The sequence below is a fragment of the Rhineura floridana genome, chromosome 7 (genome assembly GCF_030035675.1).
Source record: "Rhineura floridana isolate rRhiFlo1 chromosome 7, rRhiFlo1.hap2, whole genome shotgun sequence".
Taxonomy (NCBI): domain Eukaryota; kingdom Metazoa; phylum Chordata; class Lepidosauria; order Squamata; family Rhineuridae; genus Rhineura; species Rhineura floridana.
This window is the reverse complement of record NC_084486.1, coordinates 109,986,261-110,130,439: the sequence shown is the minus strand read 5'-3', so window position 1 is coordinate 110,130,439 and position 144,179 is coordinate 109,986,261. Positions and strand designations below refer to the sequence as shown.

The 144,179-nt window shown below is 42.2% G+C and overlaps 1 protein-coding gene and 1 pseudogene across 2 annotated transcripts; both read left to right on the top strand.

The window, feature by feature from the left end:
- Nucleotides 1-25,497: 25,497 nt before the first annotated feature.
- Nucleotides 25,498-104,446, top strand: IRS1 (insulin receptor substrate 1). 2 transcript variants are annotated; one of them, XR_009764071.1, is made up of 3 exons: nucleotides 25,498-30,650; nucleotides 53,639-53,806; nucleotides 103,373-104,446. XR_009764071.1 is itself a non-coding variant. In XM_061636820.1 (2 exons), the coding sequence occupies exon 1, from the start codon at nucleotides 27,041-27,043 to the stop codon at nucleotides 30,626-30,628; it is 3,588 nt and encodes a 1,195-aa protein (XP_061492804.1). In that variant the 5' UTR covers nucleotides 25,499-27,040; the 3' UTR covers nucleotides 30,629-30,650; nucleotides 103,373-104,446. The 2 variants fall into 2 exon arrangements, 1 of the variants encoding a protein (XP_061492804.1); XM_061636820.1 differs by lacking the exon at nucleotides 53,639-53,806 and having other exon boundaries at nucleotides 25,499-30,650.
- Nucleotides 47,215-47,333, top strand: LOC133389745 (5S ribosomal RNA; annotated as a pseudogene).
- Nucleotides 104,447-144,179: the final 39,733 nt, after the last annotated feature.

Here is a 144,179-nt window from a genome sequence, read left to right as displayed (position 1 = left end):
TTCAAGGCTTGCCTTAATCACTGCATGACTCTTCTCACCGTTTAATTTTGAAATGGCTCCCCCTTAATGTTTACTAGTGTAATAGTGAAGTGCTGCGGGCCACAGTAATAGTACTGTAACAATAAGTGCACCTGCTTGGCACTGTAGTGTTTGGAAAAGCTCCTAGCCTGCTCCCACTTGTATATTCACAATCTTTAAAATGTTGCAGTCGATATTGGTTTAACTGTGGAAACCTCTTGGTTTCTTCTGATTTCTTTGTAAAGCAATTTATTAAATCCAATCCAAACAATTACTTCATGGTGTATTTATCACTGGGATTCCTTGGCAATGAAGGGTGGGATATAACTTTTATAAATATTATGGGATATAGCCAAAGTAGTTCTAAGGAAATTGTTCCCTCAGCACAAGGATTTCTGCTTGTGCAATGGGAACTTTTTCTCCCCTTTTCTCCCTACATCCCCCCGAAATATGTTCTAGGGTTTCCGCCAACCCTCCAGAGCAAATTTGGGGAGGTCATGGGGCATACATGTGGGAGAAGTGGAGGAAGTCCCTTTGTGCAAGCAGAAATCCTTGCCCTGACAAGGCACATTAGTTAGCTACTGCCCTATGTATTTAGTTAATCAATATGCTAGTTCTCAACATAGGACAATCTCTAGGTGACTTACACTCAAGTTTAAAAACGTTTAAAATTCCATCAAATGCCTGGAAGAAGAGGAAAGGCTTAACCTGGCACGGAAAAGATGTCAGTGACGGTGTGGGGCTGGCCTCACTTGGGAGAGTATTCTTCTCCCTTGTTGCCATCCTCTAAGCTTCTCTTGGAGAGGCCATATGAAGAAGGGCTTCAGATACTATTTGCAAGGTTCAGATATAGTCTTGACAGGAAAGGCAGTCAGTCAGGTATTGGGATCCCCAGCCATATAAGGCTTGATAGATTAAACCCAGCACCTTGAATTGGGCCCAGAAACATATGGGCAGCCAGTGCAGCTGCACGGGAAAAAAATAAAATGAGTATCAGAAAAAATAAGCCAGGTATTCTTATTAAATTACCCTTTTTAATTGTATTTTTTGCTTCTAGCTATAACTCCTTAAACAATCCTAGAGTTCTCTCCCCTACACCCCTTTTTCCAAGTGTTCAGAATACTGCAGAGGCCTGGTGTATCTTCCCATCATGACTTGGCCCTTGGGCCAGGCCTCTCCTCTGCTTTCATTTTCATCTATTTTGGGACATTATACTTTTATTAAGAAAACACCAAGCGTGTCTGCTCTCTTGTCCTTTTGCAAGAATAGCTGGTAAATTGTCAGTGTTTACAGCCCAATTTTTATACTGCTTAATATGTCAGATCAATGATTCCTCAATGCATGTGGCTTGGCATTCTAGCTACACAGGCTATTACCTGTATCAGCAAGAATAACAGAAGAGGAAGTGTTTATTTTTCATGAAGTGGCTATGCGAGGAAACGATAAAGATAATTGCTACAGGACTTCAGGGATCACCAGCTTGGTTGTTATCCAACAACAATTTGTAGTGTGCTGTTGGATTAACAGTACACTAACAGGAATTCTAGATTTGTCAATGGGAATTATTTAAAGTATTTTTACTCAGAACTTCAATTGAACAATACTTCAAGAATGACTTACAATAATCCCGTTCCGTGCCCGGGACTTACCGGGCACAGGGGCGAGCTTGCGGCCGCTGCCGATGTCCGGGCCGCCATCTTGGGGGATGCGCATGCACACGGCACGCTGGCGCGCCGTCGTGTGACGCGGCAGGGAGGCGGGGCAGCTGAAGGCTATTTAAGGCCGCCCCGCCTGCTTCCCGCCATCCAGTTTGAATTTCGGCAGCAGCAATCGACAATCTCGGCAATCTTGGCAGCAGCAGCAGCAGCTTCGGCGCAGCGCAGCTCCTTTGCTGGCGCACGTGGGCCTCCGGAGGCTTTCTGTGGCCAGGCCGGCTGTTCGGCAGTGAGCCCCCCCAGCCTCCGCGGGAGACAGGGAGGCAGCGGCGGCGAGGCTGTGCATAGCGAGGCTTGGTGGCTGGCACCAAGGCCTACGCGGTGAGGCTCCTGGCCTTGGGAGGCCCTGCGGCGGCAACGGCAGCGCAGACACTATGAGGCGGCAGCGCAGGACCGGATCCAGCAGCGGCGAGGACCACAGGCTAGGCGGCCTTTGGCCGGCATTTTAAATTTTAATTTTAATTTTAATTGACGGGGGGCGGGTGGTGCACGACCCCAACCATCAATCCTTGGCGCGTGCAGGGCAATTAGCCCCCCCCTGGATAATTGGGTGCCGGGAGGGTGTATAGAATAAGCAGGCCGGGCCCCTTCACGACGTTTTGAAAGCACGTCGTTTTGTAAGCGGGGCCCCTATCTCCCTCTCTAGACAGGGTTGGGCCAGGGATACCCAAATCAGCTAGATGCCACCCAAGAAAGGGCAAGGGGGGCCAAAAGGGAAAGGAAAGGCCCCCAAAGTGGGGGGGAGATGCCCACCCCCAGGGGCGGTGGGGGCAAGGAGTGGAGAGGGGCCACCATGGGCGGCCATATTAGCCAGGTTGGAGGCCCTAGAGCATGGCTCAGGCCATCCCAGTGCACCTCGGGACCAACCTGTGACAGGGAAGGCGAAGGACCCACCACCTAAACGTTATCGGGGGAAAATGCAGCGGCCGGTGAACAGGGCTGATGCAGGGGCTGTTGCTTCCATCTTAGCGCGACTGGATGTGCTGGAGGCCGGGCCCAGGGCTGAGGCGAGGACGCCCAGCATAGAGACGGGTGCAGCTCCCACCTTGCAAGCAGCCCCGACAATGCAGCCCACACAAGGACCTTCGACGGAAAGCACACAGGGTGAGTCCTCTATTGTGCCACACCAACAAGGGCAGCAGCAGTGGAGCTGGGCTCCCTTGGGGTACCCCTACTGGCCCTTTTCCCCACCAGCGGTAACCGAGGGAGGTGGGCAGGCAGGGACTCCCGCCGGCGGGTGGGAGGTTACGCCACAGCAGCAGCATCCCCTAAGGGAGGCCTGCCAGCAGGTCTGGCACCTCGCTGCTGGGACGGCGATGGAAGGAGGGAATCAGCCCGCCCTATCTGCCAACCCCCCTGCAGAGATATCCGACCCCCTGGGATCAGTCAGAGAGGGGGCCATACATTTTGGGGAGACGTCTGCCCCACTAGGTTTTCATCTGCTGCCTGCTACGAAGGACAGAATATGGAAGGGAGAGTACGTGGACCTATTCTCACTCCTGTACAGGGAGCCGGTTGGGAAGGATAAGGATAAAGGGGAACATGCAGAGCCCGATAGGCCCAAGCGGCAATGTGTAGAGCGCTCTTGGTCTAACTGGCTGCCTGCATTCCTTACGTACATGGGGGTGGTAATACAGAGGCAGCCTCATAGGGCCTCGGTACTGATCAAATACCTCGATATCATATATTGGGGCTACTCTGAGTTCCAGGGGACAGCATGGCTGGACTACGACCAGGCGTTCCGTATGAGGGCGGCTTTTGATACATCCCTCCCCTGGGACAAAAAGGAGGCTGACCTGTGGCTGCAATTTATGGCACATTCTAAGCCCATGGCAGGTGATAGGGCAGACAGTGGCCATCTCTTGGCGCGCCAGGCATCAGCAACTCCTTCCCGCGGGCCTGCAGGGCAGGGGGTTCAACCCCGCCTGCTTTGCTGGGAGTTCAGCTCGCGCGGCCTCTGCGGTTGGAGCCCGTGCAGGTTTAGACATGAATGTGCCATATGTGGGGGCCCCCACGCCTGCACTAGCTGCCCCAGAGGCCGCCCCTTCAGGGGTGGAAACAGGGATTCGGCTGGCGCAAGAAAGCCAGGAGCTGCAGGCGCAGCTCAGGGAAAGGGGCCCCAGCCCAATTAAAATCGCTGAGCTCCAACACTTACTCCACCTTTACCCCCTAGTCCAAGATGCCCAGTTTTTACTCGAAGGCTTCACAGTGGGTTTTCGGATCCCCTATTTGGGTCCCAGGCGACCTTTCATGTCCCGCAACCTTAAGTCAATAGAAGGCATGGAATCAGTTCTGAGAAAAAAAATTAGGAAGGAAGTAGTAGCCGGTCGGGTTTTGGGCCCCTTTGCGGCACCACTCATCCCCTCACTCAGAGTTTCCCCATTGGGCCTCGTCCCCAAGAGGGCACCAGGCGAATTTCGCCTGATACACCACCTGTCCTTTCCACAGGGTGAGTCAGTCAATGACTTCATCCCAGCGGAGCTGTGCTCAGTCTGCTACACATCATTCGACTGTGCTGTACGAATGGTCAGGGACTGCGGGGTCGGGGCCCTTATGGGAAAGTGTGACATCAAGTCTGCTTTCCGCCTCCTCCCGTTCCACCCACAGGTCTTCGAGCTGTTGGGCTTGGCTTTTGAGGGTGAATATTACGTGGACAGGGCATTGCCTATGGGCTGCTCTATATCATGCTCTGTTTTCGAGCGCTTCAGCTCCTTCTTGGAATGGGCGGTCAAGAGGCGCGCAGGCTTGCAATCAGTGGTACACTATTTGGATGACTACCTGTTTGCAGGCCCTGCGGACTCAGGCACCTGTAAGGCGTTTATGGCACATTTCGCGGGGCTGGCTGGGGAGCTGGGTGTCCCCCTCGCGGCCGAGAAAACTGAGGGCCCATCCACCGCTCTCACGTTTCTGGGCATCGAGATAGATACGGTGGCCCAATGCTGCAGGCTCCCTCATGACAAATTGGGGGCCCTCAGGGAGAAGATCTCAGAGGTGGTCAGTTCTAATAAGGTGACATTAGCCACGCTCCAACGGCTGGCAGGCCATCTGAACTTTGCCTGCAGGGTTGTAGCGCCCGGCCGTGCCTTCCTGCGGCGCGTATATGACGCCATGGCTGGCCTATCACGATCTTACCACCGGACACGGGTGACAGCCGCTCTTAGGGCTGACCTGACAGTGTGGTCCACCTTCTTGCGGGAATTTAATGGGGTCTCCCTATGGAGAAGGGATCGCCTGTTGGAGGCTGAGCTACAGGTGCACTCCGATGCCTCGGGTGCCTTCGGTTTTGGGGTCATTCTTCATGACTCATGGTGCCACGGCAGCTGGCCGCAGGGCTGGACACTGGCTGGCCTGACCAGGGACCTGATGTTCTTGGAGTTCTTCCCCATTGTCGTGGCCGTACACCTCTGGCCCGATAAGTTGGGTAATTCCTCAGTCCACTTTTGGTGCGACAACCTCCCCACAGTGCACGTTATTAACACCCTGTCCTCTAGAAACCCCAATGTTATGCGTCTGGTGCGAGCATTCATGCTCCAATGTCTTTGCTATAATATCCAGTTCCTGGCATGCCATGTTCCGGGTATTGACTATAGTATTGCTGATGCTCTATCACGGAACCAGATGGAGAGGTTTCGCCAGCTGGCACCGTGGGCAAGGGTTCTGCCGGAGGTGTTCCCCCCAGCCTTATGGGAGACTGGAGGATTGAATCAGAAAGGGCCATAAGCCTTTCTGTGGCGCCCAGCACTTTGGCCGGCTACCAGGGGGCAGGTAGGGATCTATCAAACTTCAGAGAGTCCAGGGGTTACGCCCAGGAGTGGTCCATCCCTGTCGAGCAGCTTATGGAGTTCTGCGTGGAGGGGAAACGGAGAGGCCTTTCAGTCAGGACCATCAAAGGTAAGCTCTCAGGCCTCGCTTTCCTAGCGAAGGCACGGGGCTTTCAGGACTACACGGGTGACTTTAGGGTGCGCTGGATGCTGGACGGTTGGTCCCGTGAGCGCCCTTGCCCCCCGGATGCCCGCCTCCCCTTTTCCCCGGAGCTATTGTTTGGCCTGCAGGGACAGTGGAAGCACTTGTGTTCTTCCCCTTTCGAGGCCATGCTATATCATGCTGCGGCCCTCACTCTGTTTTTCGGGGCCTTCCGAATTGGGGAGGTGGTGGCGGCTTCTAAGACGGATGAATCCCTCTGGGCGACTCAGGCGGTCCAAAACGGACCAGCATGGTAAGGGGCGCCTGGTGGTATTGGCCCCATGCCAGCAGCAAGAACTCTGCCCAGTAACAGCTCTGCGCGGTTTTGTGGCAGTGAGGGGGTCGCAGTCAGGATACTTATTCATACATAGGAACTCCCAGCCCCTTACCAGATACCAGTTTTGGTCCGTGGCGAAGGCCGCACTGGGGAATTTAGGCGTGGACGCCAGTAAGTTTGGGACACACTCCTTCCGGATAGGCGTGGCCTCCATGGCGGCCCTCTTGGGCTTCTCTAAAGACAGGCTTCAAGCTGTGGGCGGGTGGTCCTCGGACGCGTACAAGGCCTACGTTAGACCACTTGCTGACACACACGACGCCAGCGGCTAAATGTTGCCCCCCCCTTTTTTGTTACCCCAATGTCGTTGTTGTTTCAACAGATTGCTGGACAAGATCGGAGCAACTACGCATCCTCCTATGTGGCCACAGCATGATTTTCTGGGCGGGCCGCAGGGCGGCGAAGTCTCACTTTGGCACACAGCTGGGGCTCAGTCAATGGGCCGCAGTGCGGTGGCTGGGACGTCGGGGGATGCGTTGGGACGGGCTCCTGCCAGCCTTGTTTCAACCGGCTGTGGAACTGGCGGTGCCCCAGGTGCTGGTCATCCACCTCGGGGGCAACGACTTGGGTCTGTTAAAGGGCAAGGCCCTAATTGAACAGGCATGCGGTGACCTCCGGGCCATTGCACATCGCTGGCTGGGGGTGCACTTAGTGTGGTCAGACATCCTGCCGCGCAGGAGGTGGAACTGTGCCAGTGATCCACGTGGGATGGACAGGGCACGGAAAAAGGTGAACAGGCAAATTCAGAGGGCCCTTAGGGACTTGGGAGGTTCTGTCATCCACCACCCAGAGGTTGGCCACAACAAGCTGGAGCTGTTTCGGCCTGACGGCGTCCATTTGACTGACACGGGCAATGACATCTTTCTTGGGGACCTGCAGAAGGGTTTACACCAGATTCTTATCGGGTGTGGGGTAAAGGGGGACTAAGCAGAGGCTTGTCCCCCTTTTGTGGCAAAGAAGTGCGGGGAAAGGTTAAAGGGAAAGGGCAGCTAGGTGACACCTTTAGGCACCTTTGGGGGTGACAGGCGGTCTGGAGGCCTGCAGCTTAGGGCTACACGGCCCGGGGACAGGGTACGGGCCGCCTTTGGGGCCAACGTGCCTCATCCGCTCGGAGTTTCAGGGCTCCGAGGGGCGGTGATGCGGGTTGGACCCCCTACACATCTTCAAGGTGTGGGTGGAGCTGGGGCGCTGGCACAGGGCAGCCCCAGGCTCAGGCAGGGTATGGTCGCCCGATAGCTGCAAACAGGCTTTGCCTAGATCACCAGAATGCTCCCGCACTTAATCTCCCTTCTGCAGGTTCATTATTCAATTGATTCTGTTTAAATAAAGTGGCCCATTATTTAACCCAAGGAATGGTGTCCGTGTTTTATTTCAGCAATAGGCCGCAATCCTGTTCCGTGCCCGGGACTTACCGGGCAGAGGGGCGAGCTTGCGGTCGCTGCCGATGTCCGGGCCGCCATCTTGGGGGATGCGCGCGCACACGGCGCGCTGGCGCGCCGTCGTGTGACGCGGCAGGGAGGCGGGGCAGCTGAAGGCTATTTAAGGCCGCCCCGCCTGCTTCCCGCCATCCAGTTTGAATTTCGGCGGCACCTGCCCGACCCTCCCTCTGCTGCAGTGTGATCCATTTGGTCGCTACGGGGCCGACTAGGAATTTTTGGCCTGCCTGCCTCGCTTTGCTGGCAGGTTTCTTTTGCATACTCCACACTGTGGTTGGGGGGAGGGGTCAAGGGTTAGCACGGGTGCCGCTGGGGTCAATAGGCTGATTGGGCTGTTTAGTTTTAATTTGTCAACGGTCACTTTTGGAGTGCAGGCGAAGTGCGGGGAAAGGTTAAAGGGAAAGGGCAGCTAGGTGACACCTTTAGGCACCTTTGGGGGTGACAGGCGGTCCGGAGGCCTTCAGCTTAGGGCTACACGGCCCGGGGACAGCGTACGGGCCGCCTTTGGGGCCAACATGCCTCATCCGCTCGGAGTTTCAGGGCTCCGAGGGGCGGTGATGCGGGTTGGATCCCCTACACATCTTCAGGGTGTGGGTGGAGCTGGGGGGCTGGCATAGGGCAGCCCCAGGCTCAGGCAGGGTATGGTCGCCCGATAGCTGCAAACAGGCTTTGCCTAGATCACCAGAATGCTCCCGCACTTAATCTCCCTTCTGCAGGTTCATTAGTCAATTGATTCTGTTTAAATAAAGTGGCCCATTATTTAACCCAAGGAATGGTGTCTGTGTTTTATTTCGGCAATAGGCCGCAATCAATAACAAGACGGTGCCTGCTCTCAGGTTTATAATCCAAAAGAAAATGGGATTTGAAGAAGGTGGGGAAAGAGAGAAGCAAACTCCGGTAGTACTTTTTTATATACTTCTCAGTGCTTTTTCAAACAGGGAGGGGCAAAGCAAGCTCCCTGCAGCTGGTCTACCTCTTGCCATGATGTTCTTCTTGGGAACCAGTGGGAGAAGCCTCCCAGTGGGGACCCTTGGTCAAAGGCAGAGGCCAGAATGCCTGTGTAGTCCCAGGGTAGAAGGGAAAGTAATGCAACACGTGAAGAAATATGAAAGGCAGGGAAGAATAAATTGCCCATAAGTATGAATCATTATTCATCAGTAAGATTTTTCAAAGAAAGATATACTCTGTATATTATTGTGTTATTATTCTTGCAATACTGATTAAGTGGAATATAATTACCAATTTGACTTACGGAGGAAAACACAGAATTTGTAAGTGGTTAATCTTGGGCTTGAACGGTTCACTCATTTTACTTCTGCAAACCACATTCACAGATACCAAGTTTGGTCATATTGGTTCCCTATCTGTCCACAGAGATGACAAGGATGGTTGTGTCATGTGGTGTATACAGTAGCTATAATCAGAGAAAGAATTAAAAAAAACAAAAACAAATTTAGAACAGGAATCACCCTTCTTGACCTCATTAATTCATATTTCAGGAATCAGTGAATTAGTGTTTATCATACAGTGCCAAAAATAAGAATGGACATTATGAATATTATTTTGAATACTTATATCTTTGGACAAAACGTATTTTAAAAGGTTTTAAGAAATATGACTGGCCTACAGATGGCAGCATTGAGCAACATATTTTCCATTGGATTGTTGTCGGGATTCTCCTTTTTTAATATTGAGACTGAAATAAAAAGTTATGAATTCAATTAAGTTTGACACTGCAAAATGCTTAGTTTAATTTAGCATATAATGACTTTGAGATATATAGTTGACACCACATTAGGAACATAATTAAGCTAAATAGGACGGAATTTCACAAAAAATTGAAAAGATGTGGTTTTTCAAGGGTCACCGCAAGGGAGAGAAAAGATCTACAGAATGATCCCTTCTCCTCTCCGGTTAATGTGCAGGTACTTTGCCAGACAAAGAAAGCAACAAATCTGCAGAGTATTCCCTTTCCCTTTGTAGACATTTTGCAAGCTCATTGCCATAAGTGGGGGAGAACTGTCACTGTGGTTCTGCAGACTATTTCCTTTAAACTAGCAAAAGAAGTAATTCACAGTGTGAACATTTCTCTTTCTTGGCAAATTACTTTCAAATTGACAAAAGAGAGGAATAGATTATCCTATTGTACCTTGCTATTGCAGATCATTTTATTTTTATTTTCTATTTATTTATTACATTTAACATATAACACCTGTTCTGGCCCGTTTGCACTGGCTGCCTATATGTTTCCGGGCCAGATTCAAAGTGTTGGTTTTGACCTATAAAGCCTTACACAGCGCGGGTCCGCAATACCTGATGGAACGCCTCTCCTGATATGAATCTACCCGTACACTGCGTGCAACATCGAAGGCCCTCCTCCGGGTACCGACTCATAGAGAGGCTCGGAGGATGACGACAAGATCTAGGGCCTTCTCAGTGGTGGCCCCCGAACTATGGAATAGTCTCTCTGACGAGGTGCGCCTGGCGCCAACATTGCTTTCTTTTCGGCGCCAGGTTAAAACTTACCTCTTTTCCCAGGCATTTTAATACATTTTAATATATTTTAGTATATTTATAACACTCTGGTATACTAAATTAATTGTGTAATATGTTTTAGCTTTTGGGTATTTCTGTTATGTGTGCGGTAGTTATTATGTGATTTTATCATATTGTATTTTATATTCATGCTGTTCACCGCCCAGAGAGCCGTTGGCTGTGGGCGGTATAGAAACTGAATAAATAATAAATAATAATAATAATAATAATACATTTATATTCCACCTTTTCCCCAAAGAGCTCAAAGTGACATACATGGTTCTCCCCCTCTCTATTTTATTTTCACAACAACCCTGTGAGGTAGTTTAGGCTGAGAGCCTATGACTGGCCCAAGGTCATGCAGTGGGCTTCATGGCTGAGTGCAGATTTGAACCCCGGTCTCCCAGGTCATAGTCTGACAACACTCTAACTACTATTCTACACTGGCTCTCATTAAACTGTCCATTTGCAGATACCTGATCTATTCAGTCTACTTCCTCTTCCCACACACCTTCTTAAGAGAGAGACCAATGCAGACTTTGTGGCTTTACATATTTTGAGACACTTCGGTTGGCCTAATAGAGATATTACCCTACTAAGGATTTCTTTTCTTTTCTTATGAGCCAACATGACTACCTTTTTGCAAAGTGCTTTGCTCAATTATAGAGAGATTATGCTTTCCTGATTGGTTAGGGTCAGTCATGTGGTCAGTCAAGGAAGCATTACCCTCACAAAGTTACATTTGCCCGTGGGAATGTCATCATATTTATTACATAGTCTCTGACTGGCTGGGATTATTCTAGGAAGGATCTATGGGGGAGAAGGAATGGTGCTTGGAGACAATGGCTATGAACAATGTTGGAAAAGGTAAAATAAAGAGTTTTGAAGGGAACAATTACCCATCTCAAAATTAAAATGCTCATATTTGAAAATGTTCACAGGCAAACATTTAGCACATCCTTAGAAGTAACAAAGGGAAACCCATCATCAGCAGAAATGATGTCTCCACTCATCAGTAAAACTCTGAACTCAAACATTATCACGCTGACCAGAGAAGAGATAGACAATGGCTATTTCTAGTTCTCTGAAACAAATCAGAACCAAATTTGCAATACAAATATGTAGATCACAGAAATTCTCAAAGGACAATTCTCAGACTACTTGCACAAGTGAAGTCAATGAGCAGAGTAAGTGACTGGCAAGCTATCCACACAGAGTTCATGAGCCTTCTTCTGACAACAGTTGTGACTAAATCACATTGAAAGCAATAGAACAAATTAGTCATTGTTACCTTGAGGCCCACTATTTTCAATGGCTTGTGTGGGCAGTCCTGTGCATACTTACTCCCATTAAGCTACATGGGCCGTTAATAAGTATAGAACTGCATCTATAAGGTCACCACTTAGCGGTTGCAAAAGACACTTGAATTTTGGAACATGGAACTTACGGACATTGCTGGACAACGCAAATAGCGAATGTCCTGAACACAGGACTACCACCATTGCGAGGGAGTTGAGACGTTTTAATATCAACATAGCAGCACTCCAAGAAACTCGAAGAGCAGGAGAAGGACAACTGAAGGAAGAAAAAGGAGGTTATATCTTCTTCTGGAAAGGACTGCCTGCACAAGAACGATGAATACATGGAGTAGACTTTGCTATTAAAATAATCTTGTGAAGCTCTTGTCAGAAGTTCCTATTGGCATTAATGAACTCTCCAGTTAAAACTCACCAAAAACTAGCAGGCAACTATTATAAGTGCTTATGCGCCAACATTAGATGCTGATGAAGACATCAAGGAAATATTTTATACCCAGCTGGACACCATCTTATCAGAGATACCTAAGGAGGTTAAAATTATCCTCTTGGGCGATTTCAATGCAAGAGTTGGGTGTGATTTTGATTTATGGCCAGAAACCATTGGGAAAGAAGGAGTTGGCAACAGCAATCCTGAATGGAATTCTACTTCTGACTAAATGTGCAGAGCATAATCATGTTATTAGAAACATGCTATTTCACCAGAAAAATAAATTTAAAATATCATGGAAGCACCCTCAGTTGAAACACTGGCATCTCCTAGATTACGTAATTGTCCGTGCTAGAGATCGTTGTGATGTTCTCCTCGCTAGGGCCATGACGAGTGCTGATGACTGCTGGACAGATCACCGATTAAATTGATCCATGTGAGGCGTCCTTCCCTGGCTCTCCCTGTCAGGTTCCTACCTGCTCGTGGTTACTGCCTGTCTCTAGGCACCACCAGGGACTCCACCAGTCCAGACCGCTCTCTCTTATGATTTCTCTCCCCGCTCTAGCACAGATCTCAACAGATCCCCCTGCTAGGCAACCACCAGTAACGTCCCAATACTAGTATTCCCAGAGACTCTGAATACTGGTATTGTTATTCTCTTCACCGCTGCCACCATTTGTTACAGTTCCCCTTCAGCCTTGGTCATTACCTTACCCTCCCTTCTGGTCTGTGAAACCCCAGCCAAGGATCAGGCCTTTGGTAAACCAAATTAAGTATTTATTTCAGATAACAAAGCTAACAAGATTAACAAGATTTCTTCTTAAGGCACATAAGCATATGGTTTTACTCAATACTAATCCGAACTCCACCTGCCTCCTGGTAAACAACTCTCTAAACCCCACCAAGCAATCCACTCTTTCTCTTCTCCCCCCCTATTCCACTCTCACTCTTCCTTTTATACATTCAGCCATTTTAAACACTCAGCCAATCATCTCGCATTCTACGGCCCATTCACTCCCCCTCTTTCACTCCACTTACCATGTATCTTCTAAAACAACAACACTTACCATATATACATTAATATAGGAACATCACATTTCCCTCCCCTTAAACAACAGCAGAGTATTATTCCTGTTCCAGGATTTATACGTCGCGTTAACAAATAAAAGTCTCTATGGGGAAAATGTCTTTCTTTGTTCCTCTGTCTGGTCACGTCACTGCAGTCCCAGCCACTTGCCTGGAAAGTCCATCGGCCAGTACATTGTCCTTGCCTTTTATGAACTGGAAGTCCACTTGATAGTCCTGTAGGGCCCAGGACCACCTCTGCAGCATAGTGTTATGGTTTTTCATAGTCTGCAACCATAACAAGGCCCGATGATCCGTAGTCACTGTGAATCTTCGTCCCCACACATATGGGCGCAACTTGTTCAGTCCCCACACGACCGCTAGGCACTCCTTCTGGACCGATGAATAGTTTTTCTCCCTCGGCGTCAGCTTGCGACTCAGGTACGCCACTGGATGTCTGGTGCCTTCTCTCTCCTGCAGCAAGACGACTCCCAGCGCGAGGTCTGACGCATCTGTAGCCACGATGAATGGTTGCTCATAGTCTGGTGCTATTAATATGGGTCCTTGGCACAAGGCTTGCTTCAGCAGATCAAAAGCCTCCTGACATTCATCCGTCCATACCACACGCTCAGAACACTTCTTCTTGGTCAATTCATGCAAGGGGGTTGCTATTTCCCCAAAATTTCTCACAAACTTCCTATAAAATCCAGCCACACCCAGAAATGCCCTTACTTGTTTTTTGGTTAAGGGGATCGGCCACGCTTGTATTGCCTCCACCTTGCTCCATAAGGGGGTGATTTTCCCACTCCCCACCTTATGTCCTAAATAGATTACTTCCTTTAGTCCAAACTGGCATTTCTTAGCTTTTATTGTGAGGCCTGCTTTTCTTAAGGCCTCCAATACTGTTGTCAGGTGTTGGACATGCTCAGGCACCGACTTGCTAAAAATGGCCACGTCATCGATATAGGCCACTGCAAAATCTGACATGCCTCGCAACACAGTATTGATTAGCCTCTGAAATGAACTTGGCGAGTTCCTTAGTCCCATGGGTAAGGTCACAAACTCATATAACCCATCTGGTGTACTGAAGGCAGTTTTGGCTCTGGATTGCTCGTCTAGTTCCATTTGCCAAAATCCTTTACAGAGATCTAGTGTAGAGATAATGGTTGCTGCCCCCAATAACTCTAACATAGCATCTACCCTAGGCATAGGATACGCATCTGGGACAGTAATTTTATTGATTAGCCGATAATCAATGCAAAACCTTGTCGTTCCATCTTTTTTCGGAACCAAGACAATACTTGAGGCCCAGGGACTGATGGATTCCCTGATCACTCCTAATTCCAGCATATCTTCCACCTCCTTTTTGATCTCATTCAAAACTTTCCCATTCACACGGTACGGAACAGATCTGATTGGGGCATGATCTCCAGTATCAATGGAATGTATAACTATACTGGTTTGGCCAGGTTTGTTGCTAAAGAGATTCCTATAGGTTTTCAAAACTCTCAGAACCTCTTCTTTTACTTCCTCCTTCACCTCCTCTGACCATTCCACTTGATCTACCCCTCCTTTGTCTTTGCTTTCCTGTACCAAATCTGGAAGTTCAGGCCCACTTCCCTCAGGGAATAAGGTAACTTGCAACACCTTTGCATCCCTGGTATGGTAAGGCTTTAACATATTTACATGAACCACTTTGCTTTTGTTTAATTGGTCTGTGGTGATTACATATGTCACTGTGTCAAGCCTTTCTCTGATGGTATATGGTCCTTCCCAGTTAGCCTGTAATTTGTCATGTTTCCTGGGTATGAACGCCATAACCATATCTCCCACATCATACACACGTTCTCTGGCTGTTCTGTCATACCAGTAACTTTGCTTCTGCTGAGCTTGACTGAGATTCTCTTTCACCACTTCCATCATTTGTTTCACTGGTTCACATTCATCCTTTCTCTCAGCGGGCATCCACAGTCTATATAAAATCCCATTCTCACACACAACTTGATTCCTCAGTTTGTCAGTGAAAGGAATCTGTTGGGTCAGCGCTTGTTCCTTTATCTGCTTCAGACTTATATCTTTATGCAGCTCTTCCCTGAATTGATCTGCTTCTTCCCCAGAGACCACTTGATACAGTTTGTCTTCTTCAGCAGGCCTGCTAGTGGTTGCTATGGTGACCTGAGGCTGGTTAACAGATTCCACCCTGTTTGTTTCAGCCCCCCTTAATATGGCTTCTTTTTCTCTGCCAATTTGCTGTCTGGTCACTACATATATTTTCCCCTGTGCCCCCATAACATCTCTTCCCAGTATTACTGGTTCTTGTTGCTGGGCATTAATACCAACTTTATATTGGCCCTTTCGGCCTCTCCATTCCATTTTCACTAGGGCCACAGGCAAACTCTCTGGTTGACCCCTCACTCCTTGGATAGTCACTGTTTCCTGAGGTAATATTTCTTCAGATTTTATTAAATCTGGCCTCAGTAACGTCTGAGCGGCACCAGTGTCAAGCAATGCCCAATAAGTTGCCCCTTGTACACTCACTTCCTCTCTCAGACTTGAATCAAGGTCTGTTACTTCTGTCCAGTTTATCTGGCAAAACTGAACCTTTTTCGCTGCTTCTAAAGCCTTGGGCTCTGTTTTCACTGCCCTTGTCTGAGCAGGATTACTAATGGGGGTTGGCAACCTCACATTGAAAACATAGGTGCCCCGGTCTACCACATTTGTAGCATAATTTCTCCTCACTTTTAGGGTACACAGATCCACTCTGGGGTGTCCTGTGCCCTTCAGATTTTAATGGAGGACTCACTCACTGTGGTACCACATCCCTTCTGCCAGCACTATATGGTCTGGGTTTAAACTCTCTTGATGTTTTCCCCACCCAGCCAGTTCTATTGGAGGCGAAGTGATCCGCCATCTCTGCGGCCTCCTGCACCGATGTAGGGGAACGGTCTTTGACCAGGAGCCTTATTTCTGGTGGTAACTGATGGTATAATTGATCCAGTATCATGAGGCTTTTCACCTCTTCCACTGACTGAGCTTTGGCACTACTCATCCACTTTCCAAATATATCCATCAACTTTGCTCCCAGTTCCACAAAATACCTCCCTGTCTGTATCTGGCAGTTTCTGAAAAGCTTTCTAAAATGATCAGACCCCAGTCTGAATCTTTTAAACACTGCTTCTTTGAATTCAGCATAGGTGACAGGACTGTCTGAGGGGAAATATTGGTATACCTCAGCCAATTCCCCTTTAATCAGGTTTGATAAATACTGCATGTATTTATCTTCAGGTAGCCCCCACAACTGAGCTGCTTTTTCAAAGGTGCTGAGGTAAATTTGAGGATCTTGACCAGGCTCATAGACAGCGAAGTCCTTTGGAGTAATTTTTATTTTTGCTCCATCTCTCTCTTTCCTTGTCTCCTCAGAGTGAAATTTCTCTCTATCAAATTTTAACTTTTCTACTTGTAATTCAGCATCCAATGCTCGTTGCTTCTCCCTCTCCTCAAACCCCAATCTCATTCTCTCAATTTCCAACTCCCTCTGTTTTTCCTTCTCTGCACCTTCCATCCTCAATCTCTCAGCTTCCAACTCCCGCTGTTTATCTTTTTCCTCAGCCTCCATCCTCAATCTCTCAGCTTCCAACTCTCTCTGCTTGTCTTTTTCCTCAGCCTCCATCCTCAATCTCTCAGCTTCCAACTCTCTCTGTTTTTCCTTCTCTGCACCTTCCATCCTCAACTTCTCTCTCAAGTACTCTATATAAGCGGGATTGCTTAAATATCCTTCTGGGGTCTCTTCTCTGACAGGTTGTTTTTGCTGGGCAGTTGCAAATCCTATAAGTGCTACCCTCAATTCATCTACCCCTTTACCCTCATGAGGTAAATTGAATGTTATGCACTTCTCCACCAGCTCCTCTCTTTTCATTTTTATGTATTCAGCCATGGTGTTTGAGTTCACTCACTCTTTGCCACACACTCTTTGCCAGTCACTCTCACAAGAAATCTTGTTTTGTTATTTCTGTTTGCCACACAACTATTAGGGATTGTCTAGTATTCGTATCTCACTGCTACAGCCAACACCTGTGACGTAGTCTCCTTTGTCACCACGTGTCTTTGGGACTCTCTTTGGTTCGTATCTGGATTCTCTGTTGTTCGTATCCCACCGCTACTGACACCACATGTGAGGCGTCCTTCCCTGGCTCTCCCTGTCAGGTTCCTACCTGCTCGTGGTTACTGCCTGTCTCTAGGCACCACCAGGGACTCCACCAGTCCGGACCGCTCTCTCTTATGATTTCTCTCCCCGCTCTAGCACAGATCTCAACAGATCCCCCTGCTAGGCAACCACCAGTAACGTCCCAATACTAGTATTCCCAGAGACTCTGAATACTGGTATTGTTATTCTCTTCACCGCTGCCACCATTTGTTACAGTTCCCCTTCAGCCTTGGTCATTACCTTACCCTCCCTTCTGGTCTGTGAAACCCCAGCCAAGGATCAGGCCTTTGGTAAACCAAATTAAGTATTTATTTCAGATAACAAAGCTAACAAGATTAACAAGATTTCTTCTTAAGGCACATAAGCATATGGTTTTACTCAATACTAATCCGAACTCCACCTCCCTCCTGGTAAACAACTCTCTAAACCCCACCAAGCAATCCACTCTTTCTCTTCTCCCCCCCTATTCCACTCTCACTCTTCCTTTTATACATTCAGCCATTTTAAACACTCAGCCAATCATCTCGCATTCTACGGCCCATTCACTCCCCCTCTTTCACTCCACTTACCATGTATCTTCTAAAACAACAACACTTACCATATATACATTAATATAGGAACATCACAATCCACTATGGCCATTAATATTGTTCCTCAACGTAGGCTCCAAGGAAGAAAATCAAGGCGTAAAATGAACATCCATGCCCTTCAACATCCTATTAAGTAAGCTTGCTTTCAAACAACTCTCAAGAAACATCTACCTATGGGAATCCCTGAAAACATAGAGGAACACTGGATTAAACTGAAGACTTCCATTATCGCAGCATGTGAACAAACTATTGGATACCAAACTAAGAAACATCAGGACTGGTTTGATGAGAATGATACTGAGATTGAATGTATCATCAACAAGAAAAGGAAGGCCTTCCGGATATGGCAGAAAGACATTGACTGTACTGCTAAGAAAAAAATCTATGCCAGTGCAAAGGCTGAAGTCCAACAAAGAACTAGAGAACTTAAGAACACCTGGTGGACAAAGAAAGCTCAAGAAATCCAGCATTTTGCAGATTCCCATGATATACAGGGCTTTTTTAATGCCACAAAGGCCATCTATGGACCAACAAATCATGGTACGAATCCCTTAAGCTCAAAGGATGGTACTAAACCTCATAAGGATAAAGAGTCTATTGCACTGAGTTGGAAAGAGCATTACCACAACCTCCTTAATTGTAACTCTATTGTGGCTGGTGAGGTCCTCACAAATTCCTCAACAACAAACCAGAGATGAGCTTGCAGTATCCCCAAATCTGGGTGAAGTCAGTAAAGCCATCAAACAAATGAAGAATAACAAAGCAAGTGGACCTGATGGGATTCCTGCTGAAGTCTTTAGGTGGGCCTGAACTTACACAGCTTCATAAGATCATTGAAAAGATCTAGATGAGGGAGGAGATCCCAGAAGACTTTAGGTACGCCATAATTATCATTCTTTTAAAGAAGGGTGATAGAACAGATTATGGGAACTACCAAAGTATCTCTTTTCTTGCTACTGCAGGTAAAATCATTGCAAGGATCTTCGCAAATCACCTCCTACCTATCTCAGAAGACATCTTACCTGAATCCCAAAATGGTTTCTGCCCTTCCAGGGGTATAGTGGACATGATCTTCACTGCATGACAGCTTCAAAAAAAATGCCAGGAGCAAAACCGACCTCTATATATAGCGTTTATTGATCTGACTAAGGCCTTTGATACTGTAAACCAAACTGCTGTCTGGACCATCCTTCTGAAAATTGGATGCACTGATAAATTTGTGAATATTTTGTGACTCCTCCATGACAACATGATGGCGACAATTTTGGATAACAATGGCTCTCAAAGCGATCAATTCAGAGTAGGATCAGGCATAAAACAGGGATGCATCATTGTTCCAACCTTTCATTTTCATTGCCATGATTCTTCACCTTGTTGAGGGGAAACTTTCCACTGGTGTGGAAATCACACATTGAACAGATGGAAAGCTTTTTAATCTCAGTAGGCTGAAAGCAAAAAGTAAGGTAATTACAACCTCTGTTGTAGAACTTCAATATGCCAATGATAATGAGGTCTCCGCACATTCAGAGGAAAATCTTCAAACTATCCTAAATGTCTTTGCAGAAGCAGATGGAAAGTTTGGCCTCTCACTTAATATAAAAAAAACCAAAGTGCTTCATCAGCAGGTGTGAACTAGTCCCTCTGCAGCACCATCAATCCAGCTTAATGGTGTGACGCTGGAGAATGTTGAACACTTTTCTTATCTTGGCAGCCACTCTGTAAAAGCTGACATCGATGCTGAAATCCAACATTGTTTGAGCTCTGTGAGTGGTGCATTCTCCCAAATGAAGCATAGAGTGTTCGAGGATCGGGATATTCGCAGGGAGACCAAAATGCTTATTTACAAAGCAATTGTACTACCGACCTTACTGTACGCCTGTGAAACATGGACCACCTATAAACACCACTCCCAAATGCTTGAAAAATTCTACCAATGCTGCCTCTGGAAAATTCTGCAAATTACTTGGGAAGATAGGCGGACTAATGTTAGCGTATTGGAAAAAGCAAAGACTACCAGCGTTGAAACAATGATCCTCCAACATCAATTTTGCTGGACCGACTATGTTGTTCGAATGCCTGATCACCATCTTCCAAAGCAGCTACTTTACTCCCAACTTAAGCATGGAAAACAGAATATTGGTGGACAGCAAAAGAGGTTTAAAGATGTTCTTAAAAAAAACCTTAAAAAATGTAACATGAGCATCAAGAACTGGGAAGTCTTTGCCCATGAGCATCCCAAATGGAGGTTGGCTATTATCAAAGGTGCTATGGACTTTGAAGAAGCACGAATACAGAGTGAAAGGGACAAATGAGCCAAGTGGAAGGCACATCTAATCCTCATCGCAACCATCTTCCATCTGGAAACCTATGTCCTCACTGTGGGAGGCTGTGTGGATCTAGGATTGGCCTCCACAGTCGCTTACGGACCGCTGTTAACAACTTTATTTTGGAAGACAATCTTACTCAGTCACGAGTGATCGCCAATTATTGCCAATGAACAAGTAAGTATAGAATTGCAGAGAGGTGGTTAACAGAGGCTCTGCAGGATATCAGAGAAGAGTCTCTCCTAACCCTACTTGGAGATGGCAGGAATTAAACCTGGGACCTTCTGTCTACACAGCAGGTCCTTTATCTGTACTGAGCTACATACCTTCCCCAATTTACTTTCAAGTAAATATGCTTAAGATCAGATAACACACACACTTGTTTAAGATTGTAACATGCTTAGGATCAGATTGTAAAGTTTAAAGCTACAATGCAAAGCATCTCAGTAAATACACTGGATTCAGTGCATGACTAATATCACACAGTATGTTCAAGGCTTTGACTTTGCTTGTCTGAAAGATGGATTATTACATATTATTGCTTAAATTTTAAATTATATTCTAAATTCAGAATCAGATATCCCACAAGAATGGCTAACAAAACAACAGAATGCAGAAAAAAATACCTATATCCGTGTGTGTAGTTCTTAACAGGGAACTCCAGTTAACAATTAAAGTTATATTATATTTTACAATATGTATAAACTGCTTTTCAGCCTTGATATTCAAAGTGGCTCACAATAATAACATCAGTCCTATGACCTTTCCCTCTTCTTTAAGCTATCCTTCTTTAAAATATCAGGTGTTGTTGATGGTATAAAATGAACCCATGCTGATTATTATTATTAATTATTATTATTATATCCCATCTTTCCTCAAAGCACCTCAAGGTGGCATGCATGGTTCTCTCACTTTCCATTTACCTCTGCAACAACCCTGTAAGGTAGGTTAGGCTAAGAGACAGTGACTGGCCCAAGGCCACACAGTGAGCTTTATGGCTAAATGGGGATTTGAATCCCAGTCTCCCAGATTGTAGGCCAGCACTCTAACCACTAGACTATACAACACCATGGCTCTGCTCCCCTACGAGGAAGTGACAGCAAAGGGCTATTGCCATTATTGTGATAGGACAACAAAGTACAGGATACACATACCTTTATATATGTTTCCCTTCAACAAAATCATTTGTTTATGGAAACAATTTTCTATGTGTGCTTTCCTTTTGTTTGTTTGCTTTGACTGGGAGAAGATTTTATCATTGTTTGTTTAATCTGTATGCAGAACATATCATACAGAAAGCGGGATTGGACCAAGATGGAGGTGTGAAAATTGGAGGGAGTAATATCAATAATAAGATATGCCAATGATGCCATACTACTAGCAGAAACCAGTAATGATTTGAAACGAATGCTGATGAAACTTAAAGAGGAAAGCACAAAAGCAGGACTACAGCTGAACGTCAAAAAGACTAAAGTAATGACAACAGAAGATTTATGCAACTTTACAGTTGAAAATGAGGATATTGAACTTGTCAAGGATTATCAATATCTTGGCACAATCATTAACCAAAATTGAGACAATAGTCAAGAAATCAGAAGAAGGCTAGGACTGGGGAGGGCAGCTGTGAGAGAACTAGAAAAGGTCCACAAATATAAAGATGTATCACTGAACACTAAAGTCAGGATCATTCAGACCATGGTATTTCCGATCTCTATGTATGGATGTGAAAGTTGGACAGTGAAAAAAGCGGATAAGAGAAAAATCAACTTATTTGAAATGTGGTGTTGGAGAAGAGCTTTGCGGATACCATGGACGGCAAAAAAGACAAATAATTGGGTGTTAGAACAAATCAAACCAGAACTATCACTAGAAGCTAAAATGAAGAAACTGAGGTTATCATACTTTGGACACATAATGAGAAGACATGATTCATTAGAAAAGACAATAATGCTGGGAAAAACAGAAGGAAGTAGAAAAAGAGGAAGGCCAAACAAGAGATGGATTGATTCCATAAAGGAAGCCACAGACCTGACCTTACAAGATCTGAACAGGGTGGTTCATGATAGATGCTCTTGGAGGTCGCTGATTCATAGGGTCGCCATAAGTCGTAGTCGACTTGGAGGCACATAACAACAACAATCATTGAACACCAAAGACAGGATCATTCAGACCACGGTATTCCTGATCTCTATGTATGGATGTGAAAGTTGGACAGTGAAAAAAGCAGATAAGAGAAAAATCACCTCATTTGAAATGTGGTGCTGGAGGAGAGCTTTGCGTATACCATGGACTGCGAAAAAGACAAATAATTGGGTGTTAGAACAAATTAAACCAGAACTGTCACTAGAAGCTAAAATGATGAAACTGAGGTTATCATACTTTGGACACATAATGAGAAGACATGGTTCACTAGAAAAGACAATAATGCTGGGAAAAACAGAAGGGAGTAGAAAAAGAGGAAGGCCTAACAAGAGATGGATTGATTCCATAAAGGAAGCCACAGGCCTTACTTACAAGATCTGAACAGGGTAGTTCATGACAGATGCTCTTGGAGGTCACTGATTCAAAGGGTCGCCATAAGTTGTAATCGACTTGAAGGGACATAACAACAACAAAACTGGAATGACTACATTAATATGTGGGTAAGCTGCATATGTCATATGCAAATATAAAGTTAGCAGAACAGCAATAATTCCTTTTTAATTCTATGGTTTTCTAAGTCAGATTGGAGGAGTTAATTACAAAAAGTGTATATATTTGATTAGGGTATGACACCATTACCCCAATCACAAAAGTCATTTACCTGGAAACAAGTTGTATTAATTTTTTTAAATAAAACTATTACTAAGTATGTGTGCTTAGGAGGATAGCTTAAGATTTGCTATGTTTCTGTATTTTTTAATAGTGCAATCTGAGGCTCTGTATTAAATGGCTTCAGCACTGTACTCTTTCTTTGGTAATGTAGCTGTGGTTAAGAAATGTACAGGTATATACACTGTCTATCATTGTTAAAGCAATTCTAAGAAACAATTATCTATGACAGCAAGCTTTATTTGCAGTTTACTTGAAACATGCAATAAAATGCTGGGCTCAGACTACTGCATTCATCCATGTGACACATTGGTAATGATACCAGTATTATCACCAAAACCCTACTTTAATTGTAGGGTGCATGTGACTCAAGAGTATAGGAATATTAAAACCTTATAAGAGAAAAGGTGTTCATTGGTTTCATGTTCATCCTGTAATACTTGGAAGGCTTCATAAATCCTTAAACAATGACAACAGCAAGAACAAGGACTGGGCATCCTAAAAGCTTGCATATTCATATCCCTGCTCAGTCCTTTCAGTAATTTCCAGGTTAATAGAATTTGGAGGACTCTGTTAGAATTAGATGGTACTTCTTCACATACTCATCACAATCATATAACCCATAAGAACATAATAAGAAGCCTGCTTGATCAGATCAAAGGTCAGTATCTAGTTCAGCATCCTGTTTCCTACAGCAGTCAACCAGATACCTATGAGAAAACCAGAGGCAGGACATGAGCATCAGAGCGCTCTACTGCTGTTGTTGTGTAGCTTGCCTAATTCTGGAGGCAGTATACAGCCATCATGATTAGCAGGGTTTTTCAAACCGCATTCTCCATCAGAACTCCATACTAATAATAGTAATAAAAAAGCTCAACAAACACAAAGTGTGCTTTGCTCCTTGTATCAGTAGTGGTTTCTGCATAGGACCCAATAGTTCTTATCTACTCCGTAGCGGTGATTCATTTATGAATCTTACTTCAGTAACTAACACGCACACACAAAAAAGGAAGTACTTTAAGGGTATTTATAAGGATGTGACAAACCATTACCTGCCCAAAAATGAAGGCGAAGCAGAGAAGGTTCCAGCCCCAAAGTAGAAGGTATTTCAATACGGTTTGGACAGTTTGTTTTAAGAATGGAATATGAGCGCATTCTACCCTTGTATAACTTGTGTATACACTGTCCCTGACATTGCCTATCCTTTAAGTGCTTCATAAACACACACACTTAACATGTCTACTGCCCCCCATTTTTCTAACTGCACATTGACAGCTTTTCAATTACACAAACATGTTTCTAACTCCTCATTTTGTGTCCAACTGCACACTACAAAAAAACCCTTGATGACTAGTAGCCATTGATAATCTTATCCTCCATAAATTTGTCTAATCCCCTTGTAAATATGTCTGCATTGGTAGCCATTACCATTCTCCTGTTTTATTATATAATGTGTGAAGAAGTGCTTCCTTTTGTCTGTAATGAATTTCACACCACTGAGCTTTGTTGGATGACCCTGAGTTCTGGTATTGAGGAGAAAACTCATCCCTAGCCACTTTCCCTACACTATGTATAATTTTATACACGCCTATCACCTTTTTTCCCCAAACTAAAAAGACCCAAACACTGTGAGCTTTCCTCCTAAGGGAAAGGGTTTGTTTTTTTAAGCCCTTGATAATTTTGATTGCCCTTTCCTGCATCTCTTTCCAGCTCTACAACATCCCTTTTGAGATGTCGTGACCATATACTGTTTTTGCATTAAAAAGCAGTGCATACTGCCTTTGAACTTACTTACGGATAGACCTAGGTCCTCCATAGGTTTGTCCCATTCCCTTTTAGCTATTTAAAGGAATGGGCATCACCACCATTTTGTGGCAGAATGAGAATCATAGAATAATCATAGAATAGTAGAGTTGGAAGGGTCCTATAAGGCCATCAAGTCCAACCCCTGCTCAAATAAAAAAATGTGGCATGAATTTCTGTGTCACTTGTTGGGTTATTTTAGTTTTACTATGTGTGGCCCCAAAGGTAGGGCACTAATACTTCTTGCTTATTAATATTTTACCCAATCCCTTTGTTAAGCCCATATTTTCTAGCTGTTTTCTCCTCAGGAAAACCACTTGGGAGCTCCACCCTAAGCATCAAGGATAGGGAACCTGTGGCCCTTCCGACATTGCTGAATTACAGCTCCCATCAGCCCCTGCTAGCATGGGCAATGGTCAGGGATGATGGGAGTTATAGTCCACAACACCTAGAGGGCCACAGGTTCTCCATCCCTGATGTATTGTAAATTAAGTTATACTGAATTCAGTAGGACTTATTCCAGGTAAGATTTAAGCTTGTAACCTGCATAGTATGTTAAGAACAGGAAAGGGGAAGAAAAGAAGCAATAGATGATGACTAAAGAAATATTAAATATTTTGTACACCACTACATGGTGACTTTCTTTTTTAAAGACTACAAATTTTAAAAAGGATGAGGGCCAGAAAAAGAGGAACTGCACTCTAGCCGCCCCTGCTTAAATCACAGCGGCAGCATGGCAAAGCGAGATTTGCAACCCCCTTGTTCATAAATAACATGCCACTGCATGGCGTCTACTCATTCCCTCCCTCTGTCTTTTACACACACACACACACACACAAACACAAACCAAACTACTACGCCGTGTTTCTCAACCAAGCCTGGGTCCCTCCCCGTCTGGCTTTCCACAGACTTTAGATGGTTTGAAGGACAGGCAGGCGCTCCAATAGGATAGCGACCCCCCTGAGGCTCCGAACGGATCGGCGCCCAAAGGTAAGCGCGCTCTCTGCGTTGGTGAATGAAAGCCGCGGCATACCGGCAGGGAAAGGGCGGACTGGAATGTTGCGCCACCGAGTTAGAGTGCTGGAGTGTTTTTTCGCCTTCTCGCCGCCGTTGCTGCTGGGGCTGGAGATGGGGATGGTCCGCGCACTGGCGCCATCACGTGTTTTTCTCCTACGAGTGAGACGGAGCGGCGGCGGCTGGAGGGGGCTGGACTCATAAACAGAGACGCAGCCGCTTGTTTTGGTTTGGGGCTCTTCAGAAAAGTCTGCGGGGCTGCACCTACAGCAGCCGCCGCCAGCAGCCCAAGAAGAGAGACAGCGAGCGGCTGCGTGTTTTTCCCTCGCCTCCTTCGTTCTGGGGCGCGCGAGGAGGAAGAGGACGTAGCGGTGCAGGAAGAAAGGGTTCCTGCTGCTCCCTGCCGCCGTCGCCACCGTTGCTCCTGCGGCGAGCGCCCTCCGAGACTTTCCCGACTGGAATGAAGAAGAGGAGGAGGAGGTGGACGCAGTCGCCGCCGCGAGGATGTTCCTGCTCCTCCTCCTCCACTCGGGCAGCTTTCCCTCCTCGCGTTCTTCACCTCCTTCCCTACTCTCGCCCCTGCTGCAGCCGCTTCCTTACATTTTGTGTTGAAATGGCACTTTCTCTTCCTAACCAGATGGGACTGAATGGGGTCGCCAGCCTTCTCCTCCTGCTGCACAAGCTGAAGAAGCTGAAATCTCAGCGCTGATTTGGGGATATTTGTTTTGTTTGGATTCTTCCCGCGCCTCCCTCTTCCCCTCCCGCGAAGGATATTTTGACTGACTTTTTTTTTTTGGCGGGGAAGAATACATGGTGGCTTGTGTGGTGTTTTGACTGACTGGCTTGATTCTTAGGAATGATTATTTTTTGAAAAAGCGTTGCCTGTGTTCGACTGAGACTTTTTTTCTTACCCTTTTTTTTGCAACACAAATCTTCTCTTCCCCCCCTCACCCCCCCTGCGCCCTTCCCTCCCGAGAGGATATTTAATCGGCAACTGAAATTTGCTTCTTGCTGAGGGGTAACTTGAGAAGGGGAGGGGGCTGTTTGTTTGGGAGAGAAGCGACGGGGGAACCCCATCCAGCTCCCGTCGCTAGAGGGATTTCCACCCCGTACGGATGAAATTATGCACTTCTCCCCTTTCCCGGTGGCGGCTGGAGGAGGCTTTTCTACACTGGACTTTTGAAAGCCACGTTTCTCCTGCGAAGGGTGATTTGGGAATAAAAACAGCAACTCAATCTCGGCTTCTGGAGCTGGAAGAAAGCTCTGGTCACTGAACAGCTGTTGGTTGCCTGCTGCTGTCCTATCCCGTTTTTGGAAAAGGGGGGGGAGTGCTATTTTGCTGGGATTTTTGTTTTTGATTGCTGCTGCATGAATTGTACTTTGGGCTGCTGCGTTCATTCTTTTTTCTCCCTCGCCTCACTCTGCTGTTTTGGAAGCTGCCCCTTACAGTAGGAGCTGCTCTGCCACCTCTGTCCTTTCGGCATGGCGAGTCCCACAGATAATAATGAGGGCTTCTTCTCAGATGTCAGAAAGGTGGGTTACTTGCGCAAACCCAAGAGCATGCACAAGCGCTTCTTCGTGCTGAGGGCAGCCAGCGAGTCGGGACCCGCCCGGCTGGAGTACTATGAGAATGAAAAGAAATGGAGGCACAAGTCAGGGGCTCCAAAGCGCTCTATCCCACTAGAGAGCTGCTTCAACATCAACAAGAGGGCAGACTCCAAAAATAAGTATCTTGTGGCACTCTACACTAAGGATGAGCACTTTGCCATTGCTGCTGACAGTGAGCCTGAGCAAGAAAGCTGGTACCAGGCGCTGCTACAACTGCACAACCGGGCCAAGAGCCATCAGCAGCACCACCACCACCATCACCACCACCATGGGGATGTCACGATGGGTGGTGGGAGTGTTGGGATGGGAGAGGCAGGGGAAGATACCTATGGTGATATGGCTCCTGGCCCGGCTTTCAAAGAAGTTTGGCAAGTGATTTTGAAACCCAAGGGTCTGGGTCAGACTAAGAATCTGATTGGCATCTACCGCCTGTGCCTGACCAATAAGACCATCAGTTTTGTCAAGCTGAACTCTGATGCAGCAGCTGTGGTGTTGCAGCTGCTTAACATCCGGAGGTGTGGCCACTCAGAGAACTTTTTTTTTATCGAGGTGGGGCGTTCTGCTGTCACCGGACCAGGTGAGTTCTGGATGCAGGTAGATGACTCGGTAGTAGCGCAGAACATGCACGAGACCATCTTGGAGGCTATGCGGGCCATGAGTGAGGAATTTCGGCCCCGTAGCAAAAGCCAATCCTCTTCCAATTGCTCCAATCCCATATCTGTGCCTCTCCGCAGCAGGCATCACATAAACAACCCCCCTCCCAGCCAGGTGGGGCTCAGCCGTAGGTCCAGAACTGAAAGTGTGACAGCTACCTCTCCTGCTGGCAGTGGGGTGGGAGGTGGAGGAGGGACTGGGGGCAAGCCCAACTCTTTCCGTGTCAGAGCCTCCAGTGATGGAGAAGGCACTATGTCGAGGCCAGCTTCGGTGGATGGAAGTCCAGTTAGCCCAAGTGCCAATCGGACCCACTCACACAGGCACCGTGGCAGCTCTAGGCTTCACCCCCCTCTCAACCACAGCCGCTCCATCCCAATGCCTTCCTCACGCTGCTCCCCTTCTGCCACGAGCCCGGTCAGCTTGTCATCCAGCAGCACCAGTGGCCACGGCTCCACCTCAGACTGCCTCTTCCCGCGTCGGTCCAGTGCTTCGGTCTCTGGCTCCCCCAGTGATGGGGGCTTCATCTCGTCTGACGAGTATGGATCCAGCCCCTGTGACTTCTGCAGCTCCTTCCGCAGCGTTACCCCTGATTCCCTGGGACACACCCCGCCTGCCCGGGGAGATGAGGAGCTGAGCAACTACATATGCATGGGGGGAAAGGCTGCCTCATCTTGTTGCAGCATCACTGCTCCTAATGGCCATTTCAACCCCCGCACTTGCCATCCTCAGCAGCAAACACGCTGCCCTGGTGCCCCATGTTGCTCCCGTCTTGGTGGTGAGGATGTGGGTGAGCTGGAGAAAGGATTCAGGAAGCGGACTCATTCAGCTGGTACCTCCCCTACCATCTCCCACCAGAAGACTCCCTCGCAGTCCTCGGTAGCCTCCATTGAGGAATATACTGAGATGCTCCCCTCGTATTCCTGTGGCAACAGCAGGCTCTCCTCTTATCGACATTCTGCATTTGTACCAACCCATTCTTACCCCGAGGAGCATCTAGAGATGCATCAGGGGGAGGGCAACCACCACCGGACCAACTCTGCCCCACGCACTGATGATGGGTACATGCCAATGTTGCCAGGAGTGGCCCCTGTTCCCAATGGTGGTAATACCCCCAAAGGTGGTGATTATATGCCAATGAGTCCTAAGAGTGTGTCTGCCCCACAGCAGATAATCAACCCTGGGAGAGGAGGTCGTCATGTACAGGCCATGGTGGACTCCAATGGCTATATGATGATGTCCCCCAGTGGCAGTTGCTCTCCAGACAGTGGTTCTGCTGGCTACAGCAAGCTATGGATGAATGGGGCTAGCCACCACCCCAAGCTGTCAGTGGAGAGTAATGAAGGAAAGCTGCCAAGTGGTGGGAGCGATTACATCAACATGTCTCCAGCCAGTGGCTCTGCTACTAGCACCCCTCCAGATTGCTACTTCACCAGCTCAGGTCCTCCAGGTCCAGAAGAGCCATCCATGCAGGACCCCAACCAGTCCCATCACAAACCCATCTACTCCTACTTCTCTCTGCCACGTTCCTTCAAACATATGCCACGCAGGACAGGTGAAGAGGGAAATCCCCAGATGCGCATGTCCTTCAGCTCTGGTCACTTGCTTTATGCTGCTGCTGAGGACTCCTCCTCCTCCACGAGTAGTGATAGCCTTGGTGGCCCTGCGGGACAGGAGGGTGGGGGTTATTCTCTTCCCACTCAAACACAGCCATTGCAGCCTGCTCCTCCTTGTACTGTGGATATGGCTGCGCGGACCAAGAGCCGTCTGGCCAGACCTACCCGCCTGTCCTTGGATGGCCCAAAGGCCAGCACTTTGCCTCGCACTCGGGAACAGGTCCCAGAGCCCAAAAGCCCTGGTGAGTATGTGAACATTGAATTCAAGCAACCAGCCTTCCCATCACCTTTGCCCCATGGAGACACTGGCTCCAGTTTAGAGGAGTATATGAATATGGATTGGGGGGCTGCCTGCCCAGCCAGCTTGGCATCCATGCAACCACGCCAGGCTGGGGCAGGCCCCACTGGTGGCCGTGACTATATGAGCATGCAGCTGGACAATGGGGGGCAGTATGTAGGCTGTGCCCACACCCGCTCACCTTCCCCTCCAGCTCTTCTGCTCAGCTATGCCAACATGAGGATGGGCCATGGTAGGCCTGAGAAAAGCTTGCCATCTGTGGCGCTTCCTTCCCCACATCCCCAGACTCAGCCAGGTGAGCTGCCTGTGATCTTGCCCCACTCCTGTTCCTCGTCCATGATGGGGGCCCCAGGGATGAGCAGCGCCTTTACACACGTCAGCCCTAGCCGCAGCAGCCAGAGTGCCAAAGTGATCCGCGCTGACCCACAGGGAGGCCGTCGTCGTCACAGCTCTGAGACGTTTGCTTCCTCCACCACCCCTAGTGGTGGCCTCGGTGCCTCAGCACCACCCCATGGACCAGGAGGAGGTCCTGAGGATGCAAAGCGCCATAGCTCAGCCTCCTTTGAAAATGTCTGGCTCAAGCCTACGTCTGGGGAGCTGGGGACCTTCTCTGCCCTTGGCATGGCAATCAGGAGGGAGCAGGCTGCTGGTGGGACTGGGGGAGGTGTTGAGAATGGGCTCAATTACATCGACCTGGACTTGGTGAAGGATTTTAATCGCCACCAACATCACCACCCTCACCCTCAGGAGAGTACTTCTCTGCTAGGGGTCAAGCAGCCAACGCAGCAGCAGCAGCCACAGAAATCTCCTAATCAGCCTTGTGGGAGTAGCCACTTGAGTGATGAATTAAGTGCATATGCCAGCATCAGCTTCCACAAGCGGGAGGACATCCAGTAGCTGGGCGAGAGCCAGAGACAAGGTGAGCATGCTATAAGATACCAATTGCTTCATAGGATTGGGAGGGGATCAGATGGGGGGGGGTGACGTGTCGGGGAGGGGAAACTATTTTGGATCATTACAAAGGATGTCTTAAATTGATTCCTCTGTAAGCACTTAATGAACATGTTCTCAGTTTGAGTATGGGTAGGTCACATTTTGCTAGTTAGTTTGGACTGTTATAGGTCCGTCTGTTCTATTATTTACATGTATTCATGCATTGCATTTAGTCCTACTTCCCTCTTTCACCCCTGGTCACGTGTGTGTCTGGGGTAGATTCTCAGCTTATTGCTTAGTTACATCTAGAATAAATCTGTTATAGGGGCGGATCGTCAGGGTACACAAATCCCATTCTGGTAAAGGAGGGTTAGGTTTGTTGTAATAGCTGTTTACCAACGTAATATAAACGTAGTCCACGGAAACAAAGTCCTATGAAAAGATTGTTAATAGGAAAGGGGAAGTCACCATTACTACAGAACAAACATAAGATGAAATCTCAGGCTGTGGTTGTTTTGAAGCCTGGTAATTAGAGAGAAAATGTGTATAAATAAATAAATCTGTCTTGCTTCATGTTTTGCTATGTAATATCCCTTTTAGTAGCATTTGATCTGGAAATAGAGGAAGTCACACAAAGGGGGAAAATTACTGCAAAAACGTCCTGATAGTGGGACTTTAAATGGGTTTTGTTTGTTTTTGTAATTTAACTGTTCCTTTAGAAACGATATCACATATAATCCAGCACCCCAAAACATAATCTTTTAAGTGGGAGGCTGTAACTATTTTCTGGCTAAGCCTTTTTAATAATAATAATAATAATAATAATAATAATAATAATAATAATAATAATAATAAATACAATATTAGTTTTCTCTATGAAATCCCCTAATCTACTTTTGGCTGAGACTCAGACGTGTATTTGTGAATGCTCTGCTGTTCTACTTGTTTAACCTTGAGAAAAATAAAGAGTAAAATAAATGAAGTGTGTGTGTGTGCGTGCCTCCGCAAGCGTGTATGCTGTATATGAGAAAGAAGGTGTGGTCTTATACTTAGGACATGGAAATTGGAATTGAAAACCTCTGCAGTCTAATCCTGAATGAGCCAGTGACAAGTTTTGTGGCCCTGGGCAAATTTTCCTATGTATAAAATATGTGTAGTAAAACTTACCTCAGAAGGGTTGCTATAGAGATTAATTGGATGATGTTTGCAAAACATTGTGTACATGAAACAAAAGACAGACTAACTTAGTAGTATACATGTGAGTTTACTTGATGCCATTAACAAAGCTTTCCTGCTATTTAATTGCATGGAGCAAAAGTGGATGAATGAGCAGTTCTGAAATAGTAAAGTAGGCAGAATTTCCACAAACTTGCTGCATTAAGATTAAGGTGATAAGCGAAGTAATTTATGCTCCCATGGGTCCTCACAACAAAACATAATACAATAATGAGTTGCTTTCTCACCACTAGTTTTTCTGAAGCGTATGTACTACTGTTATGAATATGGTTGCCACTCTTACAAAGTGTTTCTTCCACCAGTTACTCTTGTTAAAATGTTGATGTTCTGCACAGTTATGACTCTGCTCTAAGCTTTGAATTATCACAGTCCTCCTGATCTGAGTTGACCTCTTCCCACTACTGCCTTATCCATGGTAATCTTTGGTGAGACATAGAAAATGTTTACACTGGCACAGATGGAGGCAAATTCAGCAGTATGCTTTTTGATCTTAAAATGTCATAACAAACACGTCTTCTGTTCTGTGTTGTGTTTTAATTACTTGTTTGCTGGGTGCAAGTACTGACAGTGCTGAGAGAGGGGAGTGATAAAGGCCCTTATAAAACTCGGAGGTGGCTTTCCTGTAGTTGAATATGTGAGAATTGAAAATGAAACCAGTGAATACCCTGAATAAACAAACATTCTTCACTATCAAAAACACACACAAAACAAAGCAAACCCCTTATTACTGCTTTCAACTATGTAGTTGAAAGTGGAATATTAAGTCCTGTTGCTTCTCCTTTGTGTACCAGTCCAGTTTTAAAATGGTTATTTTTATTTATTAATCTATCTGTTTATTTATTACATTTATATCCACCATTTCTACAAGGAGCTTGAGATGCTGTACATGTTCTACGCCCTATTTTATCTGCACAGTAACCCTGTGTGGTAGGTTAGGCTGAAAGACAGAGACTGGCCCAAGGTCACCAAGTGAGCTTCATGGCTGAGTGGGGATTTGAAACTTGGGTGTCCCATGTCCTGTTTCAACACTAACCACAACCTCATACTGGCCTTACATTTCAAGGAGAGAAGTACAAATAGTAGAGATTTGTGGATCCTCTTGCAAGAGCTTCTTATAATGAAAACAACATTTTTCATGGATACAGTCCTGATAGCCACATTAGTTGTAGTCACAATATGTCTGACATAACCATGAATTGTTACGGTAGGCTCATTCTTCTGCTATCCATTCAAAATATAGTCTAAACTCTAAATAATCTTCAAGACACCACTCTCTAGAGTGCAGTTTGTTTCTGTTCTTAATGATTTTCCCCAGATAATGTCCCCCGCCACTGCAGTACTGAGAGGTCATAGTGTTGTTGCTGCAGAATGTATATAAGCAATTAATTAATTTTTGCTTTACAATCCTTTTATTTCCTTTCGTCCATAATTGTTCCTTCATAGTGTCACCATCAGATCCTGAGAACAGTTACAAAGTAACACAATTGCTCATGCAAAACTAGATTGTGAGTGGCTTGCTTGGCTATTACCAGTATGGACATGTTCATGTTCTATTCCTTGATGGTCTAACTGAAACCATTGTTGTGTTGGACTAGTGCTTTTATTATTATTAAAAAAAAACCACAAATCAGTTGTGCTTTTCTAAGGTGCTATCTGTGAACTAGTGACTGTGGGTCTCTCACTGTTATAGAGATCATTGTAAGAAGATCAAGTAAAATACCAATAAAAGTATATAATGAAATGTAGATGTAATATTTCCTCCAAAGAGGGCATATGTGCTGCTTCAGCTAACTGAACCATCATTGAGGGGTGGGTGGGTTTGTTTTTACATTTTTTAGAGAAGAGGTGAGGAAATTAAATCTTGTAGAGCCCAATTCTTTCTCACATACGATTGCAGTTCTCCCTGGTCTTCTTGGCTAAACATAAACAATTCTTAAGATGTCTTAAAGTTGAGAGTAACTGTCTGTTAATGCTCTTCTGCTGCTTTATGAGTGGGGCTATTTTGCTGCCATTTTGTTTGTGTGCAATTTGAGAACCACTAAGATACTGGCAGTGAATATTATGCATGTTCTTGTTTGGGGCATATACCCATGTCAGTCTGCTGCAACCTGTAAAGTTTGCATCCTCCAGTTTTTTATATCTGGTAATTTTTAGTTTGGTTCATAGCTGAAGTCATTTATGTGTTCATATCTCATTCAGGCATAGGCAAAAAACAGCATTCAAACTGACAGTACTGTTTTGTTGGGAATGGAATTGTTATCAGTATAGTTTCATTGACCCAAGCAATAAAGGCTGTTATTGGTCTGTTTCAGATTATTGACTAGGGAGATGTTTTGGCCTCCATTACAACTTTATTTAGGTGGAATGGGGTACATGTCTGCTCTTAAGACTGTATTCAAAGATACACAAGCAGCATTAGGTAGCTCTGTAGGGGTTATTTGGGCAGTTGTGCTTTATTTGTTCAGTGTTCACACATGTTTTAACCACAGGAGCACATACCACTGTTCCCTGCACATACACACACACCGGAATATCTTGAATCACTGAAGTTGTGCGTGTGAATTTTATAGATTTCTTGGCTCTGCACTCTGCAGTGTATTCTCTGTCCAGGGGTGGGAACCCCCCCCCTTTTTTCTGTCAAGGGCCACATTCCCTTAACAGAAACTCTCTTAGGGCCACATCCCAGTGGTGGGCAGGGTCAGTGTAAACGGTCATAAGTCTCTGAGAGAAGGGAAGAAAACAATAACTGAGAGACGGAATGATTTCCACAGCCTGTAGCAATCCTGTTCCTGCTAAAAGTGAAACAAACCAACAAACTTGTTTGTGTTTTTTCAAGAGGGATCTGGATGCCCACTGAAGGCACTTGAAAAACTGACATGTGATTTAAATACTGACTACTGCTAAAACCCCAGGTGGGGCTGAGGAAAAAGATCCTCAAAATGGGCAAAAGTGGGGAGAGTGTGTTTGTATTTGTCATGTGCTCTAGCAGTGGTGTGCTTCTGCGGCAGAAATCCACCATCGCCCTTACCCTGCCAAGAGAGATGTGGGTGGAAGGGGATGAATAAAAGGGAATAACTCTCTTGCACATTCCTCCTTTTCTTATCTCTTGTTGGTGGAGAAGTTGTATGCTTGAGCATTCCGGGATAGGGCTGGCTGCCGGGTGTTGCATGTACACCTTGGAGGGGGAGGGGAACTCCTTCATGACATCCTTCTCCCCACAGACCCCATCCCAGAACGTGGGCAAGAAGCAGTAGCTGCTATGCAAGGTCCGCAGTGACACTGGGGAAGCCCTTTTCCTGCTTTATGTGAGGGAGGAACCCAAGAAGAGAGTGAAGGAAAGGAACAGAGACCTTCGTTCCGGTTTTGCATCCCAGTGGTATGGGTCACACCCACACATTCTCTCTCTCCCCACCCTCTCAAGCCATCCCTAATGGTATGTAGTTGCCACCACCACCACAAACCAGGATGTGAGGGAGGACAAACCTGTATAATTTCCAGAATTTTTTGATAATATAATCTTCAGGATTATGACATGGGTTGGGTTCAGATGTCAAATTCTTCGATCCTTCAAACTTTGTTTTGGAAGATTAGGAAGGAGCTGTGCATGCTCTTTTCCTTCTTCTTCATCTTGTGTACAGCTTTCCAATGAAACCCCAATTTACTCTGGTGCCCAAACCAGCAAATTGCAGTTGGAGTGATACCACCAAACCAGAATTGTAAACCCTGGTTTGATCTTGGTTTGCAATCCTAGTTTGCAGGAATCCTGGTGTGGAGGATTGAAGAACATGACATCCATGGTTTGCATGCCACACTAGGCTAAACCATGGGTTAGCATGAGTGCACAGGCTCCTGGAGAGGACACCCTGCCCATTTTACTTCTCTTTGGACATTCTGCTGTTGCGCTGCACTAAACCATGGTTTGACTTACAATGCCATTTGAACCTAGGTTTGGGTTTAGCTCTTCTCCAGAGTAACCATGAGCTGCAAGCCATAGGACAAATCTTGGTTATATCTCATAGTTAGTCCGGAGAGAGCTAAACCACAAGCCTGAGTTTGGACAGCATGCTATGCCAAATTATGGCTTAGCTCAGTGCACTGCAGCAGCAGAACAATCAGGGAGGAACAAAGTGGTTGCTCTCCTGAAGCCCACACATTCACACTAAGCCATGGTTTGGCTTACTCTGACGTGAACTAGGCTGTCATCTGATGTGGCTGCTGTCTTGTGCTATATAGGTACATTTCTGTGTGCATATAAAACCAAGGTTCTGGTACCACTTTTTAAGGTAAGGTAGTGATAATTTAATTGTTTTGTGATAACATGCTTTTTCACTTCCAGTGAAAAGTATTTTATGATAGTAGAAAAACAAATAAAATAAACCCCGTTCAAACTTTTGACTGACCTGCTAGTAAAAATTGTCTTTATTTAAGATCTGCCTGCTCATACAAAAACTGAACTAGAAATAACAGTGCCAACAACAGCTCCTGGGAGCCATGTGATTCATGACTGCATTGGTGAGAGTCCAACTCCCTTTTGAGAATTACTGTTGTAACTTGGCTGTTAGATTTGCTTAGTGACCATTAATTTATTTCTTGTAGTATTTGTGAGACGCATTTGCTTTATATCATTGGATACCCAAAATGATGTATCGTGTTAAAATTATACAGAGCTAATGTATTATTTTATATCTCTCGTACAGCTTGCCCTCTTTGTTTGTGCAAGGAGCGTTGTGATTGGGGGAGGGCATGCACTGAGGAGTTCACCCGCCAACCTATATCCCTGCCTGCAGTTTCCTATGACATCATTGAATCTGCATAGGCTGGGTCGGATGGTAGGTAGGGCTTTTTGACATGGAAACTCAGGGCAGAATAGGCAGCGCTTGCATCCCAAAGTGATCATGTGGGTTTTATGTAACTTTTAACACTTCCAACAGCAACTGTTGCTTACATTGCATGACATAGTTATTGTTAGGGTGTTTGCATGTATGAGTTAGCATGGTACAGACTGCTGGGGCGCTCCCTAGCTGCTCTGCTTTAGCGTGTGTATGTAGAGATGGTGTGTGTGAAGATGTGGACATAAGCTTTCTATATATGTTGACATGCAAACTTAGGGACTGTCCTGCCAGAGGTTTTCCTAGAATAGTGGAGTTGGAAGGGGCCTATAACGCCATCAAGTCCAACCCCCTGTAGGTTTTAAATGCCCTACTTGAAATATGGATTCAAAACTAAATCCAGGTTAATTAATTTCCTCTTTCCACAAGCCTTTTAGGTTGAGACCTATCCCAGTCTGCATCTGTATCAGAATTGTTTAATATGTTTTTTAATAATGTTTTTAACCCTTGTTTAAGGTTGTTTTTTTAAATGTTTTTAACGCTGTTTTGTTTTAATGTATTTTAAGACCTGCTTTTATGATGTTTTAAAGTGTTGTAGTGCTTTGTTTGCCACCCTGGGCTCCTGCTGGGAGGAAGGACGGGATACAAATTAAATAAATAAATAATTTCCAGTTAAAATCTTGTGTATTGTTAAGGTGGAGTATTTTTTAAAAAAATCTAATGCTCCTATCTGTAGATAATTTTTTTTTTAAAAAAACTGGATGTTTTGCCAAAGTCAAAACCTACAGAAGCTTTTGCGGCTGTGAATCACCAGTAAGTTGAAGATCCACAAGGTATGCAACTCATATATAATAGTCCAAGAAGTATGTTTACACCAATATGCACTTGATTTGTTTTTCCCCCTTAACTAATCCTTTGCCAGCCTTATCCTGCGAGTCTCATTCTTTTTTAAGTACTTGAAAATTTCTTACTACATTTATATTAGCATCTTATTCCATTATATACCATTTAAAATAGCACACAATTGTTAAGGATTTCTCCCATTGTTTACAAGTGTTCATAGGCTTTTACTTGTAGATATTTCCATAGTCCAGTTAAGGAAATCTTTGCATCTAAACAGCCATATATGTTGTGACTGTCAATATGATGCACGCTAGAATGCGCATCTGAGTGCAAAGGCCCATTGTGCTCCCTGAACTAGCTGTGGTGTACTCATGGAGTAGAATGAGCAAGGCTAGAACTTTTCTCCACGTTGTTATAGGTTTTTACTTGGAGTATTTTTTTAAAAAAGCTTGGAGTATTAAAGGATGTCATCCTTCCCATTCTGAAGTGACACAGTCCACTGTACCAGACAATTCTGTTAATGGAAAGGATCCCTCTGCCTTCCCTTCCTGTGCTGTATCGCTTCTGGCACTTGTTCTCCTTGTCTAGCTGACCTCTGGTACCTGAGTTAGGCTGGGAGAAAAATGCCTGGGGCAATGGACTACAAGGGGGTAAGGCAAGGAGGAAGTAACGTTCAGCTCCTCTCACCTGTGTGTCCTTTTTCAAATGAAAATAATGTTTTATTTTTAAATGAGTTATTGGACTTCCTTGCACAGTATATTGTACGGTGTGGAAGGAAATTTTTAAAACTTAAAAATTTAAAAAACATTTTTTAAGACAAACAGAGAACTATCTAGAGTGTAAGCCAAAGAAGTAGAGTACAAAATAATTTGTTTAAATGGAAGATTTTATAGAACAATTGCCAGTTTCAATTATTTTTGTACTGTATTTTACGGAATACATTGAAATATACTAGTTCACAAATATGGCTCTATTCCCAGTTTGCCAGAATGCTGAAATTGCACTCTTTCTCTCCTGACTTACATGTACCATGTCACATATACATCTTTGCTTAACTGAGTATGGTTTCAGTCATGCCAAAATAAAATATGCATTACAAACCCTTTTGCAAAATTCCACAGTGGCAAAGAGGACAATATGCAAGTTATGTTGGGAATACCTGAGTAAACATCATTAATGATTCATGTGTCAATGTGACAGATTTTCACCAACACAGACTGTAAATAGTTAAAACGGATTTAAATAAGTCTAGCACTTTAAAAAATCAACTAAAAGATGGCTTGAAGCATATCTCTGATCACACTTGACATATCTAGGCCATGTTTAACCGTCTATAATTGAAATGTTTGCTGATTTCTTCATAGAACTTCACAGCGCAATTGGAAGCTAGTGAGAAATGTGTTGAGTTTTATTTTGGGGGTTCTGTGACAAGTGTCTTATTATAGATCAGACTCTACTTAAACTCTTTCCTTTCATATTCAAATAGTAAGGTTAATTTTGAACTGTTTTTGCTGATACACCATAAGGCCTTAACTCCCCCCCCCCCCAATTCAGAATTTGCAAACAGAAAATATCTGCCAAGTGCTGTCAGACTGCTTGGCACTTAGCTGTAGATACTCAGCCTTATTTCAAGATGAGCTAAGGGTTCAGCAGGGCATAAAATACTGAAATGAAGCACTTTCAGGACTGGTGAAAATTGGATGCCTGTTACCTAAAATATTTAACAAATTACTGCAAGATATTTAGCAAATTATTTTATTCTGTGGCAAATTATCAGTACATTTGAATGATAAAATATAAAACTGATCACCATGAAAATCTTAGCGATAGTGAATTGCTGTTATAAAATGGTCACTCTTTTCTCCTTTGTTCTGCATTCCAGATTGGAATCCCTTTGAACCAAAGTAGGTGTGATGAGGGCAGCCACGTATGTTTCTTATTGTGTTTGCCCCATCACCAGTAAAGTAGGGTGAGTGGTCTTGCTTTGAACAGGCATGCATATGAGGAGAGATGACCCCATCTTTCCACCTTACTTTCCTGTGCTGTGTTGCTTCTTGGTTTTTTCCCTTAGTCCCACTTACTTCCGGTATCAGAGCTAGGCTGGAAGAAAAGTGCCTGGGCCAGTGAAGTGTAGGAAGGTTAGGTGGTAAGGTTTCAGTGCTTCTCACCTGCACACCCCTTTTCACACTAAGAAATAACAACCCACCGCTCCCGTTATATATGTGAAGAGGAACAACAAAAGTCGTCATCCTCATCGTTCTAGTTTGTGCATATGTTGCCAACACTTATTCTTATATTTTTGCAATATTCTGAGGGTTCCAAAAAGGATAATGGAATTACATGGGATAAACTAAATGGATATATGTCTTGCTTTTATGGATGTCAAGCATGCGAATTAATTTGTTCAGCTCTGGGGGAGGGGAATTTCCCATGGCCAGTTTAGCACACCTCTCAGTTCCTTTCTGTTATACCCAACAGAGACTTCCAGCCCTTATACCCTTCATGTCTCCTCACCCCAGAGTACTATTTTTTTTTAAATTGTTCCATGAGGTATAATTACTTTACCATTTCATTGGTAAGCAGCTGAGTCTTTTCTGAGTTGAAGAAAAGAAGGTAAATAATGCAGCAGCTTTGTTGAAGTAGGCCCAGGTCTGTTCAGTGTCTTGATGGGAACCTTACATACACCACCTTGAGTTCTATGGTGGAAGGATGGTGGAATATAAATTTAACTTAACAATAATAATTAGAGGCATGCCTACCTATCAGGTTCCTCTGTAGTTCCACATAGAGCATTGTAAATTCTGATGCTGTCCACTTTTTTCCTCCTGTAAGCAAGCGGCAACCCAAATGCAGTCCAATATGAGCTGCTTGATGCTGAGAGCCAAGTCATTTGTGACACCAGTAGTGGCTGGTGGGATGGGGCTGTGTTGCTGTCCTGGCTTCCCAAGATTATGGGTTGCTGCTGCTGACCAAGAGGGGGAGAGGCGGGGAACAAGGGTCAGCAGGAGCATCAGATTGGCTCTGCCTCACGGTGCACCACACTGAGTTCCCTGCACCTCGTACCACTCTCTCTAGGCCAGCTGCAGCGACCTGTGGTGTTGGGAAGCCAGGAGAGCAACACAGCCCTACACATGCCATCCCACCAGCTGCTGCTGTGTGACACTGTTCATGCAATTAGCCGGGGATGTGAAATACATCTACTGGAGCAATGTTGCCAGTCAGAGTAGACAATACTGGGCTAGACAAACAAATAATCTGACCTGGCATAAGTCTAATTTCTGTTTCCAGATGTGGCTCCACCAGAGATTTTTATATAATGGTATGTTATTTCCTTTATTTTTGGTGTTTCCTTTCAAGTTTTCTTTGTGGACTAATAGATGCGACTTCCCCTTCATATTCTTTAGAATAAGTTATAGGAAGTAGAAATCATCATTTTCTAAGAACGTCACAAGATACCAGTTTAGAACGTTCTGAATAATTTTTTTTAAAAAAATTCTCTGTATAGATTTCTGGGTCTGTGTATCAAGTGGAATCAAATAGCTTCTCGAATTTATAACACAAATAAACAAATTCCAGAAGAGGAAAGTAAATAAGATAATCTTCAACCAGGGTTATTTTGTTTAGTAGCAGACAGCTCCAAAATCAATCAATTAATCAATCTCTCTCTCTCTCTCTCTGGGGGGGAAGGGTTTGAGCAAGAAGCAAAGATGTTCAGCTCAGTCAAGGCTGCAATCACAGACTATTAAGAGCTTCACATCCACTTTATTGCAAGCAAAATTGTGTCCAATTTGCAATTGTTTGTTTACTTAGTTTTCTGTAGAATAGTCGTAAACACAAACAAATATAAAGCAACACAAGCTTTGAAATGAAACCTTTCAATGACATTAAACTTGATATTTTTGTTGAATGTACACTCCTGTGCCTACTTTGATCAACAGTTTTAAACTATTTTTTTGCAGAGTGGGTTGGTTTCGCATCCTCTGCACTTCTGACTTTATTGCTTTAACAAGTGTTGTTGAATGGCATTAATGTTTGGTTTCCCTACAGGAAAAGTTTATTTTGTAGCAGACTACCATTGATACCTTGTTTTTTAAGTATCCCAAATATGTTTAATTTAGCACCTGATGTATTCAATAATTGGATTTTTAATAATTGGAAGAACGAAGTGAGCAAGTTGACAAGAAAATATTTGTTGAAAATGTCTGGTAAGCAATGCATCTGTCAGTGGTAAGGAATAAAAAAGTAAAATATTGAATTCAAAGATCCTGTTGGACCATGGGTGTGTAGGCTGCTTTCTTTCCAAATCTAAAGAATCCGGTACACACCCTAAAACACAAACTCCAGGGTTCATGGGACCCTCCACAGCAACTTTCGTGTGTGTGTCTGGAGACGGAAAGTAATATTTGCAACACCCTTTTCCTGACACAAGTGGAAGTATGTATCACTCATGTAGCTGGATTTTTGGATTGAAGCCAGTATGTTTACAAGCGAGTTCCTTATCAATATATGCATTGCTAAGTGGTTAGAGCCTCATCAGGTTTGCATGAAATGAAAATTGAGGTGGATGAAAGGCACGTAGTTTGTGTTTGCTGTAGCAGTTGACCATGAACTACAGTTTGGACAGTGGCCCTTCCACATTAAGGTTCATCTATGTTAAAGGAGTATAAAAAGGACATAAAAAAACTGTAGGTTTCCCTTCCCTGGCAACATTTTTGGGTGGCTCTACTAAATTGTCAGTGCAGAGAATGATGAACAACAAAGAAGCTGTTTCAGTATTGCTCTACAATTTGGAAAAGAGAGATCCTGCTACTTGAAAATGTGGAAGTCTTGTTAATGTTTAACTTAAATCTACATTAAACACCCCCACCCACCCCATCTTCAACTGATAGGTAACTTACTGCTCCCTTTTCCTTTTGGCTGTTGTAAAACATGAAAAAAGCTGCTATTGTTTCCCTTCCCCCTTCAGATTTGCTACTTCTGCTATTCCTGATACTATTAATATTTATTTTATTAGTAGTTCTAATTTTGATAGACAAAACAAAAACTGACAAATTGCTGGGTCTGGATGGAATCCACCCGAGAGTTCTCAAAAAGCTCAAATGTGAAATTCCTGATCATCTAACAAAAATATATAACTTGTCCCTCAGATCCACCTACATACCTGAGGACTAGAAAGTGGCCAATGTAACACGAATCCTTAAAAAGGGATCCAGGGAGAATCCTGGAAATTACAGGCTGGTTAGTTTAACGGCTGCCCTAGGAAACCTGGTGGAAGGTATTAAAGATAAAATAACCAAGTATATAGAAGAAGCCTTGCTAACACAGAGCCAGCATGGCTTCTGCAAGGGTAAGTGCTGTTTTACTAATCTATTAGAGTTCTTTGAGAGTGTCAGCAAGTGCATAGATAGAAGTGATCCGGCTGACATATTGTACTTGGACTTTCAAAAAGCTTTCGACAAGGTGCCTTGCCAAAGACTCCAGTTGTGGAATAAGAGGAGAGGTCCTCCTGTAGATTAGGAACTGGTTAGGAAACAGGAAGCAAAGAGTAGGAAAAAATGGGAAGTTCTCCTACTGAAAGGCTGTAGAAAGTAGAGTCCCCAAATAAGCGATATTGGGACCTGTGCTTTTTAACTTGTTCATAAATGATTTAGAATTATGGGTGAGCAGTGAGGTGGCCAAGTTTGCTAATGATACTAAATTGTTCAGGGTTGTTAAAACAAAATTGGATTGCGAAGAGCTCCAACAGGACCTCCAATCTGAGTAAATGGGTGGTAAAATGGTAAATGCAATTTAATGTGAGCAAGTGTAAAGTCATGCAAGTTGGGGCCAAAAATCTTAATTCACATATGGTCATGGGGTCTGAATTGGCAGTGACTGGCCAGGGATGAAACCTTGGAGTTGGAGAGGGTAGCTCAATGAAAATGTTGACCCAGTGTGCGGCAGCTGTGAAAAAGGCAAATTCTGTGCTAGGATCATGAGAAAGGTATTGAAAATAAAATTGCTGATATCATAATACCATTATACAAATCTATGGTGTGGCCGCATTTGGAATACTATGTGCAGTTCTGGTCGCCTCACCTCAAAAAGGATATTGTCGAGTTGGAAACGGTTCAGAAAAGGACAACCAAAATGATGAAGAGAATGGAACAACTCTCGTATGAGGAAAGGTTGCAGGATTTGGGGATTTTTAGCTTAGAGAAAAGGCAAGTAAGTGTATAAAATTATGAATGGCATGGAGAAAGTGGATAGAGAAGAGTTTTTCTCCCTCATAATGCTTGAATTAGTGGACATCCAATGAAGCTGAATGTTGGAAGATTCAGGACAGACAGAAGAAAGTATTTCTTCACACAGCACACAGTTAAAACTATAGAATTTGCTCCCACAAGAGGTAGTGATGGACACCAATTTGGATGACTTTAAAAGAGGGTTAGACACATTTATGGAGTATAAGGCTATCGGTGGCTACTAGCCATTATGGTTATGCCCTTCCTCCATTGTTGGAGGCGGTATACTTCCAAATACCCGTTGCTGGAAACCACAGGAGGAGAGAGTGTTCTTGCACTCAAGTCCTGCTTCTGGGCTTCCCATGGGCATCTGGTTGGCCACTGTGAGAACAGAATGTTGGACTAGATGGGCCACTAGTAGTCCATGTTCTGGTAACTTCCAGGTTGGATTATTGCAATGTGCTCTATGTGGGGCTCAGAAACTTCAACTGGTGCAAAATGCATCAGCAAGATTACTGTCTGGGTTCCCTTTAGATCTCATATAACCTCAGTTTTAAAACAGCTATATTGGTTGCCAGTTCATTTCTGGGCCCAATTCAAGGAGCTCGTGTTACTGTTTAAAGCCCTAAACGATTTATGTCCCAAATATCGGAAAGACTGTCTCCTTCTCTGCAGATCCTCTTGGGTGTTAAGATCAGCAGAGGGAGTCCTTTTGGTAGTTCCACAACCCTTGGAAGCTCTGGGTGGTGGTGGCCCAGGAGAGGGCATTCTCTGTGGTGGCCACTTAAGTTGTGGAAGTCCATCGCCGCCAACGTGCCAACTTTGCTATATAGTTTTAGGCGAATGCTGAACGTCTTTACTATGCTTTGGACACCTGAGACATGTATTTTTAAGACCCCCCCTATTTTGGGATTTTAGGCTGTTTTTAAAGCCATATTTTAAAATGGCTATAATCTGCACTGGAACCTTTGGGTGAAGGGCGGATAATTGATGATGATAATAATAATAGTTTGGTAATAAATGTGTGCATACACTGTTCTGATGTTTGCAGATGCCATCTCGATCAAGCACCTAGAACTGCATGAGGAGAGCCGTTTAAAAAACAGGTCAAATCCCACCAATTAGCTGTGTCTATCAAACATCTGATCAGTGGGAATTCAGCTTTCTGAAGAGGATCCCCTGCATATGGTGTTGAACCAGAGCCAGAACAATTAAAAAAGTGATGCCGTTTCTTTAGACAAGGACACAGGTTTCAGCAGAACAGCGGCAAATCCTGCTGTTGTACAGTGCTAATGGGGACCATCTAAGGCTGTGAACACACTAGTTGCCAGAGCAAAGCATTTCCATTAGCCACATCTGAAGGGGGAATGGGTTGATCTGCTGATCAGTTGCAAAATTGAAGCTGTATTTTTTTTAAAAAAACCAAAAACACTCAATCTGCTCCCGCCAGGTTTTACAGTAAAAAAGGGCAAGGTTTGGCTAGTGTCGTGTGCCCCTGTTTTTAGAAGACAGAGGTGGAGACACACTGGAATGGCAGAACAGTGACTGGGTTTCTAGTGAGATAGGGCTAGGCCCTAATAGTGAAAAACCTACATTTTACATTACAACCCCCCCTCTTTTGGGAAACAGAATTAAAATGCCAGCATATCAAGGTAGTTGGAATAGCTGGCGTAGCTGCTGGGGTGGGTAATGGGATGGGTAAGAATGCAACTTAGCAAAACAGTTGCACCTGCAGGCACCACATTTTACAAAATATAAATTGTAAAGGTATGTACACCTCAGATATATACAACTGAAGCCCATTAGCATAATCCAGAGGTTTCAGTGTGCATGTACATAAACACTTCTTCATTCATTATGCTTTTTGGAAGAGCTTTGCATGTATGTTTTGCCTGCAGTAAACAGGGAAGGCTGAACTCCCCAGGAGCGCCATGTATACACTGGATCACCTGCAGAGCTTTGGCCTGGGATCATTCCATGCTATAATATGTTGTGGTTTTATAAATGCATGGAAGATGAAATGTTGTAGTCCTGTGAATTAAATTAGCATAGTTTATCTAAATCAAAAGTTCTGGCGGTAATTTTACCTAATTAACAATCTTTAAACACTCTAATATTTTCTTCAACTTCTTTGTCTTGCAAGTTTCTGCAGAGGGAAAGGTGTGTAGGCATGTAGCTGGGGTATGTGGTTTCTCAGGCCTTTGAACTAGATAAAGAATGTTTCTCAAGATGGATGAATGAATGGTTGGATGGTGCTTTTTGCCTCAGGGCTTGAAACTCACAAGAGGAATGTTACCATCTATTCAAAGCTTGTTTCATACATGTCTTTGTTGAACAAGATCTTGGATAGAGTCTTTGTTGTTATCAAGCACTCTGAAGCAATAGCAAAAAAGAGCTCCCTGAAGTGGCTTCATTGAATGGAGATATAGAAAAGAATGTGAAGGAAGTGCAAATTGTGATATGACATTGTAAACCAACTTTAGTCTGTCTTCTTAAAAAATATTTTATGGGGTTGGTAGGGGTAAGGGAGACATTTAGAACTAAGGCTACAGAATGAAGATCACACAAATCAGTTTCCTGCCAGTATCTTCAATGATGGCTACTGAGGGTGGTATATGACCATTGCTCCAATGCATTATTGCTGAACTGAGCTACTTTTCTGCCATTGGTAATTGCCCTGTTGAATTGCCCCATATTTTATTTATCCTATGCCAAGCCTGCTCCTCTGTTTTAACATCCAGTTTAATGCTAAGCAGAGAGAGGTAGTAGGAATGGCATACCATTTTGTTCAGAAACAAAGATAGTGCACTACCAAACTCGGAAGCATTGGTGTTCAGCTATAGGCCAAGATCCATTATGGGACTATGGCTTTGATCTAAGATGGGACGTAACAACAGCACTATCACTAGGGTAAAAAAACTAAGAGCCCCCTTCCCAGTGTTTCTGCTAAAGGTGAGTCTGGGTCTGACAAGGTTGAAGACAGCTGTTCTAATATATGAGAAGACTGAGCAATGCATGCGTAATCGGTGGAATATTCCAAACCCATGTTAGTGCTATCATTAAAATCTAGTAACATGTATGTAACAAAACAAGTGGGGAGTTGTGACTATTTGTGCTAAATGGAGTCGACTGGGCAGAAGTAGCAAGAAAACTGCCCACCACTTGGTTCTGCTATCAACCTGCCCATATGTTCTGACTCTGCTAGTTATCAGGTATTTGTATGGTATCTAGAACCACTTTATAATGCTGATGGAGTTGGGACCTTCGCTTAAACATGGTTTAAGCTGTGCCTTCATTTCTGCACATTGTAGCAAGTCTCAGGATGATTCCTGGTATCTGTTATCAAACTTGAAATTAATACTAAGCCGTGGTTAAATTTTAATTAGCCATATCAATAATATAATACTAATACTTAGTCGCCTACGGCCATACTACCCTGAACAAGCCTGATCTTGTCTGATCTCGGAACCTAAACAGGGTCAGGCCTGGTTAGTACTTGGATGAGAGACCGCCTGGGAATACCAGGTGCCATAGGCTTAGAGGAAGGCAATGGTAGACCACCTCTGAATACCTCTTACCATGAAAACGCTATGAATACATCCAGAGGATTCATAGGGTCGCCATAAGTCGTGGTCAACTTGAAGGCATATAACAAGAACAATACTTAGTCTGTGACCAAGTGTCTAATTATACTAATGCTGTTAGATGTTCATATGTTTTAAAAAATTATGCTCTTGAAGATTGACAGGGCCTCAGCTTGTTTTGATGTAGTAGTGTACTGTTTTATTTACGAAGGTAGCTCATCAAGTTTTATTCTTTTGAAGAGCTCTTGTGACGTTAATTGCTTCTCACTGATTCAGGTCACAGCAATTGCATTTATGTTTTAAGGACCAAAGTATGAATGTATTGGTGGCAGTGGTGTACATTTCATATAAGAATGGATCAAATACTAAATAGTTAGTTTCCTATTATAGAATTGGTATTTGCCCCCTACCTTGGACTTGCTTACGTATCTCCTAAAGTGGTTCTTTAGGATGTTTATTATCTTTGAAACTTTTAGAAGGGTTTTACAAGGCCAACAGCTGCACACCTCGGCTGCAATGAAGTCCAGTAGCTGGTGTGTGTGTGAATGTTTATTTATTATTACGTTTATAGCCCCCTTTTCCTCCAAGGATCTGAAGGTAGCATGTATGGCCCTTCCCTTCCCCATTTTATCCTCACAACAACCCTGTGAGATAGATTAGGCTAAGAGATGATGACTGGCCTAAGATCACCCACTGAAACCTTCCAGGATTCTAGGCTGTTGCTGTGGATTGATCCAGTGGTTCCCAAATGGTTCCCCCCCCCATGGACCTCCACCTGAAAGGTGCTGAAGGTCTTGGTGGACCACTTAATTATTTTTCTGCCTCTTGTAGCAATTGTTATGTGCTGTACTAGATGCTGTATGATTTTTATTTATAATTTTAATGCTTCTTTTGTTTCATATTTATTTATTATTAATTGAATTTCTATGCCACCCTTCCTCCCGAAGGAGCCCAGGGTGGCAAACACATCAACAAAACAAAAAGCATTCTAAAAACAGGTACAGTTAAAAACATTATTTCATACAGTGATCTCTGCATTGCTATGTTGTCACAAAGTCTGTCATGGGCACAGATCACCTTAAAAAGTGGTTCCCCTTCAAAGTGCGTTTTGGGACCACATTGCACAGTTGGGTTTATATGTACCTTGAGGCATATTTGCACAATCAAGATTCTGAGGCTGATATTCTGAAGTAGCATCTCCTTTCTCTGTGACAGGAATTCCATGGTGCTTCAGCCGTACCTATTACCCCCTTAGTGACTTTCTTTGGTTATTCACAGGTCACTGTGCTTCTTTTTGGGAATGCAAACTCCCTTGACTACAGGTTAAGAACAAGCAACATCTTGTTGCTGCTGCTGTTTGCATGACCCCTTATCTTAGGGTAGAAGTCCTCCTGCTGGGAGGAAGGGCGGGATATAAATAAAATAATAAATAATAAGTGAGGGGAGCGCTGCCGGATAAGGCTAAAGTCCCACCTAGTCCAGTCTCCTGTTCTCATGGTGGCCAACCAGATATCTTTAGGAAGCATTCTCCCTACTTGTGATTCTGAGCAACTGGTATTCAATGGTATACTGTCTCTGGTACAGGAGATAGAACATGGGCATCAAGACACAAGAGTTCCTGCTTGGGATTGTTGACTCTCATTTCATGTGAGCACATCTGAAATGGACTTCATAAGAAAAGGCTTTTCTGTTTGCCTGGGCTTTATTTTTATTTTTTAAAAAATCCTTTAAATGTTTTACAGTCTGTGCCTCTCAGTTTTAAATTGAGTTCTAATTGTGTTTTAGTTTTTTAATTAATTTGTTATAATTTATTATTTTGAAGTGTGTGTCTTTTTCCCCACTGCTTTACTTTGTGAGCTGCCCAGGGAACTCTTCTTATGGGTTGGCTATATAAATGCAGTAAATTAATGAATTAACCTAGGGCAATTGATTGTGTAAGTGTATCTTGTATAATATGCTAAGAGTGTAAAGTGAAATACAATACCTTCTAAACTAGAAAGCAAACCATTTATTTACAGCAGCCTGGCAAACAATTATTTGGGGATAGTGGCTTGGCCTCCCCTTGCTTTTAATCTCCCAAGTGCCGTTTGCTCCTTCTTTGGGTAGAACAGAGAGATGCACCTGCCATAACACTGCAGTAGGAGCAGAATGGCAGTGGATAGGCACTGGAGTGTTATTTGTCATTTCAAGAAGATTGGCACTTCCTGAGAATTGGATTCTAGTCATCAAATTACTTGTAAGCTTCAAATTACTTTATGCCATTCTTTAAATAAAACTATAGCAGAGTAAGTGTTTAGAGAATTGCAACAGTTATATTAGAGGTTATCATTGGAATCAGCTGGCAGAGTATGGCACCATTAATTTTAAGGGCATCAAAGTGGATCTCCAATTGCTGTAGAAAACCTGTTGCAAATGGGGCCCTACTAAGAACAGTGAAATAAAGATTAGAAATGGCAGACAGTCTTGTGACCATTTGTTTTGATTGTGAACACACACATAGATTTTGTTAATATTTTATATACTTTCTTTTTTAATGGGAGGAAACTAATTCAGTGGAGCAAATTTATCCAGGTTGAGCACTGGTTTTCTTCTACCTTATGTGACTCTGGCAGTGTCAAATATTTTGGCACTTTCTAATCTCTGTGTCACTCTATAACAGGATTCCCTTAAGTTCATTCTGCCTTAGCAAGTGAAGGTCACATAGCACACTCTTCCTTTCAATCGCCATCTGGTAGTTTATTATTAGCAGTACTGTGGAAAACAGAAATTAGAAACACAGGACCAAAACAGTCTTTGCATGTTCAGCCATTTTGCTCCACCAAATGGAGCCATTTCTCCTCAGGTGGCACGAGGATGCAGATTCCACATTTTAGTAGGTATAACAGGTGGTGTTACTGACAGACCTATATAACAACAAGAGTATATATGCTAAGCTTATCTTAGAATATTGAATGCCCCTTGTATTAATAGAACTACATTTCTTAAGCTTCTACAAATCTGCAGTATTTCATTATAAGTAAGACTAGATGGGACTCAATCCTTAAGATCAGTTTGTACCTTTATTTCTTTTATTCTTATGAGAACTTGCGAAAAGTGCTAATGCATATAGAATTACTGATTTATCTGACTAACAGTGCAATCCTAAACATGTCTATTTGGGAGCAAGTTTCATGGAGTTCAATGGGATGTACTTTCAGGCAAACGTGCATAAGATTGCAGCCTAAGTTCTATTGAATAATGAACCCATTGGGAATTGTTGATAGCATTTTGGGGGGTCAGTTTTTCAACAAAAATGCAGTGTTTAGAGAATATGCATGCCCAGAACTGTGAGAATCATAGGTTCCGATTTTTGCCAGGAGAAACTAAGAAATGTTATGTTGAGGACACAAGTTTTTTTTACAGCTGGAACAATTTTATTGTATACTAGTGTGATGCCCACTAAATGAAAGTGAATATATATAAAAACATAGCCATAAAGATGGGCTATAGGTGAGTGCCTGACCCATCTTCCCTTTCCTGGTCCCAGCAGCCTTTGGCTTACCTTTATTGTCTTTGTCCCCTGTTTACTGGCTCCTTTCCTAGGTTCTAAACCTGTTGTAGCCAAGATTCCCTTGGCACTTGCTTCCTCCATGCCTCATGCCTTAGATGCTCTGCTTTTCCATACCCCCTTCCTCCAGCTCCCTTAACTCTTCTTCTGACCCTTTATTTCAAGCCCCCAACTCACTTCCATTTTTCCCTTAGTCCTACTCTGTCACAGTCCATCCTGAAGTCTATGGGGAGCCCTGTTCTCCTTAATCTTGGAGCTTCAGAGGTGGGCAGAGATTGTTCTGGCAGTTTTGCAGTAATCTCTCCGGTTCAAAGGAAAGAAGCCTTTCTCCTTTCCTTCACCCTTTCTGCACTTTCTTCTCCTAGATAACATTGCACTATCTTGTTCCCTCAGGTCCTTAGCACCTGTCATAACTCACCCCCAGGCCTTTTCTGCCCTATAGTACTGTAGGATGGTGTGTGCAAATCGATGTGAGGAGAGGGATGACCTTGGCTGGTGATATCACAAAGGCACTGAAGGCTGCTTTCTGCCTTGGCTGTTTCTAAGGAGGAGGAACACATAAGAGGTTCACCTATAACCTTCCTCTCAGCATTCTGTTCTGTCTCTTGCTCACACCAGCAAAGCAGTTCAGAAGGAGAAAGTGGACAGCTAGACATAGATGTATGGGAATTCATTCTCTACAGTTGTGAGACACTCTGCCCAAGTTCTCAGTTTCTGTATGACACTCACTTTGTGTACTGAATGTTGGTCGTTTTAGCATCACAGATTCATTTTAACTGCAAAGGAAACTGTTGAAGAAAATGTTCTAATCCATATGGCTCCTATTAAACTAAACTGACATGTATGTATGCATGAGTGTGATTTGTAACTTATGAAGAGTCAGTCCTTTACAAAAAAAAGCATGTATAGAGCATCTCTTACACATTCAAAATCCAGTGTTTTGAATTCATTTCTGTTACTTGTGCTGTGAAGTGTAAATAAATAAACTACTTGTTCTGCTGAAGGTTATTGCTTGAGAAACTCAAGAAATTACATATTTAGAAGTGGGGAAATGTGGGAAGTAGGGAAAGAAATCATGGTTATTGTTGCAAGAGATGTCTTCTTCCAGCTTCAACCCCCTTTCTTTGTGGAAAAGGTGTATGATAGAGGGGCTGCCACCTAATTAGGAAAACAACATATGGATGTGTTTTTCCACTGTGCTTGCTTATATACTGTAACCACTTAATTGCTGTAGTTTTTTTGGTATATTTATAGGAAAAGGTGATATTCCAGGAGACAGAATCATCAGAAGGTACTTAGCTATCAAAGTAAAGAATTCACAGTTTATGTTCTCTTGCTCATTTTCATTCCTTACTTATTTGAATTTCTCACAAGAAGTAGGAGTCAAATCCAAAACCATTGTAACAATTTCCAGAATGTGCAATGCTGAGGCTCAGATGACTGCAATTGCACCCTCTGCTTGAAAGACAGTCCATACTAATGCCAGATGTGTGGGCTAGGTATAGTTGATCTGTGGTGAAAAATGCACTTTGCATACCCTCAGAGGTGCTCTTCTTTAATAGTATTTCGCTCTGGTAATAAAAAACAATCCCTGGTTTTATCCTTGGGAACATTCCCATATTGTAAACTGGAGCTGACCCAGGGAAGGGAAAATATGCACAAGTGGCAAAAGTATAATTGCTTCAACCATGCAGTCCAAAAAGAAAGTCCATACTCTGCAGTCGTTTCCATTCCTATTGCTCTCTGAACTCATTCTGGACTGCTTGATCCTGACTCCCATAGGCAGAAATCTATGGGGAAGGATTGTAGCTTGGTGGGTGAGCACATATTTTGTATATAGAAGGTCCCAGGTCCAGTCCTTGGCATCTTCAGGTTGTTGTTGTTAAGTGCCTTCAAGTCGATTATGACTTATGGCGACCCTATGAATCCAATAGCATCTGTTATAAACCACCCTGTTCAGATCTTGTAAGTTCAGGTCTGTGGCTTCCTTTATGAAATCAGTCCCTCTGTTGTTTGGCCTTCCTCTTTTTCTACTTTTTACCCCAGCATTATTGTCTTTTCTAGTGAATCAGGGCTGGAAAAATCCCTTTGCCAAAACCCAGAACCACTGCCAATCTGTGTAGACAGTTACTGAGCTTGATGGACCAATGGTTTGACTTGGTATAAGGCAGCAGCTTATGTTTCCTAGACCTTAAAGGATGATGTCCAGAAATCATTGATAATCCAATCCATCCACGCCAAGATATTTACCTCTGGCTCATGCATACTTGTTTCTTTGCTTAGCTCATTAACCTGTAATCTGCCTTGCTGTAGTTGTTTGTTTTTCGTTGGAACTTTGGTTCCTAGCACCATCAAGAGTGAATGCAAATCTTTCACTATTTAATAGGAGTTTTTATCTTTTTTTCTTTAAATATATGTATATGAAAAGTAAACCTGGAAAAGCTACCTGGTGTCAAACTATTTGGAAAGTTTCTGCTTGTTTATTATTATTACATACCCTTTGGGTTTTGTGTCTGTATGTGGAATTTCCCTCTTTGGTGAAAACAGTTGGGGCTTATTACGCCTCGCCCTGAGGAAAATTTAGATGGTCCATCCTACAATTTCAAAGGACTTCCAAGTCCTGTATGTCTACAGTGAATGATTTGCTGCTTGACGGTGTTACGAATTAACAATTTATTTGTTTATTTACTGTATTTTATCCCTCTTTACAGACAGTGATTGTCTCCCAAAGTGTGTCACATCAATAAAAGAGTGATTGAGAGAAGGAGGCTCTACCATCAGGTTTACAGACTAAAAAGGCAAGATGCACAAGGGAAGGGAAGCGGAGTGCTTCAAGATGTGAATAAAGTGGTGAACTACAAGCAGGCATTTCTATCCAGGTCAGACCAGGCTGGTCTTCCCTTGTGATGTTTCTGTTTGAGTAGTAGCTGGAGCCTCGTGTTCCTTTTGGCCAGTGCACGGGGCCAGAGTGTCCTTTTCCTGATGTTTCTGCAGTCCCAGGGCAACTGGCAGGTGGAGTTGAGTGTTCACTCAGCCAGGGAGGGGGTGGAAGCAAATTCCCTGCAGCCACTCCCTTCTTTGGCTAAAGGAAGAAAGAAAAAAGGAAAGAAAGAAAAAAGGCCAGGGAAGAAGAGAAGGCAGCAGTGTATTTCAGAAGCACTTTCCTTCCAGTTGAGGCTTTTGAGGGTGGATGCTTGAGTTGCAGAGTACCCCCTTTATGACTCTTGTCCCCAAGCTCTCTGGAATTCTCAGAGAACTTGGGAGGGGAGAGGTTAGGGGTAATCACAAATTATTTTCAAAGACAGGGCAGAAGAAACATGAGGGGGGAAATACTTAAGTAGCATAAAAGGAACTATTGTCATATTCAGGCTTCCAACCCAACCTATGCCCTATCAAATAGAGAATTCTTGGCAAGGAATACTTTGGAAAATGAACAGAAGCATGGCTTTGGGAAGAGGAAGCAAAGGGGAAGCATCTATATCTATATGCTAACTAAGAGTTCTATAGCCTCTCCAGGAACGTGAGTTGGTATTTTACTTAAACAGTGATACATCAACACATCCTCCAGGAAAGAAGGTCCTTTCAACAAAGTCTTTTTGGGTGGGTGGGTGGGTGGTGCACACTCTCACATAGTCAGAATGTGGCTCCTTTATACTGAATTGCAGCTGCTGCAGGCAGCTGTCTCATGGCATGGCACTCCTTGCCAGGTGGCGCAGACACCTCTGCAGTAAACAGTGCTTTGGGTGCCTTGGAAGTACTGTTACTGCAGATGCATCTGCTCGAGTGTAGGGGAGGATGGCAGAGAGAGAGAGAGAGAGAGAGAGAGAGAGACCAAGCACAGGATGGTAGCGGTGGCTACCCCTTGCTTGCCTCCTTGAGTGTATGGAGAGGAGAACTGTGCTCAAAGCTTTAGATTGCTATAGCAAGATGCTACATAGATAAAAGAAAAAAGGCAAGGTAGGCATCTCTGAATGAAGGCTTACCTGACCTGTTTGTTTCATTTCAGACATATGTATTGTTAGCTAGGCTTCCCTGACTTAAGAGCAGGAAGATTTAAGATTCTTGGTTTAAGAGCAGGAAGAAGCTAACTTTTCAGTATGAAGTGCAACAGGATAGGGCTCTTAGACCCTCTTGTGGAATAAATCCTATGTCTTACATTATACCGTTCAGATAAGATTCTTCTCTTATACGAATCTTAATATTGGAGCTAAGTATTAGCAATTTTAGGCCGAGTATGTATGTTTGGTGTAGAATCATATTGGTTATGAAGCCTTAAGGCAAAGAACACTGTGTCCTGAATTGTGGGGTCATATGGATGATGGGAAAATGTTGTGATGTATTCTGATAAGAATACTTAACTTTCCACTGCTTCCTGCTCCTTTATTTCATGTTTCGTAAACAGGAGAGAAGCTGCCTTAGGGTGCATTTTGATTTCTGAGCCAGTAAATGTCTAATGCAAGGATAGGGAACCTCAGGCCTGGGGGCCTCATGTGGCCCTCCTGGTATTTCTATCTCTATCTGGCCTTTGGGACACTTCCCAGGTTGCACCATCTCCTGAGCCACATCCCTCACCAGCCCAGCTTCACACCCCAAGTGTTTTTTTCCCTGGCTGGGATGTGTACCTAAACTCTGATAATGCATCTTGCTTGCTGAATGGAGGATAGAGGTGTGTATGTGGAAACTTGCTTACTGTGTAAAGGTAACATTCACATTTAATGTACCGTCCAGTTTTGCCTCTGGCTTCACCTGCAACTAGTATGTGCCCCCCAGAAGGTTGTCCAGAAGGGAATGTGGCCCTCAGGCTGAAAACAGTTCCCCCATCCCTGGTCTAATATAGACATTTCAGGTCAAGAAGTTTTGTTTGGTGAAAGGTAAAGGTGTGAGTGTGTGGTGAAGTTTCTGGGAAGCACTAAGATATTTAGATAGGTAGGACATTCTAAAAATTTTGGGATGTTTTTCTTTACAACTTTAGCTGCAAACTTTGTAAAGTAAAATAAAATTGGGCCTATAAACTAGGATCCACAAATTGTGGCCAGACTTTATGGTTCCCACTGTCCCATTCAAATGATTGTTTCTCTGTGTGTGTTCTTTAATGTTCTGCTGAACTTCAGAATAGGTGGAAGTAGTGTGAAAAAGCTTCCAGCTAACCATTATGTGAGAGGCCTCTGCTCTCCAAAATTCTCTGCATATGCGGGACAACTCAGTGGAGGTGAAGGGGCTCTATCATGCTGGGATTTGGAGCAGGCTACGCCAGAGCTAGTGTTTTGTGATGCTCCTGCCTGTTTCAAAGTTCAGCATGATAAAAGACTTCACCTCTCAGTCCCAATTCCTCTGCCCATGGCAGATGATGCCAGAGAAGGGAGGTCTCATGACCTTCCTGCTTCAAAGTTCGGAACAACATAAGAGGCTTTCCTCAAATCATCTGCAATTCATGGAGAATTTGGGGAAGGGGATCAATGTATACTACAGAGTGTCCCAGGGCAGGTGCTCACCAAAAGACCACAGATGTCTGTGGTGACTGGGTGGGTGGATTTGTGGAGGACTGATTGGGAAATAGAAGGTAAATGTCTATGTAGCTATTCAGAGGTATTCAGGAATAGTTGTTGTGAAAATAAAACTTTACTAGTAAACATGGAGTTACATTTAACATGGTAACTATGTGCGTGGCTGGTTGCAGACTGATTCACACAGTCCCTTCGCTGTGCCCTTATGGGCAAGAGTACAATAAGAAACGAGTGATCATTGAAGCAGTTGGACATTCACATTTCAGAAATCAGATATATTCATCATGATGCCAGGGGCTGTATGAATTGGCCCTGGGAATCCCAAAGAAGAATATTCAGGCACAGGAAAGCCACACACAAAAAGGCTGCCTTTCAATTTGGGGCAACTTGTAATACCAACCCTGAAGGAACATTCTTTGCTTACTCTTCCCCCTCCCCTCCCAGTTTTTTGTTTTTGTTTTACTTTTGTTCAATTCCTGCTTGAAAGTTAATAATCTTACATATGTACTGCTGCAAATTCATATCTGGAGAAGATGTTACCTATCTTTTTGAATTGGATTCCAGCTGCAGAAGAAAGGGTAGAGCTACAGACATTTATTTACTTTTATTTGTTGGTGGCCCAAACGTTTCAATTAGAATGCTTGGGTGCAATCCAGTGAATGTCAGTCATGCCTAAATCCAATTAAAATCCATGGGATTTACCACTCATAACTATGGGCCATGCCTACCTTTCTCTGGATTGTAATTCTAAAGTAATTCTAAAGATTGTAATTCTAAAGCTCAACTCAGCCATGAATCCATTAGGCTTCTAACCGGTAAAATGTAAATGTACTACCTTCAAGTCGATTCCGACTTATGGTGACCCTATGAATAGGGTTTTCATGGTAAGCGCTATTGGTATTCAGAGGGGGTTTACCATTGCCTTCCTTTGAGGCTGAGAGGCAGTGACTGGCCCAAGGTCACCCAGGGAGCTTCATGGGTGTGTGGGGAATTGAACTCTGGTCTCCCAGGTCGTAGTTCAGCACCTTAACCACTACACAACGCTGGTATAATGATCATTTACTAGCGCATATGGTCAGAATTGAAGATGAACTAGCAGCTAGCATCAGAAAGACCCCTTGACTATTACACCAGCTTAATTCTCACAAAGTATCATTTACCTTGTATGAAGATCTTTGAGTTTTATCTTGATGATCCATTGAACGTTTTAGCCGTAAATATCCCTTTAACATAAGGGCATGGCATTTTCCAGTTTGTCAAACTTCTGTTGCCATAGCAAACTATCTAGTTATTTATATAGAGTCCTTTTCCGAAAAGGCCTGTGTGCGCATACGGAAACTTGCAAAGCTACTGCAGATTCTTATGAAAAGAGGATCTTGCTCTCCAAGACTTCAACCCAAAACATTTCACATTACTTTAAAAAAGAACAGTTGAAAGTTGTTTGCAAAATTTAGTGTTCAGCAAAATTCTCAGTGTCCTTTCTAACCCAAGGTCAGGGAACCTGTGACCTCCAGAAGTTTGTTGGATTGCAACTCCCATTGTCGCTGACCCATTTGCCATGCTGGCTGGGGTTGCAGTTGGACGAGAATTGGGAGTTCAACAACATCTGAAGAACCAGAGATTCCCCATTTCTTTTCTCTAGCCACCATAAAAGGCATGGAATATTACCATAATACTGATGCTACAGTCAACAGTTGATGAATATGCATGTGGAACTGGCCTTTCAGGATATAGAACTTTCCATTGTGGGAGTTAAAAAGATTTTGAGACATTGCTTCAAGAATGTAACACAATCCTGTACATGTCTACTCAAAAGTAAATACTACTGAGTTCAATGGGATGTACTCCCAGGCAAGTGGGTATACTACATATTGCCATAGGCTATAGTCCTTTGCACACTTATTTAGGATTAAGTCCCATTAAATTCAATGGGACTTCCAAGCATACATAAATAGAATTGCAATATAAGACAATTTAGGCCACAATCCTATATGCATTTAACCTGAAAATAAGTCCCACTGAACACAGTGGAGTTTACTTTTGAGTAGTTAAGTTAGAAGGTTGTACTATTATCAACTTAAATCAAACTAGTTGGTTTCCACTGAAAAGGCCTGATAGTAGCACACTTCAATGGTTATTTTTCTCTTTCAAGTTATTTTTTTTCCATTCAGTGTCTGTAAGTTGTAGAAATAGGCAATATGTGTAACAGGCAGCAATGGAATTCTGATGTTTAGCATTGTTTGTTACGATTGAAGTAAGCAGAGCAACTGGAGTTGGATGGGGCAGGAAGTAGCTCTCATGATTAGACAAATAACGTTTTCGACTTGCTGAACTGTTGTATCTTTGATGGTTAAAACTGTTTTTTTATAAACAACAAAGTTGTAAGTCACATTGAGGGGACTTTGCCAGAAAATAAAATCTCTCAGTGATGATATGACAGAGGCTTGCTGCATTTTCTGTAGACAACATGGTCCCCTCAAGTTGTTGTTGGGACTACAATTCCCATAATTCCTTACCATGTTGGCTGGGGCTTATGCAAGTTGTAGTCCAACAACAATTGTTGGTTATTGTGTTAGATGTTGGATTTAATGAAGGCTGTCTTGACTCTCAGTTAAAGGGAATTAAGAATGGGAGGGCTCCTGTGGTGTTTTTGTATTAATGCTTAAGGACTATTCTATCTTGCATATGTTGGATACAGATACATTTCTTTGACATGAGATATCTGATTGTGTGAACCCCTTTGTTCTAGTAGTGAGCACTAATAATCTTTATCTATATTCACTAATTGGCAAAAAACCTTGCGGTTTAAGAATGTACCTATAGCCCACAACTATTTCTATCAAACTTTAAAAAGCAGGGAAATTGGGCAGCTATAGTGAATGCACCAGGGGAGCAGGAGATCTGAACTCCTCTCTGAGATATTGGACTGCCCTACAAATTGGTCAAAATGCAAACACCATTTGGGTTGGTCTTTCACAGTCCAATCCACTTCCTGTGTAGCTTGGAAGAATTTGGTAACATGTGCCTCTGAGCATATGGTGAGTGGTGGCAACACCTGCAATCTCCAAAGATAGAGAATTATATTTTTGTATGTTTGTTGGTGTTCTTCTTACTTTGCTTCTTTTCTGTGTTACTACTGTTTGTACAGAGAATCTAAACTAGAACATTTTATTTTCCTCATTATTCATCCCAGAAATCGGTGTCAAATTTATTTTTATTAATTTCAAAGCCTTTTTAGTGGTCAGTGTCATATAATGGTGAAGACAGCCTTTTGTGTTTCAAATTGGAGGTTATGTTCTATTTCTAGTTTGGGTGCTTTAACAGTTGAATCTGAAACTAGTTTGATGTAAAATCAGACTAATTCTAATATGTTGCTACTTCAGCAGTGACTCTAGCTGTTGGGAAAAAGAGGATGCATGTTTTCAGCCTGCTATGTTTAAACCACTTGATTTAAGGCAAGGTAGGCACGGTCAATTAAAAACATAGAGCACACCTAGCATTTTGTTAGAATATATTTCACCTCCCACTGTTTTATCTTGTGCAAATTGACACACTCCTGAGGTCCACTGGAGACTATTCTGCATAAGTCAGTGCCATTATTATGTTTGGAGTTTTTTTAGTGTAAATTTTGCAAAGTGTTGCTGTACTACACATATTCGCAGAAATAGAAACAAAAGAAAATGATTTCCTATAGGAAACTTCACTAAAATTGCAAAGGAAATCAGACATATTCAAAATGACCATCTCAACGATATCAACTGTCTGAATAATGTTGCTTCCTCCCTGCTAAAACAAGATCAACACAGCACGTGTCTTGTTTCTGTTATTTGGGCTGATTGCAGGTGTTGCCACCACTCACCATATGCTCAGAGGCACATGTTACCAAATTCTTCCAAGCTACACAGGAAGTGGATTGGACTGTGAAAGACCAACCCAAATGGTGTTTGCATTTTGACCAATTTGTAGGGCAGTCCAATATCTCAGAGAGGAGTTCAGATCTCCTGCTCCCCTGGTGCATTCACTATAGCTGCCCAATTTCCCTGCTTTTTAAAGTTTGATAGAAATAGCTGTGGGCAATAGGTACATTCTTAAACCGCAAGGTTTTTTGCCAGTTAGTGAATTTCCCTGCTTTTTAATCCAGGAGGTAAGAGATGGGATCCTGTGCAAATTAGCACCAGCAGTAACAGAAATAGTTCAGCAGTGTATTTTAAATGCTATATTACCATCAAGAATGCCTTTATCTTTACAAGAGGGTCATGGGAATAGGAGGCACTGTACTACGGTGGTTCCATTCCTTTCTTTCTGACAGGCATCAACAGGTAGCATTGGGGGAGGAGGTTTCAGACCCTTGGCCTCTCAATTGTGGTGTGCCACAGGGCTCTATCCTCTCTCCCATGCTATTTAATATCTATATGAAGCCGCTGGGGACAATCATCAGGAGATTTGAGCTGCAGTGTCACCAATATGCGGATGACACTCAGCTCTATCTCTCGTTTAAATCTTCACCAGAGTCTGCTGTGGAGACCATGTCCAAGTGCCTGGAATCTGTGAGTGGATGGATGGGAAGGAACAGGCTGAAGTTGAATCCTGATAAGACTGAGGTGCTACTCGTGGGAGACAAGGGAAGGCTGGGAGATGTTGACCTGGTGTTCGACGAGGTGAAATTGCCCCTGAAGGACCAGGTCCGCAGCCTTGGGGTTGTTCTTGATTCCAAGCTGTCCATGGAGGCTCAGATTTCGGCAGTGAGCCGGGCAGCTTGGTATCAATTACACCTCATTCGTAGACTGCAGCCCTACCTTCCTGCTCATCAGCTCCCACTGGTGGTACATGCCCTGGTCACCTCTCGGTTGGATTACTGTAATGCGCTCTACGTGGGGTTACCCTTGAAAACGGTCCGGAAATTACAACTTATACAAAATGCTGCGGCTTGACTACTTACAAACTGTCGCCGCCGGGAACACATCACCCCAGTGTTGTTCGACCTACGCTGGCTCCCAGTTATTTTCTGGGCCCAATTCAAGGTGTTGGTATTAACCTTTAAATCCCTATACGGTCTCGGCCCAGTTTATCTGATGGAGCACCTCCAGCGCCACCAACCATGCCGCCCAAGAAGATCAGCCACACAGGACCTTCTCTCAATCCCGCCAACTAAAACAGCTAGGTTGGCGGGGACAAGAGAGAGGGCATTTTCAGTGGCGGCCCCCACTCTCTGGAACTCCCTCCCGTATGACCTTCGACATGCCCCTTCCCTGAATGTATTCCGCCAAGCTTTGAAGACCTGGCTCTTCAGACAGGCCTTTGGGACTTACGGGGAGGGTTAAATTTTTACAACCAATAGCCTACTACTCTGTACTGGAACTGTTTTATTGTTTTATTGTTATATTGTATTTTATGATGTATTTTATTATGATGTAATGTATTGTTGTTAAATTGTACGTCGCCTAGAGTGGCCATTGGCCAGATAGGCGACCCACAAATTAAATTATTATTATTATTATTATGGCTTAGTGGCAGAGAACATGCTTTGCATGCAAAAGTCCCCTCATTCAATACCCAGCGTCTCCAATTAGGGCTGGGAGAGATCCTTATCTGAAATCTTGTCAGTCAATACTGAGTTAGGGAGTCTATTGTTATAGGAGAAGGCATTAAAAAGGATCTTATTCTCAATGCAGCAGCAAAAAAAGAAGGAGGGGCATGGCTGTGACTATCATGAAGAGACCCTGCACTTTTTAATTTGCTACTGCACTACTGGTCATAAACAGAAAAACCACTTGGCCACCTCATTAGTGTAATACGGTATTACACTAACTGCAAATATTTGATGCCCCTGCATCATCAATGGGTTTAAGGGGGTTGTCCTGAGCACATGGAACCACTGCTGTTGCTTCTATGGCTGTAACGGAGTGAGGTTAAAGATAAGTGAAATGCAAATAGAAAAAACAACAACACAAAAGCCAGTAACACTTTCCTAAATGCAATACCATACCAACCACAAGATTCCTATGAATAAGGCAGAAAACTCCGCATCCCACAACCAGTCAGGATTCATAACCAAAAACCCAAACTAAAAAAATCCTAGCAGCCAGTCAGCCAAGGTCACAGAAATCCCCATGCAGCACAACCTGACCTGGGGACTGCAGTTAACGCAGAATGCTGCAGCACAATTGCTAACATGAGTGAGATCCTAACAGCACATTACACCTCTGCTCTGAAATCGGCATTGGTTGCTGATTTGCTACCAGGCCAAGTTCAAGCTGTGCTTTCCATGTTATGGGTGCCACATAGTACTTCTTCTGCTCTTGTAAGAAATCAGTCCTGTAAAGTGGCAGCACCTATGGTTTGGAACTCCTTGCCTATTGACATTAGGCAGACGCCTCTTTTCAGCACCTGCTAAAATCAGTTTTCTTGAGGCAAGCCTCTCCAGGCATGTAGAAGCTATTGTGTTTTTAAATCTGTTTTTAACTCGGTTTTATTATTTTGAACTTTTTAAAATATCTGTCCTTAACGCTTTTGCCAATAATTTTATTGTTTTAAGTCTTTCTGTAAACACCTTTGAGATTTTTTACACTAAAGCGGTATATAAATGTTGTAAATAAAAATACATCAATAAATGTTGGGGTCACTGTGGCCCTTAAGCCTCTTCCAAATTTTAGGAACCAAGGAATCTTCCTTATACTGACTCAGGCCACTTTGTACCATCTAACTCAGTACTCATGACATGGACTAGCATTGGCTGTCCAGGATTCCAGGCAATAGTCTTTTCCAGGAATTGAATTTTGGACCTTGTATGCAAAGCATACGCCCTAACTATGAGCTACAACCCTCCCTCTGTTTAAAAAAGTATCTTTTAAAAATTTTCTTTGCAATTCACTCTTGAATGCACATCATACCTACAACATTTATTTATAGCACATTCAACACCCATTTGAAGCATGTGAATCCCACCACAGAATCATGGGAATTTTCATTTGTTAAGGGTGGTGAGAACTATAACTGTGAGGGGGAAACTACACTTCCCAGGATTCTTTAGGCAAAGTCATGGGCTTTAAATGTGAATTGGATGTGCTTTAAATGTGTTGATCTACTTAATCAACTTTGCCTGCATGTAAATCGTTTTAATTAATTTTTCAAAATGGAAATGAGCTATAAAGTATACTGGGTGACCATGTGCTACTCACCATCTCTCAGCCTATCCTCCCCTCAAGATGAAAACAACAGAGTACCATGACCACCCCAAGGAAGAAGGGCACACTTAAAATGTAGAGAAAAAATCATCTACAACCATAGTGTGAAATCAAATACTCATTGGGACGCAGTATGAAGAAATATTTATATAAACATGACTATCAAATATGTTTATTAATTACACAATCTGTAATTGATATTTATAGTGCAATCCAATGTTTGTTTACTCAGAAGTATTTACTCAGAAGCAAGTCCCAATGTATTCAATGGGGCTTACTAAACTGGGAAGTGTGCAGAGAACTACAGCCTCAAGTGATAAGGAACTTTTTCTTTCAACAAGCCTTTTAAGCCGAGACCTTATCCCAGTCTGAGTCTGTGTTGGAAATGTTTTAAGCCTTTTCTTTTAAAAAAAATGTTTTTTAAAGGTTTTAAAAAATGTTTTCAAATATGTTTTAATAGATTTTAAAGTCTGTTTTTTATGATGTTTTAAAGTGCTTTTAGTACTTTTGTTTCCTGTCCTGGGCTCCTACTGGGAGGAAGGGCAGGATATAAATCAAATAATAAATAAACTTCATTCACCCAACCCAAAATTCAGAATCATGCCTCTTTAGGCTGTTTTCCAACTGTTTATTCTTGCTTTTTGGTTATTAGATTTTAAAGGGATTTATTTCTTGTTGTGAGTTGCCTTGGTTCCAATCACCAACCCAATCACAGAGTTGTTAGAAAGACTACACACACACACTGCAGATGTATAAATACATACAGCCCATATAATACTTTGTCAAACCACTTGGTCATTGCAAAAAATCAGTATTAATTTTAAACAAATCAGTATTAGTTTCCTACATAATAAAAACTGTAATACCTAAGTAAGCCCTGCCTAATTGCTTTAAAACAGGACTGGAGAACAACAGAAAGAAAGCCCCCCCCCCCATTTTTTAACTCTTTCCCACTCACCTCCCATCTGCTGCTGCTTTCTCCCTCCATTTTCAGCCATTTTCTTTCTCTCTCTCTCTCTCTCTCTCTCTCTCTTTCTCTCTCTCTGTCTGGGTTCCTCACACAGATTCAAGCTCAGCAGAAGGCCAGTGTGAGTCACATGTCTGTTGCCCACCAATCACAGGAGCAGACTTCTTCTCTCTCTCTCTCTCTCTCTCTCTCTCTCTCTCTCTCTCTGGGTTCCTCACACAGATTCAAGCTCAGCAGAAGGCCAGTGTGAGTCACATGTCTGTTGCCCAACAATCACAGGAGCAGACTTCCCCTGCTTCTTCCAAGTAACTGGAAGGGGAGGGGAAGAAAGAGTGAAATGAAAGAAATCTTGCTTCTGCGCATGCGGTATGTTATAACCCACTATAAGGCATTTTTTAATCAATTAAAAATAAACCATGCCCTTTTTTAATTTAAACCTACTTCAGATGAAGTACTGTGTATGGGGCAAGCTCAGGGATTTGATTAGGGATACCTTACAGTCATCTCTGAGTTGTAATCAAGGACAACAGATTATGTCAATTTCAAGGAAAAAAAGTCCAAACGGCTTCTAGGTTTTTTTCCTCCCGTTTTTCACTTTAACCTGTGGATTCTCCGTGGGGGGGTTGTGTATCACCAAGAAAACTTCCAGAGTTGTAGAGCAAGCGATTCTGAATCCAACAGTATAAGACTTGTGTTTGTTTTGAATTGGGACTATACAAAGCACCAGAAAGGAGTGGGGGGGGGTATTTTCATTTAACATGGTAGAGAACGCGAAAAAGCCCTGCTGACTATAGTATACAGCCACTCTTGTGGCTGTATAATAACGTTCCCCATCACTTCCATTCCAGTATCTCAAGGCAGGTAACAGGTAGCTTTCCAAAATTAATTGTCAAACTTTGTTTGTTTGTTTTCTATCCCATCCTTCCTCCCAATAGGAGTCCAGGGTGGCAAACAAAAGCACTAAAAACACTAAAACATCATAAAAACAGACTTTAAAATATATTACAACAAAACATCATTAAAAACATATTAAACTTCCCAGCTCAGTTAGCAGAGTATCAGATGAACACTGGTTCCCTGCCTCCATTATATGTTTTGAAATGTGGCCCTGAATGAAGCTAAGTCAGTACTGAATTGTTTCCCATTTCTTCATTTATACCAGACCACTCTGAATCAAATCTTTTTTGAAGTCTCTGAAGCAAAATGCAAAGGTGGATGCTTAAGTGAATGTGTCCTGCCACATCAACAGCTGCTCCTTTTGTATATTCATGCTTGTACTGAGTTGCCTTTTTTTCTTGATGATATTTGGTTTATTTTCTAAGTTTAGGGTCATGTAAACAGCCAACAGTGCAACTTAGCAGTATCGGCTTTCCTTGAGCTAGTGAGGGAAACCTCAGCAGCTCATGCAGCTTGGCAGAGATGTGCATGTATAACTATACTGAGGAGTCTGCAATTACAGTATTATATTGCACTGTTTCTTTCAAAAGGTCCCCCCTGCCCCCGCCCTAACCTATGCACATTAATTTCCAGCTTTTTTTTTTACTATTGCTGTATTTTAACCACACTGATTGTGTCTTTGCCATTTTTCCAGAGACGTGACAGTTTGCTTCTTGAAATAGGAAAATACCTTAAATCGAAGAACTACTCTCCCCCAAATAAAATAATGGTAATTTTACTTGGATCCTGAGGATACATTTTTCATTTGGTATATAGGACCAGGTCTGCTCCATGCTTGTACAAAGCATATTTTTGGGCTAATTGCTCTATGACATATAGACATTCCATCAGTGCTGATGATATGGTATATTTTAGATTTTATATATGAAGCTTAAGTAAAAATGCTTTAAAAGGGTGCAACTATATTGGTGATACACCTCTTGTTATATTTAAGCAATGTGTTGTTGCAGTGATTAGTTGAGTTCTTTTATATAGAGAAGACGTTTTTGCATATGCATACTTTTTGCAGGATATTGAACAAACGAACCACAAGCAGTAATTGGTCTTCTTTCTGCTTTTTCATGGACTCGCGCTTTCTCCTGTGGCTGACAGAAAGAAATGTTATGGGATGCAGGTATCAAGTTTTCATCAGGCTTGAGTAGTGTTAATTTGATGTATTACTACTCAGTCACATACAATCATTCAGTTTATTCTTTGCATGACTGTTAAATCTCCAATGCTAATTGATGCAGAGGGTATCATATTTTTGCAGCAGTTGAAAGAAGGGTGACATATTGTGCCATATTTTAGTGACTCTTGCTACCCTTGCTCTTTTTCTGATAAATGGTTTTCTTTATTAAGGCTGCTTCTTGCAGTATGTCTGCAGCATGGGAAATGCTGCAATGTTGCTCCTTTTGTTGCCAGGAGGGTAATGCAAGGAGCCCTGGACCACATGGGAAGAACCTGCACTATACACTTCCTCCCCAGTGCCAACAGTTTCCTGAAGGGACAGTGCTAGTATAGACTCCTTCCACATGGCTTCTCCTGACTTTAGAGCAGTGAAGGAAGGAATCACCCTGTAGATGCTTGCGTTCTAAAACTTCATTTGAGAAGAGTTCTCTTATGGGGGAAAAGTTCTATGATTGGATGTGTGTAGTTTTTTTGGGAAGTGAAATAACAGTAACCCCCACCCCCATAGGTCCATTAAACTCGCATTGAAATATGCAACTGGTTTGATATCTCTATTCAGTGGAAAGTACATACCAAAATATATTGTAATATAGGAAGTGCAGCAAAGTTTCCAAACTTGATTTACCACAGCTGCTCTTCTGTGGTTAATGTTACAAGACATTTACCAGCTGCCCTATGGTCTAGGTTCTCAAAAATAGCCAATTGGTATCATTTAGGTTGGCAAATTCTCTTTATTCTTTTTGTGAACAGTGGTACTGTGTTTGCAGATGTTAAAACTAGTGTGTATATCCATGCAAAAGCAACTTTATTTAGCCTATTGCCTTAGTAGGTATAGGTTTCATTTGCGTATGTTTTATGATTTCTTGCATGGGGAAAAAAGAAAGATCAGTTATTGTAACAAACCCTATATTAAACATAAAGGAGCTTAAGTTGTCCTATTAAGGACCTGGAGAGAGGAGCTGTCTAAGTGAGCTCTGTGGGAAGGGGGTTTAATTTGATTGTGGGAATTCTACATTTTTCTCCTGCCTGAGGCCGGAAATGGGGTTGCATTACTTGAATAGAAGTATGCATTTGTGCAGTAACACTGTTGATGTCTGTAAAATCATGGCACATTCTTTCAAAATTTCAAAGGGTCAGTCACTGTTGGGAAGTATAGTGGTGTTTAATATTCATGTGCAGCTTGTTTCGTTTGCCACATTAAATCATAGTTTAAATTAAACACATGAATGAGCAGCATGCTGATGAACGCTTTTCAGTAGTGCCCAATCCACTCCTTCTCCTCCTTTGCCACACCGGGAGGAAGCAAACTAGAGTGCTGATGTAGCATTACGTGCAAACCCACACTCGTGGTTTGTTTTTCCCAAACAAACCATGAGCAATAAGAACAAACCTAGTCAGATGCAGCATATTTCTAGCCAGATGCTTCTAGCAATATGCTTCTGAAAACCAGTTGCCAGTAGACACAGGAAGGGAGAGCGCTCTTATACTCAGGTCCTGCTTGTGGGCCTCCCACGGGCATCTGGTTGGCCACTGTGAGAACTGGGTGCTGGACTAGATGGGCCATTGGCCTGATGCATCTGGCTCTTCTTATGTTCTTAGCTTAGCTTCAGATAATGATATAGAGAGAAACAAACCATGAGCACTGGTTGACATATAATACTAATCCAACTCTGCTTTTTTCTTCCCAGCATGGCAAAGGCAGGAGTGGTAAAGGAGCACAGCGAGTGCAGACTGTGTGCACCAGCATAATGCTCGTGAGCATTATGCCATAGTTTGAATATTGTGAGTGAACTAAGCCATTATCTGTAACAGATTTTCACAGAGGCTCTGTGCACTGATACTGTAAATATGGATACACCTTTCTCCAATAATGACAAGCTGGAATTTTTTCAGTAACCTCAGCCTTAGAATCATAGAATAGTAGAGTTGGAAGGGGCCTATAAGGCCATCAAGTCCAACCGCCTGCTTAATGCAGGAATCTTGACTACTATGTCTTTACTTGTACATTCAGGCTGCAAACCAAGCTTCCCTTATGCCGGGCTATGGGTTGTCTGAATTGAGTAGAAACATTCTGCTGGCTCAGCTGGTGTCCTGCCACCAACAGAGTGAAGCTTGCATCACTTTGCTGGCGCAGATTTCCCACTTCTGAATGGGCAGTTGCAAGGCCCACCAGCGGTATCCCTACCAGTAGAGACCAGCAGAAGGCCTGTACAGTTATTCATAGAATATTTGCTGCTGCTCCCATGAGTGGTTGGACTGCAGATGTAGTAGTACTCTGCTGCCCCACAGAGCCTTTGTGGAGGCAGCAAGCGGTTTGGATTGCTCTTCCTTCTGGTAGAAGCACTGCAGTAGGGATGTGGAGGAACAGTGCAAGTCTGTCCCTTCTAGAATTCCAGTGGCTCACTGTACACAAGGCTGCTGCATGAGTGCCCGCTGTAGAGATGCTCCCTTGGCATCATCTTTCCCTGGGGTTCGCACTCACATGGAGGAGAGATCTGCAACTGGGGTAGGGGCCTTGCATTGGTCTTCCACCATAGTATTGCAGTGCCACCCCAGAGTTAATGTATAATCCAGGGTTATATCTCTGAAATCAGCATTTTGGATCATCTTTTCTTGTTATTTAATGTTGTGATGTACATAATGCAAAATTCTATTGTATTAACAAAAGGTCTCAATTCCCATTTCCTATCGTTAAGTATTCTAACACTTCTGGCATTTAGAAGCAGTTCAGAAACTCAGGTTATGTGTTTCAGATTAGCACTGTCATAGGATTTGTCTCTGGCCAAGAATATCTCCAGTGCTGGTGTATTCTAGCTGGCAAATACTCAACATTGTCTTGAGTCACACTGACGTTTTTGCATGCTTACAGATTCCTTCCTTCCAGGATTTAACTGGTTATTTACACCATTTCTCTTGACCAGGTAACAGTCTTAATTCTTAACAGTACTAGCTTCATTGGTTGGTATTATTTTAATGTGAAGAAAAGTAGTTGGAGTGAATGAATTGGGAAACATTTAGGTTTAGTTTGGGGGCAATCATACTTCTCTTTCAGCCCTTAGTGCTGTATGTACTGCTTTTGTGGAAGCAGACTAATTTAATTTTTGAAAAAGTGGCCACATATTTTGTAATGGCTGTGCATAGAACCTGGTCTAGCTGCATACTTTGTCATTCCCTGGCTCTTCCTGACCTAATCCCCCGTTCTCTCTATTTTCGTGTTGCTTGTCTCTAGTACAGAGTCTAAGTCCTCCAAGTAGAAACTGCTTCTGCATAGCCTTCCTGTATGGCACCTAGACCCTAGTGGTACTAATAAAATAATATTATTATTTGTATAGCACTTTTTGAGTGTTCATACATACATCAGCTCATGTTATGGGTAATAGGTTATTGTTGTTTTCTGTATCACTTTTACATATATGTTTCAGGACAATTTACAGTCATATCATAAAAACACCTAAATACAAAAGAACAACAACTGCAGATAAGTTTTAAAATAATACGAAATGAACACCTACGGCAGAGACCTTTACATTCAGCTGGAAGAGCTTGTTGAAACAAAAATGTTTTCAGTTGTTTCGAGAAAGTACAGATAGTGAGCGTCTGTCATATCTTAACAGGAATGTTGTTCCACAGAACAGGGGCAGCCACACTGAAAGCCTGCTCCAAGTTGCTGTGGAGTAGGCTTCTGATATTTTTGGCTTTGTTGTGGTTTGGTTTGGTTTGTTTGCTTTGGCCAGTTTTTATGACTACTTGGACAGGCATGGATGCTTTTTGCTATTGAATGTAGTGGATTGGATGTTGCAATATTATAGTACTGTTGCCTTTATACAGAAATTATTATTGCATTATCTAAGCACACATTTCATGATGCAGGTAAAGTTATTTAGATTTACAAAATGCTGTGCATATTTTGAATTGTTCAGAAATGTTTACAGTGGACGTTCTATTATTCCAAATGAAATATTGTGAACAGCACTCTTATGTTTTCAGTAAAACAGGAATTTATGTAAGGTGTTAAGTGTTAATATGATAATTAGGAAAAAATGAGGTAGATACCTTGTAGCTTTATTTTCTAAAAGAAAACCCATTCATTCAGTGTGCATCACATACTGCTGCCCTGGGCTCCTGCTGGGAGGAAGGGCGAGATATAAATCAAATAATAAATAAATAAATAATAAATATTGTAGTATTGGGTACTGTAAAGATCTTATTAAATGTTCTAATTTTGTGTGACCTGAATGGTTGAAACAATATTATCTTTTAACTTAATTTACTCATGTGCTGTACTTAACACTAGCAGTTCAAAAATAAAATTGCTATCACACATAGGACTAAGTGAGTCACTTTCTGAATTTGGCAAGGAGCCAGGCATAAAGAACTTGTTGTGGGACAGACTGGGGCCCCTTCAGTGTAACTTAATCCAAAGAACAGATAAATTCTTTTCAGCGTCAAAACCAGTAACAACTTCTTTCCCGTTACACAAATGTTACACCACATTATAAATGGTGGATTATTTAAGGGCATCTGTATTCCTGGGTTCGAAGCCATGACCGGATCTATGACAGTTAAAGCTTTACGATGGAAATATCCCTCACAGAAAAAACAATAGCATGGTAATAGGTCAGCTGAAAAAATTATTTAAATAAAATTATTGCTTAGATTATAAGTTTGTCTTTGTAAGTTTTCTTAACCTCCCTTCACAATAAGGTTCCAGGGCAGGTTGCAACAATAGAATACACAATCATAAGAACATTACAATTATAGAACAAGTAAAACTATTCAAAGTGGAACAGAAAATTTCCATCATTTAACCCTTCCCACTCAATCCTTTCTAATCCTTTATTGAAGTCTCTCCTCTCCCTTTGACTTTGACTAGGAGGACAAGCCCTCTTGGTAGAATGGAAACTAGTACACGGTGTACAACATGGTTTAGTGTGGCTTGCTAGGTAGTTCTGCTATGATGTTGAATGGTTCACTGAAGCAATTGGTTCTTCAGTCCTTTAAACCAGCTGTTTAAACCAGGTTGAAATAATTCTTTCCTCCCCTCATATATTCCAAATGAGCGGATAGTATCCACAGAATTTGACTAGTCTACTTTGTGGAGATTTACTTTACACTAGGTATAGAATAAACCAGCTTGTCCCATCAGTCATCCTGATTTCCTCTACTGTTTTGACCTTCATGAGGGAAACTCAAACCCTCACTTCTCCCAGAAAACCTAATTTTAAGCTGTGCTGTATTGACCTGAATATAGGTCACCCTCAAATATAGACCGCATTCAGGTTTCATACAAGCCAATTTTGAGAGGAAAGTGCTGTCTATATGCAGGTCAATAAGATGTTTAAGACCATCCAGACTGGAACATGCTTAGTAAGGGGCCACTTCACACATGCAAGTACATTCCTTGTTGTCTCATCACTTGATTATTCAACACTTGATGGCTTGTTGCTGAATGTGTGAATTCCTTCCATTGAAAAACAATTGCCTTTGTCAGGCATTACTAATGAAGGTTAAGTTATCCTGTGAATGGGGGGGGCACAATGGGGCCGAGCATGCTAGTTTTGCTAGTGCGCATTTTAAGATTGTAAAATCCATGGGGAGCCTTAACAAGTACAGAAGGCATCCTGTTTCACAAGGCTGCCCTCCATGAGTTGGTGGGTGACAAGGCAGAGCAGAGCTTGCGTGTTAGCAACGCCTGAAGAGATTTGATGTGTCTGTGGTGATCTGAAAGTTCTATCTGTGGTGCCTAAATCTGTGATGGCTCATTCACACCTGATAGTCCAGTCATCAAGTTATGTTAACATGCATGTGTGAACAGACCCTCAGTAACCTTTCTAAGATAGTGTGGTTCTGTACTTTTCTCAGTATTCCATTTCAGTGGTTTTGTTTTGAATTGTATTGTGTTTTTATTATATTTAAGCTGCCTTGTGTGGGCTATGCCCAAGAAGGTGGCCTATAAATGACTTTATAAATAATCTACAGTCATTTATTGTATGATGTGTCAGGTGTTTGGTATAGAATGGTTGCAGAATGACTGAGGGTTGTATCCAGTTGTGCCCTTCCTTTGATCCAGCAGAGGCTTCTCTGAGTGGAAAGGGAGAGGTATGGCAATTTTCACCGGTTCCCCTTTAAGGAAATCTGTTCCACAGGGTTGGGGGACTGTTTCAGGCAGCATGGAACGCAACATGGTGTACTACAGAGGCAAGGGGGAACTACTGAAAATCTCCTTCTACCCCTTTCCAATTATGGAAGCCTCCATTGGATCAAAGAGCCTTCCATCAGTGGAGGGACACAGTTGGATACAATGGAGACAATATTGACCATTTAGTTACTAGATTGGCTGCCTTTGATTGCAACAAACAAGTTTGGATACTATATAAATGCATTTTTTTATCAAATTGGAAATTGGTTATTTTCAAGAGTGCAGTCCAGGAAGCATTATTGATCCCTTTGCATTCATTTTGGTTACATGGGTTTTCCAGTGAAAGGCTAAAGGGTTGAGCCACAGAGGCATGCTGTACAATGCACTCCATGCACTGAACATTAACTTTGGCAGATATGAAGCCTTGCTTTGATGAAATAAACCCATACCTACAGCTATAGTCTGCATTTACCAAGAGTGTATATCTTTATTGCTCAGACCACCAAAATAGCAAAAAAGAAAAAAAGTGAGCTGTAGGTTCTGGTTTGTGTATGCTTTCAGAGTTTTCTGCAAGTGACCATAATTTATTTATCACTAAATTGCATTAATGTCAATTGAGGTCATACTCATAAATGTGGCTTCAGTTGTATTGCTAAACTGGCAATGTTTTAAAAGCAGCATCATTGTTTAGCACTTATCCAGGCACAGCATGTTTTGATCTGTATAGGGAATATTTTACAAAGAGGAGGCCTCAGAAGAAACATAAACAATAGGGAAAGGAAAGGGCAGCTGTTTTCTATTAGTTTTTAATCTTGAGCACTTCAGTGTCTTCTAATGTTATGGGACATTTTGGCTGCATATGAGAGACCGTGGTTTGTAATATTACAAATGTCCTGGTTACATTTTATACTGTTTTAAAAAGAGTGGAATAAAAATACACACAATAAAATGTACAAATCCTCAGACATTGGGATTGAAATTGTAAGCTAGTTGAAATGGAAAGGGTAGCTATTTCTAAGTTAGTGTGTTAAGAGGCATGTCTGATTGGTGTCTTCTGTGCTCATACAATAGCTTTTCAGTGCCTTGTCTCTGCATTAATCCGAGTGACTTGGGATCTGTTGCAGTGTTACTCAGCCAGCATACAAGTGGTGCTGGTATAGGAACTTTGAGTTTCTGGTGTTGCTGTAGTGGTGTGGGAAGGAGTCTCTCTGCAGTAGCCCCCATGCCAGTGGTAAAACTTGTGTGGAAAGATGGCAGCAGTACGTCCTGGAGTGTGACCAGCAGTACCTCCTGGAGTGTGACCAGCAGTGTTTGCAACTGATGTGTGTGCTTTTCAGCTGGTTATCTCAGGTATTTCTTGGATAGTGTCCATGGCTGGTTTGCATGATACACTAATCAAAACCGTGGCTTACTGAGACTACTCAAACATGTGGGCTCCTACTCAGTCCTATGTATTTCCATCCTGTGCTGAGCTCAGTCAAGGTTTGGTTTAGTGTGTCATCTGAACCGGGACTTGTGGTTAAGCTTACTCCTTGCTAACCACAAGCTGTAACCAAGAACAAACTGCTGCTATTACTGTTGTTGTTGTTGTTATTACATTTATACCCTATCTTTCCTCCAAGGAGCTTAAGGTGATGTACATGCTAACTAGCTAGGGTGGCAGGCCTGGAAGACAATGAAGATGACCTCCTGGTGAATAAAGAGAATACACATGGTGATGCATTTTCTTCTCCAAGCTTTTGTTTTGTACTACAACTCCCATCATTCTCAGCCAGCGTGGCTAATAGACAGGGGTGATGTGGTCCACAACAACTAGAGGGCATCATGTTGGCTATCCTGATATAGAGTAATAATATCAGGTCAGCAGTGAGATTAGGGAAAACACTACACCTGGGTAGGGTAGGTCCTGTCCTAGGCTTAATAGTGCTTTGAACTGGGTCTGTTCTTTCTGCTCTTGCCTGAATAATGACCCTGATTTTGTGCATTGATTTGGAGTGCCAGTGACTCTAAGGGCCTTTTTTGGTAGTCTTGGAAAGAGAGCAAAGCATGAGCTTGTGTCAGAATCCTACATATAATTCATTGTAATGCAACATAAATGTGCTTGAAAAGAATAAGCTGTTTGCAGTGACTGAAAGGTGAACGTTGTGTACATTACAGCTCCATTGTGAAATAGCTTCTCATTGACTGTGTCTTTGGTGGTGATGATAACAGCAGGTGTAGGAGTCCCCTCCCCAGGGTGACACAAGTAGTATATGACATCATTTATATCAAGTATCATATAATTTGATCTTCAAAACAGGACACTTGATCTGGCCAAGACTTTGTGATGAATTCATTTACAATATCTTTTAAAGTCCTATGTAGATGATCAAATAACACCATGTCTCTTGGTCGTGTATACATCCTGAGCATAGTTTCTTCTGGTATAGATCAAGCAAAAGCAGTTGATTACATCAGTGGTATACTATCACTGGATAACACTTATTTATCCTTGGATATAAGGGTTTGCACTAGCTACAGTGGAGGTCCCTTGGAAAGGCTGAGAACTCCTGCTCTGTTTTGCAGTCCACACAGTGTCTCTTCCATGCCCATCTTCCCAATGTTTCCTCTTTTCAAAATGGAAGCACTGGTAAGATTGGGATGGGATAGAGAGTGCCAAGGATTGCCACATTATTTTTCCCAAAGTCCCACTTTGATTTGTGTTTTGGGGGCTCCAAGAAAGTTGTGGAATACCTCGCTCTACTTCACCATGTCCTCTGACAATGTCTCCTCCTTTCTGGTCTTCACCAGCTTATCTGAATTTCAGGATGGGGTGGCCCATCTGCAGTTGTATGAAGCATATTATTGCAGTGTTCTACCACAGTGTTTCAATTCAAAGGAATACCTCCTTCATATAATACTATTCAAGCATTTGGGTCATCAAGAGACTGTCCTCCATCATGTGCCCTCACCTTCAGAGGTGAGAAGAGTGGCTATGCATGAGAGAGCCTTCATAGTGATTGCCCCTAGATTTTGGAACTCCTCTTGTTTTGCTTCTTTTTGGCCCCTCCGGTAAGATGAAAAAAACCCTTCCTATTTCAGAAGCCATGTGAAATATATATCAATTTTAACTGCCACTGGCTGCATATTTCATTTGCTTGCTGCAGTTGTTTTATTATTTTCTTCCTGTATCTGTGCTTGCATTGTAGATCATTTTCTTTTAGCTAATTTCAGATTTATGTAATGATTTTTGTTGGTTTTATTTTTATATTTTGACATTGTTAGGTTCTATAGAAAAAAGGAAGGGTGGAAATATTTTAAATAAATAGATAACCTCAGTGCTTCCTCATCCATATTTGGTGGTGGTTGTGATGACGATGGTGATGCTGTGGAGTGAAAGCAGCATAGGAAGATGGCAAGGTAACCGTCTTAAAACATGGCGTCTTTATACTTTCTCCTTCCACTGTTTTCTTACACCCTGCCAATAGGGGGGTGGGGCACAAAGTTGTTTCCCTTTTGCAATCTGGTGTCCTCAGTCTTGTCCAAATAAGTTGCTTTGGGATAGTTGAGAGGGGGTTTACAATGGGGAATGCACCTTTGTTTAGATCAGGAAAGGAGGAAGCAGAAAAGGGTAGTACATAAATCATTAGGTGCTTTCCAATGCCATGTTCATTTGAGAACTGATGTGGTATATTGGACAGAATGTTGTATTAGGACCAGATTTTGAATCACAACTCAACCATGAATCTCACTTGCAACCTTGGACAATCTAATCCACCAGACCGGGGGATAAAATGGGATGACCCCTGTGCACATCAACCTGAACTCCTTGAGGAAAGTTTAATCAGAAATATGATTTTAAAAGACAAAACATAAGAACATAAGAAGAGCCTGCTGGATCAGGCCAGTGGCCCATCTAGTCCAGCATCCTGTTCTCACAGTGGCCAACCAGGTGCCTGGGGGAAGCCCGCAAGCAGGACCCGAGTGCAAGAACACTCTCCCCTCCTGAGGCTTCCGGCAACTGGTTTTCAGAAGCATGCTGCCTCTGACTAGGGTGGCAGAGCACAGCCATCACAGCTAGTAGCCATTGATAGCCCTGTCCTCCATGAATTTGTCTAATCTTCTTTTAAAGCCATCCAAGCTGGTGGCCATTACTGCATCTTGTGGGAGCAAATTCCATAGTTTCACTATGCGCTGAGTAAAGAAGTACTTCCTTTTGTCCGTCCTGAATCTTCCAACATTCAGCTTCTTTGAATGTCCACGAGTTCTAGTATTATGAGAGAGGGAGAAGAACTTTTCTCTATCCACTTTCTCAATGCCATGCATAATTTTATACACTTCTATCATGTCTCCTCTGACCCGCCTTTTCTCTAAACTAAAAAGCCCCAAATGCTGCAACCTTTCCTCGTAAGGGAGTCGCTCCATCCCCTTGATCATTCTGGTTGCCCTCTTCTGAACCTTTTCCAACTCTATAATATCCTTTTTGAGATGAGGCGACCAGAACTGTACACAGTATTCCAAATGTGGCCGCACCATAGATTTATACAACGGCATTATGATATCGGCTGTTTTATTTTCAATACCTTTCCTAATTATCGCTAGCATGGAATTTGCCTTTTTCACAGCTGCCACACACCGGGTCGACATTTTCATCATGCTGTCCACTACAACCCCGAGGTCTCTCTCCTGGTCGGTCACCGCCAGTTCAGACCCCATGAGCCTATATGTGAAATGAAGATTTTTTGCTCCAATATGCATAATTTTACACTTGTTTATATTGAATTGCATTTGCCATTTTTCTTCCCATTCACTCAGTTTGGAGAGGTCTTTTTGGAGCTCTTCGCAATCCCTTTTGGTTTTAACAACCCTGAACAATTTAGTGTCATCAGCAAACTTGGCCACTTCACTGCTCACTCCTAATTCTAGGTCATTAATGAACAAGTTGAAAAGTACAGGTCCCAATACCGATCCTTGAGGGACTCCACTTTCTACAGCCCTCTATTGGGAGAACTGTCTGTTTATTCCTACTCTCTGCTTTCTGCTTCTTAACCAATTCCTTATCCACAAGAGGACCTCTCCTCTTATTCCATGACTGCTAAGCTTCCTCAGAAGCCTTTGGTGAGGTACCTTGTCAAACGCTTTTTGAAAGTCTAAGTACACTATGTCCACTGGATCACCTCTATCTATATGCTTGTTGACGCTCTCAAAGAATTCTAATAGGTTACTGAGACAGGACTTTCCCTTGCAGAAGCCTACAGCCAAATAATTGGCTGGTTGTTTTAAATCAGTATTTGAATTTAAGACTCTCTCATGTTTGTAGTCCCTGTCATTTCTGTTTTCCTTCTCATGGCTCCTCCTTCTCTGACCCTCCCATTTTCCCTTTATTTATGTAGATGACTTCCTCTTCCACCCCCTTTTCTTGATTTCCCATTTTCCTTGTGAGTTTTCCTTGTGATGCCTTTTCAAGACCTTTCTGTTCTAGACCTTCCTGTTCTTCTATCGCAACCTTCCTGGGCTCATCAGCCTTGCATTTCTGAAGGATTTGTGCAGTTTGGCCAGTGGCAATAAAGCATTGTAGCCAATGGGAGCTAGAGGGCCTTATGCCTTCCCTGCACCACTCTGACATTACAACAGCCAAGCTAGTCAGTCACTGCTATGTTATAGCAGGGGTGGGCAACCTTATTCAGCCCAAGGTCTATATTCCCTTCTGGCAACCTTTTTGGGGCCATGGGTGGGGTCAGAGGTTTACCTTCGTTCAGTTGGCTAGCTTCTACATAGACTTACACATCCATCTCTGTCCTCCATCCAGGCAAGCAAGAGCCATTATCAGAGTTCAAGGACATATTCTAGCCAGGCAAAAACACTCAAGGAGGATGCAAAGCAGGGCCAATGAGAGATGTGGCCTGGGGAGACCTGGGATGTGGATGAAGAAGAGTTGTAGCTTGGGGATAATCCTGAGAGCCTCCTTCCCAGGAGCAGATGAGATTTATTGGACATTCACACATGGACATTCATTAATGAAACTCTCCTTGTTGGGGAAATGTATTTCTGTGTATAATGAGTAGTCCTCCTGATTAATCCTGAAGGAGTGTCTGATGTCTTTCGATGCGCACATTATCAGTGGGAGTTAGAAAACAGGTGAAATCATTCCTCTTTGTGCACATCATAAGTATCCTATTATAGGAAAAGGGCCATGCTGAGTTTACATATTTGGTACTTGTTTGAGTGATTTTTTTTTAGTCTGTTGATGGTGAAATGTCTCCTGCCCTCATAATTCATCATAAGCTATAAAATGACAGTAAAATAACATTTCAGGGTAACTCGTAAAGAGTGGTGGTCTAGGGCAGTAAAAAGCCATATAAATTAAAGGTCTGTAGATTATTGTAAGATAGGATCCCAAGTATGTGCCAACTTTCAAAGGTGGGGAAATGCATTGTTATGCTACATGAACATTTTAGTAATGGTAGCTGCCTCCAGTAATATACTATCATGTTTGTTTCTGCCGGTGTTTTTTTTAAATGGTATGGATAACTTTGATTTTATTTATTTAAAGCCAGTTTTTGATGGGAACGGTTCCAGGAGGAAGGCAGGCAGGCCTCAGGTCCTGCTGCAGCTGAACTTTTCTTATCCTCCCCCCACCCGTTCCCACCACTCAGGGTGATGTACTATCAAGCTATCTGTGGGATAGATCCTGATGTATTTTTAATGTATTAAAATAATAATTTGTGTGTGTGTTTTAAAAAAACATAATTTATTTGTAAACCACTGGAAGGGTTTATATCCTGAAACGTGGGATATAAATACTTGCAATAAATAAATATTTTGTTGTTGGCTAATTAACAGTAAACAAAAAATTGCCCTGCGGCTTAGAAAATATTAAGATTTTCTTTATAAGGCAACACTTTATGAAGGATGTACACCTCTAGGTTACACTCTAGGATGCACTCCTTAACATGGTGAGGGGGTTTGAGAGTATCAAAGAAGCTGAGACGAATGCCATCAGGAGTCTAGACCAAGAGGCTAGACTCCTAGCAGGGTGACCCAAGGCGGAATGGCCAAAGCTGAAGCACCAGACTAAGATGCATCCAGGCTCAGAGGAAGGCAATTGTAAACCACCTCTGAATAGCTTTTACCAGAGCTTGGAAAAGTTACTTTTTTGAACGACAGCTCCCATCAGCCCAATCCAGTAGCCATGCTGGCTGGGGCTGATGGGTGTTGAAGTTCAAAAAAGTAACTTTTCCAAGCTCTGCCTTTTACCACGAAAACCCTATGAACAGAGTATCCAAAATGCAAGAGATAGTGTTGGAAGATGAGACCTCCAGGTCAGATGGCACTCATCGAGTTACTGGGGAAGAACAAAGGACAAGTACAAGTAGTGCTGTGACTAATGAAGCAACTGGTTCAAAGTTGAAAGGAAGTCCAGAGGCTGAAGTGCACAGATGTGAAAGGAGAGTCCGGAGTTGTACAACGTACACAATGGAACATGAAATGTGAGAAGCATGAACCAGGGAAAGTTAGAAATTGTCAAGCAAGAAATGGAACATATCAATAGTACAATACTTGGCATTAGTGAATGAAAATGGACAGGAATGGGACACTTTCAATGAGGCAATTATAAAATGAAATGAGAAATTAAGAAGAAATGGGGTTGCACTAATAGTGAGAAGTGATGTAGCAAAAGCAATTAAGAGCTATAACGCAAGGTCCGAGTGAGTGATATCAATTAGACTTAATGGGAAACTTATCAACATAACCATCATCCAAGTCTACGCTCCCAACAGCAAACACAGAAAAAGAGGAAATTGAGAGATTTTACACAAAAGCATAGGAGGAAACTGGTCACACACCAAAGCAAGATGTGCTGATAATCATGGGGGACTGGAATGCAAAAGTAGGGAACAGAGAAGAACTAGTAATTGTGGGGAAATGGGGCTTAGGAGATAGAAATGAAGCAGGAGAAAGCCTTACCGAATTCTGTGAAGCCAGTAATTTGTTTCTCGCAAATACATTTTTTGAGCAAACGAAAAGATGACTGTACATGTGGACATTACCAAATAGTCAATATAGGAATCAAATTGATTATTTAATTGGTAGCAAAAGATGGAGAAGTTCCATATTTTCTGCAAAAACAAGACCAAGAGCAGACTGCGGTACAGATCATGAATTGGTCATATGGAAAATCATAGTAAAGCTAAAGAACAACAAAGCAATCATAATGCCAAAATACAATATAAATAATATCCCAGAAGAATTTAAAGATCAAGTAAGGAACAGATTTGAGGCTTTAAACCTAACTGATAGAGAACTGGAAGAACTATGGAGTGAAGTCAGAGACATTATCAGGGAAGAATGCAAAAATACAATACCTCTAGTTAAAAAGAAAGACTTCAATGGATGACTGACAAAACTCTTAAAATGGTTAAAGAAAGAAGGAAAGCGAAAGGAGATAGAAACATGGTTAGAACTCTAAATGCAATAATACAGGGACTAATACGCAGGGACAAAGAGAACTACAATAATTATTGTATAGAAATAGGATAATAAAAAAGGTAAAACAAGAGCCCTATTCCAAAAGATTAGAGAAATTAAAGGGAAATTCAAACCAAGGGTAGGGATGTTGAATAATCAACAGGGGAACACACTGACTGACTGAGATTTAAAAAAAAAGGAAGGTTGAAGCAATACACTGAAGCATTATATAAAAGAGATGCCGGGATAACAGATTCATTCATGGAGGAACCATATGAAGAACCACCAGAAATTTTAGAATGTGAGGTGAAAGCTGCACTTAAAATACTTGGAGGAAACAAATCACCAGGAATAGATAATATATCAACTGAGTTGCTACAATTTACTGAGACTGAATCTGTCTACATTTTGACAAAAATCTGTTAACAAATATGGAAAACTAAACAATGGTCCACAGACTGGAAGTGTTCAATATACATCCCAATTCCAAAGAAAGGGGACCCCAGGGAGTGCAGTAATTATTAAACTATTGCCTTAATATCCCATGCAAGTAAATTAATGCCCAAGATTCTACAACAAAGGCTCTTACCATATATGCAGTGAGAAATGCCACATGTCCAAGCTGGATTTAGAAAGGGAAGAGGCAGCAGAGATCATATCGCAAACATACGTTGGATAATGGAATGGACCAAGGAATTTCAGAGGAAAATCACCCTGTGCTTTATAGATTACAGCAAAGCCTTTGATTGTGTAGATCACGAAAAAAAGTGGAATGCTTTAAAAGAAATGGGGGTGCCACAGCATCTGATTGTTCTGATACACAACTTATACTCTGGACAAGACGCTACTGTAAGGACAGAATATGGAGATACCGACTTGTTCTCCATTGGAAAGTGTGTGAGACGGGTGTATTTTATCACCCTATTTGTTTAATATATATACAGAACATACCATATGGAAAGCGGGATTGGACCAAGATGAAGGAGGTGTGAAAACTGGAAGGAGAAATAATAATTTAAGATATGCAGATGATACCATAGTACTAGCAGAAACCAGTAATGGTTTGAAACTAATGCTGATGAAAGTAAAAGAGGAAAGCACAAAAGAAGGACTACAGCTGAATGTGAAGACTAAAGTAATGACAACAGAAGAGTTATGTAACTTTAAAGTTGACAATGAGGACATTGAACTTGTCAAGGATTATCAATACCTTGGCACAATCATTAACCAAAATTGAGACAATAGTCAAGAAATCAGAAGAAGGCTAGGACTGGGGAGGGCAGCCATAACTAGAAAAGATCCTCAAATGCAAAGATGTATCACTGAACACCAAAGTCCCAATCTTTCAGACTATGGTATTCCAGATCTCTCTGTATGGAAGTGAAAGTTGGACAGTGAAAAATGTGGATAAGAGAAAAATCACCTCATTTGAAATGTGGTGTTGAAGGAGAGTTTTGCTGACACCATGGACTGCGAAAAAGACCAATAATTGGGTGTTAGAACAAATTAATCCAGAACTGTCACTAGAAGCTAAAATGGTGAAACTGAGGTTTTCATATTTTGGACACATAATGAAAAGACATGATTCACTAGAAAAGACAATAATGCTGGGAAAACAGAAGGGAGTAGCAAAAGAGGAAGACCAAACAAGAGATGGATTGATTCCATAAAAGAAGCCACAGACCTGAACTTACAAGATCTGGACAGGGTGGTTTATAACAGATGCTGTTGGAGGTCACTGATTCATAGGGTCGCCATAAGTCATAATCGACTTGAAGTCACATAACACAAACACACAAAGCAATGCTAGGGCCAGTGGTGTTGCATTATTACCAAGGTATTCTCTATTTTAAAAAAGAATAATTCAGATTGATTCTACTGTGTGCATTTTTTCTATCCTATTCTCTTTAGTACCTCTTTGATTTTGCAAAGTTTCTTCATTTTCTTCTCATTTATTTTTAATAGTTTTACTAGCTTTTCACATCTTTATGTTGATGCCAACAACAGTTTTTGTCTATTGACAAATGATCTTTTAGCTGCCACTTGGGTAATCTTCTGGGCCAGTGTGTGTATATTACGTTTACACACACATTTGTGTGTGCATTTTTGTGTGAGAGAGATGAATATGTCAAAAATAATTGTCCCGAAGGGATATTAACAGTCAAGAATTCAGACTGAGCTCTAGTGTGAAAGTTTGAGTTAATAAGAGTCCTCCATTGATGATTAGGACTGTTGCTTTTTTAGCAAGTTTGGCTAAAGAAAGCTTTTGGATAGTAGATAACCAGTAGATAACTGGTTAGATGTATGACCACATTATGCCCCACCCTCCATCTGCACGTCTCAAATTGGTACAGACCTAAGGAGTATTTGTGACTTGTTCAGATACCAGCAGTGTGCTTTGTTCTTGGTATAAATGAATATACTGTGCCTGCACTAAGGACTTTTATAATTTAAATGGGCAGAAGCACAAATATAAAAAAGCAGAAGTTCAGAGAACCATGCTAATATAAGCGCATGTCTAAATGAGAAAATAAAGGGGTTCTTGTGGACGTTAGTTACCATCGTATTTGTGTGTCTTGGAGGAGGGGGAAAGGGTGTCTTCAAGTATTTTTAACATTGAATTTTCAATATAGGGTTGAGAGATTTTCTTGGTTAGAATTCTAGCTCTGCCTGGCTCTGTTTAATGTCGTGATCTCAAGGGCTCATAGATGTTCGTCAAGCAACAGTATTGGATTACAACTGGCAGACATCATTTTGATGTGTATTCTGGCAGTTTAAAGATTAAGATGGATTCATTTGCATAAGGAAAGCATATAGTAGTTAGAGTATAGGCTAGGGTGAGAACGTCCTGGTTTTAAATACCCACTCAGCCAGATACTTTACAGGGTGATTTAGGGCCATTCACATACTCTCTCAGCCCATGTACCTCACAGGGTTGTTGTGGGGATAAAAGGGGCATAAAAATCCATATAAGTAGCCTTAGAACTCCTTGGAGGAAAATGTGATCTATAAATATATTAAGCAAGTAAATCAGCTGAGTATTTTTTGATTGCAAAAAACCCTCTAAACGGTTTACAAAAAAATTAAAATTATTGTTATAACAGTTAAAAACAAATAGTTAAGACATTTTAAAACAAAAGAGTAACAGACTAAAAAATTAAAATGCATCAACATCGATGTGTCTAGATAAGCTTGCTAAGTACTAAGGCATCAGCGCACAGGAATCAATATACAGTGCTAAAGAGGAAGTCGGACGTCTTATCCTTAATAAAGGTGGACAAGTTACAGATTATGCAGCCGTAACTCGTATTCTGATACCAGAACACCCAAAATTTATGATTTGAATTATAAAGGGGAGTGCTGAAGGGTGCAAATGGGAAAGCAGTGGCTTAGGATAGGTTTGGGGACACGTTTAACCTTCTTTGTGGTTAACTTCGATAAAGTCCGCTGTGAAGCGCCTCATTGGAAAACGCATTCAGGATGAACAAACTCATGGACTGGAATAGCAGAAATGGATGACATTTACTAGTACAGAGTGTAATGGCTTGCCCTTGGGAGTAATAACGAACACACTCTTGCTGAGAATTCATCAGCTGGAAGCAGTGGAGGAAAATGCAAGAGATTAGAAAGCTTTGTTAGTCTCAAAAGTATAACATGCTGCTGATGTGATGCAACTAAAAAGATGGCAGTTGTAATTCTAAGATCCATGCATTACCTTGTGCCAGTTATTTCTCTTATTTCCCAACTGACACAGTGGTTTAGAGTGATAGACAGTGATATGTATGAGCCAGAAATAAGAATTACCATGACTTTTATGTGGGAAGTTGCAAAGTGTATATCCTTGAGCATGGAAGTTGCAATAGTACTTGTGTGAATTTTCTGCTTACATGATGCACTGCTCATGTGATGAGACCCATATTGAGGGGCAAGAATTAGAATCAGTGGCATGTGTGTGGATACTGGTAAAATATTTCCAGTAAGGAAGTATTGATTTCATTGTCTAAGGTATTCATGCAAAATGCCGTGTCAGTGATTGGACACTTGTTTGAGAAAGATTAATTAAAAAACTACTTCAGCTCTCTTAGTTTAAATCACTTGATGAAAGACAAATATGAAGGTATCTTGGTGACATTCCAAGAACACTCTTTCAATGCCACACTTTTGGGATAATGGAATTTGATCATCTCAGAAGATGAAGAGAAGCCATCTTTTTAAAAAAGTAAAAAGCTGTATGTGAAAATTTGTCAAAGGCATAGGAGAATACACTTGTGTCAAATACGTATACCGTATATTCCGGCGTATAAGACGACTGGGCGTATAAGACGACCCCCAACTTTTCCAGTTAAAATATAGAGTTTGGGATATACTCGCCGTATAAGACTACCCCTGCTTATGACATGCAGGTACTTAGCAGGAAAACTGTCACTTATAAACTTATAAATATTAATATTTGGATTGTCCAGTTGTTTTGTTTTTGTGCCTAGGAATTACCACCAAAAACTGGGGAAAGATGTGAGAAATCTTTTTTTTAAAAGCAACATTAAATGCCTAGACTCTAGTTTCCAACACTATGGAGTATTTATTGATTGATTAAGAGAATTTATATCCTGCCCTTTTGCTGTTAAAAACAGAGCTCAGCACAGCTTACAAATATAGTAAAAACAATAAAAATACACAATCAGAGAAAAACAAGCCAAAATGTTAGGAAAAGGAGTCTTTCACACCACATGCTCAGTTCTAAATACTGTTGCAGCAGGTTTTACAAGTTCCTCTAGTATTCCACTGGTGCAGGCACTCAGACATTCAAAGTACTGTATGTTTCTTAGGTTTTATAAAAGCAGAGCTTTGCTTAACTCAAAATTTCTTCTCCCTTTGATAACCACATCTACACAGGTTCCACCTCCATACTCAAAATGAAACTGAGCCTGGAAGTGTACAACAACCCCACACATACCTTGCTAATTCGATTATCAATGCCAGGATGTCTGTCTTATCGACTACTCTCCTGCTCCCCCCCACACACACACACACACCGGGCATCATGAAAGACCCAGTCCTGGGCTCAGAAAGAAAATAAATATCTGGTCCTCTTCAAAGTATTGATAAGCCTCTTGTTTTAATTGAAATAATAATTATAAATTCTTGTTCTTATCACTAATGGGAGTTAATTATCTTGCATATGCTGCTGTTGCTTCTGTGGCTGTAACGGAGTGAGGTTAAAGATAAGTGAAATGCAAATAGGAAAAAAAATACAGAAGGCAGTAACACTTTCCTAAATGTAATACCATACCAACCACAAGATTCCTATAAGGCAAAAAACTAAGCATCTCACAACCAGTCAGGATTCCTAAGCAAAAACCAAAAATATGATAAATGAAGAAATATTTATATAAGCATAACTATCAAATATATTTATTATTTACACAAACTGTAAAGATATTTATAGTGCAATCCTAGGTTTATTTATTCAGAAGCAAGTCCCAGTGTATTCAGTGGGGCTTACTCAAACAGGGACAGAAATGCAACCTCAAGTGATATTTATTTATTTATTTATTATTTCAATTTATATACCGCCCTTAGCAAAATAGCTCTCAGGGCGGTGAACAAACGAGATAAAATACAATATATCATAATAAAAATACAAAAACATATACGAACAAACAACAAAAAACACAACAAAAACGAAATAAATACTACAAAAATTAAAAATACAGATTAAAAGATTAAAAAGTTAAGATGATTAAAATGCCTGGGAGCATAAAAAGGTCTTTACCTGGCGCCGAAAAGATGGAAGTGTAGGCGCCAGGCGTACCTCTTCGGGGAGGCTGTTCCACAACTCGGGCCACCACAGAAAAGGCCCTGGATCTCGTAACCACCCTCTGGGCTTCCCGATAGGTTGGTACCCGGAGGAGGACCTTAGATTCTGAACGAAGTGAACGGGTAGGTTCATAGCGAGAGAGGCGTTCCACAAGGTATTGAGGTCCCACGCCGTGTAAGGCTTTATAGGTCAAAACCAGCACCTTGAATCTCGCCCGGAAGCAAATAGGAAGCCAGTGCAGACGCGCCAGGACAGGTGTTATATGCGAAGACCGACTGGTCCTCGTCAATAATCTGGCAGCTGCGTTCTGCACCAGCTGAAGCTTCCGAACTGTCTTCAAGGGCAGCCCTACGTAGAGCGCATTACAGTAATCCAATCTTGAAGTTACCAGAGCATGGACAACGGAGGCGAGGTCATCCCCATCCAGATAGGGGCGTAGTTGGGCTACCAGACGAAGATGGTAAAACGCATTCCGTGCCACCGAGGCCACTTGGGCCTCGAGAGACAAGGAAGAGTCGAAAAGAACCCCCAAACTACGTACCTGTTCTTTCAGGGGGAGTGTAACCCCATCCAGAACAGGGTAAACATCCACCATCTGAGCAGGGAAGGCGTTCACCAACAATGTCTCGGTCTTGTCTGGGTTGAGTCTCAGTTTATTAGCTCTCATCCAGTCCATTATCGCGGTCAGGCAAGGGTTCAGCACATCAACAGACTCACCTGAGGAAGATGAAAAGGAGAAATAGAGCTGCGTGTCATCAGCGTACTGATGGCAACGCACTCCAAAACTCCTGATGACCGCACCCAGCGGCTGCATGTAGATGTTGAAAAGCATGGGGGACAAGACCGATCCCTGGGGGACTCCACAATAGAGAGTCCATGGTGTCGAGTGATGTTCCCCAAGCACTACCTTCTGGTGACGATCCGCGAAGTAGGAGCGGAACCACTGCAAAGCAGTGCCCCCGACACCCAACTCCGCAAGTCTCCCCAGGAGGATACCATGGTCGATGGTATGAAACGCCGCTGAGAGGTCAAGGAGAATCAACAGAGTCACACTCCCCCTGTCCCTCTCCCGACAAAGGTCATCATACAGGGCGACCAAGGCTGTTTCGGTGCCAAAACCGGGCCTGAAACTGGATTGAAACGGATCTAGATAATCGGTTTCATCCAAGAGCGCCTGGAGTTGGCTGGCAACCACCCGCTCCAAAACCTTGCCCAAAAAAGGGACATTCGCCACCGGTCTATAGTTATTCAAATTATCTGGGTCCAAGGAGGCTTTTTTTAAAAGAGGTCTCACTACTGCCTCCTTGAGGCTACCAGGGACTACTCCCTCCCTCAAGGAGGCGTTAACCACTTCCTTGGCCCAACCGGTGGTCCCAGCCCTGCTAGCTTTCACTAGCCAAGATGGGCATGGATCCAGAACAGACGTGGTAGCCCGAACCATTCCAAGTACCTTGTCCACTTCCTCGAGCTGCATCAACTGAAACTCATCCAATAAAGAAGGACAAGGCCGTGCTCCGGACACTTCAATGGATTCATCTGTCACAACATCAGAGTCAAGGTCCCTGCGGATACATGCGATCTTATCTTGAAAGTGTCCAGCAATTTCGTTGCAGCGGGTCTCAGATGTTTCCATAGTATCGTGGGGGCCAGAGTGTAAGAGCCCTCGCACGACTTTAAAAAGCTCCGCTGGGCGGCATAAAGATGATCTAATAGAGGCAGCAAAATAGAGCTTCTTTGCTATCCTTACCGTTTTTGTATACAACGTATTGGTGGCACTTACCAAAGCATAGTTGTATCCACTGGGAGTTTTCCTCCATCTGCATTCCAGCCTCCTCCTCTCTTGTTTCATCGCTCTCAGCTCCGGAGTATACCACGGAGCTGTATGAGCTCTACACTGGAGGGGGCGCGCGGGAGCGATCATGTCAATAGCCCGGGTCAGTTCCGTATTCCACAGTGCGACCAAGGCCTCAACAGGAGCACCAGTCCTATCAGCCGGAAAATCTCCCAGAGCCCTCTGAAAACCTACGGGATCCATCCGGCTCCGGGAGCGGATCAACTTAATAGATCCTCCACCTTTGCAGAGGGAAAGAGCCGCTGTGAGTCTAAATCTCAACAAGCGGTGATCTGTCCATGACAATGGGGTAGATGAAAAACACCCCACCACCAGATCACCATCTCCATGTCCAGTGGCGAAGATCAGATCAAGAGTATGTCCCGACACATGCGTTGGGCCAGTAGAAAATTGAGACAGCCCCATTGTTGTCATGGAGGCAATGAAGTCCTGAGCTGCGCCAGATAAGACAGCCTCGGCATGGACGTTGAAATCCCCCAGTACCAAAAGTCTAGGGGATCTCAACAGCACCTCCGAGACTATCTCTGTCAGCTCAGCTAAGGAAGCTGTTGGGCAGCAAGGTGGACGGTATACCAACAGTATTCCTAGTCTGTCTCCCTGGCCCAATACAAGGTGGAGACATTCCAGACCAGTTGCCGTCTGGACAGGGTGCTTGGTGAGAGGAAAAGAACTCCTATAGACCACGGCGACCCCCCCTCCCCGGCCCTCAGATCTACCACAGTGCTGAACCAAATACCCGGGTGGACAAAGCTGGGAAAGAGCAACTCCTCCCTGATCAGCCACCCAGGTCTCGGTTATACATGCCAGGTCGGCACCCTCCTCCAGGATTAAATCATGGACAAGTGAGGATTTATTATGTACCGACCTGGCATTCAAAAGCAGCACTTGGAGATCCGAGAGCTGGCTGATAGGACAACCAGCAATCCTGTGGGTATGAGGAGAACCGGAACAAGGCACAGACACAATTTGTCTGGGACGAGTTCCCCTTACCTGGCCCGTTCTCCTCCTAACACCATACCTCCCATTACCCGTCACTACGTTAATTGGGGCCCCCGAAAGCCCCCCCCACGATAAGCAACTTCATTCACACAACCCAAAATTCTGAATCATAAGACTCCATACACGCACATGCACACACTGCAGATGTATAAATACATACAGCCCATATAACAGTTTATTGTCAAACCAGTTGGTCATTGCAGAAAAATCAGTATTAGTTTTAAAAAAATCAGTATTAGTTTCCTACAGAATAAAAACTGTAATACCTAAGTAAGCCCTGCCTACTTGCTTTAAAATAGGACTGGGGGGGGCAGAAAGAGAACACAAACACAATTCTTTTTTACATTCACTCCAAAGTCCCATTGATTTTCAGCACATTCATAATCATGTCTACTCAAAAGTAATTCCTACTGAATTCAATAGGATTTACTCTGGACATATGGGATTAGCACTGTTTTTACCCCCAAAAGCAACTATTGGGAAGGTTTTCAAAACACTGCCCAGGATCTGACTCCTACACACAACAGGGGAAAAAACTGAAATGTATATACCTACCCAATTTATGAGATTTTCAGGAGGGGAAACCACCATTTTCTGGCCTCGCAATGAGGTTTTGCAGACACTGCCACCAAACAAACACTTCACTGATTGGCTGAAATCCTGAACGGGTGGGGTTAAAGCTACGAAGTGCTATACAGTAGTTTAAAAAAAGATTTAACCGGGGGGGGGGGTGCCTGACGTTTTTATATATATCTCGAGAACCGCACCACCTAGAAACTTAATTTTTTTTTTTAATGAAAGCTGAGAATCCGGGCCACCTAAGGGGCTAGCCAGGCGCCGGGTGGCATGCTTAGAATCCGGGTAAAACCCAGCTATCCGGGCAATATGGCAACCCTAATAAGACGACACCCGGCGTATAAGACGACCCCCGACTTTGGAGAAGATTTTCCAGGGTTAAAAAGTCATCTTATACGCCGGAATATACGGTATTCACTTTATGCACATAATAGGATAGATTTTATCATAAGCAGAAATAAGGACAACCAGCTCAAAGCTGTATATTTTCAGGTCAAATTAATATTAATTCTGTTCATTTCTTGGGGCAGAGATAAGGAACTTCTGGCCCTCCAGCTATTGCTGGACTCCCAACTCCCATCAGTCCCAGCCAGCAAGGCCATGGTCTGGGAAGATGGGGGTTGTAGTACAGCTGTGTCTAGAGGGGCACAGGCTCCCCATCCCTCTTTTAGGAAATGTTGAAGATCTCGGATTTAGTCTCCTGCGTTATCAACATGGAAACTCAAAGCAGAATGAAACTGTGATAATTACAGTAGGGGTTAGGACATCCCTTGCTCTCTCAAAGTCAAATACCACAGTGCTGACTCTGGAATAAATTCCCATAAAGAAGCTCAGATTGTTTTGCATAAAAGCACAACTTTTAACAACAGGTGTAAAGGCAAACTTCTCAGTATATCATTATGAAGGTTATCCTTTTATACAGCAGTCTTGATCAATTCTGATTTTACTGTGTGGGCCCTGCACTGGCTACCAAAGAGGCTGATGTTCCTTTCAGGACAGCCAGAAGTTGGCCTCTATATTGTGTACAATCCAAGATCTTTCAACCTATAAGCAGATACTACTTCGAAAAACCTGCAATTGTTTATACAGCCTCCTTTCACCATTTTGCAGTGGCCTCTATTCTAAGATGTCTTAATCAGTACAAATCAGCAGTGTAGTCATGGGGGGTCTCAGGGGGTCTTAGACGCTTTACTTTTTTGGGAGCAAGTTTTCTATGTCTCCAGTATCCTACGAGCTGATAAGCATGAATAGGGGAGTGCATTAGCCGCTAAGAGTCTTCTAACATGCTTCCTTGTCCTTTCCTGCTGATTGGAGGAAACAGGAGTTAAAGGAGGTGAGTTAAAAACTGAGAAGAGTCTTCCTAGGGCTAACACTCTCCTCTTTCATGTTTATTGCTTCTTAGGCATTAACAAGGATCTCATTTTCAATCGCGCAGCAAAAAAAGTGGGGAGAGAGCATAGCTGTGACTAACATGAAGGGACCCTGCACTTCTGAATTTGCCACTACGCTACTTTTACAAACTGCACATGCTGCTACTATAAATCAATTATTTTATTTACTACTGCAGTGGAGGTGAAAGTAATAGGCTTTCCCAATTCTGTGATTCTCTGACCTTTTGTTTTTGTTTTTACACGTAAGATTCCCCTTTTATGAATCTTCCTTTTGAATGGCTATTTCTAACTAGGTTCCACCATCTGCCCCGTCATGCAGAAGATGGTATTGCATTTCATGAATTGTAATATGATAACATTACAGGAGGAGGCTTAGACTCCTGATGCAGTTTCATGGTAAGACAAGATGTAAATGGGGCAACTTGGGGGCAGCAACAAATTTGATGTTGATATAGCAATCTGACACTAAGTGAATCCTGAAGTGCCATCAGGCAGGAGAGATGGAGACTAGTCATAGTTTAGAGAAATGATTAATTGAAAGGATAACTGTATGTATCCGAGTTTATACTTGTGACACATGTCTTTGTGTGATGAGTCTTTGCTTCATGTGGTCAATGAAGTGCCTGATGTGACTAATTCTTGACTCCCAGATAGTGTCCAACATCCTAAGCTAGCATATCAACTTGTTGGTCATCTTTGCATTTCTACAAGAGGCCTCATGTCAGGGATTATGACAGCCCAGCATTTTGATATGTGAATTGATAGGAGATTTGCCTGCTCAAAGTCTTGACAAGTGCAGTGCTTTTTTTTCATTATCTTTGCTGTAAAGCTTAAAGGAATGGGTGGCATCTGCTAATATTTGTACAGGAGTTCAAAACACAGGTGGAAGGTGGGATAACACTGCATGTTTTATAACTGAATAGTAGTGTACATCAAGTCTATAATTTTTTGAGGTGTGTGATAACTGGTTTTAATAATTTATGTTAACTATAAATATATAATATATTACTTGTACGTGCTCTGAAAGATCTTAGTTATAAATTAAGAAAATGTCCTTGAAATCAGGGGGCAGTGGTCAAGCTTGTTGGGAGTTGTTGTTCTGCAGTATCTGGAGGGCCACAAGTGACCCACCCCTGTTTGCAATCATACTCCTTTTAAACAAACTGTATGAAAATATAATTTTAATTTTTTTAGGAGGGGAGTTGCCAGTTTCATTATATCTTCTTCAAATGTAGAATTTGAGACTCTAGTACTCTTTAGGCTGTCAAGCAACACTGGGGGCAGGGGTGGAGTTTGTGGAGGAGCAGATGTGGGAAGATCTGAAGTGGGTTGAGTGGGGAGGTTTGAAGGGAACTTTCAACCACATTTCTGATTGTGCTGAACTGAATACAGTTAGAAGCCTCTTGTGAGGGTCAGGATGCTGGGGCAGAATATATGTGCATGACCTTGCTGCCTGAAGAGGGCTTCTGTATCAGAATAATTAGTTTCCAGTGTAATAAGGCAAGGCAAACAGAAATGACGCTGTATTAAATCATCATCATCATTTATATGTAAGCCACCTTTCCATAGTTAAACCATGTTGAAGGCAGTTTACAACATCAAAACAGTACATAATTCACTCTAACAATTACAAAAATAAAACAAGCTGCAAACAGTCAAAACAATAGTCATAAACAATAAACTAATGAAAAAATCTCAACAGATGTACAAGATCAAGCAAACTCCATATGTTAGATGTGTGTGTTTTCAGATTGTTAATCCTGCAGCTCACCAGTTTTCCACCCAAGTCTTTCCACCCAATTTCCACTTTTAATATCCATCCAAAGTGAGGGATTCCATTAATATCATTTTGTTATGTTGCTAGTGCTGCTAAATGATCTAACAGGCAGATAGTTTTAACATACCAAATATCACAATAGAAGTATGAGGAACAGTATTATTTTTAATTTTATCCATGGCTGTATCCAAAGCGTTATCTGGGGCTCTGCAATATGCTTCTTCCTTTGTATATCTAATCCAAACTCTACATTGTTCTTCATTTGGATCAGAGTCGGACTTTGTTCACTGACCTTCATTAGTGAAAGTTTTTTTAATTTTTTTGGTACGTTTACTTCAAAATGTAACATGAATGTCTCTAGTGGTTTTTGAAAGGCTAATGCAGAGGCAGACACTAAAGTACACAATTACAGGGGTAAACATGCACCAGCTAGTTCAACCCTTCCTGTGTGAGCTGATTAAGTAATTCTGTGCTGCTTTTGAGGTTAATCCCGCTGAAGTCCAAAATAGCTTGATAGCTAAGTCAAGACTCCTATATGCTTCCTCAAAAGAGCATGTATACGGGTAAGAAAGAAGCAACTTGTCCTGTTTGTACACTAGTCTTCGCATGAGTTTTGTTTAAAAGCATCTTAAACGTTGACTCCTTCCCATCCCAACAGCAAATTACTCTAATTCCAGAATATCAGCACATTTTCAGTCCTTGGAAAACAAGGATTCCACTGATTTCAAATAAATACTTGTTATACAAACATTTTCTTTCAGTAACATTGGTTGCTAAATGACTTGAGGACTTCTTTTAAAAAAGGCTTAGGAGTTTTTTAGATGAACATGAACAAACTGTATGATTGATTGTAATGTTAAAGGGTGCTTTAATAGCACTATGCACATGGCATAAATGTCTTATACCCTCTTGTTGAACTGCCCTGAAAAGGGGATGGATTGCCAGCTGGATCATACATTAGTGTTATCTGCATGTATTTTTCAGCAGATGTTGAGCGGAGACCACTTGTCAAAGGTATTGTGTAGTATAAGATGTGAGTTGGGCTTTTCGTTGTTGTTGTCAAAGTACATTTTTCTTGCATTACCAATGTCTTCCATAAAGTCAGCCACAAAGCCATATTATTGGGGGATCCAGCTTGAAGCCTGTGGTAAGTAGGAAATAGATTAAAGACAGGTTTTCCCTATTTTCAAGCTGCCAACAATGATGTCATTAATGTTAACGACCCTTCCCACAACACACTGAAGTCAGAGAACCGTCTTTTAAAGCTCTTGTCATGTGCAGTTTTATGTGTTGTTAAGGAAACACTAATCTTTGTTGATAAGAAACAAAAGGGATATCCAAATGCTGACTTATACTGAGAAAGGCACTCTGCTCCAAACTTACTCAACATCTTACAGTATGATTTATTTTTATCCTACCATTTTGCTGTTAATGAGGGAAGAACTTTGAATTTTAAAAAAGATGGAATACTTCTAATAATCTCAGTTTTAGCTTAATTTCTCAGTCTATGTGTTAATATCATCAGATGTTCATAAGACAAAACTATTTTGCTGCATTGTGTCTGTGAATCAGATGTGCTGCTTAAATATTGCTGTGTAGCAGTTTTAACAAGCCCACATTAAAATCCTACTAAAATAAGAAATGTCTGTATTTAACGTTCAGAAAGAGAAACTATCTGGTTTTTGTTTCCTAATTGCATAAACTGTGGGATGTGTGGGGTGGGGGTGTTCGCTCCCAAGAAGGAAGTGACCACTGTTATGTTAGTTGTATGTCTGTTGCTGAACAGTATGCACATGCATTATGTTGTGATATATAAAAATATGGTTGTATGTGGCATCATACTACACTTGCAAAATGTATGCATGCACATATTAATTTCCCTTTTCACTGTTTTGTTACTTTTCTGAAAAAAATATTTTGTCTTGGGAGGATGTACACAAAGCATATTGCATTCAGTGCTACTTTTAAGTTAATGTATTTTAAAAACTTACTCTGTGTGTCTAGAATGATTCTGCAAACTGTAGTACATCCAAGCTGTTCAAAATGGTGATTTGTTCATGATGAATTCTGATTTCCCATGCAGAAATTGTGTAATTATATATTGCCAGTAGAAAATACAGGAATACCCCACATTAACATACGCAATGGGACCGGAGCGTGTATGTAAAGTGAAAATGTACTTAAAGTGAAGCACCACTTTTTTTTCACTTATCGATGCATGTACTGCACTGCAATCGCCATATACGGGCATAACTGATGTAAATAACGCATTTATAACTAAAATAAACATAAAATAAAATAAACCCTTTATGAAAAAGGGTAAGCTTACCTTTAAAGTCAGCTGGCAGATGTGAAATGGATGAACGAAAATTTACATGTATTGTAGGAAGGATGAAGGAGAGGGCATATCTTCTACTTCATAAGTTAAGAACATAAGAAGAGCCTGCTGGATCAGGCCAGTGGCCCATCTAGTCCAGCATCCTGTTCTCACAGTGGGCAACCAGGTGCCTGGGGGAAGCTCGCAAGCAGGACCCGAGTGCAAGAACACTCTCCCCTCCTGAGGCTTCCGGCAACTGGTTTTCAGAAGCATGCTGCCTCTGACTACGGTGGCAGAGCACAGCCATCACAGCTAGTAGCCATTGATAGCCCTGTCCTCCATGAATTTGTCTAATCTTCTTTTAAAGCCATCCAAGCTGGTGGCCATTACTGCATCTTGTGGGAGCAAATTCCATAGTTTAACTATGCGCTGAGTAAAGAAGTACTTCCTTTTGTCTGTCCTGGATCTTCCAACATTCAGCTTCTTTGAATGTCCACGAGTTCTAGTATTATGAGAGAGGGAGAAGAACTTTTCTCTATCCACTTTCTCAATGCCATGCATAATTTTATACACTTCTATCATGTCTCCTCTGACCCGCCTTTTCTCAAGGGCTAGACGCTTTCTTGCTGGCGATTTGGATGGACTACCTGAAGTAGGAGTAGGGCTTGGAGCTGATGTCGATGCTAGGGATGGACTTTCAGTGGATGTTGATGGTCTGGGAGATTGACTGGGTGCTGCTGCTGGCCTTTTACGAAAGTAGGTGTCTAAGGAGGTTTGAACTGTAGCTCTTTTCTTTTTTCTGTAGATTTCTTTGTAACAGGCATAAGCCCCCGAAATGTTTGCATTGACTTTGGAACTTCTTTCAAAGTCCCTATCATGCTTTTCAAAAAGAGCCATGGCGCTATCAAGATGACGGAATGCTTCCAAGAGAATTTTTGAAGTTAGGCCTTCAGGCTGTTCCATGGTCTCATCCTCATCCCGCACATTTTCTTCTTCTCTCTCCTGTTCAAGTTCCAGAAGATCTTCATTGCTGAGGGGTTCAGTATGGGACGCCATAAGTTCAGCAACATCTTCTGCCTCCACTTCCAGCTCTAACTGCCTTGCCATCTCTACAATATTTTCAGTAACATTAGCTACAGGATCTTCAAAGGCTTTGACATCATCAACAAACTGGGCATAATTTTTTCCAGGCCCCTTTCATTGTTGTTTCCTTGATGTCATTCCAAGCATCTCTTATAGTTTTGTTGCAATCCAAGATGTTGTAGCTTTTCCAGAATTTCTTTAGGACTTCTTGCCCTGTCACCTCTTCATTGTCTATTGCTGCAATACACTTACTGAAGGTTCTTTTCAAGTAGTTCAACTTGAAGGTGGCTATGACACATTGATCCATGAGCTGCATGAGTGAGGTGGTAATCGGTGGTAGGAATTCCACTCGAATGTTAGGGTTCAGTTCATCTAATGTTCAAGGGTGGCAGGAGCATTGTCTACAAGGAGCAAAATGTTAAAAGGGATATTGTTGTCCTTGCAATAGTCTTTCACCTCTGGTACAAAGCAGGTGTCAAACCAATCTTCGAAAACGGCTGCAGTCACCCATGCTTTTCTATTAGACCTCCAATGCACTGGAAGTCTAGTTTTAACATAGTTCTTCAAAGCTCTAGGGTTTTCCCAATGATAAATTAGCATAGGCTTTAGCTTTAAGGTACCAGAGGCATTGCCACCTAACAGAAGGGTTATTCTATCTTTGGCTGCCTTGTAGCCTGGCATTGTTTTCTCCTCTCTTGCGATGAAGGTTCTTGCAGGTATCTTTTTCCAGAACAGCCCAGTCTCATCCACATTAAAATTTTGTTCCTTGGAGTAGCCTCCCTCTTTCATAATTTTGGCAAGGTCGCGTGGATAGCTTTCTGCAGCCTCAATATCTGCAGCAGCTGCCTCTCCTTGCACTTTGATGTTATGTAGGTTAGACCTCTTCTTGAACCTATCAAACCATCCACGGCTTGCAACAAATTCGGCATCCTTCACTGCCTCACCTTTCTTAGCCTTCAGGTCATTGAATAGGCTTAAGGCCTTACTTTGAATCATTGCCTGGCTTACAGGAACCTGGAGTGCAGTCTGATTGTCTATCCAAACTATTAAGAGTCTCTCCATGTCTGCAACAAAGCTATCCCTTTTTCTAATTTTTGTTGTGTTCACTGGCGTAGCACTCTTCACTTCTGCAAGAATTTTTTCTTTGCTCTTCATGACCGTGCTAACTGTAGCTCGAGTGAAGCCTAGCCTTCGGCTTATCTCAGCTTGAGAAACACCTTCTTCAGACAGTTTAATCATTTTAAGCTTCATATCTAAGGTGATAGATTTACGACTTTTCTTTGTATCTGCCATTATGTACTGTATGTAATACTGTACAGTACTGTACTACAGTACCTGTACTGTAGGCAAGGGAAATGCACACCTCACACACCAATGCACACCCCACACACACAAGCCAGCAGTGGCAAAAGCCAGAACTAATGATAGGTAGAGAGAGAAAAGTAAATTAAAGCAGGAAAGGAAAATGGGACAATGAAGAGGTATACAATGAAATCAGGGGGATCTAAAGATTTTTTTTATTTTTTTATCACAATCAATTAAAGCAGGAAAGGAAGATGGGACAATGGGGGACAATGGAGAGGTATATAATAAAATCAGGGGATCTACAATACTGTAAAGAGCATGAGGTGCCCCCACACACACACACACACTGCCACTGCCGACCTAGGATGGGGCAGGCAGAGCTCCGATCGCAGTACAGTACAGTTAAGAATTTAAACAATTTAAAGAATTTTTACTGAAAACGAGGATGAAGCAGACCAGACGAGAAAGGACAGTCGCTCAGAGTCGCTCTAAACGCTGCGGGAGATGACACTTCACAACGCATGTGACACGTGGAACACAAGTTCAGGCATTCCGTCAGTGTCTGTTATTGCAAAGCGCGTGTATGTTAAGTGGGGTATGGTGGAGTTGGAGAATGTCTGTTATAGTGAGTGTCTGTTAAACAAGTGTCTGTTATTCGGGGTATTCCTGTACCTTTCTATTAATGAGTGGTATACGCAAGTGGAGTGCATTGTGTTGAGCCAGTGGTAAAGTGCTTTTGTTTGCTGCCCTGGGCTGCTACTAGGGGGAAGGGTGGGATAGAAATCAAATAAATAAAGTCTTTTGGTAAAAGTGATGGCACTAAGACCTTGCCCACAATGAGGCATGTACCAAACTCATTACATAGAGCAGTTTGGGATTTTTAATGTATAAAATAATTTAGATTCCCCTTCCCAATCTTTCAGCCCTCAAAAGGGTCTTTAAGGCAGCTTGCATCCATAAAAAATAGCCAATTTTAGTGATAAAAACAAAGAGCTATATCCAGTTGGTTTTCTTGCACGTACCTAAGGGTTTTGGATCCAGTGGGAGATGTCCACTAATGGAGGAGGGAAGGGGATTTTTGCCAATTTCTCCTCCCACAGTGACTTCCCAAATCTGTTCTGGAAGGTCTACTGGCCCTCCAGAACAGATTTTGGAGGGGCATTGGGGTACGCAGGGGGGAAAGGGAATCAGCAAAAATAGCTTCTCTGTCCTGCATTAGCAGATGCCTCCACTGGAGCATTCGTGTAGGAAGACCAATTAGATTCTGCCCCAAAAGGAAGAAAACAGGTATTTAAACACTCAAACAGCAGGGCACCATGATTATTCCTTTGTCAACTTTCCTTCTGTTAGTCTGCTCTGTTAATTTAAGCAATGTTACAATGCATCATACTTTCATAATCCATTCCTTCAGTGTAGGTATGAGCAGAACAAATTTCTTCAAATGCATCATTATATATTCTGAACAAATGTCTTTTTCCATATATCCCTGAAGGATTAACATAATTTCTAGTACTAATAACAGTCTCCCTAGGCAGATAGAAGGGTTTGTAAAGTCCTGGGCAATATTGTGATACCCATGTCCAGACAACTATCATCACACATTTTAAGAAGAGATGCAACAGACCTAAGGTTTCCTGTCCTGACCATGAGATCATAGAGATATCTTGTTTGTGTGTGTTTGTGTTTTGCAATCCTATGTGTTTGCTTAGTGTTTTCAAAGTGTTTACTTATAAATAAAACTAGGCCAGTAACTATTCTCAGCAATGTTAAGAACACCCGACTTGCAGGCAAATGCTGTGCATCCTAACGCAGAACTAGCTAACTAATTTCTCAGGGAATTTCAGACCAATTTAAACATTGTGAACAATAATATGTATAATACATGACTGATTTTGTCATTTTTATGATGTTTAACCTCAAAGGTGACACACTTTTTGCCCCTGGTTTTCCCCAAGCCCCCTCCACCATTTACATAGAAAACAGCTTTTAACTCAGACAAAATACAGGGCTATGGATTGGTTTTAAAAGAGGACTAGTATAGACTTTACTGTTTGTTTTTTGTATTATGTTTTGATACAATTTTAAAGCAAGTTATTCTAAAAGGACAGTTAAATATAACTTAACTTTTTAAAAAAAACAAAATAATCTAAATAATAAAAAACCCCGACTTTTATCCACCCTAGAGGGAAGTTTATTTATTTATTTATTGTATTTACATACCGCCCCATAGCCAAAGCTCTCTGGGTGGTTTACAGCAACCAAAAACATTAAAACAAATATACAAATTTAAAACACATCTTTTAAAAACAATTTAAAACACAATTTAAAAATTTAAAACAATTTAAAACACATGCTAAAATGCCTGGGAGAAGAGGAAAGCCCTTTCTACCTACCTATGTATAGTCAGTGATGTTTGTGGAGTGGAAGTAGGTGAGGGTAATACTAGGTAAAGTGTGTTATTTCTCTTTGACATTGAAAATTGATTTCATCTATACAGTATTGCCCCTGCTTTTTGGCATTCTGCTAATACGGCAGTTTTCAATTAGAGTAAGGCCCCACTCATACGGCGCTTGTTCCAGTTTTCCAGCGTTTTTCAGGCATCGGGCACCATTTTATGGACAGAGCTCCGCTTTTCAGTGGGTTTTGCTTTTAGGCGGGGGTCTGGAACGTAACCTGCCATATGAGTGGGGCCCTACTGTATAATGTATCTCAGAGCAACAAGCTTTGACATACTTAGCAGACTTATATCCCTTTCTGTTTCTTTGATTGTATATCCATCGCAGGTTAGAGCATGTGACCATTCTGTTAGGTACAATTTGTTCCTGCACTAAGCTATTCATTCAGCCATACTGGAAGGGAGCCAAATATGAATAAAAAGAATGAATCATGTACACCTCACCCCTTCACAGTTTAAATGAGGCAGTTTCTTTCTTTGTCACTAGCCCTTTTAATAAAGTTTGGTAGGACTGTCTAATTTTAGGCTCAACATAGTTTAAAGCTGCATAGCTATGTTACATTTCATATAGATAAGTAGGGACATTTTTCTAGAATGGCAATAGGAGTTTAGAAGGAAGTTTGAAACTATGTAAAAGACCTGTGAGAGAATTCTCCAGGGAGTTTTTGCAGCATACCATACATTTGCAAGGATAGGCTTCCCGTTCACATGAAGGACCACACAAAATACATTTGGTTGCTTGGGCAATTAACGCATATAACACAGGCAGTCTTTTCAGTCTTTCCATGTTGCTGTGGAAAGTCTCAACATTTTATTAAAGGGAAATAATACTCTTTCTATTTGACTATCTTCTAAGAACAAACAATCTTAAAAATACATACAGGTACTCTTACACTTCTAAGTATTGGTGTAAGCAATTTGGTTTAGTTGAGAATTACAAAATGGTTAAAAGGCAAATTGTTGAGTACAGCTGACACAAAACAAGTTCAACGTAGTTATAGGAATTTTCAGCATTGGATTCACATTTTTGCCAGACATGTTTTGAGAAAGGCCATCTAGCTTTGCTAAGAAGCAAAGACAGCGAGTGTGGTGAAGTGATTAGAGTGCTGGGCTATGACTTGGGAGACCAGCATTCAAATCCCCATTCGGCCATGAAACTCCTTAGGTGACCTTGCACCAGTCACTGCCTCTCAGTTTAACCTACCTCACAGAGTTGTAGTTAGGATAAAATGGAGAGTGGGAGAAACCATGTATGCCACCTTGAGCTCCCTGAAAGAAAGGCAGGATATAAATGCAATAATAAATCATGTTTGTAGGCCTCAAAAAGCTAATCTGACATAAAGCAGAATAATAACCGAGTACCAATAAACACATTCCTGCCAGTGATCTTCTCCCTCTGATTTAGAAGGAATGATCCATATTTGTGTTTGTCACTCTAAACACAATGAAGATCACTATGAAGGTCATTTCTCCATTACCAATGTACAAAAAGACTTTACAACATTTATCTGTGGTGCTTGGCTTTGAATCTTACAAAGGAAAATATCCCCCCATTCCCAGCCCCAATCTGCTTCAGCATGTAAACTATGGATTGGACCTGGAGTGCTCATTCTGCAAACAGAAGTACTCCTTTTTACAGAAGGGACTGAGATCCTGTGGAGGCTTCTGCTGGAGGGGTGGGGGAGAGAGAATTTCACCAATTTCCCCAGCTTCCTGCACTGCAATTCCTGAGGGCTCCGTCACTCCCCAGAAAAGCTTTCCAGGGGGGGAATGAGGACTTAGTGAAAAATACCTCTTTTCCCTTCCTCTAGCTAGAGTGTCCTGTGAGTGGAGTTCTTCTCATGGAATTGTAGCTCCAATCCCATATAATAACATTAACATGAGAACCGAGAGATGTCTAATCAGTCAGATACCTAACCAATTGTAGTGGGTACTCCTAACAGAGGAATCAGCTACTTATTATGTATTAGTTCTGTTGTTCTTTTGACCTGAAAATATTTTTTAATGGATAAAAGCATTTGCAAGCGACTTCAACTTGGGTGGGAAGATTGATGGGCATTAGGGGGAGAAGACAAATGGGTATTTAACAGAAATTTCCAGCCATTTGCCCAAAATTGCCTCCCCCAAGCTATTTTTCTCCCTTAGCCACCTAGAGCTGCTTTATCTGATCAAACAGAGCCCTCAGGGAAAGACTCATGGAATAACATGTAATTCGTACAGCAAGTGCAGGGAACCTTTGGCCTGCCAGATGTTGCTGACCTACAATCCCCATCAGCCCCAGCAAGCATGGGCAATGGCCAAGGATGGTGGGAGTTGTAGTTCAGCAACATCCGGAGGTCCAGAGGTTCCCCACACCTGATGTGGAGCCACCTTTATCCAGTATAGCCATTCTTGCAGATGTCATCTGTTGTTTGAGTATTGCAGAAATTTCTGATAACATTTGCCTGTGGTGCTGGATGCTTTTTAGTATTGCTTATATGTATTTTCTTTCTTCTGTTCTCAGAGCGATGACCTATACAACCTCAGAGAAATCCTTCTTTGAACCATGGGTATCAAGACTCTGTTTTGTGTATCACAACTAGGACCTCACATCTTCTTTCCCAGTAGATGGGTACGATGCATCCAGTTCAATTTGTTTACTTTACACAAACCTCAGGAGTTAGTTGACTGAACTGCACGTTCTTCGTTTTCTTCTCCTTTTCCCCCTCTTGTGCCAAGCAAAAGCACTGTGACATCTGGACAATGAGTTTATGATTACTTCCTCCTCCTACCATAAAAGCTGGTTACAGTGAACTAATGTGCCCACCACTGTAAAATGGTGAGAATGAGTATACTACTAGCTCATTTACATAAGACATGACATTTTAATTTGCTGCTGAAAAACCTGTATGACAAATCATCAGTGTAAATTATTACATATGAACTGTTAATGTTGGTTGAAGAGTATTAAATATTTAACATAGGTTTTTGATTTATACATGTACTTTTTTAATTAAAAATGTAACTTTTCCTACAGCACATCTTTTTTTGATGTGGAACTGAGGTATACTATATTCTGTTGTAAACAGAGTGGGGTTGGGGTGGGGAAAACTGTTAAAAATAAGGCAATTTAAGAATAGAGTAGGGTACTATTCTTTTTAAGATTGTAATTCAGAATATAATATAATATGAATCAGTGGGCCCGTGGATCTGGATTGTACAGTCACATTTACTGATATCATCGTTTGTAAGATAACTCTGCGACTGAGCTGAATTCTTTCAAAAATAAAATAATATTTTGTACTCTTCCTGTAAAACATTAGGCTGTATTAATGAAAATGCAAAGTTAACTGTGCATGTATTTACAAGTGTGAATTTGAAATTGTTCATTGCACAGGAAATTTTAAAACATCAGAAAAATAAATCTAAGTCTTCCATTGTATATATATATATATATATATATATATTGAAGAAGAAAACAAATGAAACATGGGTGAACACTTCAAATCAAAATATCCTTGGAATGAAATATGTGGGTGTTTGTAAATTCTGGAAATCTCTTTCTATACATAATAAACTAGATACTGTTTTATCTTTATTTCTCCTATTTCATTTGCTTTTTAAAAAAACCTACTCCTTTACGCATATTCTTTTTGAAGATATCCTTAAATTCTTAATGATGGGGGCAAATCAACCTTGAGGGTAGTGGTATGTGCTAGTCCTATTCACCTATTGAAGTTAATAGACATGACTAACTTGGTTCATTAATTTCAATGGGTGTACTCAGTGTAGGACTTAGTTGAATACAGTCCTGAATTTCTTATTTTAGAATTAGTATTTTGAATGTTATTGAGTAATGAAATATCGCAGTAGAAAGAACACTTCCCTATAGGATTTCCCTGATAGTTTGAATTTGTTTTCTCACTGCCCAACAGAATGAGGTCTTTTTTCCCCCTATTTAATTTACTGAGAATTTCACAATGTCTTCAGTGTTAGGAGCACCTTCCTTCAACTTGAAAAAAGGGAGACTTGCATCAGCATATTCATATCCGTTTTTGTACCCTAGGAGACAAAGATCATTCTTCTGTCTGTTGCACCCTCTTGTATATCCTATCTGTTTCATTTAAACATACCTTTGGATCAGGGATCCTGTAGTTTTAGCATCATTCCCTCCTATCCATGGGGCTTTTGGGACCAAAATATGACCAGGAGTGCACCATTTGTACCTTTGAACTCAGTGGGGCTCACTTCCAAGTAAAAAAGTGTTTCCTTTTCTACAGTCAAACTGAAGAGATGCGGAAGGTTTTTTTTCTTAAATTAGCATCCAGTAGACCAAAACATTTGAAAGTTTTCTTTGAACTAGCCACAAAAGGTATGAATTTTCATTTTGACACGCTCATCAGTCTGGGAGTGTACTAGTATCTCATAATCTTTGTGGTATATAGAAGCTTTCTGTACATGGAGATTCTGAGTCATTGCTCCTCTACCTGTTCTCCAGGGAAGATGAAGCTGCAAATTTATTTATTAATTAAATGTGTTAGTTGCTTTTCTTTAGTTGTTTTTCTGCACATATGTGCACTCAAAGCGACTTAGAGTTAATAAAAAAAGTTTAGGGTTTTTTAAAAAGTTAAAAACAAAGCAGTACATAAGATGTGGCGTAACTCTTCTTAGGAAGGCTATACAACAGAAGCCCCCCAAAAGCCTTCCAAACTTAATAATAATAAAATTTTATTTTTGAGTCGCCTATCTGGCCGAATTAACGGCCACTCTAGGCGACGTACATTGACATAATAAAATAAAATACAATATAAAACCAGTACAAACCACACTCAATAATCAACTAATCACCCCTCTTACATTAATCAACAGCATTAAAAACTAACCCACCCCAGAGAACCCATAGGCCTGCCTGAACAGCCAGGTCTTCAAGGCTCGGCGGAAACCTATCAAGGAGGGGGCATGGCGAAGATCGAAAGGGAGTTCCAGAGGGTGGGGGCCACAATCGAAAATGCCCTCTCTCTAGTCCGCATGCCTGCAAGAACCAAACGCCTGGAAGAAGAGAAATGTTTTTGCTTGGTGCCTAACAATGAATAATGATAAAGTCAGGTGTACCTCCCTGGAAGAGAATTCCACAAATGGGGGGGGGCACCACCGAGAAGGTGAATTCTCGTGTTTCCACTCTCTGCACCTCCTTTGGGGCACACGATGAAAGGCCTCCAGTTCAGACCTGGTTTTGTACTTATAGGGAGAGGCGGTCCCTGAGGTATTGGGGTCCTGAGCCATGTAAGGCTTTATAGGTCAAAACCAGCACTTTGAATTAAGCCTGGAAACAAAATGGCAGCAGTGCAATTGAATTGTTGTTATGAGCTCAAACTTTCTTGTCCCAGTGAGCAGTCTGGTGCTGAATTATGCACTAGCTGCAGTTTCCGAACTGTTTTTAAAGGCAGCCCCATGTACAACACATTGCAGTAACGTACCATAGACAACAGAATTCAGCTATCCCTTTCCAGATAGGGTTATAGCTGGGATACCAGCCAAAGCAGATAGAAGGCACTCCTTGCCACCAAGGCCACTTAAGCCTCAAGCGACAGTAGTGGGTCCAGAAGTACTCCCAAGCTATGTACCTACTTCTTCAGAGGAAGTGTAACCCCATCAAGAGCAGGTCACAGCCCCTTCATCTGGTCTAGGGAACTGCCCACTAACAGCCTGTCTTCTCTGCAGGGCCAGTGCCAGAGGGTGGCCAGGTCAGGCCCTGGCTCAGGGCCTCTGCAGCCCACAGGGGCCCCTAAAGGGTCTGTCCTTAAGGTGAGAGGGTATCGTTCTCACTCCACAATCTGCAGCAGCAGAGATTCCCGACCTTCCTGTTCCTAACTGAGGGAACGGCTCTAATGGGTCCCTGTAATAGTCTTCATAAAAATATAGGAAGGAAGCCAGGCTGTGAATCACATGGTTTTCAGAGTCTGTATACTAATGCCCCAATTATGGGAAACAAACAGAACAAACTTGAACTCTTAATACACGAGAGTAAATACAACTTGATAGGTATTATTGAAAATTGGTGGGATGACTCCCATGATTGGAATCCAGCGATTGAAGGATATAACTTGTTCAAAAAAAAGGGAGGCAGATTCAAGCTATACAGTAGGGCCCCACTCATACAGTGGGTTAGGTTGCAGACCCCTGTCGAAAAGCAAAAATCACCGAAAAGTGGAACATAGCCCATCCAGAAAGAGAGCGAGCGAGCAAAGCCTGCTGCTGCGCTGGCATGATCAGCTGTAGCACGGGGAGCTACAGGGACCAAGCGCTGTCAGCTGGAGTGCAGCAGCTGGAGCTCCCCGCACTACAGCTGATCACACTGGCACAGCAGCAGGCTTTGATCAGCTGTAGCGTGGGAAGCTTCAGCCGCTGCGTTCCAGCTGACAGTGCTTGGCCCCTGAAGCTCCCCACGCTATGGCTGATCACATGCTACAGCTGATCATGCCGCTGCTCCCAGAGGAGAAGAAGGGCAGAGGAAGGGGCTCGTGCTGTATTAGCAGGGCGCCAAAAAGTGGGGCCCTACTGTATGTTAAAAATATATAGCCATGCAAAGAAATACAGGAGAATGAGCTTAGTAGCTCCACTGAAAGTATCTGGGTTAAAATAAATGGGGCAAGGAATAAAAGGAACATGGTAGTTGGAGTCTACTACTGATCACCCAATCAAGGAGAAAACAAGGATGAAACTTTTGCAAAGCAAATTGCCAGTGTTTTGAGGAGGCATGATGTAGTAGTAATGGAGGACTTCAATTACCCTGATACCTTTTGGGAGACAAATTCTCCCAAACATGGCCCCTCCAATAAATTCCTGACTTGTGTTGGAGATAACTTTCTCCTACAGAAAGTGGAGGAAGCACCTAGAGAATCAGCCATCCTTGACTTGATTCTGACAGAGATGACCTGGTGGATGAAGTGGCAGTTACGGGAACTCTGGGGGAAAGTATACTAGAGATCTTGATTTTACAGGAAGCATAAACAGTAGCCATATGTGTACCCTGGACTTCAGGAAAGCCAGTTTTAATAAACTCAGAACAATGGTAAGTAAGGTTTACTTATTTATTATTTGATTTATATCCTGCCCTTCCTCCCAGTAGGAGCCCAAGGTGGCAAAAGTTCTGTGGCAAGCGACCCTAATGAGAAAAGGAGTCCAAGATGGCTGGGAGTTTCTAAAAGGAAATTCTAAAGGCACAATGGCTAACAATTCTGTCAAGGAACAAAAAGGAGGAAGACAGCAAAAGAAACCAGTGTGGTTTCACAGAAAGCATAGAGATGACCTGAAAACAAAAAAAGGACACATAAAGGAAGTGGAAGGAAGACCAGGCCACAAAGGAAGACTACAGACAGGTAGAATGGAATTGCCGGGATGCCGTCAGGAAGGCCAAAGCCGAGAATGAGCTGAGGTTAGCGAGAGATGCCAAAAGCAACAAAAAACCTTTCTTTAGGTACAGCCATAGTAAAAGACAGAGAAAAGGAATGGTGGTACAGCTACTCAGTGAGTATGGCAAAATGATAACAAATCACAGAAAAGGCAGAAGTGCTTAATTCCTACTTTGGTTCAGTCTTCTCTCAAAAGAGGGTCTATGATCTGGGAAATTGAAATTGAAGGGGTGGGATTGCAGTTTGAGATTGATAGAGAAATGGTCAAGGAATACGTAATCACTTTAAACAAGTTGAAATCTGCAGGGCAGATGGGCTGCATCCTAGAGTATTGAAGGAACTGGCTGAAGAACTCTTGCAACCACTGTCTATTATCTGTGAAATCGTGGAGGATGGGCAAAGTGTTGGATGACTGAAGGAGGGCTATTGTTGTCCCTGTCTTCAAAAAGTGAAGAAAGGAGGACCAGTCAGCTTTACATCAATCCCTGGGAAAATTCTGGAGCAGATTATAAAGCAGTCAACCTGTAAACACATGGATTTATCAAGAGCACATCCTGCCAGACTAATCTTATCTCCTTTTTTGATCAGGTAACCTCCCTGGTAGACTGTGCGAATGTTGTGGACATAATATATCTTGACTTCAACAAAGCTTTTGATAAAGTGCCCCATGATACTCTAATTAGCCAGCTAGCTAAATGTGGGTTGGATGGAACAACCATTAGGTGGATCCACAGTTGGCTACAGAATCATACTCAAATAGTGCTTATCAATGGTTCCTTCTCAAACTAGGGGGAGGTAAGGACCGGGTACCGCAGGGCTCAGTCCTGGGTCCAGTGCTCTTCAACCTTTTTATTAATGACTTGGATGAGGAGGTGCAGGGAATGCTTAACAAATTTGCAGATGATACAAAATTGGGAGAAGTAGCTGATATCTCGGAAGACAGAAACAAAATTCAAAGAGATCTTGATAGGTTGGAGTATTGGGCTGAAGACAACAGAATGAAATTTAACAGGGATAAGTGCAAAGTTTTATACCCAGGAAAAAGAAAACAAACGCACAGTTATAAGATGAGGGATACTTGGCTCACCAATACTACCTGTTAGAAAGATCTTGGGATTGTTGTTGATCACAAGCTGAATATGAGTCAACAGTGTGGTGTAGCTGCAAAAAGGGCAAATGCTATTTTAGGCTGCATTAACAGAAGTATAGTTTCCAAATCGCGTGAAGTATTGGTTCCCCTCTATTTGGCACTGGTTAGGCCTCATCTTGAGTACTGCATCCAGTTCTGGACACCACACTTTAAGAAGGATACAGACAAACTGGAACAGGTTCAGAGGAGGGCAACAAGGATGATTGGGACTGGAAACAAAGCCCTATGAGAAGACACTGAAAGAACTGGGCATGGTTAGCCTTGAGAACAGAAGACTGAGGGGGGATAAGATAGCACTCTTCAAGTACATAAAAGGTTGCCACACAGAAGAGGGCTAGGGTCTCTTCTCGATCATCCCAGAGTGCATGACATGGAATACTGAGCTGAAGTTACAGGAAGCCAGATTTTGGCTGAACATTAGGAAAAACTTCCTGACTGTTAGAGCATTACAACAGTGGAACCAATTACCTAAGAAGGTGGTGGGTGTTCCAATGCTGGAGGCATTCAAGAGGCAGCTGGACAGCTACCTGTTGGGTATGCTTTAATTTGTATTCCTGCGTTGAGCAGAGGGTTAGACTCAATGGCCTTATAGGCCCCTTCCAACTCTATGATTCTATGCCGCAGATTGCAGAGAGGGAGCTCCCAGGCACACACACCCCATACAGACTGCACGGTCTTCAATAAGTATGCATGCATGCTCCACCTACCTATCCCAATGCTGTGCATGCCTGCCATCAACCAAGATTGCGGTAGAGGCTTCCCTAAGGGGCTAATGCCCCAGCTGCCATCTTGGTTGATGGCAGCATATGCGTGTGTAGAATAGCACACGTATACTATCAACCAAGATGGTGGCAGGGGCATTAGCCCTTTAGGGAAGCTCCTACCGCCATCTTGGTTGATGGTAGGCATGTCGTGCAGTGCGCTGAGTATTCACGTAAGGCGATGGGACAGGTAGATGGGGCAGGTGGGCATGTACTACAGTCCCAGGCAGGCTGCTGCCCAAGGGCTCAGTCATGCCTGGCACTGGCCCTGCTTGTCTGAATTCAGCTACAATTTATTGGCTCTCATCCAGGTCATTACCAAGGCAAGACATCAGTCTAGCACATCTACTGTCACACCTGGAGCTGTAAAGGAGAGAGTTGTGTTTCATCAACATATTTCTGACAACTTACTCCAAATCTGCAGATGACCCCACTCAGTGGTTTCATGTAGATGTTAAATAGCATGGGAGATAAAATCAAAACCTGCGGAACCCCACATTAGAGGCTCCATGGAGCCAGCGATACCCCCAAGCATCACTCTCAGAGTGACCATCCAGTGAACTGAACCTTCCAAATGTATATACAGTTTATTCCTAAAATGCCAGTAACAAGATCAGAAAAGTATACGTGACCCCTACATGTTCACTGCACATATTGAATAGTAATCTAAAATTAAATTTGAAAATCTAGATAACATAAAGAAAATGCCATTGCAAATTAAATTTAGCAACATGTCCAGAAGTTACAATGCAATCTCAACATACATCAGGAGAAGGTATGTATCAAATTTAACAGTGCAATCCTGTGGACATCTATTCCTATGAGTTCAGTGGGACTTAGTCCTATGTGACTGTGTTTAGGATTGCAGCCTTAATATCCCTTTTATCATTAAATCCAAAAACAATTATGGTGATCATATGATTATTACAATGAACTATCCTAAAGTCTCAGGTGAAGTTATATAACAAGAATAGGAGAAACCAGTGCTTATATGGGTTTGATGTGAATTGAATCCAGTCTGGAAATCTAAGACAAAAGAACGTTAATAGCGGTGCTGTAAAAGCAGCATTTAAAGATAATATTAGCTGAGATTCACTTTCTGCTGATCTGACATCAACTATATAACTTTAAATCATTTGTCATCCTTAGCCTCTACACGATCCAGTCTTTGGGCACTACTCTACTCTTGTGCAGCTTCCATTTACTTTAATAGGGCTTGCACAGGAAACTTATATGGTGCATTAATAGTCTTCTATAGGCTGATTTCCCCATCTCACCCCATAATTTGGGCCTTAGGTATTTTCAGCAGAGTTCTCTTTATTGGAAATTCCAGAAGACGGACCATATTAATCTACAGCAGTAATAATACAGAAACTGCAGAGAGTAATGAGTTTATTAATTTTGTCATGATACTTCAGATGACAACAATCTGCTTCAACAGGGTATGTCTTCACTGATTTGTTTGTTTATGAAAAACAGATTTGCTGATTCACATTAACTGTATCAGTTTCTGGCAGGATCTCACATTAGTGCTTTGCAGCACATCAGGAGAATTCATGGAGTTAGTGTGGGTAGAAAAGTTCCAAGTGAGAAATATAGGGTACCAAACTCTGCATATCCTGTAACCTCAGTGTCCCCAGTCTTCTCAGGAAATCTAAAAAAACCTCTTAACGGGCATCAAAAATACCCATTTCACAGAAGAAAAACTGGTGATGCTCAGAATACTGCTTTCTTCAAAACAGGCAAAACACCTCCCCAACAACAACAAAAACCAATAAAAGGTGGGCAAAAAAGCAGGTAACACCTCCAAAACATGGTCCTAACCAACAACCAAAGGAAAACCAGATAAGATATCTGCATACTGTACAAATAGCCAAAGTTAAACAAAAAGCATGCAAAAATCCCCCAACCAAACATTCCCCCACCAAAAAAAAGCAGGTGAAATACACCAACCAAAAGGCTCTCTGGAGGAAAGGAGGTAAGAAGGCGCAATGGCTGGATGTTTGCACTTTGCTCTCCAGCTGGTCCAACACCACCCATGGTTTTAAAAAAAGTTTTTTAAATCTTCAAATTTTAAAAAATGGGAGGGGCAGGAGGCCTTGCTGGGTGCCAAGGGGGCCATTGAGGACACCATGGTGCCCATAGATGCCACATCAGGGTCCCAAGGAACTTCATATTGTTTCAGTTTCTCCCTAATGTATTGCATTAGAAGAATGGGGAACTCTCAAGTGAGTATGCATGAAGTGAACAGTAGATGGTAGGTGTGCATGTTATGAACTGCTGTCAGTTCCCACCAGGACTCAATTCCCAAACCCAGGGCAATTGATCCTAGCCAGGCACAACCCCTGCCTCCCTTACTAGGGCTGAGTAAACCAACAACAACCCTGCCACCACCCCTTTAAACCTGGTCACCCACTTTGGGCCAAGGGGAAACCCAAAGTGCCAGAAATAGACCTGCCAAGGATTCCAAAGACAAGAGCCAAGGGTACACTCCTTGCCTTGAAGCCTTCAGGCAAAATAGCTAAATATCCGGTAGTCTGTGACTAATTGGCCAAATTACTGGATTCAGAGCCAAATTCTCCCTGAAATGAACACACACTGATAAATAAGTAGCTTTATTCGAATAAAAACATAAGTTCACAAATATATGGCTGTAAAATAATTCCTTAAAACCAACACCCCTGAGGGCCAGGTAAATTTCAAAGTTATAGTCACAAATAAAAATAACAAAACTGTCTAACCTAATCTATACTTACAATAGAGGTAAACAGCAAACCACCTAATGGTTCCACATCACCCCAGAGATACAAAGGCTGGATAGCAGATGGAAGATGGAACCCCATCTCAGGTAGCACCAAAGAACATGGAGAACCTTGGGAAACAAAGACCTAAACTCTGGGTCCTATTCTTATGGAAAATGTGCAGCAACAGCCAGGAATTAATTAGCCAATCGGGGCTTTCTGATGATGAAATCTTCTGGAGCTTTTGTGCCTAATGGTCATGCACTCACCAACCTTCCCAGGCCTATTGGCCTTGAAGTTCCAGTCTCAACTGATAAGCAGGTGTTCTTGCTTGTAGCCTAATTAACTAGCTTCAGCTGTGAGAACTGCAATCTCATGGCCTCTCAGAGGTCCCATTTCAGGCAAGATGTTTCCCCCCACAATTGCTTGCCTCAGAACCATTTTAGTTTTTAACTTTTCAAACCAGGCATTCTTTTATGACAGTGCATTTTTTTCTGTATAAAAGTATTTATATACCACAATCTCATAAAATATCAGGGCAGTACTGTATACAACAAAAATTATATGATAAAACATGTCACCATTAAAAATAGTGCAAAATGAATCAGAAAAGCTTTATACAATTTCCAAGATGTGTGTGTCATATAATTGCATACATATACAGATTATATATAGATGTGTACCCAAACACAGTTTTAACCATATATTTTAGTACTGTACAGTTGTTTGTTCACTATGCATTTGGACACCTCTTCAGACATCGTAGTCAAATATTGCATCATAGACCCTGAGATGAAGGTGCAGGTTTTCATCTGTTTGGATACAGTTGTACACCACTTTGAATCAAGATGGTGGACTGAACCTTTCAAAACTGCAGTGATTTTAACTACTGATTTCAAAACTGCACTGGTTTTTGTTTGTTTCTTAGAATTGCTGAGCAATGTCGGGTATAGGGTTGCTAGTTTTACATAATGTATATTTCTGTGAATGTACAAAACTCAGTGATTCGCCATTGAATGTTGATAGTTGCCTCAGTGTTAACACCATTCACTACAGTATGTTTGAAAACTGAAATGAGACATATTTGGGACAAATCAAAATTAATCTGGAATTACTGGCATTTCCATTTGTTTGTGAGCACAGACCATGTTTTAGGAGAAGTTACTATAATACAACAATGCAATTGACAAAATCAACTTTATAGTAGAACATGTCAGGTAGCTATGCTTATCTCTGTCTATCACCTGATGCATATGCATAATCAACTATCAACAGTCAAGCCCTATAATAAAGCCGCACTGGAGAGAAATGTAACCACAATAACTCTCCTCTGCCATAACAACAATGTATCTGTGGTGCCTATGTGATTGGATACTACTTGTTGGATGGAGCCAACCATTTAATCACTATATTAATTGCTCCAAAAAAAAGGGGGGAGTGCCATATTCCAAATAAATAATATAACAGCTATAATGATGTCAACATAAAATGAAAAACCCAAAACAAAACACTGACATTATCATTCATGGTTTCACATTTAACCACAGCAACTTTCATCCAAAAAGCTGGAGGCAGCTATGGGAATAAATGAAAATGTTTGCTGTATGCCTTTCCTTTATGAAAAACCCCACTATTGCATCTCAGTGTCATTAGACCCTAAATCTTTTTAGCACTTGTATCCTTTTCTCCCACAGTTTCATTGCCATTAGAACCTTGTTGGAAGCATCAATGGGGCATTTTAAGAAATCTAGAAATAATTTTAAGAAATCTGTAAACTGATGCGTTCTTAAAACATCCAACTACCTCTTCAATCCAGGAACCACAAAAACACACTCCAAAGTCCTCTTTTCTGCAGGTATGTATAAAGCTAACACTAAGCTGCTCTGTGAAAAATATCTGCAACCCACATCTTGGCACATTTAAGAATAGCCTTCACTGTGGAACAGTAACTCTGTCTCAAAGTTAGAAATCACAGTGAAATATCTTAAGGATGTGCCATGCACTGCAGTTGATGGCCTATGACATCTGGCTTGCTTTTCTTTGTTTATGACCCATTACAGAGCATATTTTGAATATGGCAGTGGTTCCCAAATTTCCCTCCCTATGAATCACTTGAAAATTGCTGAGGGTCTTGGCGGGCAACTTAATGATTTTTCTGCCTGTTGTAGCAATTGCAGTATTTATTTATTTATTTATTTATAGTATGCTGTGCTAGATGCTGTATGATTTTTAACTGTATAATATTGCTTTTATTTTTATATGTTGTAGTTTATTGCATTACTATTTGAATTCTGTAGAATTCAAATTGTAATACATGAAAATACAATCTAAGGAATAAAAAAGCAATAAACTACAGTTGAAAACCAATATGAATATTTCATGTGATGGATGTGCCTTCTCCTGACTTCAACCACAAATCCAGATAAGCATTCTGTGGACCACCTGAATGAAGTTCCTGGTCCATGGACAACATTTTGAGAACCCCTGGTTTATGGAAATCTTTACCAATCATAAATTAAGGATAAAAGGATTGGTTCTTTAAATTATACTGCCGCAAGAGTGGCTGTATACTATGGCCAGCATGGATTTTTTGCATTCCCATCTGCTCCCATCCCACTCCTCCCCTCTGCCCTTCCTCCTCCCCTCCCTCCTCTTCTGTTGTGAGTTTCACCTATACCAAGCATGCTTGCATGGGAGCCTATCTTCATCATCACATCACATGACATTGACCAATAAAAAGGCTTTGAGAGGAGGTCAGGTCTCCGGCTCCCTTGGTGCATTCACTATAGCTGCCCAGTTTGCCTGCTTTTTAAAGTTTGATAGAAATATCTCAATATATGCTTAGAGGCACATGTTACCAAATTCTTCCAAGCTACACAGGAAGTGGATTGGACTGTGAAAGACCAACCCAAATGATGTTTACATTTTGACCAATTTGTAGGGTAGTCCAATATCTCAGAGAGGAGGTCAGGTCTCCGGCTCCCTTGGTGCATTCACTATAGCTGCCCAGTTTGCCTGCTTTTTAAAGTTTGATAGAAATATCTGTTGGCTGTAGATACGTTCTTAAGCTGCAAGGTTTTTTGCCTATTAATGAATATGTTTTTAAGTCATGAGAATGCAGCTGCAAGTTACACTCCTGTCAACAAACATAACATTAGGAGGGCTAATATATCCCCCAACTCCCATGTAGAAAGGTTAAGAATATGCTAAGAATCTGAAACATTAGATTTTGTGTTGTAAAGGCATGTTTGCTCATGAGAAGTATCTTTTTGCATTAAGTGAGTTTCATTTTTACAAAATACTGTCTTGGACTTATATTTGGCATGAACCCACTCCCAGCATGTGGTACTTTAATAGTGAACGCCACTGACAGTTACGTTAAATGATCTAGCACTAGAGTCTAATGTCCAAAGTGCAGATGGGTTCTTCAAAGTTTAGTTATAGACTGAAATTGCACTTTCAAAAATCTCCCCATGTTTGATAGCAAAGAGCATTTTTTCCCTTTACAGCTATGGTAAGACTGCAATCCTTAACTTAAGAGTAATATCCATTTAACATAATGGGTTCTAGACTTGTTCTACTAAGGTTGCCAGGTGTCCAGTTTTTGCCCGGAGACTCCAGTTTTTTGGGGTCCTCTCTGGGTCTCCAGGTGAGTCACCTTAATCTCTAGACTCTTAATTTTTATTTTTTTAAAAAATTAAGTTTCTAGATGGTATGCTTCAAAAGATATAACCCAAAATGCCGGCCACTGCCCCCCTCCCCGCAACTTCTGTTAGTACTGGCTGCTCTAATCCCTGCCTTTTCAGGTTTTTATCCAATACGTCCAATACGTCAGGGTTGTGATTTATTTATTTATTTGTTTGTTTGTTTATTTATTTATTTATTACACTTGTATACCGCCCGATAGCCGAAGCTCTTTGGGTGGTTTACAGCAATTAAAAAACATTAAAACAAATATACAATTCAAAACACATATTTTAAAAACAATTTAAAACACAATTTTAAAATTTGAACAATATAAAAAGAATTTAAAACACATGCTAAAATGCCTGGGAGAAGAGGAAAGTCTTGACCTGGCGCCGAAAAGACAACAGCGTTGGCGCCAGGTGCACCTCGTCAGCCAGGTCATTCCATAATTTGGGGGCCACCACTGAGAAGGCCCTCTCCCTTGTTGCCACCCTCCGAGCTTCCCTTGGAGTAGGCACCCGGAGGAGGGCCTTTGATCTTGAACGTAGTGTATGGGTGGGTTCGTATCGGGAGAGGCGTTCTATCAGGTATTGTGGTTCCAAGCCGTGTAAGGCTTTATAGGTCAAAACCAGCACCTTGAATTGAGCTCGGAAACATACAGGCAGCCAATGCAAGCAGGCTGATTGATTGACAAGATTTGTTGACCCCTGGAAATACCTAAACCCCATTTCATGTTCTAAGAACAATGTCCTTTCCCTGCTTGTCTCACATCAGGAATTCAGTACATAAATAACTTTCAGCAGCATAAAGAGTACTTTCTCTGTACAGGATTGAAACTTGCTTCTGAGTAAACATGCATAGGATTGCACTACAACAGAAGATCACAGCAGGATCTTGGTGGGTATTCACAGTAAACAATTGTAGTTATAATTATAATAAATGTGTACATGCAAGTTTTTTATTTTGCAAAAAAATGGCATATTATACATTTTATCTTTCTAATAATTTTGAACAGAAGTTTTAGAATGTGTACATGCTACCATGTTATATGTTGAAGAAGGCAGTTTGTCTTATTCATAACCTGTTCTGAAAACCTTCCCAATATGAGGCTTATCTGGGAGTAAAGCTGCAATGCTGATTCCACATACCTGGCAGTTAACCCCACTGACTTCAATAGGACTTACTTTTGAGTAGACATGGTTAGGATTGTGCTGAAAATCAATGGGACTTTTGAGGGAACATAGAAAAGAATTGTGTTGTAAATCTTTCTCTTCCCCACCAATCTTTTTTTTTTTAAGCAGTTAGGCAGGGCTTATGTAGATGTCGCTGCTTTTATTTAGCAGGAAACTAATACTTAAAAATGTTCTGCAATGGCCAACTAGTTTTGACAATAAACTATTATATGGGTTGTATGTATTTTTACATCTCCAGTGTGTGTGTATATGTAATATTTCCAACAACCCTGTGAGGTAGGGTTGGAAACCAAGGTAGCTCACTACAAGAAATAAAGCCATGTAAAATCCAGTAACCATAAAACAAGTATAAAATAGTTGCAAAACAGCTTAACATTGCATGATTCTGAATTTTTGATTGGGTGAGTGAAGTTCCTTATAACTGAATTGCAGTCCTATGCACGCGTCCCTGTCTGAGTAAGCCTCATTGAATACATTGGGACTTGCCTCTGAGTAAACATACATAGGATTGCACTATAAATATCTCTACAGGTTGTGTAAACATCAAACATCTTTGACATTCATGCTTATATAAATATTTCTTCATACTATGTCTTGATATGTATCTGATTTCACACTATAGTTGTAAATTATTATTTACACATTATTATTTCCTTTACATTTTAAGTGTGCCCTTCTTCCTTGGGGTGGTCATGGGCCCCCTCTGTGTTTTCACCCTGAGGGCATACTAGGCTAAGAGATGGTGTATAGCCCATGGTCACCCAGTAAACTCTGTAGTTTATTTCCATTTTAATATTTAATTAAAATGATTTATATGCAGGCAAAGTTTATGAAGTAATGCAGATCCACATAATGCATTTAAAGCACATCCAAATCTCATTTAAAGCACATGACTTCCCCCAAAGAATCCTGGGAAGTCTAGTTTTCCACTCATAGTTCCCACCACGCTTAATAAACTAAAGTTCCCATGATGCTGTGGTGGGATTCATGTGCTTCAAATGTATGTTGAATGTGCTTTAAATGCATGGTGTGGATCTGCCCTAGTATGCTGTCCATTCATTAGTGAATTGAAAAGAACCATTTAAAAAGATAATTTTTAAAACAGGCCTTTAGCTCAGTGGTACGGCACATGCTTTGCATGCAAAGGTCCAAAATTCAATCTCTGGAAGAGACTGTTACCTGGAATCCTGGAGAGCCAATGCTAGTCCATGTCATCAGTACTGAGCTAGATGGTACCAAATGGCCTGACTCGGTACAAAAAAGGAAAGAGACCCAAGGGCCACAGTGACTATGAAATTTATTTATGCATTTTATTTACAATATTTATATACCGCTTTATTGTAAACAACTTAAAAGTGGTTTACAGAAGAAATTAAAAGGAAAGAGTAGAGAATCTTCTTAACTCCTAACTCACTTCTCAAACCTCTCTCTATGCAATGAAGGGTCAAGTCTGTAATGATGTTTGGAGCCATGTTAAAAAGGTAGGCAGGGGATTCCAGGCAGGAGGTTGAAAACCCTGCTTTGATATGGATATCGTTGTAGAGGATCCCTAGTTAAGCCTTACCACAGCACAGTCCTAACAATATCTACTCGGAAGTAACTCTTGTTGAGTTTTATGGGGCTTAGTCCCTTAGTAAGTGTGTTTAGAATTGCAGCTTTCAGGGGCATCCATCTTTACTCCTGAGTGCTCCCATCTAATATCTCCACAACACTAGGCTTTTTTCCTACAATGGCCTTCTAGTGACTGGCATGGCCTGATGGCACTTAAACCCTTCTTGCCAGAAGCAAGTAGGCTAGATTAGATGCTCTCTAAGCAGGTGAGAAGGAATGATCCCTTCACTTCAGCGGGACCTGGAAGCACCCTCATTTAGCTATGTTAATTTCCAATCAGAGAATTGTTTTTGTTTGAGTGATATGCTCCAAGCAACTGTGGTTGATGCTTAATGTGTCATGCTTTATGACACCACTAGGGCCTGCCCCAATGACATCACCAGGGCCTGCCTCATGACATCACTAGGGCATGCCCCATGACATCACTAAGGCCCGCCCCTGAAACCTCAGGTTTTGGGATGCTTCTGACCTGGCAACCCTATGTTCTACATATGTAGCAGATAAAGGTAATAGAATGCAGAGGATGTAGAATGGACTGTATCACTAGAGGTGACAACAGAGGAATATTTCATTTGAATAAACACCCCCAAAATACCCTCGAAAGAGAAGAAAAGAGACTATAGTCTGGGCCAATTGTTTGTCTGCTGTACTGTTTTATATAGTTGCTTTTAAATTGTAGGGAGGTTTTCACATACAGAAACATTTTTTAAAAATGTGATTCCCCAACTGCCGTCTGAAGAGGTGCTGCCCATTCTATCATTCTGCTGCATGTGTTGCCTAGGCTTTATTCCAAGTAAACATACAGTGTGAGGCTGTACAGATGTTGGTTAATGATTACGTCATTATAACTGTTGTGGTTTTTGTAAGATTCTTTGAACCATGATCATTCAGATGCTGTGGAAAGCAGTTCTAGCCACCTTTCAAAAGTTACCTATGGGAAAGTTCTCAAGAATTATCTTTCTTTCAGCAACTGTGTGGAATGCAGGTATGTATGTAAAATGACCAATATTTATGTAAAATGACCAATGAAGACACTTAAATGTTAGTTCCTATAGAAATCATTTTATATACAGTTTTAAAGTCATTTAAATATCTGATAAATATTTTCAGTTAAATGTTACCTAATCTAGTAGTCATGTGTTATTACACTGGATGATATCCAACATTAGTCATCCTCAGAGTAGATATAATTGAAATCAATGAACTTCAGAAACAGAAATCCATTAATTTTAATGGTTCTACTCTGGGTATGACTAAGGCTGCGATCCGTACAAGTCTACTCAGAAGTAAGCTCCATTGGGCTCAATGGGATTTACTCCTAGGTAAATGTGTATTGGATTGCAGCCTTAGTTTGATATCATCCTTTTTTTCCTGTTATTATGTTGCTTGGTGGACCAGTATTAAACTATTGTTGTTTTTGACCAGTGTCAGAACATGGCCCATCAAGAAGATGTGGGGTGGTAATGGTGGTTTTTCATTTGTTTTGTCGTTCTAATTTCTTAAATTTTATATATTTATGTATATCCCACCCTTAATTCAAAGATCTCAGGCAGGGATGTTGTAATGTATTTTGTGCAAATACTGAACCACACCTGTTTAATGTAAACCAACTGGGCATAGATTTTAGAGTTCTCTATTGGACAACATTAAAATGGATTCAGAGAATACATGAAGCACTTTTCAGAAAATGTAAATGCTTCCAGCTTATATGCTCAGTCTCTTTTTAAATTTCAGCCAGAGTTAATATCTTTGATTAGATGATCAGAAGTTAACATAAGTGTTTTTCCAAGTCATTTCCATTTGTTAATTCATACCAAAATGTGTTTAGGATTGTGTATCAATGATTTAAGTGCCTGCATAATTCATCAATCCAGTGTGATCTCATCCTTTTGCCATCCAAACAACTCCCAGATGTTCATTTAGATGGATATGGTCACATCTACAATATATCAAAAGTAAAGCAATGTGAAAACGGCTTATTCTCTTAATGAATGTACAAAACAGAAGGCACAAAATTACTCTGTCAAAATGTGGTATCCATACTACACTCTTGACTCTTTTGCCACTACTTTTCCTGTAGAACATAAAAATATGGTAGGTCTCAATTCCTGTTTCTTATATGTTAACTGCTGGTTGCTAGATGTATCTTTATCATAAAAGGATGATAATTAATTGCTTGTGGACTTCCTATAGACATCCAGTTGGCCACTATGAGAACCAGTTGCTGGGCTAGATGGGCCTTTGGTCTGAGGGCACGGCAGGACTTTACTTACAATGTTATTATTTTATTTATTATCATAAATATATAATAGAAATAAAATAAATAAAATGTTATTTTATTTATTTATTAAACTAATTTATATACCACTTCACAGAATGAAGCTACTGATGTGGTATACAAGCTAAAAACAGAATAAAACAGAAGCTCTAAAAGCAACACATTCCAAAAACAATAAAACTGTGCAAACCCTAAAAACAACAGAGCAATTTAATCAGATATAAAACTGATTATTCCATGTTATGTTATGTTGGATGGTATTTATACAATGCTGCTGGAAGAATGTTGCCACAGTCCTCAGTGCTCTACTGTGAGATAAATATGATGTTTGGTTTTCTAAAGCTCTAGAAAACAAAAAAGGAGCAAGGGTCTGACACCAACTTTTAACTTTTTGTTTAGAACCTGCTTTGCTTACCCAGTCATCAGTGTGTTAGTAAGTAGTGGTGCTAGTCCAGATGTTAAAATAATACCTTTGTAAAAATTCTTTGAAGTATTGCTGATGACTATTCCTGTGGGTGGTATCTGCTGGTGAATTTTTTACATTATGTCATCAGCACTAGGGAAGCATCACGGAGGGAAGAAAAAGGACTCATTGTAAACATTTGATAGTACAGTATCTTGGCTTCTATTGCTCCAGTAACTTTAGAATAACTCTTGGGGGCTCTGTGGTATATAGTTTTACTGCTATAATTTGTCTAGTAATAAACCATGAATGGACAGTGTCCAAACAGTGAGCAACACCAATGAAATGATAGCTCTCTAATGATAGCATTCTTCAAGTACTTGAAAGGTTGGCACACAGAGGAGGGCCAGGATCTCTTCTTGATCATCCCAGAATGCAGGACACGGAATAATGGGCTTAAGTTACAGAAAGCCAGATTTCAGCTAAACATCAGGAAAAACTTCCTGTTAGAGCAGTATGACAATGGAACCAATTACCTAGGAAGGTGGTGGGCGCTTCAACACTGGAGGTATTCAAGAGGCAGCTGAACAGCCACCTGCTGGGAATGCTTTAAGCTGGATTCCTGCATTGAACAGGGAGTTGGACTCGATAGCCTTATAGGCCCTTTCCAACTCTACTATTCTATGATTCTGTGAAAGTTGAGATGCTTTTGACATTGATCATCTGCCTATTACTAAAATTATGGAGAAAACATCTAAAAGAGAAGCTGTAGCTTCAGAATCTATCCACACAATCTAGCAAGACAACATTTCTAGAACGGGTTCATTTCCAGAAAAAAAGGAAGTTGTACAAAAGCATGAGATCTCTGCAAGAGTAAAGCAAGTTGGTTTTAGCAAATGTGGCTTCCTGTGTATGGTATTTATGACCTAGGATAGATATAAAGTATAAAGTATTTGTTTTGCATGCAGAAGGTCCCAGATTCAATCTTCAGCATCTCCAGGTTATGCTGAGAGAAACCCATCTGAAATTCTAGAAAGTCAGTGTAGACAGTACTGAGCTAGATGGACCAGTGCCCTGACCAAGTATAAGCTTCTTGTGTTCCTATGTTGTTTCCCAAAATTGGGGACTTTCAAAAGACAATAGCTCCATAAAATATACTGTCGTCATATCTATACTGCAAATGTATATTCATTTCACAGTTAACAGCATTCCTAAAGAATCCTGGGACTTACAGTTTTGTCAGTTGCTGTTAAAGATCACTACTGTCATGCACAGAATGTCATTGTCTAGGGTTCCCTGGCTGTGACTGTGAAGTCTACACTTTCTACCTTACAGATACAAATATTATAGGTTTGATTTATAATGTAGATATAAGTCCTCTGTTACATTTCAGAAGAAATTACATCCAGAATCATACTCACAAGAATAGACATCACACCTATGCTATGATTAGCTGTCATTTAATTATTTTAAGAAGTCATATTCTAAATGTTAAGAAAGACACAGAGCATGCTGTAAGAACAGATAGTGGCAAAAGACTATAGAGGATGTTGGTAAAAGAGGTTGCCAGATGATGGGATGGTCTATTCAGTATCCCAGTAACACAGAGCAAAACTGTAATAATTTGTCTGTACTCTGTGGAAAAGTTATGGAGAGATATCACCATGTTTTTTATCTGACACTACTGTAGTTTAACTTTTGGCCTCAAATACCTTTTGCCAAATATGTAGAAATTGACCCCAAAGATGCCAAGAATTAGTGAAATCATTTGGCTTTAATATAGCTGGTGAGAGATGTAACAACAACAAGCAATCTTCCCAGCACAACAGTGAAACAGTATTTATTTCAGCAAAAGTCTTGGTTGATGTTTCTGCTGGTATAGTTGATTGACAAGCCTTGTGGACCATTATCCTGGTCTTTCCAAATATGAGTTTAAAACAATGAATTTAAAACATTTTGTAAAAATAAATAAACCTATTCACTGTTCTGCCAAACTAGAGACAACAGAAACCCAGATACTCACCTTAGGTTCAATACGCTAACCCTAAATTAGGAATTCTTCATCCGGGGCCTTTGTTAGAGTGGCAATATAATAACAATCCCATCCTCCCAGTATTTTCTTCTAAAAAACAAACAAAACAAACTATACTTTTGGAAGGTTTGAGGCAAAACCTGACTCACTTTTCTGCTTTGACTGCTGTTTTGCCCGTGACATATCAGATGGGTTTATATAACTGTGGTGAGATTGAGGGTGTGTGAATATACATAGGTGGGTGTCCGAATCCAGCTGAGAATAGCAGGATGATTTCAACCTTCTATTGAGAAACTATTGTCCCACTCTAATAAGGTAATAGATGCTTCAGAGGTGCTTTGAAGTCCTTCCAGCTTCTTCACAGCACTGTGAAATCTGATACTTCGGCTTTTAAGCAGTCTGTGAAAGTGCAGACTGTAGTACATGTGGAATTCATTCACTGACTTCCAAGCTGAAAGGGGGGGAGGCAATAGTGTTAGAAAATGTCTAAGAAAGGGGAGAGGAAGAGTCTTCCATAAAATGTGGCATCAAATTGTCAACTTTGGCACACTCTCAAAACGCGCAGCTTCCTGCACTCTTGAGCTAAAGTGTGACTTTCCCCATGTAACTTTCCTTTGAAACCTTCAAACTATTTTGACGGTGAAGTCAAATGAAAGCAGAACACAAACAGCAAAATGATGTGCTTTTATAAGGCATTCCAGAGTTATAGCTGTTTTTTTTCTTCTTCTCCTTCTTGTGATTCTGTCTTCACTTTGGCTTCTGTGTTAATGGCTTGTTACACAAGTACTTCTTATTGCCAGAAATGTAACAAAATTCCTTCAGTTATTCATGCCAGTGGGTAGGCTGGCAGGCACTCTTTGCCTAAAGTCTCAGCCCTGTAATCAAGGGTTTGCTTTTGGAAGGAAAGACTAGAGGATAATAAGATGTTTTCTTCTCTGGGAGATAGCAGTGTTTCTATCATATTAAGTATAGCAGAGATGAAAGCTAGGCAGAATAAATGGATCTAGGCATTGAACAAAGTACTTTTAATGTTTGAGTCACAAACAGGTTTTTGTCACCATTACTTTGTATCTAGTGAGCCTTTATGGGAAAAAGGTGATGTATTAGATAGTCCACATGTGGGCAACCCATAGCCTGTTGGCTGCATACATCCCTCAAGGGTGTCCTGTGCCTAGGCTCCAACTGCTGTTATTATTTTTTTGCCTGCTGCAGCTGCTGAAACATTTCCTTCTTTGCCACCCCTACCCTCTGGCTTGCAGCCACAAACTGCTGTTTGTGGCCCTTTGGGGAAAGTGGTTGCCAAACACTGAGATACAGTATTGGAATTATGATAAAACTAGATGTTGTGTGACAACTGTGGAGTCCAGGAGCCGGGATGGGGAGGGCAAAATTTGGTGGGGCAAAGCCATGGGAGGGGAGGAGTGTGGAATCCTTCCCTTACCCACCACTTGCCACCAGCCGGGAATCCCAGATAGGTTTGGTATGCCTGGGAGAAAAGTAGGTAGGACCAGCCTATCCAAGCAGGAAATAGGGAGTTCACATTTCAGCTTTCTTCTCCTTTGAAGCTTTGCCCTATCACTAATTGAAACAATCCAATTGAAAAGTGATCATGATTAGCATAGCATTTCCCTGTCCACTCTTTCCAAACTAACATTAAAATTGTAAGGCAGGAAGGAAACAGAAACAATCCATTTTTGGTTTAGATCTATCTGTATTTTAACCCAACAAATTTCAGGACTGAAAATGGAACTGCAACTCTTTGAGCTGCCAGGTAAAGTAAGTAACATGTTTTCCCTTTCTCTATGTTAGCACCCCTGTCCTTTATCTGTTTAAAACATTGTGTGTAGAAGGCCAGTGTGTAAGTTTCAGATGCCCAGTAAAATGGCAGACCAGAGCACAAAATGTCAAGCCAAAAATTACAGCACGTCCTCAGATTACAGTTCCAATCACAGATGGAATGGGAGAGATGAAGCTCAATTATCTGGTAATTAGGAAGTAAAATAAACATTTCAGTTGCAACATAAAATAAAAGGGAGTCTAGGGTAGTTTTTAAACGGGCACTATTAAAGGTACAAGGACACTATTAAAGGCAACCATACTATTATCCTTCTCTTTATTTATTTATATCCCACCCTTCCTCCCAGAAGGAGCCCAGGGTGGCTTTCTCCCGCTACTGAGACTGTAGCAATTGACTTGCTTGTACCATGAAGAAAACACAGGTGAATCAGCCTTGGTTCCTTGCTCAGGACCAACCCTGCCATTAGACAATGTGAGGTGGTCTAGCTCAGGTAGACTGTTTGGGGACCATGAATTTATGGCAAATACTGGACGCATGATATTTTCATCACCAGTTGAGCGTCCTTTTTCATGTCCTATAATGTCCTGGGCTTTCTCTACTCATCCATTGGCATGACGAGAAGTGGAAGGGAAGTTGATGAAAGACATGATTCCCTCATTATTCCTCCATGACCTAACTGCCTTTCTTCTCCATCAACCCTTTAATTCAGACTGCTTCATATTTATATTCCAGAGCCCTTGTGGGTGTCATGAATGTGGGAGATGTTTTAGCTGCATTCAAGTATTTGCTGGAACATGCAAGATGTGAAAATGGGGGCAGAGGCAGAAGTGCACACCTTCACACAATTAGCATTTGATTGAACGTACTTAGAAATTTCCCATGAGTGGAAACCCTGGTTTAACAGGGTTCCTGATCACCAGGAGAGGTTCTAAGGGCTTTCAACTGTATGTCCTTCTCCTCTGACCCTTGCGCTAATTCCACAAGTGTCTGAAGAACAGCCCACATATCAGGATGAGCGGGGCTTATGTGGGTGCTCCTGTCCCTGTTTTTACAACTTGGGTGTTCAAGCAAATAACTGAATACAGTTTTTAACCTTATTAACCTTTTTACTTATGGAACACTTGAGGTGGAGTAGAAAAATTATTTTGGTGCATTGATTTCACCCCTACCTCTTAAGAAATAAAAAGGTGACTTCACAGACTATTTCCTCCCCTTCCCCCCTAAAAAAAAAAGATTAAATGTGTTTACTTTTTAATTAACGAGTATAGGTAAAAGCTGAAAGAGAATCTTATAATATGCTCTGCCAGAGGATCTCTCCAGTGTTAATGAGCAGACAAATTCATCTTGGGGAAACAATTTGCTGCTAAAAATAGATGCCAGCCAAACTGTAACTAAAATAATTGCAGACGTGGACCTAGCCAGGCGTTTGATTTCTAAGGCTCAAGTAGATGAACCTGTTACAAATGGGCTTAAAACATATGTATTTACATGTGCCAGATGATTTGAAATTAATCCACTCTCAAGTTTCCATCAAATATGGTTACACAATTCCCTGGATAATTTTCTTCAGGGTTCTCAAAGCCAACCAGCAATCAATTTATAGTTATGAGGCTGAAAGGAAAAACACCGTACAGATCCTATTTATAGGATACTTAAACCAAACAGTGAAGAGGCCAAATGTAAGATTTCCGGGAGAGGTGTCTTTGCAATCTTCTGATATTTACTGATAGGCAGTTTTTAAAGAAAGAAAGAACGTTGAGAACAACAATATTACTTTTGCATTTGTTCACTGATGTTACAGCCTATCCCAGTTGGAAAGGTGTAGATGGTTTTCTTGTGGGTGCTAGGTAAAGAATCCTTTTCAGTGTCATGTAAGCTCTACTTACGTTTAAGGAAGGAGCAGGGCCTGATGCTGATCCCATTCCCAATGCCACATGCTCAGGCTAGCTCTGTCCCCCAACATCATGGATTCAGCACAGCCATCCGAAGTTTTATTTGAAATTTTCATTTCATTTAGATAATTGATATACTGTTTAAAATCTTTAGGAAAAAACTTCTAGGTGGTTTACAAATATAAAGTATTACAAATAAAATAGTCAGAGAATAACAAATACTTTATAATAACCCATCAGCAGCAGGATAACCCTCCTCAATATCAGAAAATGCCTGAGTACGTACAGATATGTTTTAACATATGTTTAAAAATCCGACTGATGGAGCTACCCAGATCTCTTTTGGGAGGGTATTCCTGCGGGTTGTTGCTACAACTGAGAAGGCTTTTTTCCAGATGACAATCCATTGGCCATGGTATGACCAGCAGTGTTTCCCATGCGGAATGCAAAGATCAGTGCGGTTTATAGTAGGGAAAGTGGTCTGCTGGGTCTTAGCCCCAAGCTTTTTAAGGCTTTATAGGCTGGTGATAAAATGTGGCTCAATAGCAAAGAGGCAGCCAGTGCAGATTCCTAAGTACAGGTATAATACGTACATGGTCAGATGTACCACTCAACACCCTGGTTGCAGCATTCTGCACTAATTCTTGATATTATTACACTTTGTTTTTGTAATCAGTTATGGGTACAATATATGGGTCACCATAAGTTGTAATGGACTTGAAGGCATATAACAACAGCAATATAAATGCTATACAATTTCAAGGATGTCTCTTGGTTTTTTTCAAATAATGTCAAGTACTTCCGTCTCCCTCTTGCCACCGTTTTTCTTGGTATCTTCCTCTGTTTGACCTTGCTGGAGCATCAAGTTCAAACTTTTTTCCAGGAAATAGATTTTCATTCTCCCTCATCCTGTTCATTGATGACACATTTTCTTCCAGTTTTGGACCTTCTCCAGAATGACCACTAATTTACAATTATATGCAAATATTCTGAAGGTAAACACATGAGGGGAGAACAATTGAAGGAGGCTTATGGGACAAACAGGCTACAGACACAGGGGAATCTTTATGGGTAGCCACAATGTATTTCTTACTGTATGCACCTGCATTTATTCCATCTCCTAAGGGGCATTTATCAGGTAAGCTTTTTCCACTCTCTGCTTCTCTTCTGTTTGCTTGTTCCAGTTATCAGCCTCACACAGTGTTTATATTTATATTCCCATATGTCACCCTCACAGGCAATTTCACAGATTTGCTAATGGAGGCACATTTTCTCAATACGCTTTCTTGGGGACTCTTGAGGAGATGTGAATGCACTCCAGGATCCTGGTGAATGACAAGAGGCATATTTTTTGTGGCTCTTTCCCAAACATAAAAATTTGTTTCAGAAGTCAAGAGTTTAAGAAAATTAGCTGATTTCACCTAGGCTAGGAACTGTTTCAGAACCCCAGATTGTTCCTTGAGGTTATATATTTATCTCCTAGCAATGCAATAGATGTGCAGTAAAGAAAAGCTGTAAGAAAGTTAATGTCTTTTACGTCCTGTGTTATGTGTGACAATCCACAGTTTTTAAAGAAATGTACTTTTAAAAAATTAAATGTATATCCTGTCCTTTCTCCTAAAAGAGCTAGAGGTAGCAAACACATCAGTGTTAAAACAATACAATTAAAATAAAATAGAGGCCATTACATCTTGGTCTAGTCTACTACAACCAAGAAACAGAATCCATGTCATATGTATGCAATAGGTGGGTAGGTAGGTGGCTTCATTTTCTCAGTAGTTCCCATTAGGCTGGTCACTTACATACTACCAAAACAAGAAATGTATCACTAAAAACCAGGATAAAAGATGGCACATATTTGCATATGCTCATTTAGATGTATCATTTAGATGCAAATATAGAAATACAGTACAACTTTGATATATCACAGTGTACCACAGAATTAGATATATCATGGTTATGACCATGTTCCCCAAGTAAAATACACAGAACAGCAGTTCACACATCTTTTAACTCAAAAGATTGAGAAATGCTGTGGGCTCCCATCCTTCTAAACAACTTTACTCCATTCAGTGCCTGTCTAGGAGCCAGTACTGCACTCGCTGGCTTTAACCCCTAACGGTGAGCCTAGCTAAAATGCAACTGGGGAAAGTTTCATCTTTGCTGTTATATCAGCCTCACTTTCTACTTTATTTTTTCTCTTTGTTCTGCCTTGTTCTTCATCCTCAGTGTTCCTTTCTATGGTGAGTCCTTCTGTTTGCTTCCCTGGGTGTTTTTTGAGCCATTTTTTCCCCATTAGCATTCTTTTAATTTTTCTCTTGATTTCCCCCTCTCCAATTTCCTGCCCTTTTCTCTTCCTGGTGGCTTTTTTCTAGGGGTCATTTATCACTTCTCAGTTTGGGTTACTTCTCAAGCACTTTAGTTATTGTCTGTGGAGTTTAATTTAACTTATTCTTCCCGCTTTTCCCCTTCCCTTTCAGTCCCTCAGCCACAGAGGTGGCAATTTGCCTATTTAAAGCCTTTTCCTCCCTTTCTCTTTTGTCCTCCACTGCCATATATCTGTTGTTGGTTTCCTCTTTCTGCTCCCAGTTACTGTTTTTATTTGTTTAGGTTGCATCTTTTGCTTTTGCCCCAATCCTCTAATCCATTTTATTTTAAAAAAAACCATTCTAAGTCCTTTTCAGTGCAGTTTTCCTTATAACGCGGAAGCCCTATAATGCGGGTTCATCCTTTCTCCCCGGATCCCCACAGTATAAGAGATTTTACTGTGATTACTATAAACAGAAACACAATACTGTGACCAGGGGAACCTGCATGCCTGCTCAGTCTGGTATCTAGGTCCTTTCTTCTTCTTCTTCTAGGTTCTTTCTTCTCCTCCTGCTCCTGCTCCTGCTCCTCCTCCTCTTTTTTACCTGTCCCTGAAAAGATGTCAATGAAGGTGCTAGGTGGACTTCACTGCAGAGCATTTTCCACAAATGAAGAGCCACAACTGAAAAAACCCTCTTCATTGTTACCAACCTCCAAAACTGCCTCAGAGAGGGGACTTGGATAAGGACCTCGGAAGAAGTTCTAAAGGTCTAGGTAGGTTCATATCGGGAGAGGCATTCCAGAGGATATTGGGGTTCTGAGCCATAAAGAGCATTATAGGTCAAAACTAGCACTTTGAATTGGGCCCAAAAGCTTATAGGCAGCCAGTGTAAGTGGAACAGAATTGATGTTGTATGATATGTTCACCTTGATCCCATCAGCAGTCAGGCAGCTGCATTCTGCACTAATTTATAGAATCATAGAATAGTAGAGTTGGAAAGGTCCTATAAGGCCACTGAGACCAACTCCCTGCTCAATGCAGGAATCCAACTTAAAGCATACTGAATAGGTGGCTATCCAGCTGCCCATATACTGTGTCCTATTCTGGTATGAGCATCCAAGCTGTTTTCAAAAGCAGCCCCACATAAAGAGCATTGCAGTATCCAGGTTACCAGAGCATAGATTACTGTGTCCAGGTTATCCCTGTCCAGATAAGGTCATAGTTGGGCCACCAGCCTAAGCTGATTGAAGGTACTGCGTGGCATAGAGGCCATCTGTGCCTCAGGTGACAGCAATGGGTCCAGGAGAACCCCCAGATGATGAACCTGCTCCTTCAGAGCAGGCCTCATACCACTCAGCTGGTCAGAGAAACCACCCATCAACAGCATTTCAGTTTTGTCTGGATTAAGCTTCAGTTTATTGGCCCTCATCCAGACCATTATCACAACCAAGTACTTATTCATCACATCCACAGCCTCACCTGCTTACTATTGATGGGCAACTTCAAGGCCTCTGCTCTGTCTTCTTATGGTTCTTCCATCTTTAAATGGGACTTGAGACCAGGCAGACGTTCGAATGGGATACCTTCAAATAGAGGCCTGTCGTCTGATAGCCCTTCAGATAGAGGATTATCTTCTGTAAATTGGACACATAACTACCCTAGCTTCTGTTGAATTTGATAGCCCCCCTCAGTCATTCTCACCTCACAGCAGGTGAGGGAGAAAGTGGGGCCTCATCCACTGACCCGCTTTTTCCATTGCATCTCCATCACTTTGTCCTTGCCACAGTCTATTCATTGGCTCTCTGCTCCAGACCTTCCCAACAAAAGCATGCAAAAGAGGAGGCAGGTCTAGTGAATACTTGCCCGTTTATGCGATGGTAGTAGCGTGAGAGAACGATTGAAGGAGACATATTAGAAGCAAGAACACAGCTGTGAGGAAACAAAACATACTTCTCTTTCTACATGCAGAGATTACTAAAGGGGAGTTTCAGGCCAGGTTTGTGGTAGTCACAGCAGGGCCAGTGGGAGTCAAGGAGGACCATTTGGGCTGGGCCTGAAGTTCAAAGGCAGCCTCAGATTTAGACCCTTGTTAATTTTTTGGCATTTGATAAGTTTTGCAGCTCACATTAAAGAAGACAGAATTTACAACTACTGCAGAGGTTGAGAGCAAAGAGGCTCTTATATACGTATGTGTAGGGACTGCCCAAGAATAATGACCTAATGGGCTATGATTTTTAGGGAAGTGAGGAAAAATTATCAGACATGATCTGACATTTTCTGCAATGCTGGTGCTCTTAAATATATGTGATGGGGAGAATGAAAATGACCCACACAAGCCTTTGATATCTTTCATGCTAGCAGTGCCTTGGATAGAAGGCACTGGAAAACTGAGTTGACATTTGATGCCTGGCTACTGAGGCTGTGATGGCCACAGCAGAGAAACTGACATTTAACATACAATTGGCAAAGGGCAAAGCCAAGGCAATGGACTACTCTGCAACTTAGAATTTATTTGTGACTTACATAAAGGAGTTCCAGTCAGCTATGGACAACTATGAACATACATTTCTTAAAACACTGGGGAAAGAGATTAGAACTTATCTGCAAAAGAAAGTCATATATAACATTAGGTCACAGACAGTAACATTCCTTAGGACCACAGTGGTCAAGAATAGGCAGGTTCAGGTGAACTTTACTAGTGAGGTGGTGGTGGTGGTTGGGGTATCTATTGTTATTGTACTTACCTGTTTATACAAATTGTTTGTTACTTGACTGATTGTCATGATGAAAACAATAAATAAATAAACAAACTGGTCACTTATTTTGAAGGGGGAAAAACTCACAGGGTGTCGATCTGGAACATGCTATTAATCTGGATTGGACCTTACACCAGTTTCCCGTTAAAAATGTTCACACACACCCCTTCCCTTACTATTTGACCAGTTGCTGGTTAAGAGGGGAGGGTTTGGGACAGCCTTGTAGCCCACCTTCCTTGTTAGTTGGAGCAGCCATATTTCTAGGCAGGGCATTTGGGGGGGAGGCACATAGCAACAGTTAACCCCACCCACTGGTGCAGAGAATGTGAGGGCCAGACTAGGAGAAGGGAAAGGCAGTGACCTTCCCCCTTACTCTTCTTCAATGCAGAGAGTGTGCTAACTTGCATAATAGGCTATGTAAAGATCAAGTTAATATGGACCATAGATGTAGCATGTTTGTGAAATCCTCTTGATTTAAGTACTTTCTTCCAGTCCTTGAAACCTCTTAAAGACATTATTATTATTATTGTTGTTGTTGGATTTATATCCCGCCCTTCTTCCCAGTAGGAGCCCAGGGCGGCAAACAGAAGCACTAAAAACACTTTAAAAACAAACATTAAAATATATTAAAAGAAATCATCCTTAAAAACATATTAAAACAAAACATCTTTAAAAACATCTTTTTTTAAAAAAAGCTTTAAAAACATATTAAAAAGCAATTCCAACACATAATGCGATAAGGTCTCTACTTAAAAGGCTTGTTGAAAGAGGAAGGTCTTCAGTAGGCGCCAAAAAGGTAACAGAGATTGTGCCTGTCTAATATTTAAGGGGAGGGAATTCCAAAGGGCAGCAGCCACTACACCAAAGGTCCGCTTCCTATGTTTTCCAGAAAGGATCTCCTGATAAGATGGTGTCTGCAGGAGATCCTCACTTGCAGAGCACAGTGATCGATGGTCTTTCTGGTATCCTGGTCCCAAGCTGTATAGGACTTTGTACACCAAAACCAGCATCTTGAACTGAGCCCTGTAACTAATGGACAGCCAATGCAATTCATTCAGCAGTGGGGTGAAATGTTGGCAATACCCTTCCCCAATGAGCAATCTCGCCGCCACATTTCACACCAGCTGCAGCTTCCAAACCAACCTCAAGGGCAACCCCACATAGAGCGCATTACAGCAATCCAGCCTGGAGGTTACCAGTGCATGGACAACAGTGGTCAGGCTATCCCTGTCCAGACACTCCTAGCCACTGAGGTCACCTGGGCCTCTAGTGACAAGGATGGATCCAGGAGCACCCCCAGACTATGGGCCTGCTCTTTCAGAGGGAGTCGGACCCCATCCAAAGCAGGCAACTGACCAATTATCTGAACTCAGGAACCACCAACCCACAGTGTCTCCATCTTGCTAGGATTCAGACTCAGTTTATTGGCCCTCATCCAGCCCACCAGACAGCAGTCCAGGGCTCACAAGGCCTCTCCTGATTCAGATGTTACAGAGAAATAGAGCTAGGTATCATCAGTGTACTGCTGACACCTTGGCCCAAATCTCTTGATGACTGCTCCCAAGGGCTTCATATAGATGTTAAACAGCATGGGGAACAAGATGGTACCTTGCCGCACCCCATAGCACAACTGCCAGGAGGCCAAAAGACAATCACTCAATGCTATTCTCTGAAAATGACCCTGGAGATTGGATCGGAACCACTGTAAAACAGTGCCTCTAATACCCATCTCACTAAGTCGGCCCAGAAGGATACCATAGTCAATGGTATCAATAGCCACTGAGAGATCAAGTAAGAATAACAGGGCGCACTCCCCCTGTCCTCCTCCTGATAGAGGTCATTCATCAGGGCGACCAAGGCCAATTCAGTTCCATAACCAAGCCTGAACCCAGACTAGAATGGATCAAGATAATCTGTTTCATCCAATAGTACTTGCAATTGCTGCACCACAACTCTCTCGATCACCTTCTCCGAAAGGGGGATATTTACAACTGGGTGGTAGTTGTCACAAACCAATGGATCCAGGGTGGGCTTTTTCAGGAGCAGTCAGATCACCGCCTCTTTCAGGGTGGTTGGAACCACTCCCTCCCACAAAGATGTGTTGACCACAGCCTGGATCCACTCGGTCAACCCCCTCGGCAAGCTTTAATAAGCCAAGAAGGGCAACGGTTGAGAGGACATGTTGCTGGCCGCATTGTCGCAAGCACCTTGTCCACGTCATCAGGCCGCATCAACTGAAACCAACTCCAAGAAGTTGCAGCAGATGTTGCACTGGACACCTCATTGGGGACTACAGTAGCTGTGGATGCGGCATCAAGATTGCTATGGAGGCGAGCAACATTACCCTCAAATTGCCTTGCAAACAATTCACAGTGGGCCTCTGAAGTGTCTAAAATTCCATTTCCTGGAGCTGATGTCAACAGATCCCTGACAATATGGAAAAGCTCCACTGGATGGTTACTTGAGGATGCAATGATGGCAAGAGAATTGAGCCTTCTTCATCGCCCTCACCCACCACATAGTAGGCATGGTTATGTTTTACTTGTGCCCAATCAGCTTCACAGCACATCTTTCGCCACTTGTGCTCTAGCTGTCATCCATTCTATTTCATTGTCCTTAGCTCACTGGTGTAGCAAGGTACAAACCAGGCTCCACAATGCCAGAGAGGGCACTCAGGGGCAACCGTGTCAACAGCCTGGCATGCCTTGCTGTTCCACAGCATGACAATGGCTTCAACAGGGTCACCTGCTCTATCTACTGGGAACTCCCCCAGGGCATTCAGGAATCTAGTGGATTCCATTAGTCTCCAGGGGTGGACCATCTTAATCTGTCCATCACTCCTGCAGGGGAGGATTGGAGCTGTAAGTCTAAGCTTTACCAAGAAGTGGTCTGACCATGACCATGGGGTGACATCCACTCCCCCTATCTCCAGACCACCCCTTCCTCCATCTGGAGCAAAAACCAAGTAAAGGGTGTGCTCTGCCCTATGTGTCAGGCAGGTGACAGCTTGAGACAGCCCCAGGTCATCATGGAGGCCATGAAGTCCCAAGCAGGAACACTAGAGGCAGCCTCAGCATGGACATTGAAATCACCCAGCACTATCATTCTGGGCACCTCCAATGCCACAGCTGAGACAGATTCCGCCAGCTCAGTCAGAGAAGCTGCCAGGCAGCAGGGTGGATGGTATACCCGCAGCAACCCTAGTTTACTGTCTCCTTGGCCTGACATCAGGTGCAGGCCCTTACAGCCAGCTCCAAGTCAGAGTGGTTTCCTGGTGACAAAGTGGAAGTTAGGTAGACCTTAGCAACTCCTCTCCCCCGTCCCTGCAGCTTTTGCTGTTGTTGTACTGAGTATCCAGGTGGGCAAAGCTGGGTCAGACCAACTTCTCCCAGCTCACTCACCCAGGTCTCGGTAATGCACACCAAATCAGCATCTTTATCCATGATCAGATGTAAGGGCCTTCCCAAGGGCAGCTGGTCCTTTATGCCTCCTGATCCAGCCATGACCTGATACAGAAGGCTGCAAGATTGACTGCAGCCTCTCTCTGGAGTCAGGGTCAGGCAGCGGGTCCCAATGCGGCACTTGCCTGGGACCTCAGCTGTCTCAAGAGACAGCAACCCAGAGGAGTGAGCAAGCAAGCACCCAAATGCTCAGGTACTAACACCCAGGGCAGGTCTTCTCCAGTGCTGCATCTTGTTTTGACATCTTTTGTTGGAAATTTTGACAAATCCAGCAGAAAACTGCATCCGCTAATGGAAAATGTTCAAACCATTCATAGTTTTGAGTGAAACCATTCTTGTCAGAAATTACAGCCCTTGCTGTTCTCCAGGTATGAATGAAGTTTAATCTGTTGAATTGTCTCACCTTTTGTTTGAGAGCTCCCCAAAATAGCAGATTCAAAAGTTTGACTTTGCTTATAGCTATAGTTCTCTTTTGCCTGTGGTCTGTCCCTGTGCTCTGATTCTTCATGAATTGGTTTGACAATGACAGTGAGCTCCTGAGCTTGAGTTTAATGCTGAATGATATATCTCAGCTTTAGATTCCACCCAAAAAACAAATGTCACTACAAATATAGGGAATGGCAGAAAGAAAATTATGCAAACTTATGCAAGTTTAGAGTGTGTTTGTTAACTCCTCTTTGGAGGGACCCTCCTTCTAGTCTTCTTCCTCACTTTTAGATTTTCCTTCCTGTTGGACAATCAAGGGGAACCTTTTAAACTGGTTACTCTGTAAAGAGCTAACTAAGCAATTAGAACAGCCATTCCCAACCAGTGTGCTTCCAGATGTTGTTGGACCACAATTCCCATCTTTCCTGACCATTGGCAATGCTGGCTGAGGCTGATGGGAGTTGTGGTCCAACAGGATCTGGAGGCACACTGGTTGGGAAAGGCTGAATTAGAAACTAATTATGGAAAGCAATTGGATATTTTTACTCATTGCTGGTTTTATTTTTCTGCCCAGAAACCCTGAAAAGGGCTCATGCTGACCTGCACACATTGGGAAATCAGAAATTAGGCCTGAGTTAAAGCCTAGGCTGTTAGCCAGGCAGCTAACTGTAGTGTGCCCAGCAGTGTTCCTATTTCTCTAGGGCTGTTTTCATCCTTTGCCATCAAGTACTCAGGAAAAAGAAGAAAAATAGCCGCTATGGTTGTGAGTATATTACTTTAAAAGAGAAAATGATAACTGAGGGTACATATTTTTTCAGATTATGTTATCTCTTTATTTCACTCTTTAGCAATAAGTACCCAACCTTGCTCTACTCATCATAGCAGAATAAACAAACAAACAAGCTTCTTTATTGCTTGCTGGGTAGAGATCACAACTGAAACTGAAAAGCAGAGCAAAAGAAGGTCCAAGGGGTGGAGTCTAACACATAAAACAATGTTCTAATATTTAACTCTTCAGAATCACTTAAACATTATAGGGTGACTGTGATCATGAAAAACCTACCCTCAGTCAGGGAAAGCCTTGAGTGGGCTCTTCCAAGACTTTGGTGGGCTCTTCCACATGAGGCTTTTGTTGAGCACTCACCCTACCTTATTCACTGAGTTTTTCAAAGGGTCCTATTTAGGGATGGGATCTGTTGGCTGGTGCTAGTTCGAAAGCCTAACAGGCTGACATCAATTCAAGTTCATTTTGTATCCATTAGCATTTTGCTTATACCCATCTGTGTGGTTATTTCACTCAGAAAAAATATTGATATTAATATCAATATTTTTAAAGGAACTATTGATATTTTGAAGGAAATATCAATATTTCCTTTAAAATCATCAATATTTCAAAAGGAAATATCGATAAATTATTCTTATAATCAATGTTTTAGAGGCAGATTTTTTTAAAGGTCCATTTAAAAAAAAAACTGCGAAAAATCACTACACTAAAATCTGATCCTCAGCAATTGAGAATAAGTCCTATTCTTAAATTGCTCCTTAAAACAAGCTATTGTTCTTTAAACAGAGGCTGTCACTATCTGTGCTATCAGAAATTAAAACGGCAATTCCCCCCTCCCAAAAAAAATCTAGGTGGGGGAAAGTACAACTCTAGGGGGTAATGAACCTACTTACCCCACTCTGGCTACTGCGCTGGTTTGGGAGTGTTGAACTCTGATCTGTATCAGGAAAAGATTCTGAATTGGTGCCTCAAAGCTGCTTTTTCTTGACCAATAAAAAGTGCCCAGTTTAAGCGTGTTTTTAAAAAACCCTCTTTATCATATCATGCAGTATGGCCCATAGTCATGAGATGTTGACAGAAGAGCAACAGCATTTTTTTTATTCTTTGCTGGTCAGTTTCTCAGTATATTTCTCAACTGGAAGACAGATCAACGTGGTCCCTTTTGTTGTTTTATCCCATGTTTAACTTCTCCACAGCTACTTTACCTAGAAACTTGTAGTCACTATGTGGTGCAGGGCCGGATTAAGCTGAGGAGGGCCCCTAGGCTGATTGTTGTTTGGGGGCCCCTTCTCCTCTTAGGCAGATCCGCAGAAAAGCCGCAGGAGGGATTGCAGGACAGGAGCTTCTGAGCTGCCCGCCATCCCATCCCATCCCCCCCTTCACCTACCTTTCCACTTTTTTGCTGCTGCGTGCACTGCGCGTGCAGGTTTGCCATCAATCAAGATGGCGGCCAAGGTTTCCCTAAGGGGCTGAAGCCTCTGCCGCCATCTTGGTTGATGGCAGCAATGTGCTCATGTAGCACGCATGCATGCCATCAACGAAGATGGCGGTAGAGGCTTCAGCCCCTTAGGGAAACCTCGGCCGCCATCTTGATTGATGGCAAACCGCAAAAAACAGCGGAGAAAAAGGTAAGTGAAGCAGGGGGATGGCGGGTGGTTCGGAAGCTCTTGCATGGGCCTCCAAGAGCTCCGGGCCCCTAGGCTTCAGCCTACTAAGCCTAATGGATAATCCGGCCCTGATGTGTCAGGTGCAGGATGGGTGGGTGTGGGTTGGCCAAAAGGACCTTGTGAGCCAAATGGGGAGGCCCAGTGAGCTTCATTAGGCCTACAGATCAGAGGTTTCCCACTGCTGTTGTGATATATTGCAGACCTATGTAGCCCCAACTCCTTGTCTTTTTCGGGCCAAGCCATGTCTTTGTTTTTGCTTATTTGGCCAAATTTTAATCATATAAAGTTAGCCTACATTCTCTTCAGCCCACAGTTCCTTATGTGATTGTTTCAATACTTCAGTGTCCATCTACATCCTTGCAAAGCTTTTCACATTTGGTTGGTTAAGACTGTGTTCAGACGTACCGAATTATCTCCATGAGTGATAACCTTTGTTAAAAGTGAGCTAATAGTATTAGTGAGAATCAGATCATGATTTTGTATGTAGAGACCTAGACATTTTTCCCCTTAGGGAAGGCCATCATAACACACATTGGGAAGGCCTCTTTCTCTTTCAAATCTTTTTAGATTTGCATCTCTTTCCCATTTTGTTTTTGTTTCCATACTGACAAACCTCAGACTTGTTTTGTAGCACTGTTAAAAATCATGTGGTAGTAATTTGGCAGGAAGTTTAAGAGGTGATCAAAAGCTGTGGGCATCAACTCATTTTCTAAGTGACAAGAGTGAGTTCAGAGGAGCATCAACTTGTGTCGGGTATAGTATATATATAAAGAACCCTTTACTCTCCAGCTTGTGGGTATCTTTCTTGTGGCTGTGGAAAGCAAAGCTTTGGAAACACAGTTGTGGTACATGATTAAACTTAAAAGATCAGAAACCAGAAGACAAAGAAAACAACTTACTTTATAACTCTCGTAATTTTGAGGCAATATCATTCTATGTGTACCTGAGGTAATAGTTGTGGGTGGCAACGTCAGATAGGAGAAAATGGATCTAAATGATATAAACTTTTATCACTTGATTTATAAACTTTTATCAGTTGATTTTTTTTGTTTATCAGATAAAATACTGCTGCTTCCAATTTGTTCTGAATCTATATTGAAAGAAGGAAAACACATTTAAAAGCCAGGATAAATAAGGTGTAAAGAACAGGAAGAATGGAACTCTGATGGGATGGAGAAATGGGGCAGCTTCAGGAGGCACCAGAGAGCTCCATACCATTCCTGTGGTATAAGGAGTAGGGAAATAATCGGGTTCAGTGCTGCCTCTGGCTCAGGCTCTCAGATCTCAGGGCCTGAAAAATCCTAGTTTAGAACAACTGGAACAGTTCAAACTGGAACAGGTTCAGAGGAGGGCAACAAAGATGATCAGGGGACTGGAAACAAAGCCCTATGAGGAGAGACTGAAAGAACTGGGCATGTTTAGCCTGGAGAAGAGAAGACTGAGGGGAGATATGATAGCACTGTTCAAGTACATGAAAGGTTATCACACAGAGGAGGGCAGGGATCTCTTCTCGATCGTCCCAGAGTGCAGGACACGGAATAATGGGCTCAACTTGCAGGAAGCCAGATTTCGATTGGACATCAGAAAAAACTTCCTAACTGTTAGAGCCATACGACAATGGAACCAATTACCTAGAGAGGTAGTGGGCTCTCTGACACTGGAGGCATTCAAGAGGCACCTGGACAGCCATCTGTCGGGAATGCTTTGATTTGGATTCCTGCATTGAGCAGGGGGTTGGACTTGATGGCTTTATAGGCCTCTTCCAACTCTACTATTCTATGATTCTATAAACTGAGGTATACTCCCTTGGATCAGGGATCAGGGCTGCATACACAGCATGCATTTACAACACATTTAAAGCAATCCTGTGAATTGCACTTTGTTAAGGGTGCTGGAAATTGTAGCTCTGTTAGGGGTAAACTACAGTTCCCAGGATTCTTAGGTCGGTGCTTTAAGTGTATGGTGTGTATACAGCCCAAGTGGAGGTTGAGGAGGAACAGCTAGGATATATGTATATTTTTAAGTGAGTGACAAGCATGAGTTTGGTGAGGGGATTAACAAAGCAGCCAGCAGCAAGAACCCTGTGTAAGTGGCTGGAAAGGGAGCAGGAACTGACTCCAGTCCATAGGGATTGTAAAAGAAATATGGAGGGCCTATTTTGTGACTAGGGGATTAGTGAGGATAATATGAGCAATGCTCTGTGTTCTGAATGTGAGAGACTACTTTCTTCACCTTTTCCTCTTGATGACGTTGGTTGATTAAAATTCTGCTTTATCTGGGCATATGGAGTGCCTAATTCTATATATAGATTGCCTCAGTATGAATGTCTGAGTGCTCCACATGACTTTAGCACATGTGCTTCTGGCTGTTGTGGCTCTGGTGACATTTTTCTCCCTCATGTCCATCTATACATGAACCTGTGCTAGCTCTTCCCTAATATAATATAACACTCAGCTTATTAAAGATGAGTGTGTGAGACATCACGTTCCATGCAAGTATGGTAAGCTGAGTAGAAGGGGGAATTGTTAGGGTATCATATCAGAGCACAAATGGATTCAGAGTGTTCCTCACCAAATGCCCCTTTTGCCTCATGAGACTTGTACCATAGACAGTTCTCTGGATAGCAGCCTTTATTTTAAAAAAAACCCAGTGCATTGAATGATGAGACTTCACCACCATAGCTACTCCATGCTTATAGTACTTGATTAAACAATACTTTAATGCAATGTTTGGAGTTGGTTCTCTCTCTCTCTAAAGAAAATCCTGAAGCAGCATATAATTCATATATGCCAGGGGTTCCAGAGGCTTTCCTTGATGTCCACAACTGAAAGAAACATTCTATTGTAGCCAATAAAACAGTGTGGGAGATGTGCTTCATCTCAACACCACAACAGATTCTTCAGCTTGCAAAGTCACAAACAGCCCCCAACAAGGTTGGTTTCCCCTGATATAAGCTAAAAACAACATCCATGAAAACAAAGTTGAAAAGAGAAGCTGGGGGCGGAACACACAGACGTTTTGGATTGGTCTGAACTCTGATGAAGGATGAAATGAACCCAGGAGCAAGAGCAGATGCCACAAATCCTGTGTTTGATTCCCCTCCATCAAGGCCGGGAAGCTTAGCACCTTGGACAGCTCCTTGATAGGATGTACTAAAACCTGGAACAGATTCACTGCCCCACTGACATTGGAGCCACCAGCCTCCACTGCTTCTAGAGGTGAGGCTTGGTGCACAAATTTTGCTGGTTTTATTGCTATTGGGTTTTAGCTATCCTTTTACATTGGCCAATATCCTACCTCTTTCCATTGGTTTTTGTTTCTTTGTTATTGTTATTCAAATTAGTAGGAAGGGCGTGCAGAACATCTGCAGGACTTAGGCTGTAGCCTAGCCTTTCCCATCCCTTTGGAAACCTCTGTCCGCACTAGGGATGGAAGAAAATGTCAATTTTGGATCTCTCCATTTCTCATTTTTCCAATCTTAAATTCAATTTTCCACATTTCTGCAGCAATATATTCAATTTTTTAAAAAAATCTCATGAAAATTGTGAATTTCTCCTAATAAACACATTTTTGTATGTAGTTTTGAATAAGGTACACATTTTTGCAAGACATTTTCCCTAATAGAATACATTTTGTATGTTATTTTCACGTTTATATTCCTTTTTATGCACAATTTCCCCTAATATATGCATTTTTGTAAACCTTGTTTGGTTGGAAAACTGCATCGCAAAATTTGGATAAGTGCAAATTTCAAAAGATGGCTGAGTTTGGGGTCTCATTGGGCTGCGCACACCATTGCTATCTGCCCCATGCCCTAATCTGTGGGCCTCAAGGAGGGCCAATTTTCCCTGTCCCAAAGATGGGACCACCAACCCCGCCCCAGATTCATCCCTGAAGTTATTCGGGGGGTGGGGCTCGGTTTTTTTTAAACATTAAAAATATGGTCAGGAGGAGCAAGTAGATGCTATGTCTCCTACCACCACAACTGAGAGCAGGTGGGTGCAACTGCACAGAATGGATCCTCCTGCTTATCAGGTGATAAGCAAGAGGATTCCTTTTTCTGGGTGCTGCTGCTTTGCAAGTGGCTTTCCTACAGTCAGAGAAGCCACTCGCTAAGGATATTTGGTGTGTGGGGCTTAGGGAAGCCTGCTGGGAAGGAGGAGAGGTTGGGCAGAAAAGCACCTACTTTCTCCTGCAAAGAAGTGCTTCCTTTTCCTGGTTTCTCTCTTTCTTCCTGTACATACACACCTCATTTTTCTGCCCTATACCCTGCCCCCTGATAGCCCCAGATCACTCTGGGCCACCGTACACAACCTGTAGTGATTTGGGGCTACCACAACCCAATTCAGCTAAGGCCCAACTGCCTCTGAAGAGGCCCAATTTGGCTCACTCCTTGGCCGAATATAGAGCACAGCCCTAGTTCTCATATTGTTTTGCAAATGTGAATTTGACAGATTTGACTTTAGAATCAAATTTCTCCCCATCCCTATTCTGTGCCCACTTTGATGCACAAAAAACCACACATTTTTATGAAGGGGGGAGGAGGTTTTAGTTCTTCTCTTTGCTGTGCCTTTCTCACTATTGGATTATCTCCCCTCCCCCTTCGCCTCTTGCAACAACAGGTCCCCGATCTCCAAGGTAATGTCTTTTGAAACAATGCCCAAGTAGATAAGCCCTGCAGTGGGAAATCAGCCCATTGCAAATGCAACATGCCAGGTGGGCAGTGTGTGTGTGGGGGGTGATATTTAAAACCTCAGGCAATTTACTGCAGAAAATTTGTGTGAATGTTGCACTTCCTTGGACTGAAAATTGATTTCCCCCCCCCCTGCAAAACACGGAAATGATCACTAAACTTATACTAAAATTCTGGGATTGGATTTTATGTCATCCAAAAGCTCTGGAAAGAAATGGAAGAAAAAGTAAGAATGACAGAATAAACTGCTGTTTAGAACCACCCATGCATTTCACTCT

Coding starts and splice junctions, on each gene's coding strand:
- IRS1 (XM_061636820.1), top strand. CDS start 27,041: ATGGCGAGTCCCACAGATAATAATGAGGGCTTCTTCTCAGATGTCAGA.